General features: G+C 39.7%; 4 protein-coding genes and 1 non-coding gene across 6 annotated transcripts in view; 4 read left to right on the plus strand and 1 right to left on the minus strand.

The window, feature by feature from the left end:
* The first annotated feature begins 12,624 nt into the window (after positions 1-12,624).
* Positions 12,625-72,683, plus strand: LOC137191753 (A disintegrin and metalloproteinase with thrombospondin motifs 16). The gene is made up of 24 exons (XM_067602114.1): positions 12,625-13,241; positions 13,407-13,494; positions 16,371-16,729; positions 28,644-29,001; positions 31,614-31,816; positions 33,816-33,899; positions 34,809-34,968; positions 36,756-36,861; positions 37,334-37,471; positions 45,105-45,258; positions 47,748-47,843; positions 51,440-51,588; positions 54,094-54,266; positions 54,432-54,562; positions 54,936-55,059; positions 55,799-56,043; positions 56,302-56,437; positions 57,932-58,058; positions 67,506-67,710; positions 68,955-69,149; positions 69,288-69,344; positions 69,475-69,690; positions 69,916-70,063; positions 70,269-72,683. Exons 1-24 carry the CDS (start codon positions 13,152-13,154, stop codon positions 70,382-70,384), a joined length of 3,858 nt encoding a protein of 1,285 aa, XP_067458215.1. The 5' UTR covers positions 12,625-13,151; the 3' UTR covers positions 70,385-72,683.
* A 2,997-nt stretch (positions 72,684-75,680) lies between these two features.
* Positions 75,681-75,752, minus strand: trnae-cuc (transfer RNA glutamic acid (anticodon CUC)). The gene has a single exon. It is a non-coding gene; the product is annotated as a tRNA-Glu (tRNA).
* A 518-nt stretch (positions 75,753-76,270) lies between these two features.
* Positions 76,271-86,207, plus strand: ice1 (KIAA0947-like (H. sapiens)). 2 transcript variants are annotated; one of them, XM_067602115.1, is made up of 20 exons: positions 76,271-76,531; positions 76,714-76,772; positions 77,577-77,688; positions 77,819-77,895; positions 77,987-78,024; positions 78,144-78,226; positions 78,342-78,418; positions 78,606-78,643; positions 78,774-78,856; positions 79,063-79,099; positions 79,199-79,255; positions 79,382-79,465; positions 79,564-79,928; positions 80,116-82,698; positions 83,543-83,711; positions 83,904-84,064; positions 84,444-84,634; positions 84,763-84,863; positions 84,976-85,074; positions 85,434-86,207. In XM_067602115.1, the coding sequence occupies exons 1-20, from the start codon at positions 76,442-76,444 to the stop codon at positions 85,613-85,615; spliced, it is 4,686 nt and encodes a 1,561-aa protein (XP_067458216.1). In that variant the 5' UTR covers positions 76,271-76,441; the 3' UTR covers positions 85,616-86,207. The 2 variants fall into 2 exon arrangements, with proteins under 2 accessions (XP_067458216.1, XP_067458217.1); XM_067602116.1 differs by lacking the exons at positions 76,271-76,531; positions 76,714-76,772 and adding an exon at positions 76,790-76,902.
* A 1,575-nt stretch (positions 86,208-87,782) lies between these two features.
* LOC137191756 (terminal nucleotidyltransferase 4B-like) lies at positions 87,783-97,822 on the plus strand. Its single transcript, XM_067602118.1, has 12 exons — positions 87,783-88,691; positions 89,208-89,331; positions 91,026-91,072; positions 92,074-92,194; positions 92,354-92,461; positions 92,554-92,682; positions 93,222-93,435; positions 93,660-93,786; positions 93,929-94,032; positions 94,395-94,582; positions 94,847-94,984; positions 95,289-97,822. The coding sequence occupies exons 1-12, from the start codon at positions 87,994-87,996 to the stop codon at positions 95,703-95,705; spliced, it is 2,415 nt and encodes an 804-aa protein (XP_067458219.1). The 5' UTR covers positions 87,783-87,993; the 3' UTR covers positions 95,706-97,822.
* A 26,715-nt stretch (positions 97,823-124,537) lies between these two features.
* Positions 124,538-144,179, plus strand: part of adcy2a (adenylate cyclase 2a) — a 65,548-nt gene continuing 45,906 nt past the window's right edge. Inside the window, exons 1-2 of the mRNA XM_067602123.1 lie at positions 124,538-125,189; positions 129,498-129,695. Of these exons, the coding sequence (XP_067458224.1) occupies positions 124,641-125,189; positions 129,498-129,695 (747 nt within the window). The 5' untranslated portion in view covers positions 124,538-124,640. The remainder of the gene's footprint in view (positions 125,190-129,497; positions 129,696-144,179) is intronic.

The raw sequence follows: 144,179 nt of genomic DNA on the forward strand, positions 1-144,179 counted from the left end.
GTTACTGTGGTAACTAACCCCAAGTTTAAGTTAGCTCTCTTTCTGAAACTGAAAACCCAGAGTTTCCCTCATCTCAGGGTGAACAAACTCAGAGTTTTCACTAGGCCCGCTTTCTGAAACAGGCCCCAGCACACCTCCAACAGGTAAACAACTTATTTTACTTTGCAGTGCTGTGTAATGGAGTCATGGCTTGACGTGACTGCCCCCACAACAATGGAAAAATGCTTTATTAAAGCTGTAAACAGCAGACCAAATAAGTTTGGAGACAAATTTATTTTTCTTTCATTTGTACATGAAGAATAATAGCACACAAGACTGTTTGTAGTCTTGTTTGTTTGAGAGGGAGAGCTACAAGCTGCTTTTTCTATGCACCTCCCCCTGGTGATTTTGAGTGATTTTTTTGTGATTGCTCTCATCAATAAATGTATTCTTGATGCAGGAGAAAAGAGTTTGTCCAGTGTTGTTGTGGGCATTATAAAATCCAAAAACTAAACAGTGAGACTCAAGCCTGCTGTCAACATATTGCAAATTACACAAGAACTGCTCTGTGGTGTTCACATTAGTAGTGCCATCAACTGTTAATCCATAAAATCCGGATTCCGATGAACATGTCAACATCTCTCTGCATAGCATGGGTAAACTGTTGGATAATTTCACATTGTATAGTGTTAGACATTCTATTGTCTTTTCTTGTCATCCACTCTTGTACTTTAGGGAGATCATTGGTGCATTCCAGCATCAGTTTAAGTATTTCATCACGTGTGGTGTCACTCCTGAATGGGATCCACTTGCTGCCCAGGAATCTAATGGATTTAAACAGTAGTTCCAAAACATGTCTTTTGGTTCCCTGCTGTTTGGCAAATGCATCAGACAAGAGGGCATTGATAGGTACATTACCCAAAGCAACATGTCTTTGAATTGAATTGATGTGCAACTTGGATCTTTCATGTTCCTTAAATTTTGCAGTGGCTTTATGCCACTTTCCAAAGCTGTCTGCCACGAATGGATTGTCTGCCCTAAAACTGTCTGCATTGACAGGCTTTTTTTCCACTGCTCTCAGGCAAGCGAAACACAAAACCCGATCACTCTCTGCAAAGTAATGCAGCCACTTCCATATTTTATACCAAGCTGGTGTGAATGCACGATTGAAAGTTTCTGTTCCAAAACGTCTACCAGGAAAGACAAAGGCTACTTGAATGCAACTAGGGTGCTAAATCCCACACCAGTGGCAGCAGCATTGCACGGAGGAGCGGCGGGCTGCTCAGGGCTGTTACCGCAGATCTTGTTAGCGATTTCTGAAGTAAAACTAGTACTAGGCTTCGGCAAAGCAGGCAATTAAGTGCTGGTCGGCGTCAGGGTGGCTATGCAACGTCCATTGACCATGATGCTTGCATTATTTTAATAATTAATAATTATTCAGTATTGCTAATTATTTCTCAAAACTTAATCAGTCATTCAATTCTTAGGTAAATATTAATGGGAGAATTATTTAAAATGCTTCAATAAGTTTATTTTTTGCGTCCAGCAGAGAGTGGTGTGATGTCTGCGTTTTCCAACAGGGGGTGCTGCAGCACCCGCAGCATCCCTATTTCCCACGGCCCTGGACAGCAGCAAAAAAACAACAAAACAAAGCAGAGCTAGGAGAGAAAATAACAGCAAATGGATGTAGAAACATTTTTAAATGTTGTTTTTTTTCTAATTGTCTTGAATTTTGTTGGTAAAAGTTTATGAACTGTTTTATCAGTTCATAAGTCAGTGAAAACCCAATGTAGTTATGTCTAAATTTAAAACATGCCACTAATTTTGTCTGTGCCCAAATATTATAAAGAATAACTCCCTTCAGCAGTTCATACATTGATTTTCTGTATTAAAATAAAGTCAGACTAATCTTCCTCCTTTTTTTCATCAAAATTATCACTTCTGTGAAGCCTCTGCAGATAAAAACCAGAGTTAGTGGGTTCTATCTGAAAAACACCTGATCATAAACACCGCATTTAAAAATGTGATAGGCCTTTGCTGTATACTCCCTGTAATATAAAACATTGCTGTTACTGCACTACCAATGCCTATCGTTACCCAGATTTTCAGCTCTTATGCTTTTGTGAAAGTTGGATCATGGAAGGGTGTGCTATTTCCCCAGACAACACCAGTGCAGACTTATGCAGATATTAGAATGCGTCATTTGTAAGAAAAGCGAACTGAAAAGTTTGAAAACTAACAATAATGTCATCCCAATGCAGGTGAGAATTTTGTTCCATCTTTTTCATGTGACACAAGAGAATTGAGCAACAAAAATGTTAAAAACGTACATACACATAGCAATTTACATAACCCCATCTCTCTGGAGAAGTATCTTCCTGAGTACTCCATGTCCACCATGTGAAGGTGTTTGTGATTATGTGCAACTTTCAGAGGCCATTGCCATGTTTAAATGTTCTTGTCTCTCAAGGGCTGTTCCGGTGCTTTCATGGATTACTTTTTTTAATACTGTCAGTACTGTTTTGCAGAATTTGTCCACCAGCCCTGATTACTCCAAGTTGTATTATGTTCATCAAGTCTTTTCTTTATTTTAAAATCAGATAAAAACAGTAAAGGATTTTGTTATGTGAGGTAAAGAGAAAAAAACATAGCTACCAGAACATTCAACAGCTTCGCTCATGAAGTTTTGATATTATTCCCACATTTAAGAGAAATGGAAACTATAGCTGTTGAATGCAAGCAAATAATGGCAAGGCAAGGGTCTTAAATTTCAGAAGCAGATACCAATTTACAGTAAACTATGATCAAATTACCCCAGTCTCAGTATCAGTTTAACAGAATGACTGATAAAAGACTATCCAAATTGTGCAACAGAGACTGCTGAAACAAAAGCTTGCTCCTGAGTGGGACAGGACTTCAGATTTCTATTAGATAAGGACATTAGCTACGCTAGCTAAGTGACTGACAGCAACTGACTTTGTGGCTGTCTAGCGACAGCAAGAAGATGCCTCCAGCACTTCTCCTTATGCAGGTTTCACTAAATCAAGGCAGAGGAGTGCACCTCGCATTTCATGCCTACAATGCACATCCTGTGATTGTGTACTAAGAGCAACAACCAGCATTATTAATGTATCAAAATGTTTCCAACCAAAAAGACAAGTTTAGGGAAGCACGGATCAAAAGATATTCCAATAAATTACTTGACATCTGTGTGTCGTAATTTGTGGTTATATTTTATTGCACAGTTTTTTGTCTCAGCCCTCCAAGAAATAATTTTGCCTCTGAATTTTAGATCTGTCTCGCTTGTCAGCATCAGATCTCGGTCATCTTTTATCTTTGACCCAGATCGAAGGTAGGAATGTGGTTTTTACTAGTGGAGACATGGATATGTAAACTCCCTGCACTATGGGGTCAGAGGGCACACCACATTCCAAAGGAGGCCCTTTTTTTAAGTCATAATAGTGACAGCAGACATATGTTCATAGAGAATTTATTGGTGGTTTTATTGCTCATTGTTATACTGAACAGATCAACTACTTATGAAACCTTCCAACAGAGGGATTTTCCAAGATGTTATACTCTGAGGAAAAACCAAAACAAATTCAGTATTTTCGAGTATTTATGAGGTTTGGTGGTTAGGTACCCATTATATGAGAGGGAGGAAGGTGCATAATGTTTGGAAACAAGAAAATAACTGTGAAAGGTGTGCGCTCCAAGCCAATAAACTCAGTATTGCCAATTTGGAATTTGGCAAAAAAAAATGATACACTGAGAAGAACAAGTAGTGCAAGACACCACCTTTTATCTGGCGACTAAGCGAAAAATGTTTTCAGTTGCTTTGATTCAACAGCCATAGTTGTAACTCACTGGTTTCTTTCAGTGTTTGATGCTTCCAAACAGATATTTTCAGGTTCATTGACACAACCACTGAGGCAGCCATGAGAGCTTCTGTCAACTTGCATCTCAGGACCTTTGAACTGCACAACCAAAATAAAGCTTGGCTTCTGCTACGGATGGTCACCTATTCTGTCACTGATGGGGACACATGCTGACGGAGGTGATGACCTGTGATGATTGTCCATTGCAGGGAGAGTATTGTTGTTGTTGTTGTTTTTTCTTGTGTGTGTGTATGTGTGTGTGTGTGTGTGTGTGTGTGTCTGTGTGATAAATTACCCAACGGAGATTGTTGTTAGAGGACTGGATGAGCCACTGAGAGGAGGGTGTGTCCAATGTAATGCCTCCCTCCCTTTGCCCAGTATACTTGCTTTTTCACTTTCCTTGTCCAGATTTATCCCACCAATCTGGGGATCAAACCAGCAACCTTCCAGCCACAAACTTGCCAAACCTCTATGAAGCCACGGTCACTGATATTTATAATATATGAGCATAAATCAAACAAAGATATAAAAATCTGTATTCAGGTACGTTTTTTTTTCATGAAGTAATGCTTGCAGCTGCTCCACTTTCAATGAATTAAAGCTGCTGTAGACTCATAAAATGTGTTTGGGCCTCTGTATCCAAATGAACTTTGGCTCACTGTGTTGCAAGCAAATATGAAATGTGCTCTCCTCACCACAAATCTGCCAATAAAGCTGTTAAAGAGCTTGTCTATTAGTGACAAGCCTGAGGAGATTTACATCCTGCCTATATTTAAATTCAAAAATTAAGTAAAATTTCTTATTGGTCAGCCATTAATGTCTTGCTAAATGCTTATCACACAAAGTCTATTTTATTTTATCTTAAGTCTAGTTTATATGCAATACTACCTCACTTCAAGTACTGTCAGTATCACAGTAGTGGAGAACTACATCACCTGCCTTGATGTTTTATCTGTTTTGACTTCTCTAAACTCCTAATGATTCCCTTTCATGGCCTTATTCTGTGAATCACCTGCTGTATCTCTTGCAGATTCATTCAAAGACACTAATTCACTGCTGTGAGTAAACCTTTGCTTTAATGCCCATTAGTAAGATGCTGTTCAGCTTGTCTGCACTTACACAAATTAAGCATTACTAAAAGAATAGAGGGCCTTCATAGAGGAAGGTGGAGAGGTTTTGTGACAACACAAGACACCTCAATCATGGCAAAAACTTAGCTGTGGATGGGAGCCATGGTCGAAGAGCTCAAAGATAAGGGCTTGGCCTTCCAGGTGGATGATCATTTCTTTGTCAGTTAGCCCATCGGGCCACCTAGCAAAACTTGTGTCCAGAGTGTGCCATAATCTCAAGATATTTCAGTCTTGAGCTTTCACTAATTTTGCAGGACTTCATGGAAAAATACAACTTCACATTCAGTGGGGCAATCTACTTCAGCACCATGCAGTGACAGTGCACGTGTGTATGAGTGTTTGTGTGTGTATTCCTGGGTGGTCTGTGAGCTTTCCATACTTTGATTATCCTGGGAGGTGAAGGGGGTTGTTGGTTTGGTGACTGGTGGTGAATTAAAGTTTGTTAGCATTATGTGCCAATGAGGGATATTGTCCATTTTAATCCATATGAGCAAGTTCAGTCTGTGCAGCTTTGAAAAGCACTTTGGTGCAAATTCGGTTACTTGTTACTGAGATCAGATTACTTACAAAAGGAAAGTTTGTCAACATAGTGAAATAGTTGAGTTTGAATTTATTGGTCTTTATTCATTTAGTTACACTGAATAAATTCTAAAGTTTAATATGAGTTCTATTTCAAACTAGCTAACTGTGTTATGGACTTGGCCAGTAATCCAAGAATGTACATCATTCTCTTTACTGTCCCTACTAAAGTATTAGTATTTAGTGGAATTGGACAGTGTTTGCACTTCTTGATCCTATTCATACTTTGGCTGACCCACAGTGATACCTTGAAACTGCCATGGTTCATTGGAAGTTACTGTGGTAGCCACTGTATAAGCCCACACACCCTGCATACACTCTGTATTACAGTCGCAAGATATTAAGCACACTTTTCTTGGGAGGTAGAATAGTGAAGCAGTACTGAAGCAGTGCAGCAAATGTCTATCCAAACATGTTGAAATATGATTATCGGATGCTGACTTAATACTTAAAGGAGGTCAGAGGTCAGTTTCTTGCTTAAGACCAAATTAGTCTTCAAATCATGTATGTCTGGAAGTTAAAATGTACTACCATTAAAACAGAAAACATAAACATAGTGTACCAATATAGAAATTGGTAAATTGACAGGTCTTGTGAATTCTACTTCACTCATTCAGCAAGAATTTTGCAGTATGAGCATTCTCACATAGTCTACAGCTAAATGAGGAGCGTTGTTCCTTTCCTCATCTTCCTGCCAGCAGGTCCAGTTCCATGCCACACTACGGACACTGGTGGGTTGTGTGGGTCAGAGACTCTTGGCCAGACATCGGTTCCCACAGGGTGAAACCCCGCCACCAGTTTGCAGACATGCAAATGTTTGAGTGCAAAGAGAGAGACACTTTCCTATGGGTCTGGCACTGTAAAATAGAGCTACTGTACAGTAGAAGGCAATGCTGCTGACTCTGGCATCACATTTATCCTAGATTCGTGCAAGATTCAAGCAACGTTTCTAGAGATGGAGGTTTTTATTGCTAATCATTAAGGCCAATTTATTGCACATTTACTGCACATGTTCCTCTGATTTGAGTTGCATATAATCCGCCATCTCTGATAAAAATGTTACAGTCTTTTTCCAGGCAAAGATGAAGGCAGTTATTATAACAGCGCTGCTTACACAATACAGAGGTGGTGAACTTTAGCAGGCTCTCACCCCTGCAGAGTGTCATAAGACTAGCCACTTTGTTTTTAGGTTTCACCCCTCCAGAGATGCTCTTTCTGCCCCAGCGATCACATACAGCTCACTACTAATAATTAGCGCAATTCTCCAGCCCTTCATTTTCATCTTGGGCTCTCAAACAAGAGAGAGAGAATTGTTGCGTTCTCAAGTTAACTTTATCCCTTTATTCCATGAGGAACTGTGGAGATGCAGGTTAGAACCAAGAAAGGTTAGCTACACTTACAACCAGTCTGGGATATTTTTGAGTTCATAAACAGTATATATAGTTTAATACTTTTTTAGACACTGTAACATAAGCTGCTCAGCATTTTCTTATGTATTCATTTAGTCCCTGACAAAACATGTTGAGATATTCTGACACAAATAACTCTGCACTTATCTTGCCTTTCCTATATTTCATGAAAAGCAATATACAAGTCACTATCTGACGAAAAGAAACATTATACTGTAGTGTCACAAATGATCAGCATTTTATCAGCCAGTTGATAATATTGTCCCTTCAAGTTTAACGTAACCAAATGCAAACACCTATTAAAAAGAAACAAAAAGAAAGAGGTGGAAGCAATCTGTGTATGTAAGTTGCAGGTATGGGTTTTTTAAAATAAACGTAAAATACAACATAATTATCTTAATTACTGACAACCTCAAGTAGTAACCTGTGACCTAAACCATTAACTCTGTTAGTGTAATTAAAGAAATCCATGCACTCAAAGAGTAACTAGTGTTTTGATGGGACACTTCTTGCCGAAAATAATGTGCAACTGATTGGATTAATAGCCTAAACCACTACTTGGACAGCAATAGATCAACACGATGATTACCACTATAAATCAGATTAATCAGAATATGTCAGCTATTGTGTCCCAATGTGAACTATCGCTGCTCACGTGATCAAACGGGGTCAGAACAAGACCTCCCACGCTGCAACACTTCTCGGGCCAACTGATGTAGGGCACTGACATCAGCACAATAACTTCACTAATCAGTGGTTATTATGAAGACTAATGCTTGAGTCGCTCAGCCGTGTCCAATACATTATCAAGTTCAGTGGAAGCTATTTGAAAGGGAGGGGTGAGGCAGTACAGTAACATGTTCCAAGTGCAACTTTCCACTGACGTGCTGGCCAACTTACAGTACCAGTGATCTGCTGTCTGGTCCTAAATAACTGCAACAACTAAGCCTCCGTGATTTTACCGATTTCTGTCATAACCCACAAATTTCCTAATCTGTCAGTGGTTCAGAGCCACATATCCACAAACTGAAAATCAACTCACTTAATACTTACAAAAGGCAGATAAGGTGGCAACTTCTTTTTGGCCAGTTACATACAGTGGTAGTACAGTTTATTGTTGTTGGGGTTTTTTTGTCGTTTTCCTGAAGGAAAGACTTGTATTACACTTGGAAAAACTGTATTATCATTTACACACACTCTCAACTATCATTTTCTTCCTTCATGTATCTGACTTTACATTAATGCTGACATGTAATTACCGCTCACCCAGCTAGGCTGCAGTAGAGGTGTTCAGTACATATACAAACAAATATTAAACACTGAATCTTCAAGCTGACTATAGTGAATCACCATTGTCACTGACTGAATCAGTAACTTTTATCAGCAGAGCTCCTCACTGGTGACTGAGAGCACCGTTGTTCGCTCAACCGTGATACACAGTATGTTAATTCCTCATTAAAAGCTAATTGAAAGATTGTGAAAGCCACAGAAACAATCATAATGCGATTACTGCCACAAATAAGTGGCTGCTAACATATTAACCTTATAAACAGTGCTTCTATAGTGTAGTTCTGAATACAGTCAGAATAACCCATGGAACATTGCAGCAGAATAAACAGTGACGTGTTCACTTACTGTTGTACGTACCGAAATGCATTTTAGTAGTGATGCAATCACTTAGCTTAGAAAAAATAGTGAACAAACTACATAGTCAGTTACAACAAATCTTTGAACTGAGTTGAATGAAACTATTTGAATCAGCAAAGTGATTCACAACTCGAGGTTGTAATCACATTACTAAAGACAAAGCATGTGCCATACTGCTTTGCTTGAACAATGTCAATGGCAGCAAACACTGTGAACCAGTGCTTGTGGTTTCTATGTGATGTGAACAGTCCCATCACGTTGAATGGAATTAAATGCTGGCAAGTCATGTTCAATTGATGATAAATATTGATTTTCCTCCTCAAGCTGAACCAAATTCAAATTAAAGTGTCATGCAGGATCAACACATGCAAAGTTACCAGTACTGCTATTGAACACATAGGCTTGCACTTAACCCTTATATTACAATATTCATGTGCTTGCTAATGTAATCCTGGTTTTATCTTTATCTTATGCTGTTGGGTTTCATGCCAAAATACTTTTCATTCATATTTTTTAGCAAAGGTCAGTTTCAGTTAACATTTATTCCAGCAGTGTAGCAAAGGTTACCTTTAGTTTAATATTAATTATTTTGGTAGATAGCATATTTTAGAAATATTTTCTTTACTTCTACAACCCCTGCAGTTCCACCAGCATCCACAGCAGCTACTTCTACTTCTTAACTAATTCACTGTCCACTGTTCTCCGTAACAGCTCATCACGTCTTTTCTTTTAGCCACTTCTCTTTTTTTTGACCTCTTTCTCAGTAGAGTTTGTCTTCTTTGGCTTTCTTCTCTTCCAGCTCAAATGAAACTTCAATAATTACAGAGCCTTATTCCTAAATCTATAAATTGTGAAATTTTCACAATACATTTCCATTTTGAAAGTTTTTGCATGGGCACATACAGTACAGCTTGATGCATTTTAAGTTTATATTATTTGTAACTTAAAATATAAGTAAGTAAATATTGGTCTTCAAAAACATAAAGTAAGATTTATGAATAACTGGGAAGAGGTCCAGCAGTGGCCAAAAGCCAGACTTCTGCACCATCTGAAAATATTTAGGCAAAACAGTTGTTTCACTCTGAGCTGATACATCCAAGGTGTATGGGCTACACTTGATGAGGTCAAAACAATAACAGTAAAGACATTGGTATTCTTCGACAGTGGTACAGAATTTCTGCAAAGCTTGACTAAACCTTCAATCATCAAACTAGCTAGCAACCACCGTCTCCCTTTGCTCCACTCTCACCTTCATCTTCCTCTCCCACCTCCCTTCACTCTTGCTCCCTGTCAGCTCCCATCAGCCTCCCCTCTGTGATGCTCAGAGAGGAATTTTACAGCTGCTGTCAGCTTACTACACACACACACACACACAGACACACACACAAAAGACGAAAACACGCAAGTGTAGGCACACATGTACAGGATCACACTCAAACACACATAAATCACATATGAGTGCATGCACACAAATTAAAGTACTGTCGCACACTTGCACACACCCATATGCACACACAGGTTGATGACAGTTTTAAACCGCTAATTAAATGAGACCATGGAGTGAAAATTACCCGGAGAGACTGAAGCAAAGAGAAACCTTAAGACCCACATTGTGAGCCTTAAAATCATTTATAACAGCTGCCAGAAACTTACACAAAGATAATTGTTTTAATGTGCACATTATTTATTTCTGACAAATATACGATCAAACTCTTCCTGTAGTAAGTAAAGCTGTAAATGAATGTTTGCAGCTTGTCTAATGTGAATTGATGCACTTTACAGTATGTGTGAGACAACATGTACATCAGTGTGTGTGGGGGGAGATGGGGGATGGATGTGATGGAATGATTTCCCTTTATGTGCCAGCTCTTTCCCTTTGTACATTCCCAGATGAAAGACAGGCAGTCAGGCAAATAGTCAAACTAACAGAGAGACAGGCAGACAGACAAACAAGCAGTCAGACAGGCAGGCAGGCAGGCAGGCAGACTGTGAGGCATACAGGAGCTCAGGGGTTCAGAGGTCAAATCACTCACGGCAGCCAGCTCAGTTTGGACTACAGGGGGTTTCTTTATGCTCAGCCCCTTCAAACAATAAAGCGTCTTCTCCTTATTTCTCGGTCTGCTGTTTCGCTCGACTCGCACACCCCCTACAACGAAGCACTCTACTGTACATCACAGCGCAATCCTGTCAGACTTTCAAAGTTCAAAGGTTTGGAAACTTTCCAATCACCTGTGTACTTTTGCATTTGCTGAACAAACATACCGAAGTGGCTCACACAGAAATATGCTAGCAGTATACTTTCCATACATTCACATGATACCAGTGACCAGTGAGTATTGTATTGCAGTGCGTGCACACATGTTTGCATGTGTCCCGGAGAGTAAGGGGTGTGTGCGTGCGTATTAATGTAGGAGGAGGAGGAGGGGCGATATGACTTCAGCAGCAGCTGACACTGTAAAGATTTCCTGAGCCTGCAAACATATGGTTGGAATTTTCTCCATGATGGCACTTTATCACTGATTAAACCCAGGATTGGCAAATTTAGGCAGAAATCTGGAAGTAAGTGTTGTATATGTATCATTTTTATAGGCTTAAGCCATATTACTCCCAGGTTGACAATGTTTTCACATTTACTTAGTCTAAATTTATTACCTGTGAGGAGCTGCATTTAGGGGAAAGTTCTTACAGTGAATCTTTAAATTGGTCATTTGAGTTTGGTCTTGCCATGTTGTCTCATTGATTCCTCTCCGGTCAATCAACAAAAGGAAATTCTTCATGTTTGACACTATCACTAATCTAACATGACACAGACCATATGTAGCAAACACTTGCACTCCAGTGAGAAACAAACCCTCAGGACAGAGTGTTAAAGAGAGCTCAAGTCCCATCCCGCTTTCAGGTTAGCTTCTGTTACACTAGCATCCATCGCTCAGTGTAATTTGTCATAGAGGTCCTCTTTGAATTGCTGAAATATGATATCAGGGTTTTCTTTCCATATTCCGAGATAAATGGCTGTCTATTGTGCTGCCAAGGAAACTTCAAACACCACGACACCTAACAAAATAATATATTTTTTTGTAAAATTAAATGCATACAAAAACCCAGGTTCCTCATGTATCAGTTTTGCAGAAATTAAAGAAACCTATGAAAAAATATATTGCAGGCTGATACTTACTGAACTGTCTATAACTTAAAAAAGGGTGGCATAGACAAACTCACTTAGAAGCACCTCTGAATCCTCTCATTCTTAATCAGGTATACTGACTTGGTGCCAAAAAAGATCACACTGTAAACCGTCACACATTTATTTCTCCTGCTGCACAGCAGAAAATTCATCTGGTTTTCTTTTGGGGAGGATGAAATGCTCCAGAATATGAAACAAGCGCCCCCAATCCTTTGGCTCCCACACTCCTAAGCACTTCCATGAATGATTGTGGGGAGTTAAGAAATGTTGGCACGCTGCCTATCAGTGCAGCTGCGGAATACGGGAGAGATGGGAGAATGACGCGTGGATTAAACAGGGTCAGAGGTTAAATTTCAGACTGTAATCCATCACAAATTACTGATTACCTGCTGCAGGGTGTAATCTCCAGATCACGTTTTGGGTTACAATCTCCAGACGACTGAACTCAAATAAGCATTTTCCTTCCTGTGTGCATACTTTAATACTTTGAAATGCATCATCAGTGGTTTGATGTGGAGCAAACATAACAAAAAAGTTGTTATTGCATTCTGCTCACAGTACATGTAATTTGTCACTTCATCGCCCTGCAATCTAAAAGAACATTGTACCTTCTTTCTTCTCTTTATCACAGACTGACTCTGTTTCTCTCACACACATCTCCTGAAACCTGAGAGATGGACACAAACCCCTTCTCTCAGCACAGGTGTCATATGTGATTGGCTACAGGCTGTATTTACCAACCCTTCACCCCACACCCCCTCCTCAAAACACATAGACAGTCCTCAAACGCCTTGTGCCTTCAGTGCTCCCTCGGCAAAGCTCCGGGGGGAAACAGATTGGGACAGTGCGACTTGCATAGAAGTCTGCTATTGCCAAGACGAGACACGGCCTATTTAAGACAATCACATGATTTTAGTGGGAGTCAAAATGGTCCGCGGGGGTCACTGGGTAGAGAGAGAGGGAGCGGCACATTGTGCTTGAGAGAGAAAGAGAAGGAGAGAGAGAGAGAGAGAGAGAGAGAGAGAGAGAGAGAGAGAGAGAGAGAGAGACGTTGGATACTGGTCGGACTGTCTGAGTGGAAAAAAAGGAAAATGACTTGCCGGGAGAGAGGACTTGAGTTCAAGCGATTCGTCGGGATACTGCGCTTGGAAATGAATGGAGACCAAAGTGGCACAACTGAAGAAGCCTGCATCTGAAAGTCTTTGATGCTTCATTCATCACAACTAGTCCCGCAGATCTGCTGCTGGTTGGACTGCTTGTTTATTTGAGCTCTTGGGACAAGTGTCCGTGTCATTTAAGGCTTCACTTTTTTTTTTTTTTTTTTGAGTCAAGGTGATCCAGAGACATGGCTTTCCTACGGATTTGTGCAGAATGGAGAAACTGGACCCAAGCGTTGTTCTTTTTCCATCTGTTTTGCTTGTTCACACTGAGCAAAGTAAGTCAGTTGCATTATCTCCGCTGCGCCTGTAAGCACATGCATGCAGAGCTCATAAAGTTGTCAACACTTCCCACGACAAAGTGCCGAGTTAGGATCATTTTCCGTGATAATTTGCGGGATAGCAACACAAACCCAGTCACATTTATATTTCCTTTCTTACAGAGCCTGCTTTTAAATAATGATGCTGACAGGACTGAGTCGCAAGGCGCATCGGCTCTTCTCCAATCTCTCAATTTACCTCAACATACAGGTAAGTAGTGAGCACTTATTAAAAATGTCTGGCAGATTGCATCAGTGTTTCTGAAGCTATGATGATAGCAATGAGGCAGGTTTTAGTGTGGTACCGGTTTATGTTTTTATTTTCGGCGCAATAAGATATAAGATATAAGATAAAGCCATCCACGTACTGCATCATCCCTCTGTCAGCCAGGCAGCATCAAACAGCGCTCACCTGCACGCAGTTCTGCCTCTCGTCACCGCTGGGGGGCGCCCTGCACCCTGACACAGAGCCATCACTGTCTTCTGCAGCAGCACAGCTGAAATTGGTTTTCACAGTAAAGTAAAATAAGGAATTGTTTAATTTTGCAAAGGTTAATTATACCTGTTTGGAGTGTTTTATGGCATTATTGGTCTATGGAACCCTTGAATAATAAGTGATTAAAAGAAAAGTACCAGTATGTCTTTGATAACCATTAAAACCACACACAAAAAAGTCTCCTTTCAGTTAGATTTTTAAAACACATGGGTGTCACCAAAGCATTTAACAAGTATGCACTGATGTCTTCTTATAGCCGCTTAGATGAATCAGTAATTAGTGCAAGCAGGAAGCAAGAGACTCTCATCTGGTCTTTGTTTTGTCGATCTAACCCCATGTGGTGTGCTGAGTCAGCAGCTGCTTTGGCTGTGCATTCTCCTTCATCCTTTTTATGTTGTTGTTGTGTTTTTTTAGTTACCATGAAAAGCAGATACATAGACAAATAATCAAACATCAAAACTCCTCTCGCCGGGCACATGTGGAGATGATCTGAAGCAGAAGAGAGGGGGAAGCCCTTATGACTTCTGTTTCAGATCATCACAGCTAGTACCTTAACAGCTATTGCCCAGTGTTAATGTGTTTAACATTGATGCAGCTATGTTTGAATGGGTCGGGAAAGAGGTCACATGTTCAACCTTTTGTTAAATCTAAGCCGAGGTACCCATTGGTTAGACCTCCTATCAGTACTAATGGCACTCAGGAATCACTAAACCAACAAACTAACCACCGCAGGATCTTGTCTCAGTCCATCAGACAAGATAGGTGTGCGTGTGTGTGCTCTGTTCCCGCAGACTCTTTGTTTGTATACTGTCAGACATGGGTCACTGCAGCTGGTTTTTGAGTTAGGGCAGGACAAACAGAGTTGACTAGGTGTAAATGTGTATGTGTGTGTGTGTGTGTGTGTGTGTGTGTGTGTGTGTGTGTGTGATGAGGGGGAGGTGGACAAAGCGACAAAGATAGAGGAAGACCATTTTCTGGTTTTGCCTAAGTGCTCTGGTGTCTCCACAGAAAAGGCTTGAGACTTTGGAAGTATCTGTTTGCTCTTTGCAGTCCTGCAGCTCAGTGGCTAGACCACTGCGCAAACACTTCAAGAGTTTGCGATGTGCTTCCCACTGTGGCCACCCATGTCATGGTAATGCAAGGCGCTTTAAATAAATGCATCCACTAATAAGCATATGTCATGTTATGTGGGTAGGGGCTTTAAGTCAACCTCAAGATGCACCAAATACCCAAGTTCAGACCTCAGGCACTCACACTGCCAATGATGACACACTGTCTGTCACCCTGCGTGTTTCTCCCACTGCCATAACGTGTCTGTCTCTGTGCTATATTTACTCATTATTTGGGCTTGCTAAAGCGGGTCATACTGTACAGTAACTGAGACTGGCTCTTGTTGACTGTAAGTCCAACGTTGCTGTTATTTCTGTGCACTTTCAGCTGATAAACTGACCACGTATCACTTTCCCATGGAAAGACTGACCACATTTGCAACACTCATTACAACACTGTACTAAAATCAACAATGAAGCTGTTTGTTTGCTTATTGGTTACTCATAGAACTAAAGTGTATCAGGAATGTAAAGTTTCAAGGTATGCGATAGCTTACAGGATCAGGCACCTGCTATCACCATAGCAAGAAAAGTTACTGCGAAAACTCTATATAACCTACAGGTTGATAATGTTTCTCCAAGCATCAGTTGCAGAGAAAATAATTCAGTTTTAAAACATTTTGTTACATTTTACACCGTTTTTTCTCCTTGTAAGAGACACAATCTCCAAAACCCTAAAGACAATGACACGCTTCAAATGCAGGATGTCCTACTTACTATACATTAGTTCAGCCCATTCTTATTATTGGCGGTGTCTACTATTATGATTTCTTCTGGAAAACCAATTTTGGAGCAGCTCAAGAAGTCAGCTACTTTTTTGATCTTTGGAGGAAAGCCTGTTATTTTCTGTGGCCACATCGCCATTAGACATTTAACTGATCTAAAAGGCCAGGCCTGTGACCTGCCACCATCTCCCTTTATGACCTGCAGTTACCCAGCCTGAGCTGTAGTAAAAACTGTAGTAAAACACTAAGTCAAACATGATTCATTCTCCGCTGAAGGGGCTGTGTTGGAATTGTCTAAAACCCTTCCTTTTCTTGTAACTCTTTCTTGACCCTGCCAGCAAAAGTATATGAGGCAGGTCAGAGAGAATTTACAAAGGAAGAGGGAAGAGGTTGTAGTTTTTATTCGGTCCATGATGCAACCAAGGTAGCAGCTGACACAGTGCTCACTATATCACAGTAAATGTTGTTGACAGATCAAATTAGTAAGGACTGACCACAATGACAAAGTGTTTTGTTTTTGCCAAGTTACATCAAAATATAGTCCGTGACATCTAGTATCAAAGCTTTCTCTCAACATTCTCTCCCTTTACTTCTCAATATATTTAATATCTATATTGAAGGAGTCTGTGTTTAAACTGGATCCTTTTCCCCATTTTATGTATTTCACTCATTTTTCTCTCGCCATAACGTCTCATTGCATTTAAATTCAGTCTTTCAATGTTATCCTCTCACTGTCTTCATCTCTCTTTCTGTCCAGAATATGAAATTGTATCTCCATATGAGGTCAACCACCAAGGTGTGTACATCTCTCATGAAATTGCCCACCACCAGCGCAGACGGCGACGCAGATCCCTAAGCCCAGATACAGTCTCACCAATCACTGATGGCAGCAGTGAAACAGTCCACTTCCGGCTAAGTGGCTTGGGGCAGGACTTCCACTTGGAGCTCAGGGAGGCCTCGGAGAGCTTGATTGCACCTGGCTTCACCATCCAGATCCTGGGAAAGAACGGCACCAAGAGCCTGAGGGCCTACTACCAGGACGACTTCTGCTTTTACCAGGGGTCACTAAGGTCAAGGGTCAATTCTTCGGTGGCGCTGTCCACATGCATGGGGATGGTGAGTCTGAACATGGCCAGAGTCGGGTTGCGGGAGGGTTTGGATGAGAAGGAGGGAGTAGATGAGTCGGATGTGTGTTTGTTTGCATCAATGAAAAAGACTCCAGGGTTAGTTAATGTGAAAGTAAGTACAGATTGTTGGACATTTTTATTGTATTTTAATTTTGGCAGCATTTGGATTGATGTACCAACTGAGTAATTACACTCACTAAGCCTGGGAGCCAAATGTAAGAAATTTGGCTCATCCTGGGACTGCTGATAATATAAACACAACATTAGTGTTCTTGTTATGCTGAAACCCAGAGAGAGAGAAAGAGAGAGGCCCATGACCCTTTTTGGGTTTCTACTCAAAGTTTAGAAAACACTGAATTAAGCTTAATACATAACATGTACTGTAATTTTGGGTTAGAAGATATTAGACACCAGATGCCAATCAGACACTGAGCCAAATGAAAGACTGAGGTAGTAGGGAAGGATGAAAGTAGGAGAAAGAGGCAAGAGACTGAGCTTTATTTGAGTGAAAAATCTGCGACTAGGTCTAGATAAAACCACAAGACACTGGCTTTTTCTTTGACACATACACAGTCAACGAGCAGTCAGTTCTGTGTAGCTGGCTTTCACACAGCACACTTAGTGCGTTGTCTGGCCGGTCTGGTCAGAAAATGTACTTACCACTGGCTAAATTGGCAAGTCATGCACAGAAGTTCCTTCCTTCAATCTGCCCTGCATCATTAGTTGCAGATCATTCCATGTTTGCCTAAATCAGCTAATGAATAACTAATGAATGGAAAAGTCAAGTCTGTGAACACCACAGAACGTTTAATCGAAAGCCAGGAAAATCCCAAGAACACATCCATGCCAAAGATGTCAAATCAATGTTTTGGTGGTGTTTCATCGTCTTATTTAGCATACAGAATACTGTTTGACCAACTTTCATGGCTGACGTATGATGTACAGTATATGGACATGACATTTAATTCAATATTTCATTATGTAGGTGGCAGATTTTGCATGTTTATTTATTTAGTTCTCAACTCACAAACAATAATCTTTGCAGTTCAAGCACAACTGGCATCAAAGTAGGAAGCTGACTGTGTGCAAAGAGCAAATTATTGAAAATTTAATAGAACTGAATTGTCTCATAGGGAAGGGTGGGGTGCTAGCATGTGAATGGATGGCAACTGGGTAGCAAGCTAACTTGGCAATTTAAGTAATGTTAAAATTAGCATGATATAGTACGTCATAGTAAAAAGCTACACAGCTAATAAGCTGATATCCAATTCCAAAACTGAGCAGAGTTATTGGTGTTGAAATGATTAAGACAGGGTGTTTTTTGTTTGTTTTTTGTTTTTTTTTGTGAGGTTGGACTGAAGCGTGTGTGAGTCAAAGACTAGTTTTGTATGTTTTCTGTGGTCATTAAGGGGAATTTCGGTTTTTCTAGCCCTTTTCTGGCTATTTATCCAACTTGTCCTGGCTAGAAGTCATTATTATAATATGTAGACTAATATTGCTACATTGACAAATTGTAATTACTACCCCTGGACTTGTTTGTGTTCTGTGGAGAAAGCTGGCCAAATTTCAATGTTTTGCCTTGGTGGTCCTCCTCTGCTGCATGAATATAAAGGGAACTTCACTGTGAGAATGACATTAAGTATGCCTAAGTGAAGCAGCCCCACCTAAGACCCCAAGTGTTATACTAGCCCTCTTAGCAGCCTGGACAAGAGAACAAAGGACCTTATGAATACATACGTAATCCTTGCAGTCTTGAACTTGCATACACAGATATTCATTTAGAACTCAACAATCACCAGAGTGCAGTAACTGGGCAGTAGGCAGAGAACTCCTGTAATGTTACTTATTAGCACTTAAATGTGTGCAATCCTGCTGCTCCTAGCATGAAAGAGGGGATTGTGTCTTGAGGACAATCAGCCCAGTGGTCATTTAAGCTCAAGTTTAAGGATCTTGGTACAGCAGAAGAGAAAACGAAATTTAGTCATTCAGCTTCCAGTCTCCAGTATGACCACATTTCACTTTAGCATGACTTTTTGGTGTTTTTAATTATAATAAATTCCAGGCCTGTCTTTGCCGGTTTGCTGTTTATATTTTCATTGTGGAGGATCTCTGCTGCGTCTGAGAATTGCCCTCTAAAACTACAGACAGAATGGCACATCTCCAGGGATACTTCTTCTCCTGTGTGTGTGTGTGAGTGTCTGTCCATGTGTGTCTGCATTTCAGACCAGAGCCCAATAAAAGATTCAGCCAAAAGGTCCAGGGTTGCAGAGACTGTAAATGTGGTTCTCACGACTGAGGCTGGCTAGGATGGACGGGGTCAGTGCATCATTGGGAATTTGACTTTTTCTTATGTGAATCAGGAAACTGCAAAACTATACCAGCAGGACAAAGGTATTTAGACTCATGGGGAAAGCTAAAGATAGGCAGTTAACATTTTTTTAAAAGACCAAAATGTCTCATTATGTTCTGTTTTTCACCATTATAATATGAATAAAATATGTTACAGAATATAAAATATACTTTTACTTTCATTCCTAATTTCCTATATTAATTTAAATTATGATTCATATATATATATTGCAGCAGTATATTTTTATAATGTAGATACATTTCTATCTTTAAATGTAGTGTAATATGTGTAGTGTATTTTTGTTTCTGGCATGCACTTACTGTAAATTCACATGTTGGAGCACACATATGTTTTGTGTGTTCTGATCATAACTTGGTAACAAAGTTCACTAAGCCACCCATGAGACCTTGCACTTTGGTCAGGTTCCTATTTGGAAGGAAGCAGGTAAATATTGACCAAAGGGACCCAAACCAATAGCTGTATCAGTGAGAGCACCTGGCCTCCAACTGCACCATGATACCACTTAGGTGAGACCATTCCATTACTCTTATTTGCTCTCCCATTGTCTGAGAAATGTTGCTTGATGAGGCAATTATGTTTTCAGAATTGAACCTGATATAGACATCACGTATAGGATTTATGATGTTGTCAGCAGCTGTCTTTTCATCAGTCAGAGAGTACTTAGTCAATGTTGGTCATTTTTTTAAATTTTATTGGTTGTTGTAAATTTTTGATTTCTTTAATAGTATAAAATTAGGGCTGTCAAGCGACTTTGTGTAGTTAATCACGATTAATCGCAAATTAATTGCACATTTTTTTATCTGTTCAAAATTTACCATAAAGGGACATTTTTCAAGTGTTAATACTCTTATCAACAAGGGAGTGGACAAGATATGTTTTTTTTATGCAAATGTCTGCATGTATTCATGAAATTCAATTAACAACACAAACCAAAGAAATGAATTGTCAGGAACACTCACAGGTACAGCATTTAGCTTTTTTAAAATATGCTCGAATCATAACTTATGGCAAACTCAAGCTCAACAGGCAACAGATGGGCACATTGGCCAGCTAAATTTTCCATTACTTAGTACTGATTAAGGATCACTCCCTGGATCCCTCACTTCAAAAGCAAATCACACAATGTAATTGTGTCCAACCTCACATGGGAAAAATAAAGGCTCATAAAAACATCCCCTTGTGCTATGGGATAAACAGGATAATACAAAGTAAAACAATCAATAAATAAAGCAGGAAACAGTGGAAAGGGAGAAAATTACTTTCGCTCTTTGGTCATCCAGGTTGTGTACCTTCGATGCGGTGGTGGCTCTCAATGGCAATTCAAGGCCAGTCGTTGGATGTGATCTGAATTATTTCAAGCAGACCCTTGTCCTCCACAATATTAACTGGCCTGCAAGCTATAGCCACACATTTAGTTATTGCTGTTGAAAGCTTGCTGCTTGTAGGTTTGTCCATGGGTTTCCCTCACACACTATCAAATGTGGTTTGCTGCAAGTGGGATGGTTCGGGGCCAACAAGGCTGCCTGCATTAGCATTAGCTGTGTGCTTAGCTAACAAATGGTATTTAGGACTAGATAAACTCTGGTGGTAACTCAGTTCACATTGACAGTAACTACAAATAACTTTGGTCTTGTCGACTGATCCATCTGACAGGGCCTTGAAGCTGAACTTGCTATTCAAAATACCTTTTTCTTTATCCATTGTGTCTTGCTAGTTGCCATCTAACAATGTTAGAGGGCTAAACTACAGGTGAGGCAGGGTTGTTTCTTCTTCTTCTTCTTCTTCTTCTTCTTGTTTTACGGCAGTTGGCATCCAGCTTATTGGTACATTACCGCCACCCTGTGCTCCAGGGTGTAGACTTACAATCTAAATCCCCATAACAGAACCTGCGTTAATGGCGTCCAAAAAAATTAGTAGCATTAAAACAAATTTGCGTTAACATGTTATTATCGTGTTCACTTTGACAGCTCTATAGAAAAAATACTTTTTAATTAGATTTTGGATTTGGATTTGGAGTTGATTTTTTGTTGTGAACATGAATGCTTTTATAGTCATCCTTCACAAAAAGGATTTTACATTATTCATCTGCATTCAGTGACTCACACATTCTGTCCTTCTGTTAGTTTTTTTCTCAGGCTGCCTGATGGAGGCAGAGATAAAGAGAGAAAGACAGAGGGAATGTAAAAGCGAAAGATGTAAAGATGAAGGCTGTAAGAGTCATTGTTCCCTCTGTGGCATTTTGTTTCCTCTGTGGCATTTTGAAGTGCTGAAAACCCTCTTGTATGGAGTGTTACCTTGTAAAGCCTATGTATAAATTGTCTTTTCAACTCCCCTCCACTGGCAGCCCTTATAGTGGTTAGGCTGGCTTTGATGACAGTAGGGAGTTCAACCATAAAAATCTCTTACTTACAAGCAAGAAATTGGTGGAATAAAAGAGGCAGGCCAGTCCCACTGACTCCACTGTTTGAAACTCTGCACAGTGACACACATGTGGAAGGGGAGATCATAAAGCAGGTCCGTCTCTGTGTCGACTTTATGCTACAGCGTAATCCGCTTTAGTTTTTTCTGGCTTTTATGGAGGTGAGGGTGTTGAGGGGTTAGTGGAGTGCCATGCAGGCATTGTTTAACTCTGACACCATGAGTCATTATTTTCCCCCATATATGATATCTGTTGTGATTTTTAGCATGCTAACACTAAGTGGTGGACACAGTACCTGCTTAACCTGCTTAACATCACCATGTTAGCATCGTCATTGTGAGCATGCTTAAGTTAGCATTTAGCTTGAAGCACCACTGTGGCTCGTACATTGTGTTAACTCACACTACACATTTTAATTGACCTTTCTGCATGCCCAGAACCTGAGACTTGGGTGCTTACACTGAACATAAGCACAGAAGTCCTTGTCAAGTGACGATTCCAGTAAAGTTTATTCAAACAAGACGACCACAACCTCAACAATGTTGACAAAGTGAGAGAAAGGTAACATTACTTTGTGCAATTCTACTATGATGGAAAGTAAGAAAAAAAATGGAGCCACAGATGGCTGGAAGATGCAGACAATATGATCTGTCTGTTCGCAGCAAAGTTCAGTTTTATATCTCAGCAGTCTCAGTCAAGACTACACTTTTAGCCATAACATGTACTAGTGGTTACTCCAATAATATTGAAACAAGCTCACTGTAGTTTAAAAAAGATCTTTTGACAGCAGCCATGTGGGAAATCGGACCTTGGAATTGCTCAAACTTCAAGACAGTTGACCAGATTTTCTGACTGGACAGAAATCCAACCGCTCGTCCAGGAGCCAGATAATTGATAGTTCAGGCAATCAATCAGATGTCGTGACCCCCATCAAAATACATGTTAAAACACAATGAATCTGGCAGAAATCTGGCCAAATTCTAAAATTAGCAGGGGATGACCAATTTAGGGGTTGTACATAATCCACACAGAGTCTGTCTGGCTTCAGTCCTGGTAGTCTGTAACTTAATTTTTACAGCTCAGTTACTTGGAGAGTAGTCTATCCTGCCACCACATGCTAGAAATGGTTAATCTCATCAGTAGCATATTTCACACAACATATTATTTGCACACATAAACATAGTTTTGGTTGCCATGCCAGTTACAACAGCATCTTATATTGCTTAATTGCATTGCTCTAAGGCATTGTAATTTTAAAAACAGCTCATCGAGTACTATGAAGGAGAATTTCATATCTTTACTACTTTACAACTAGGAGTTTTTGTAGATTCCATTTAATCTCATAGAAATTTGCCTCTATAATTATTACATAACCATCAGTCACTCTAACTTTAAAGGAAAAGCCTTCTAGCTCTATTTCTGCCTATTTTTGCTTCTAAATGTACATCATTATCACTGAGCTTCACCTACATCTATATCTGTTCATATAATCTAATTTCACTCAATCTTCTAAAACACACATTCCTTTTGTACCAAAAGGAAATGTTAAATGTCCTCCCACTACAAATCACTTTGAGATCTTGTGTTTTCCTCTTGTAAAAGGACGGGCGTGTTTCTTGCCCCAGGGCTTGAAGTAGTATAATAGAATGCTGCACACTCGTCCCACCTCTGGGATTTCCAAGAATATATGAGAGATGTCTATTGATGTGATGAAGCTTTGCATGCGGTGTGGTCTTGACAGGTTGCTATAATCAATTTTCAAAACATGTAAGATCATTTAAATGATCTTGAAGGATTGTTACTTAAGTCAGTTTGGAACGTATGTTGATAGACCTCCAGTTGGTGTAATGTGGACAGCAAGCCAACACATGACTAAAGCATGGCTTGAAGTGAAATTGCTAATTGATTAAAGAATTGTGTCTTATGCTGAAGTGTGTTGTCAGAGTATAATTCTCATTTTCCAATAAGCCCTTTCAACAGTGAGCCAGAGTTTGAATCCTTGCCTTCAACTGTTTGAAATGCAGGCGCCATGGAACCAGTTTGCATGCAGTAAGCACTGTAAAGAATTACTGCTGTACTTTGGTCTGTCAAAAGAGGGGTTGTTTGGAAGGTTTAAGTTATTTGTTGCAATGTTATTGAGGAATAAAACAGTGATGGCAACTTCTCCACTTGCTTTTGGTTACAATACATAAAACCAGGGGTGGTTAATAAGTAGATCTGATTATTTTTCTTAGTTACTGTATTAAACTCTTTGATATAGTATTTTCATTCCCTTGGACTGAGTTGAAAAGCACACTTTGACCACAAACATCAGTCATAAATGTAAAATAAACTATTGTAACAAGTATTTGGTCTCTATCCCATAAGAAAGAGCAAGTTGAAATGAGCCAAAGAGAACCATATACTGCACACACAGTCAGGTGCACCTTGTAATGCACTGAATGCTTCCCCCCTCAGTTCCGTTTTTCTACAGTTTTTTCCCGCCCCCCCCTTCATTCCTGTCGCTGCTTGTCTGGATGCGTCTGACTCCATAGAGTCCAGCTGTTTGCGCCCTCCCAAGTAGTGTTTCAGCATTTTATGACTGCTATTTGCACCTCGTACAGCGCAGTGTGTAATCTGATGACTTTGGCTATTTAGGAAAGTCACTAGTGTGACCTAATCTCTTAACATAGTGGCTTGCATATACACACACTTAGAGGAAGTAGCAAATGCTTGTTGTTTTGTTTAAGGCCATGCTTAAGCTTAAAGACTGTATGAGTGTTTACAGGCTAAAGACATCATAAAAAGATTTTTCTGTGTAGTCTGTTGGTTGTTATGCTTAGCAAGACAAAGTAGAGGATGCAGGCTGCTTATTTTAAGGCAGAAATATTTTGCATTCAGACAGTCTGGTCTGTGTCTTCAAATGAAAGCATGTCCTAAATATAAAATGTGTATGTTTTAGAAAGAACAAAGAATCTACCAACACAAGTTAAATGCGTGATACAACATCAACATCTGGACTAAATTTCTTCAGCATAGGACAAAGACACAAATGCAGAATTCATTAAACAATAAGAAACATAGATCTTTCTTGAGGAGAAACAGTCTATTCAGTCAGTGTGATAGCAGACCAAGACGATGTGTAGAGAGTGACACGTGGTTCTTGTTATGACAGAGATGCAAATACAAGCCATACCAGTAGTAGATTCTCTTACTCTGTTTTGCAACAAAAGGGTTTTGAAAATATTTAAATGTGAAGAACCCACAATTAACTAGCCTACAGATAAAATAATGAAAAACTCCAATCTGACAACAAGTTTAATAAGGAACCAGGAATTTGAGAAGATAAAAAGTTGTAAAAAATGAATTTGCAGTTATATAGAACTGACAGTTATAATGCATGGAAAGTGTAATCAGTAATTGACTTACATACATCAAGAGTTGTGGTTGGAAATAAGCTTATATAGTGTTTACCATGAATCAATTATTTTGCTGGGGGACAGTTGTGTTATATAAAAATATATTTTGACAGATCGTATAACACTGCCAGTGGATCTATTTTGCACCAATGTGATGACAGCAAAACAAACAAAAACCTCAGCACCAATGTTGGAAAAAAAGGCCATCCTGGATATAGAAACTGTAGAATGTGCTGTAACATGTGCATGTGGTGCTGACAAGGAAGAGACAGAAGTTGCAGTCAGAGAGTCACCACGACATGCAGTTGTAGCTATCATGAAGCTCACACTTGTTGACGTGCCTCAAGTTTGAAAGGCTTTGCAGCTGCTGCATCGTTTTTCAATTTACTACCTTTTTTTAATTCTACTTTGAATTGTTGGCTGCATACATGTCTACATACTGCTCTGAATAGTATAGGGTAGCGTTCAAATACAAACAACAGTGAATGACGTGTTTGGAAATAACTAACTACATGTTTAAGGGAGAGTTGGCAGTATGTAGTTTATTCACAGATGTGAGCAGGTAGTTCTTGTTTAAGACCTTGTCAACTCCAGCCTGCTCTTTAATATATATCAGAATATGGCAGTTTCTATTGCAATTCCTAAGTAAGCAGTCCAGTCCAATGTTGCTGCTGGTAAGACAGGCTGCAGGTGTAAATCTTATGATTGTCTTTTTCCATCATGGATTTCCTCTCCTTTATCTCTCCTATTGCTGCTGTCAGAATGAGTTGACCAAAAATAACAAAAAAAAAAAAAAAAAGTAAAACCCAGATTTTCCTCATTATTCTCCTCCTGCGAAAGCATCAAACGTCTGCTGTCTACTGTGTATCACACGGCACCCGTTTTCCCAGGAGAGCTGATTTAGCTGCACACTAATGCCCCAACAACCCGAACGGACAGCATAAATACTTAGCATGTGAAGTTTTGAAGGTTGACAGCAGCGCGGTTCAGGTCAGAGGCCTCACCGTGACTTGGAACCAAATTATGACAATCGTCTGTGATTACACAGCGCCGGGGCGGGTGCCACGTGGATGACAGGATCACGCACCGGTTGTCACATGTGATTGCAACCAATGGTCCTGGCAGGGGTTCCCGGCAAGGATTATTTCTTGACCGTTGGCAGGCGAGCTACAGAAGCTGGTGATGCATTAACAAGCGTCTCTCTCCCTCTCTCTCTCTAGTTTTCTCAATAATTGATTCCCCACCCTCCTCTGTCTTGTTTCCCAAGTCAAACTGGAGTGTTTTATCAGGGTCAATCGTTCATAGTCAGCGCCGTCTCATTGCATTGGATTGTTAGGAAAACCACAGCTCTAGCTTATTGGGGTTTTTAGCACAGAGAATAGAAATGACAGTGCTGCTGAGTTGTGGATGTGGCAATACATGCACACTGTCTGAGACGTGAGGACTTCATTATGAAGCATCCGTTTTTTTTTTGTTTTGTGTTTTTTAAAAAGAAAAAGAGTGTAATCTTCTCAATAAGTAGTGGTCCATAAAGGTGTGTTTCCGGCTGTAAATATGTCAACAAATATGTTTCTCCGTCTCTGTTTGTAGTTATCTTTTGTCTGTGAAACACCAGTTACTGTACGCTGGGAAATGATCATTATCTGACACAGAAACACCTGCAAACAAACAACTGCTCTCCTACTGGCTCGTGGTGAGCGCATAAAACTTAAAGAGTGGGATTTGAACAACAATGACATCTTCAGGAGTAAAACACATGTATGCATAGTTTAGGTTACACTTTTTAAATCTCTTTGTTCTTGTTTTTCTGTTATAGATCTGAGTTTTGTTTTTTTTAAAAATATTTTTACAACATATGAAAGAGAATAAGAAGCCAATTTGGCTGCTGTAGGACCAATAGTGGATAAATGCATGAACTTTCTTTTGCCACAATATGTGATGAAAGCTGTAAACTGTGGAGTCATTGTGGTCACAGCAGCTTACACATCTGTACTGGCCTGTATTCTGAGTTCATCATTTTCAAATTCAGTGCTTTATACAGTCACAGCATTTTCCAAGGACTCTTTTTCACTGGTTTCCTGATCTGTGGTTGATGCGCTGGCAGAGTGAGAAACTCGAGTTAGTAAATGGTGATGAAATGGGGAAAATCAGTACTGAGGATCATTATAGCACCATCAAACACATCACCAATATAACTCTGCATTAGCATGATTGACTCATTTGTGTGCATTCACCAACTTGAATGCACATATTTGTAGACATACACATTTAGTCGCTCATGTACAGTTTCTGTCCCTCTGGCTATCTTTCATCCATCTTGTACTGTGTTGAGGCAGATTTACACTGTCTGTACACATTCTCTTTCTCTCACACACACATACAATATTCATATACAATCATCACAGGCCAGCCACAACCTCACCACTGCCACTGTGGCAGGCTGTTTCTGTCAGCCAGCGGACTAGCTGCGGTGACGAAGGACCTCACATTCCACTCGCAGCTCACAGTGAAAAAAAAAAGGAGACTGTAGTCAATTAAACGTATTTTAGGGAAACCGCTATTACTGCCAAGCGCAGTTACAGTCCAAACACTACGTGCCAGCTGACTGTCAACACAAATGTGGTGCGTGTTTGGAGAGAGTAAGAGAGACAAAGAGAGAGGCAGAGAGCAAGAGAAAGCAATCTCTAAGTGTCTGAAGCGGCTGTGCTGACAGCAGTTTATTGAAAATGGAATATGAAAACTGAAAATGTGTCTGTCTCCTTGGTAGAGAGACAGAGACAGACTGAGATAGAGAGAGAATAAGGCCAACTGAAGTAATCCTTTGGTGAACTTTTAGAGATTTACAATGTGCTGTCCTATAACTTATCTCCTAAAATGGAAATGATATAAGGCACTAATGGGACCAGTTCTTTAGCATTGTCCTCCATAACAGCAGTTCCAAAGAGTGAGAAAGATTCATAACAGATAAGAACTTATTTTTAAAAATGACTCTTTACAAATGTCATATTCACATGATACTTCTGAGACCACATTTGTTTACTAGATATCTGTGGGAATATTTGAAGTTGAAGTGATGTGAGCATAAGAGAGATGCCCCGTCCTTTCATCCTCACACCAGCTCTTTAGTTTTAAACAGCTCCAACTCTTTCAATCTGACTGAGTCTTATTTAGATTTTGCTGAGATAACGTCTGACCCCAAACAGCAAAACAGATGTTGAACATGAGGAAACACGGTCAGTAATTGAGGCACACAGGGGTTTAAGTGGGTCAGGTTCGCAGTGACCCAGGAGTTGAATCTCAACTAATTGCTGACAGAGACAAATTGGGAGGCTAAACGGATAGCTCGAGAAGGTTATTGTTTTGTCCATTTGTGATTTATGACTGAACCCCCTTAGGCTACTTTGAGAGGTAGAGAAGGTTTGAGGTGTTGGACATATTCAACAAAATATACTATGCAGGCCATTTTTGAATATTTTATTACTAGCAGCTTGAATAAAGGCTAAGTAAATTGACGTTAAAATGAAAGTTAACATTACAAACTTTTGCAAAACTCTTTTTTTTGTACCTGATACTGTAGATGAGAGTATATGTTTCTTTTGGGTCCCCATCTGGCTTAAGTACATACAAGTTAACATGAGTGCAAAAACAGATTTGCCCATGCTACATAGGTTTAAGTACCACTGCTGTAAAGCTAACGGAACTGTTTTGCCTCTAGTCAGGTTTGATCCGAACGCAGGACGCGGACTACTTCCTGAGACCCGTGTCCCATAGCTTCGCCCAGAGAGAGAACTTCACAGCACCTTCCAGTCACCAGCCGCACATTCTCTACAAGAGTGACAGGGACTCCCCAACCGAGCAGAGAGGTCATGAGCCTCGGGCGCTTCAGAAGAGATCCACAGATTCAACTCCTCACAAATCATACAGACACTTTGTCACCAAGAGATCCACAGACTCACAGATGTACCCAACTTCCAACACAGTCAATGGCCAACACCACAACGCCCATCGCCACGATGATGACTACAGACATGGGGAGAAGCAGAGGCAACACTTCTGCGGGAGACGGAAGAAATGTATGTAAGGGCAATTTCTCATTCTAAACCACATGTAGCAGCATTACTACAAACTGCACTGTCATATACCGACTCTTCATGTTGAAATGTGTTAAACATTTCTGCAATTACTCTCCCTGTAAATATCATTTGGGAGTGTTTTTCAGTCTCAGGACATAAAAAATACTGTATAAGCCTTTTTCTTTTTGCACTGATAGCATGTCTCTTTACATGCTTGAACATCCCAGTAATATTTTACAATGGCGTTAAACTCACTCACCCATATTGTCCCACCTAAGGGGTATTTAACATTGGATTCTATTTTTACTTTAACTCACTAAATTAGATTATGTTACTATTTTGTTCTATACATTTTTTTTTTCAGAAAAATGTCATGTAGTCATTGGTTAACATTTGACACTTAAATAAGGAAGTTCCCACCTATAGATATGTCTTTCACATTGCACATCTTAGGCACTGCCATTCTTAAATTTCCAGATATAACTAAATTAGGGGTTTGAACTCAGAGAGGTTAAGCCACAATTTGAGGAATTATTGTATCATACAGGAAAGAAAAAGATTTTCATACCATTGTAATTCTGTTTGTTGACGTTTTCAGTTAACTCTGTTAGCAGCTGACCTCCCAGGGTTGAAGGAAGTTGGTAACACAGAGACATCACACCATTTCTATTTTATTGCAGTATATGCCAATATTACCGTATAAGAGCATTTAAAATATTTAAAAGCACTTACAGTACTGATGCAGTTAGGACAACACAGTGGTGCCTCATTTTACAGTGTAACACCACATAAGTAACAGAGTCTGTGTTAACGTGTGATTCTTAACACATCGTTAGCCCCCAATGTGTTAAAGAGAAAAACAACACATGTTGTGTAATGCAGCTTTTTTTTAAAAAATTGGGAATGTTTTATATTTGGCAGTCAAAATTTCACTGAGAATTTTGCAACTGTGTAATGGAAATCATTGTGTCCTTGTTAATATTTTTTGATGGATTTCCTTGGAAAACGAACTTGTATTTCACATGATGACAAAGGTTTCCTCTGAGCAATATTATCTCAATTTATTTTGACAGTTTTTGGTTGACTTCATCAGTGACATAACCTTTGAAAGGTTAAGGGAAATGTTTTATATTCACTTTAGACTGTGACGAATGTTTGCACTTAAGAAATTATCTCGAGATCAGTTAACATTGCCGATATCACAGGGGTCATTTCCAAGAGAGCAGGGATTGGACTGGTACCACCGCCATTACCCTGCAGAACCCCAGCTGTCTGTCCCCTGTGAAAACACACTGATGTTTACATTCCCATAGGATGACATCAATGAACACCTGTGCCATGTTTTAGTCAAAAAGGCACTTTGGTCGCTCACCTGCTTTCCGCCTATATAAGCAAACTTTCGAGCCTTTATAGTTTATCGCAGCCAGGCAGTGATAGGTGAAAGTTTTGATAACCCGAAAACATGGAGATGGAGATTTGAGGCGATAACATTAAAAGTTGCAATGGTTTTAGCCTGTGCTTTGCTTTGACTGCCTTGTATAATTGACCTCATGTCAGTGAATATCGATGTGAGAAGGTGCTTTTTTCCCAGATTGAAAAGAAGAGTTAATGCATTTGCTGTTAAGATAAAGTGATTAAGTGTGTGATTAAGTGTTTGTCTGAGTTATATATACACTTAACACATACAATACAATCTTATAGTGAAAACTTATCACTTATCAAGTTTTCACTATCACTATAAGATTGTATTGTGAATTAATTTTAATGTATGTCAATGTTTTTATAATACAGCTTCTCCTTTCTATAACACACTGATATAATATTAGGCACAAATCAGGATTACATTTATTATCAAGGTGTACAACAATGTTTGAAACTAAGGTATGTTCATTCATACATTACTTGCTTTTACATCTCATGATTCATAAAGAAATGGCCTTTGTCCACAATAATCTGACATTGTGTGACATCTGCAGAACATGACATTTTCTTCATGATTACACCAACAGCTAAATTTACTTTTAGCGCATAAATCCTCCATTCACTGTACCCTGTTGTTGCATTTAGAGAAAATTTCACTTGCTGTAGCTGCTGCTAATGTGCAATACATGACATACTGTGGTTTTACACTATACTAATGGTAGCATAACACTGCAAGTGCCAGAGTCAACAACAGAAAAAAGCTCAATTTGCAGTTTATCCATGACATCAGGTCATGAAAATAAGAGAATAGTTAATCATCCCGAATGGTTGTCAGCTACTTGCCAGGATCGCTGGTTAACACTCACAGGGAAAGGTTGCCATTTAGCTAGTGGCTATAGTTCCATTTTAAATCTTTCGCAACATACAGTATAATCAGCTGTGGGAAGGAAGGGTTGTATATTTGTAATGGACATCATAACTGCTATTAAATGGTTATTATGTGCACTATTGTTTTTTCTTTCATCAATCACTTACAACCCCCATTACCACTCAATTATATCGACTCTGCAGCCATAGTGATTTTCTTAATGATTCATTCAGTCTGTTCAATAGCTACCACATAATTTTGCTTCAAACTTTAATGTTAATTAATACTAACTCCCTTTATCTCTCTCCATTGCTTCTTCCAGACATGCCCAAACCTCCAGCAGAGGATTTCTTTATGCTTCCAGATGAGTACAAGTTCATTCCCAGAAACAAAAGGGCAGTGCTGTTGAAGAATCAGGTCAATCAAAAGCTCAACGTGGAGACGCTGGTTGTGGTGGACAGAAAGATGATGGACAACCACGGCCATGAGAACATTACCACATATGTTCTTACTGTGCTTAATATGGTGAGGGAAACCTAATTATAAGTAGTTAGAAGATCATAGAAGCTAAAAAATATATAAATCTATTGATTTCTTTTTTTTTTTTTTTGAATAACAAATGTGATCTAGGAATGTCACACATGCCAGACTTTACCTTGACTTCAGAAATGCTGTCTTATGTTTTGTCACGCATCATGTAAAGGCAAACATTTATTTGGAAGCCATAGATAAATTCATTTGGAGTTTGCCATATCTTGAGGTTTAGTGACTTGACACCCCTGTCTTCTATTCTCACTTATCAGACAGAGTACATCTAAAAACATGAAACTGATACCTGGGTGAGATCATCGCTGCAGTGCTCGCAGTGTCCCCCCCGTCCCATCCCTCTCAGCTGATCTGCAAGCAAATTCCATCACGCTTGTTTTGCTACTTAATGACTGACTGACAAATCCAAAGATAATCCATCTATTTTGAAAACATAGTTCCCTCTAGTAGAAACCAAGTTTGACCAGTCACAGCCCGCCTTAGAGGAGTCACCTAAATACAGTGTGGAGTTTCACAGAAAACAGCCAACCCACTACCCCACCTGTGAGCTCCCATGGGTTTAGAAGGGGTATTTGATATTTGTTGAAAATTAATCTGATACACTGCTCCAGAGTTTGCATAGATTTATGTTTACTTCGCGGCAGAATGGAAAGACCTGAGAAACATTTTGTAATTACCAATATCAAAAAACATAAAACACTGAAGCTCTGTGGAAACTGGTGTGATTGTTTCTATTATGAGGCAGTGAAAACGCTGTGGTTCACTGTATCTGTTGAAGAGTGCAAGCCTGAAACTCTGTCAAACACTGGTGTTCCAGCAGATCTCAGTTTAAGTACAGTAAGTGGTTTTGATTGCCTCTTTGACCTCAGAGTTTTCGCTTAAATTCGGTAACAAACCACAGCCGTGTGTCTACTCATGAGTCAGTGTGGAGGAAGACCAAACATCAGAAACATAAGGAATGAATGAGAGTTTTCCCAAAGAGAAAAAATGGCTTAGCGAGTGGCACCTGAGGTATTCACAGGGCCTGAGAGGAAGACATAGAGCGAACAAGAGCAAAAGATCAAGAGTCCATTTTCAAAGCCCAAACTATTGTGATTGATGGTCAGATATCCATGTGAGTACAAGAAGCTGAATTGGAAACAGCAGTTGTGGCTGTCATACCTCAGCGATACCATCAAAAGGGGTTTGTGAGTTATTTCTATAGGAACGTCAAGGTGTGTTGTCTTCATACATTTGATACAAATCTCACTATTTTGTAAGTCTATGTAGTCAAAAAATACAGAAAAAAGGCCCAAAAAGCCAAATCTAACATATCTAACAGTAAGTCTCAGGTCTCGTTTTTAAATTCAGCATAAGGTAGAAAAATGTGAACAACATAACAGTTTTGACATCAAAACGTAGTGTAAGATAGTCATTCATGTCAGGATTTTATATAACTATACACCAGTTACATAACTTAATTGGCTCCCTGTATTCAGGATTAAGAAAAGATCATCAGACCATCAGCTGACAACAAGATGCTACAGTGTGTAATAGGGAGTTATAGAACACATAAAACAACATAGTAGATTAAGCAAGAGACTAATGAGATACACGTCTAAATATTTTTTGCAGAGGTGTGTCTGCTGTTTAAAGATTTTAATGACTGCTTCTGCATGTCTGAAGATAGAGTAACTAAGCCTAACTAAGACTTCACTAAGCCACTCTAAATTCCACACCTCCCTGAAAAATGCATCTTCAAAAGTGATATATGCTCGACTCCTCGACTCCAAACATTATGTTTATCAAGAAAATGAGGAATCAAGTTGGAAATAAACTACTGTGCCTGTAATCAGCAGGAAGACGTCCTTGACAATCCTTTAACTGTTGCCAATGTCACTATTCTTTTTTTCTGTCTGATAAATGGATCGTAGTCAAATGAAAGCATTTTGCGATATGATTAATAAGATGTAATAATGATTGTTTATGTGTCTTCCAGGTCTCCAGTCTCTTTAAAGATGGTACAATAGGGGGGAACATCAACATAGTGATAGTGGGCCTCGTGCTTCTGGATGAAGAGCAGGTGAGCGGTGTGAGGTGAAATCCTCGTATTCAAAAGCCCAGCCTCTCAAACAGCAAATGCTATAACTAATGGCATTGGTAAGGTACAATTTAAGATTGGTTTCTGGAGATTTAGGCTTTAAAATTTTGTTACATAAAGAAGGAATTCATACAAGTGAAGGGACTCTAAGCCCAAGAACAGTGTAAAAAAAAAGGAAAAAAAGTTTTCTCTTTTTTTTTTTTTTTTGCCTGAAGGTCGAGAACTTCTAGGTCTCTGAGAGTTTCCCGAGGTCGTCCTGACTAATAAGGACTTTTACAGTGGTTAATTATAGGGTATACATTTCCTTGCATCTCTGCCAGATTTAGGAGGGAAATTCTCATGGAGTGCAGGTGATGGAAAGACAGCATGAGTAAAAGAGAAGGAGAGGGAGAGAAAGAGAGAGAGAGAGAGAAACAGGTGGGTTACTGTCAAAGAGTCAAGCAGGTTGAGGAGAACAGATTCTGGTTTCTATCCACCTGTGATGTTAATAGATTTCAGTCTTCCTTAAGAGGTAATTATCAGTGGGAGGAATGCCAAAAATGCCAAAGATGTTGCTGAATTTAGTCTGCCCAGTATCAGAGTCCATTCTCATGTCATCATGTTTCCTTTAACTAACACATACATCTGGTAATCCAAAATTTAACAGATAAGGAATTACATTTCTTTTATTGCATGCACTTCAATGCTTAACACAAATATTACACTGAAAATGTTATACAAGGTCACACATGCAATTAAATGTAAATGGAAAGTAATTCATACCAGCATAGAAGGACACATATTTTGATTGTAACTCTTACATAATTGATCTTTATAATTTCATTCTTGCATTTTCCCTTCATGAAGACCCAATTGTCTCTCCTCCTTACTTCTATCTCCTTTATCTCACAGGATGGTTTGGTGATAAACCACCATGCAGACCACACACTGAACAGTTTCTGCCATTGGCAGTCCACTCTGGGAGGCAGAGAGGGCCGACGCCACGACCACGCCATCCTCCTCACGGGACTCGACATCTGCTCTTGGAAGAATGAACCCTGTGACACTCTTGGTACATCTTTAACTTTCCCTTGATATCACTGCACTCTTGAAAAAACATGCCTTCAAGTGTAATTTGGGATATTACAAAGGATTCTCTTCAAATGCAGTGTCAAGAACTGATCCAAATGTTGAAACAATGAGAAATGAGAGAGTATGACTGCTTTTCCTAACACTGACTCATTTGGATAAAGTCACATACATGCCATTTGTCTTCTTCTCTTTTTCTTTGTGTGTGTCTTGCTCTTAATAGAAATAATGTCATTATCTCTCTCTGTCTCTGTCTGTTCCTCTCTGTCTTTCTCTGGGAAGATGTCCCTGTCCTCTGTCACACGGTGTGACCCTGGTCACACCAGCCAAACCAGATGTTGGAAAGATCTATGGCTTTCAGATCTTTTCAGCCCCACAGTATCACCCACTGTACATGTTGTAAATACAAAGTTGAACAGCAGATAGGGTAAAAAGAAAAACCATTACAGTTTTGAAAGAAAACAGAGAAATGAGCAGAGAGGGCAATTTGATTAATTAATCTGGAGCTTGACTCCAACTCCTCTTCTGAAAACGTAAAGCATAATCTAAGTGCTCTTTAGCCATTATCTGTAAGCTCAACTGCTGTACACACACATATGCAAACTTCTTTGTGAGTGTACACCATCTAACAAACTAACAACAGCTTGTTTGCGGTAATGACCATGCTAACACATTGTAGTCTTCCACACTGTGAGAAAAAACTTCCATTTTGTGTCCCACAGAGATGCAGTGACACACACACAAACACACACACACGTACACACACACACACACACACACACACACACACACACACACACACACACACACACACACACACAAACACACACACACTACCTTTAAACCCCAGACTTTAGTTTTGACTTCAAAGTGTTGAGGCTAGCATTAGCCTAATCAAGTTCAAAGGTGTGTGTGTGTGTGTGTGTGTGTGTGTGTGTGTGTGTGTGTGTGTGTGTGTAGTCAAAAAAGAGTGAGTTCTGACTGAATCCCAAAGGTGCGAGGCAAAATGACCATTGGCGCTACCAGTCAGTATATAACACAGTTTATTTGCATAACAGTTACAGCTCTATGCCTCAATGTTTTCCTCCATATTTCAAAACCACCATGTAATATCAATGATCTACCTCTCTCCTGACACAAAAAGAAACTAAATGGCAGTTCTCACAGTCAATCTGCCTGCTCATGTTTAATATCATTATTCACTTTAGTTATGTACGTGAGAACTTTACTTAAGGGGTATTGCACCCTATAGCGAATGACTTTCAGTCATAAAATAACAAAACACAAGGCTAAATTCTCCCTGAGACACTGAGACGAAAACATTAAGGGAGGCCCTCATGGGCATTACCCTTTTTGATTCCGAGCCAGGGGTGCCGTGTGTGTGTCTATGTGTGTGAGGAGGAGAGACAGAAGGATAGTGGACACAGAGAGGCATAAAGGGAGCTGAATAGTAAAAGGGAGTTTAATAGAGAATGGGAGATATGAGAGAAGTGAAGACAGAGACAGACTGTGTTAAAGTGGAGTGAAAGGTCACAGGGGGATCTGGGAATGTTCCCACTGAGTCCCATATTTTAACATATGGAGGGACTTTAATCCAGTTATGGTGTGTTTGATATTTCTAATGCATGCAATCCACAACTGCAGCTTGACAGTGGTCATTATAACTCAAACTCTTGGTAGTTCCTGTTTTGTTTGATCTGACTGTATTATGGCTAATGAAATAATTGCTGTAGGATGCAAAATTGTGAAACTCCATCGCTGGTTTTGCAGGTTTTGCTCCAATTAGTGGGATGTGCAGCAAATACCGGAGCTGCACTATTAATGAAGACACAGGCCTGGGTCTGGCATTCACCATTGCCCATGAATCTGGACACAAGTAAGGGTTTCCATCCCTATCATAATGACAAAAAGAAATGCTTAAAAATGTGACTGGTAAATATGTTTGTGTTCATATACCCACCGTGATAAATTTTGCAACCCTTGCAAAGAAATCAAAAGAATGTAATGAAAACAGACCAAGATGTGTTTATCAATTGCTGCATTCTTGTTATGCACATTTGACATGTGATATGCATTAGAACATGATTTGACCATGGGCAACAAAATATGTTTTAAGCGTTTTTTATCTCCATGAGAAAAGTTCACAAGCTAATGACATAAGTTTTAAACATTTATATACCCACATTAATGTGGGTTCTTCAAAATTGTTGAACACATTCATATCCACCTGCCCTCTACTGTTGTAATGAATAATATGGAGCATGCAGCTCAGCAGTTACTATCTAGAAGTGTTACCATAACTTGTACATGCAAAATCTTTTATAGCTCAACGTTTTTTTATTCCTCAGTTTTGGAATGGTCCATGATGGTGAAGGAAACGTTTGTAAGAAGTCAGAGGGCAACATCATGTCTCCCACATTAGCTGGACACAATGGTATCTTCTCCTGGTCTGCCTGCAGCCGCCAGTACCTCAGCCGCTTCCTCAAGTAAGCAACTAGATTTTCTGTTAGCGCTATGCTTTAGTTGTGGTGAACAATCCTAAAAGAATTGATTTAAGAAGCACTTACGGTTAATGCTGACATTAATTGGTAACACTGCTTGGAAAGTCTTATGTCCATATGTTCTATTGATGAGTAATGAGTAAGTTCTCGTGCCAGCTTTTCAGTGATCATTCAACAAAGACATAAAACACTGTATCAGTTTATAGAACAGAATTATTAACAAGAGTGGTCCTGGCAATAGTCATTTTTAACATACATTGTGTTCAAAGTATTCCGCATGTGTTACTGATAGATGAACATGTGTTGTAGAAAACACATGTCAGTAGCAGATATATCAGATACAAATGCAGCTCTGATCCAAAGAATACCAAGTGAAAAACTGCACTCACATTATGAATATTGCGGGGCTTGCTTTATTTGCAAAATCAAGGACAAACAGGCCTACTGTCTGTATTTATGTGTGTGAGAGGCTCAGATATATAGCTGACATTGCAATTAAGTTAAGTGATATGTGGTGCTGCTGTTCTCCTGTTGTTATTTTGTGTTATTTTGCAGACTGCACATGTATTATGTGTCAAGGTACATGTGAGTGAAAGTGTGTGAGGGAGAGTGAAGTGAAGTTGTTTGCGTGTTCGTGCAATAGCTGCATTTTCATGCATGCAGCCTGCTCACCCAAGTGAGAAAACAAGCATCACAGACATAGCGTCCGTGTGTCTGGCTGTGTTTCTCTGTGTCTGTGCGTGTGTGTGTGTGTGCGCGTGTGTGTTTCTGTGTGTGTGTATGTGTGTGCTTGAAACCAGATAGCTGCAGAGCCAGTGCCCTCCACTAAATTTACCAGTGTGTTAACTGAACTGTCAGATCTCCCCTCTCAGAGTGGTGGAGACAGACAGTGTATTTCCTCGCTGAGTTATTAGAGCTGGGGTGACCTCACGCTTGTTAGACCTGTCAGCCTTATATTAAACTCCCATCACCCCCTGGGGCCACGTGGAGGGGGGATCTCTGCACCACTGAACCAACCATGGGTCGTCTTCCTGTATAATCACTGCATGATAAAAATGCTGAAATGCTGTATGTTTTCCTAATTGCAATCAACAGAATGTTATGATATCAAAGTGTTTTTTGGCAAAATGATTCTTATTGAGTTAAGTGAGACTCCTAAATGTCTCTACCTTCATCTGTTAGTGAAGGGAGCTTTGTGTTAGCCAACATATTTTACATCACGCTCACTCACAATCTACCTCCCCTCAGTCAGCTATGACAGAGAGGTCTGTGCCAACATTGTATGTGTAGTCAGATGTTTTATCAGGGCCCTTGGTCATGCCTAAAATGGATGGACATCTTCCATGACGGGGAAAGCCAAATACCCTTAAAAGCCACTTGTAAACGTTTTTGTTTGTATGAGCACTGGTTTAAAACCCATTGAAGCATCTGTGATAGATTAAAGTAAAAAGATTATTTTCTGGGTTGGTGATACCTCAAAGGTTCACATATCCTTTTTATGTCTTTGTCTATTACAGAAGCTATGTACAGTGTGCATGATAACTCAGCATATCGGGGTGGACAACGTACAGTAGCAGAAACACCTTACAATACATATGCAGTATTTTTTTCGGTGATTTGGTGAAGCTCATAATGTTTGGTCTTGCAGAGGTGTTGGGAAAATCAATGATCAGTAGTTCATTGTAGTTTGTAGTAATGTAAAGCAAATACCCTGGTACAGTAAGTGAAAAGCTCTGCTTATGACTTGATCTTGCCAATGCAAAGTTTTCCTGCATCAGCATACTGTATGTCACAGAGACACATTATAGGAGATGAATTTTCCTGCATATTAGTCTGATGCGCTAACAATCCATGGTAGACAGAAATACCAAGTGATTTTTGTCTGGAAGAGATGAGTCAGGAGATCTGCAGGGAATCCTAGAAAATAATGGGTGCTATTCACGTTCCTTTTTTCATGTCCAGCTGATGATAATCTTGTGGCGTACAGGGCTCACTGCTCAAATTTGGGGAAAAAACATTTGGTCCAATGCTTCTTGCTGTGCCATTAGTGAATATGAAGAACTGCTGTAAGAAAACCTGTCTCTGGATCCTTGTGTCATGCAAATTAGCAACAAATGGCTTGTAACCGAGTGTGTGTTAGTGAATGCATGCATGCACAGGCCTTACATGTTCGCCTGTTGATGCATGCACACTGTAAATGTAATGTATTTTTCAGAAACTTTATTATGTGAATAATGTAGGATTGCAGAATATTGAACAGCCATTGTTCTCTGTAGACACATAGGACCCATAAAGCAATAAAGCAATGGAAGGTCACACACACACACACACACACACACACACACATTTTCTGCTAAAGCAATCAGGACCACTCACTAGCACAATGGACCTCTCCAACATACTTTGTCTTTTCATGCTCTTTCCACCATATTTTTGTATTATATTCCCCAGACTGTAGTGTTTAAGCAGTAAAATATCTCTGTATAGTAACCAGTGATATCAGTTAACATTGGAAACCCCCCACTGGTGTAAGGATATGAGCGATATGGGCAAGGAGCTTTTTATGTCTGTCATAATTGAGTGTCTGAGGCATTAAAACCATTACTGTCAGGACTTGAGTTTGGCAACTTGATATGTTACCATAGCAACACTTTACGGTACTTTCCAAGGTGGGAAACAATGGAACGAAGGCTATAATATTGTAACCCTAGTTCTATAAGCACAAGCTGAGCCCTCTGCTGGATTCTATGGGTAATACTCTACTCCAATCACACACACGCAATCGCCCACTGAAATTTGCATGTGCGTAGCAAGTCAATCAGGATGCACCTACCACTTACATGTGTCTCACACAGTATATAAGGCAGCACCTTGCTGCCGCTCTCATCCCGAAACCACTTCAGCAGACGGCGTAGGAGTGGCAGGGTCCATAGGTAGAGGGCTCCACCTGTGCGTATAGAACTAGGGTAACAATATGATAACCTTCGTTCTATCTCACACAGGCTCTGCCTCTACTGGACTCTATGGATACAGTAGACATAGCCCGATGAATGTTCGCCATGCTGCGACATGTCATCAGACTGCCTCACTGAGTCTGACTGGCTAGAGGTTAGTTGCCGAGGCCTACTTACTACTTTATAATCCATGCCGCTTCAGCGGAGCAATAGGGGGCCCAACCCAGGCCAGATAACATGAACATGAAACTTGGTGTAATCATGGCCTAATCTCGCAGGGCTTCAAAATCAAACAGCAGAAACCCTGAACACCTCATTTCCTGAGTCCCCAAGTAGATCATGGAAGAATGCAGGCGTATATTTCCCAGTCACTCACACAACCCTTTTCACAAGTCCTGAGTCGCCCCTGCAAGCACAGACCTTGAAAAGGAGCCCGTCATGTCTAAGAGATAAAACGTTATGAAAGGACAAGGTGTAGACCAAGACGCTGCCTTGCATATGTCCTTGACACTCACCTCACTGAATGAGGCCGTTGACGCTGCTACACCACATGTGGAATACGCTCAGACCACTGTGGGGGGGTCCTTACCCGCCTACCCGTAAGCTTGGGAGATGCATTCACAAAGCCAACTAGCTAGGTGCTTCTTGGAAAGGGCTTTACTGGCCACACCTCTTCATAGCACACGAACAGCTGTTCAGTGTCCTGAATAGGGGCTGTGCGTTCAACATAACATGTCAACACACATACTGGGCACAAGATGCAATTTTGCCTCCCTGAAGTGCCCATAGGGTGGAGGACAAAATGCCTCTAGTTGAATAGTTCTCGACCTAAATGAACTCTTTATGTTCTTGGGAACAAAGGAGGGGTTCAGTCTGAGAGTAACACCACTGTAGTCACCATGAAGTAGCAAACAGCTGGGGTGAACCGATGGAGTGCACAGCTCACTCACTCTCTTAGATAAAGTCAGTGCAAGCAGCTAAGCTCTCTTGGATGACAACGCCTTCAGAGAGGAGGGCTCCAGAGACTCATTGGAATCACTCAAGCCTCAAGCACCAATGATAGTTCCCACTGGTGGGTGGAGACATGCATCACCAGACGTTGTCTCCTAACCCCCAGTAAGAAACGTTTCACAAGGGGGTGGGCGAAAACTCTCATGACAGGAGGAAATAGCTGCAGAATACACTTTAACAGTGGCAAAGAGAACTTCCCCCACTGCACATGTCAGTGGATCTAATCTCCTTTCCCCGCACCAGCATTGGAATCCCAACCATTTAGCTTTGTAGCAAGCAATGGTGGATCCTGTTCTCATGGCATGGATGGTTTGCACCACCTATGCAGACAAGTCCAGCCCGTATCAGTCTGTCTCTCTCAGGAGCTAAGCCTGGAGAGGTTGGCCCAATGTGGGCAGCACGCATATTGAGCCCACCTCATGGGACAGGCCCCCCCAAACTTGAGGGATGGTCCAGGGTTGGGCCACCAACATCTGGGTCATCTCTGTGTACCATGGCACCAAATGGCAGTCCGGGGCTATCAAGATGACTGACAGCCGCTCTTGTCTCACTCTCTCCAGCAGAGGGGGAATGAGACGAAGAGGAGGAAAAGGCATAAAGCAGCTTCCTTGACCATGGCGCGTGTGCCACCCCCAGGGATGGATTGTCTTGCAGCATCAGGGAGCACCAGAGCGGGCAGCAGGTGTTGTTCCGACTGGCAAACAGGCCCATTTCCGCTTTCCTGAACCAATTCCAAATCTGCTACACCACCTCCTGGTGCCCCTGTTTTCTGTACCCAGAGGGTGGAAGGTTCTCTGCCAGGTTCTCTGCCATCTTCAAAAGGATTGTAGATCGGACTCCACCCTGCCTGTTGATGTAGACATTTGTGGTGCAGTTGTCTGTTCTCACCAACAAATGTCTCCCTGAACCAGATTCAGGAATAGTTGGAGAACCAAGAGTACCACCTGAAGTTCAAGGAGGTTTAGGTGTCAGTTTTCCCCTGAAGGCCACAGACCACCTATCACTCTCCCCAGGCAGGTGCCACCCCAACCCATCAGGTACGCATCTGTGAACACCGCTATGTAGGAGGTCACTCGACTCAGTGGTGATCACATCAACAGATGCTGTGGGGACCCCCAATAATGCAGGTCCTCCTGGACTGATGGGGGAATGTTCACCATGCGGTGCTTGTGCCTCCTGGGATCCAAGCGCAGGGTGGAGAACTACCTTGGCAGGCAGCACATGTTCAGGAGCCCCAGTGTAGACACTGGATGACCCGCCGCCATGAGCCCCAACACCTGCAGACAAAGCTGTCAATCCCCCTCAGCAGTCCAAGGACTGCCTGCTGCAGGATTCCAACAGAGTCTGAACAAGTCAAGCACGACTCCCAGTTACTCCACCTGTTGGTGTGGCTGGGGAGCGCTCTTTCCAGTTGATGGCAAAACCTAACCAGTTTAGGTGCAGCTCCAACTTGGCTGTGTGGAAAATGGCCCATTCCCTGGATCTTGCCATGACAATGAGGTTGTCTAAGCAGCCGCTGCATGCTCTGGTCATGCAGCAACTGCAGCGACTGTAACACTGCGTCCACACACCTGCTGGATGTGTGGGGAGCCAGGGACAAACCAAACTGTAGCCTGTTGTACACCTGTTATACTGTTGTAATGCAGGAACGTCCTGCATTTTGGTGCACGACGTGAAAATATGCATCTTCAGGTCGATGGTGGTGAACTGATCACCTGGTTTAACCAGCTCCAGCAATCTCCTGATGTTTAACATGAGGGTCTGTCAGGCAATGCACTGGTTCAGGATGCGGAGTTCCAAAATGGGTTTGAAACATCCCATCCTCTTGGGAACCACAAAATACGCAGAGTAAAATCCCCTATGTCTGTCATGAGTGGGAATGATTGAGACAGATTGAGACAAATTTTAGCAACAGGTCCTGGATCTCCTCGGAGAGAGAATCTATCTCCTCTCGGAAGGATAGATTTATCTCCTTGATGCCCAAGAATGGAGGAGGAACAAGGCAGAACTGGAGTGAATAACCCAGTCTCACTGTTTTTTGTCCATTAAGGTGCAGCTGTGACGCCATTCCTCGTAAAACTGTGTCAGTGGGCAGGCGGCCAGCTGGAGGTCGAGAGCACAGCGAGAGACAGATCTTCTCTGTTTCGCAATGTCGGGCAGGATGTGTTTCTTCCTCACAACATCATGCCTAACATAGTGCTCATGCTCAGGGCCCAGTGCTGAGCTTTTTCCGGCTAGCATAGCATGTAGCTGAACGAGGTCGCCCGCCATCTGCTTCCCTAACTGTGGGAAGAGAGGCAGGGGCACCAGCTGAGCAAGTGCTTTCTGCATTACACAGCCTCTGTGATCAGCTGGATGAAGCAGGCTCGGCCAATATCATCACAGTGTCATAGAGGGCCGGAGAGATGGAAGAGGAGAGAGTGGAGGATTTTGCTCTTTGGTGGAAAATGTCATTTGTTTTATTAAAACATTTTCAGCACCGCAGACTCTCCCCATGTTCAGGGCTTCTGCAGGTGTCTGCGGGCATTTTTTGCTGCTGATGTGGCAGGGGCAGATGGTGCTCTGCCCTGCCTGTGCGTTCTCCTCCTCACCATGGTGTTACAGCGATGCACCTCATCACCTGTCTGGCTACAAGAAGGGGCAAGCAGCAGATGGCGGCTCAGCTTCACCTTCTCCCAAATGTCTGGGAGAGGATGCAAAACAAAGACTGGTTGATCCAGATGAGCTGGGCTGTAAAAGCCTCCATGTGGCTGACTAACCAGTTTTATGTGGGATAGGCGGGGTTAGTGTGAGCCCCACATGCTCCAGTGCCATGGCCATAACCTCTGGGAAGACAAGAGGATGAAATCATTGTCTGTCTGCGAAGCCACTGGGACAGTCTCAGCCGAGGTGACCGGCGGCGGTAGCGGGGCACTGGATGAAGTGGGGGACTCATCATTGATGCAGAGATCTATCTCAAGCTCCGGGTCGCTCTCATCACAGCGGAGCAAAATGTCACACAGCTGAAAATTATCCCACCATTGCTGGTGTTGAAACGGAGAAAGTCCTTGGCAATAAACACCGGGCAGTGGCTGCATCATGCCACTCCCTGCATGGTCCCAACCAAGGCAAAACAGAAGAGATGTCTGGCAGTGGCGGCAATGTAGCCAGGGCACAATGGGCAGGAACAAGCTTGCTGGAGAGATGACTATATCCATGGAGAAGTAAGATCAGTGAGCAGATTCACCATCGCTGAAGTGAGAAGGATGACAGCAGCAGCAAAGCATTGCCTTATATACTGTGTGAGACACATGTAATCGGTAGGCAAGTCCTGATTAGCCAGCTACGTACATGCAAATTTCAGTGGGTGATTGCATGCTTGTGATTGGAGAATAGTATAGAGTCCAGTTAGAGGGCGGAGCTTGTGTGAGATAGAATATTGTGGACTGATGCTCTTTGTTGTGAAATTTCTGTGTGCACAGCAGTGAATGTTGTATACCAGCTACCTGACATTTCCAAGATTTATGAAGCAAGGCACTTAATGACATGTATGTTTGTTTATGTCTGCTTGTATGTTGTATATCACCAAAGTTGTTGAAGATTCCTCATTTCTGTCGTTTCCTTGTAAACACTTCATCTTTTATTCTCCTTTCTTCTCTGCCCCTGTCCAACAGTTCTGCCCAGGCTTTGTGCCTATCAGATGAACCCAGAGCAGTTAAGGAGTATCGGTACCCCGAGAAGCTGCCTGGCGAGCTGTACGATGCAGACACACAGTGCAAATGGCAGTTTGGGGAGAAGGCCAAGCTGTGCACCCTCGATTTTAAGAAGGTAAACATGATCATGCCATCCCATGCAAATTTGGAAATGAGTTGAAAATCCATGCCATGCCATGATTCTCTCAAGGGTTTTCTCCAGCACACCCAATGGAACCTGAGTGCTTTAAAAAATCTGGTAGCAATTGAAAAGTTGAGAGAAATCAATAGTAGGATGGAGGGAATGAGGTAGAGGGCAAAAAAATGCATGCATGTATGCATATGCATAAATGCATTCTCTCTCTCTCTCTCTCTCTCTCTCTCTCACACACACACACACACACACACACACACACAGAAAATAAACACTGAGAGTTATGATGCTGCCCGTGAAATACTCACTGGGATGGATGACTAAATATACACTGGAGCATTGCCAATGGGAATCTCTCTGTGTTACTCTCCCATTGTCTCATTACTGCTGATGTTGCTGTTTGAAATTCTTTGCCTGAGTCCTGAGAGCATTTATATTGCTGTAATTTGTAATGACACTGTAGAGGTGTTTTAGAATATTTGTGCGCTTAAGGCTCCTTGTATCTGGATTATAGTTCTTCCTGGGTCCAAAGATTGCACCTAAGGTGAAGCCCATCTGAACCAAAGATGGACTTGTCCATCTGAAAAAGGAATCATTGGATATGTTTTGTTTTTATAGGGACAGTTGCTTTTATTTTCCTAACAGGGGTAAGGGTTAGAATATAGAATATACATATATTATATGCATATATGAATATACATATACTTCTCCATCTGCAAACTCATTAACCCCAAAATAAATTAACATCTAGGCCCAAATAGATCTTGAACTGTAAGAGTACTGCAACTGCTGTAAGTAACTATTATTAGTTAGTTAGTTAGTTATCATGAGTGTACATATTGCCATTGGTTGCAACCAGGTGGATCTGTTTGCCATCTGGGGATGCATTTTTTAAATTATAATTTTTGGGTATTTTATGCCTTTATTAGGTAAAGGCCAACAGTAGAAAAATGACTATATGGAAATTAGAGGGGAGAGATGGATTTATGTCTTCACTGTTTCCTACTGAATACAGTATGGCACTTTGAGGTTGTCTGCTTTGTTGGACAGCATGGTGAAGAATGAAAACAGGATGAAAAAGTTTGGAAAGAAGTTTCGAAAAGCCACAGAGTTTATTTTAGGTTTGGGTTTAGGTTTGGTTTTTGTGTCTTTGGTCTAACCTCCACACATTTTCTCTGCTCATGCACCTGGTAGCAACAAGGTGGACGGTCCCCCAAAGTCCCTGAGCAAAACTAAAGCTCGCTGCCTTTCCAGATACTTGTTACTCATAAAAAAAAAGAAAAAAACACTACAAGACTCAGCCTCTGTGGCGCAATTTATCACGTAATGAATATTTCACAAAACTTTTTGGCAGGCGTTGTCAAGATAAGGTGCCGCTGGAGGAGCCAAATGATACTCTCCATGGTGTGCATGGTTAGACAGAGCTAGGTTACATTAGCAAAAAGTAAAATAATAAGAATGTGTTTTTCTCTCTTTAGCTCATTCTCTGTCTCACTCTGTCCATCATCTCTCCCTGTCTCCCTCTGTCCTCTTCTTCCATCGCTCACTTAACTCTCCTCCCTGTCTCACTCTTTCTCTTTATGCCGTTTTTTACTGTTTAAATGGCCTGAGCAAGCAAAACAGCTGGACAAATAGGCCTTGGGATCAATTCCAGGGTGGCTCTTGGCAGCAAGAAGCTGAGGCCGAGGTGCCTGTCAGCATCTGCACTGAGTTGTCAAAATCTGATATAGTCATTCAGATATAATAGAGTGGACATGTTAAAAAGTAGCAGGCCATGTTTCTCAGGCAATGTGAGCAGGGAAACCACCCAGCACTCCCATCTGAATCTTTCAGACCACTGCTGAGAAACACAGCCATGACATCATATGAATTTGGTAAGGCAATTGTACCCTCTCAATGCCTGTGATCGCAAAGTAATGTCTTTTTGTCTTAATCTTTATAATCTGCGTGTTTAACTCTCTCTGATGTTCAGATATACTATAAGCTAAACAAAGAAATGTATGAAAATACTGGTTACAGATTTTTTTCATTTAACTGTTTTGTCATTCAGCTACAGAAACAATTGATGTGCTTTTTTTATTTTCATTGATGCATTGCATTGCCTGTGAGATAATGCCTTGCAACAGCTGGACCAAACTGCGTATATTTTTCGTTTCTTTCTTTTTTTGTTGTTATCCTAGCTACCGAAGCATAAATATTTTGGAGATACAAAGTTGCTGTACACTGATAGCTTGCCAGAAGATCATTACTCAGACAACATCAATTTCAGCAAGTTTCCATCAACATCTTATGATAGCTCTCTAGAGGTGAAATAACAATGCTATCATAATTTATTGTTCTTCCCATCGCTAGCTTTGTTTACAGTTGTTGTGAGAAAGATGCTGATAGTCCCACTTCTGTAATTTGGAACAAGAAAACGTGCTAGAAGTGTCATATAACTTCCTGTTTGTTTCTCTTTCATGTTCTTCCAGGATATCTGCAAGGCTCTGTGGTGCCACCGTGTTGGGAGGAAGTGTGAAACCAAGTTTATGCCAGCGGCTGAAGGCTCTGCCTGTGGACCTGATATGGTGATTTAACATGTGCTTTCCCACATGTGTTTGTGTGTGTGCGTGTGAGAGGGAGGGGGAGGGTATATGCTCACGAGCTTTGTCACCTCAAGAGTGGCATCACAGGACTGCCATGAGATTCCATTCACTTCTGTTGGACTTTTTTAACCATAGCCTTTGAGGCAATTCAAGTGGTTATACCAAAGATGTCTCCAACAGCTACTAGGGACATGCAGCTAGATACCTTTCCTTTGGGATGTTATTAATCATGTTTTTTGGGGAAAATGCACCATCTATTCAGGGAATAGAGATACCCTGATACCATTACTAAAGTAACCTTTGTTCCATTTTAGCCAAAGGAGCCAATATGATCTTGCAGATATGCCTTTGAAAAAACCTTGCCTTGTTTTGTCAAATGAGGGTGAATGAGGGTGGCCTGTGTTTTTTTTTCTTTTTTTTTTTGACTGTTGCCAGCACACTGCAGCATCTCACCAAATAAATCCACAAATCAAAGGCACCAAACAAGAGCCTCTCACAAACATGTCTTTGCAGTTTTGTTGAAAAAAAAATAACGCTGTCCAACAGAACAACACAATTCAAACAAGAACAATGAATGTGACAGTTCTCAGATTCCCTACTCAGTAACAGACTGAGCAGCACAAGACCAATAAAATAAGGGGCTTTCCCTTCAAGACATCAATTGGCCCAGAGATTTTTTTTCCAAGTGCTGCTTAGTATTATGTGACATTTCGTATAAAAGGGGTAGAGCTTGTAAAGACATACACACACAGATACACACATGCATTCCTCCTCCAAGGGATACCACAGACCTCTGAGTGACTAAATGGCACATGAGACAAAGAGTGATAGTATTTTATAAGGTGAACAGGCTAAATTGAAGGAGATACTACTATAAAAAGTAACATTTATTGAGTGTTGTAGTGTTATAAAGTGCTGAAGACAAAAAGTCTAGAATTGACTGACACTGCACTTCTTTTAACTGCTTCTTTTTAGTCATTAATGTCTGTGTATCCAAGCACAGGCTTAATTAATTTACTTGTAAGCTAAGTGAAGACTTTGAATCAGCTTCACTATGTTTTAGATTTGACTTTGTTTGATCGTAGTGTCAATAAAATCTCCCCTTTCAATAGAGGTACCACACTCTCCCTCCATTATTTTACCTCAGGGAGCAGCTGCAATTGGTTTGTTGCTGATGTGGCAAAAATATACCACTGGGGTCTGCGCCAAAAAGCAATCTGTGCTCTTTATTTATTCTTTGTTTCTTTCCTTCCTTCTTTCAAGATGATTCTCCCCAAAGGCTCGCTCTCTCTCTTACCCTCTCTCCCCTGACAGCCCCTCATTGACATTTGCTTCTCAATATATTGAATTTGATGGTTTAATCCCGCCCTCTCCCTCCACGGGACAATTAACTGAACACAAACAATGACAGGCTCACTTAGGAATCCGTGGCACTCAGCCGCAAGGGGAAAACTGAGGGGAAATCAGCTGTTCTAGTTCTTAGTCAAGAACCACGAGATTAGTTGGAGGAGTGTGTGTGTGTGTGTGTGTCTGTGGGCTTGTGTGCAGGCATGAACACACAGCGAGAACAAGAATAGCTGAACATATGCCCCCATATCAACACTGATGCAGAAGGGGGGTTATGTGTGCACTCTTATGTGTGTGCTTGCAAGAACTGAGATCACTCCAAGGCTATAGCAATTTAGTACAACATGCCTGATGTCACCTTGACATTATAAATCCAGTTCAAGACTGAGCCAGGAAACAGCTTGTGACATAATGTTGCTTTAAGTGAGTCTAGATTTCAGAAAGTCTTCTCACATTACATTCAGGGATTTTGAGGGGAGTAATGCTCATTTTGGAACATGTGTTGGTTGGTTAATGACTCAGCCTTTTTATGATTTACACTAAATATATTTAATTCAGGAGTATGAGGCATGTGACACCTCTCATCTCAGACAAACTGTATTCGCATAACATCTAATCTAATATGTTTCTTCTGATTCGGCTGGTTGCCTCATGGAACCCATTTGGCAGTGTTCATGGATGGCCCTTATGTAGAGTGTGGTGGTATCTGAAGAGGTAACTGTGAGCCCCAGAGAAGCTCCTCACTGTCAGGTAGTGATTTCACGTGTACTGGAGTATATGGGTTCTCTACACAGTCCTCTGACCACTTGTAAGGGTTATAAGTGACAATGACTGGAGTAGAAAGGGAATTGGCCTTTTCAAATTGGGAGAAGATGAGGAAAATGTAAAAAAATAAATAAATAAATAAAAAATTGCCAGTTCTGGTTTGCGCCTTTTTTAAGAATTCCGAGAATACTAATAAACAAATCACTAAAAGGCAGATACCCCACCCTTATTGTTGATTTGCTCTGGAAAGAAGTTAAATTATCTCAGTGCCTTGGCAGATAGTAATTCTTTTGTTTTAGATCTGTTTTTCAGCAGTTATGAAACATTACTATATTGATTTGTGCATAGTTACCAACAGTATTTCTACCTTTTATTTTATGGGTTGTTTGTCTTTTTACTTTTGCTACTTTTAAAAGAGGAGGTAAAAAGGAATAGTGAATTACAGTGTAGTGCAACATAAAATGCAACTTTACAGCGGTTAGTGGTTGTAATATTTTAGTGGTTATAATATTTTATGCACTGGCGGACTCAGGGGGAAGTGCCCTCTAAGGTGCCCCCACAGTAGAGCAAACATGATATGCCCTTTAAACAAAGAGGATGTGATGTACTGCCCTGTGAGTTTCTGTTTTAATGGGGTGAACTGGAGGTTCTGTATGGGTGCCCTTCTAGTGAGAAAACAAAATAAAAAAGGAAAAAAGTGCCATTTAGGGTGCCCCTAAGTCTAACATACTGAAGTGCAGAATTGGGTGCCCTTTCAGTGAAAAAAAAACAAAAACACATAATTAAGTGCCCTCTAGGGTTCCCCCACGTCTAAGAAAACATGATGCCATAATGAGTGCCCTTTTAATTAACAAAAAACAGTGTCCTAAAGGTGCCCTATAAGGTGCAATGTACAGGAGAATAACATTGTGAAGAGTATATTCTGAATCACCCTATAAAATATTAATCTTAATTAGGGATGTAGCCTTTTTAACAAACATGCATCATTGTTCTCTGCAGATGGGGGCCCATTGAATGTATCAGGTGCTCTGTATATATTCTTGCCCCTGCCCCTCACACAGCCTGAGTCCGCCACTGATTTTAGGCTAATATCCTTGTCAGGTATGAGACAGATTTTCCACATTTCAGTTATATTTGGCTTAACTCTGTTAATTCTCGCTGATGACAGCTCAAGGTAGAGAATGTCCAAAAAGCAGCACAACTGGAGTTTCACTAATAAATTGTAAGTAACCAGGACTGGACCACAACCTTTTTGACAGCAGTTAACCTGAAAGCCATATCTTACAGACCTCTTCTATGGTTTGACAGACAGTCATCATAAAGAAGATAAAAGTGCTAGGTCTGCTGGAAAGTCTGTACTTTTTTTTTTTTGGACACTTTTATGACACTTTGCTCTTTGCTTGTGTGTGCCTCCCTTCTTCTGCTTCCTTCTCTCCCACTCACCATTCCCCTCTCTCTCACTCCAGTGGTGTCGCAGGGGCCAGTGTGTGAAGCAGGGTGACGAGGGCCCAAGGCCTCAGCATGGCCAGTGGTCAGAGTGGACGTCCTGGTCTGCCTGCTCACGAAGTTGCGAGAGCGGAGTCACGTATCGAGAGAGGCAGTGCAACAACCCCAGGTAGAGAAAAGGATAACGATCCCTTGCATTCAGGTACAGCAGAGCATTTTAGAAAAGATGAGAACCGCACATAAATGTAAACATCAGCCGGCATTTTTAAAGGAGTAGTTTGACATTTTGGGACATTTTTCACTTTCTTATCAAGAGTTAGATGTAAAAATCGATACCACTCTCTCATGTTTGTAACTTGTCATGAGCTGGAGCTGGCAGTCGATTAGCTATAGCTTAGCTAGCACATCTTAAGTTCACTCATTAACAGATTGCATCTGGATTTTTTAATTCATTCATAAACAGAAATGTAAAAACAACAGTCGTTGTACAAGGTGTCATGTGCTGTACCTGTAACTTAGCGAGCAAGCGGGTACAGACACTCCCTGGAGTGCTGTTGCTTGTTCGCTAAGAAAAAGCAGTAGCATGTTACTCCAATTAAAATCCAAGAATGCTGATTTTCCATTTCTTACTGTGTTAATTAGTAGCTTGAGAGGTGTTGGAAGGGAACATTTTGAGCTTTGGAGAGTGCCAGGCTAGCAGTTTCCCTCTGCTTTCAGTGTTTATGGAAAGCTAGGCTAACTGCCTACTGACTCTAGCTCTATATTTAACAGGCAAACATCAGATTGACACCACCATCTAACTCTCTGCAATTAAGCAAATAAAAAAGTATTTTCCAAAATGTCAGACTATTCCTTTAATAATTCTGCCCACACTGACTACTAAGTGGAGTCTTTCCAACCACAAAAATGACGCAAATGAGTGCAAAACAAAGGTCAAAACCACACCTAAAGCTGACTTCTTAAGGCCTGGTCACACCAGAAAGTGGCACAGTGAAATTAATTTGCAAAATATGTGTTTCCAGAAGTGTGGAAACACATAAAACACATAAAAGCTCCCCAAGCTCACAAGCTTGCTAATTGTCAGTCAGCATGCTCATTAGCTTTGTTGCTAACAGGACAATAAGTTAACAGATATAAAAGATATACTATTTGTTTCATTGACTCTTGTGTTACGACAGAGGAGGTAAAATAAAAGTGGATGGGGCTTCCTATGTTTTTGGACTTTACAGCTCTTTTCCCACAAAGGTCACACTGTCTGATGACTGCTTGATTTAGCTACTACTGTGCAAATGTGTAGGTAATAGATCACCAAAGTTGAACTCATTGGGAAAAACTTGTGTGGATTTACTTAGGCTCGGCGATCTGAATGGTTTTGATTATTGATTTTGTCATTTTTAATACGGGTGTAACCAGGCCTTTACTGTGTTGCTGTCATCTACATCCACAATCATACACTAAGTATGCAGCAACTTACATAACTAACAAGTATGCGGTTAGACACAGACATGTTTACATACAACTGCACACACAGAAGGTTTATTTAGAGATGACATTAGTTTGAAGAGATGTATGTGTGTGTGTGTGTGTGTGTGTTTTGTGATTGCTTGATATGAGGCCAAGAGTATATTAAGATATGTGATTAAAAATAGTGAAGATCACTCACATGGGCCTGTCACTTCATCACTTATCTGCTCACTTAGTTCCTTACTCATCATCAGTCACTCAGGATTATTTGCATTGACAGTCAGTCATGGGGCCCTATACCAAATGCAGGGGCCTCCTCTTTATCATGTCATGCCAAGATCCTGACAAGTGGCGGGCTAAATTAGACAGAAAGTGACAAGGGGGAAGAGAGAAAGAGAGGGGAGGAAAGATGGTGGAGGGGGGAACAAAGAGGCTGGGGAGAGAGAGAAAATGGGGGGGAAGGGGCCGAGGAGAGATGACAGAGAAGGGATTAAAACAGAAAAAGATGAAGTGCAGAGATATGAAGCAGGAAAAAGAGAGAGGGAAAGAGAGATAAGTGACAATGTGATTGGAGGGCTTATAGAAGGTGTAATTGTCCCGTGGAAGGGATTTTTAGGAACATAGCCTGGGGATATACACCTGTTATTGGAGAAGCCTTCACAAAGGCACACTCACACACATCCACCTATAGCCAAGTATACTCACTTGCCAAAACACAGAATTACAATGAAATTCAGTTATTTGTAATATAACACACACTTGCTCAATCTGGCAATCAGATGTAACAAGGGTGTCTTTTTTCCTCTTAATTTTATGTTAGTATATCTGGTATTACCTGTAATTGTTACAACTCACACATGAGAAATAATCTGAACATTACACACAATAATGTCGTTGTAAGCAGATATGAGAGTTTATTAATGTATTGTACTGGCTGATAATGAATGGCAATATAGTAAAACACAATTGTAATAAAATAAAAACATGTCTTCATAGTAGGGGACAAATGTTGTAAATTAGTTAACATTTAAAAATGCCTCAAATCTGCTTAAAACTACAGTATAGTGTGTTATTAATATACATGTATTAAATGTTCATATAGGGCTTACAAGTGCTAAATAGGGGGTTTAAAATAAAGTTTTATCATTCAATTAAATACGTAGTATTATGCAACTGTTTGCATGATATATGTTTGCATTTCTCTCTGCAGACCTGCATATGGAGGGAAGTACTGCGAAGGCTCCTCCAGGTCATACAAACTATGTAACACTCAGGATTGTCCCCCCAACACCATTGACTACAGATCGCAGCAGTGTGCCGAGTTCAACAGCAAACAGTTCAGAGGATGGCACTACACCTGGAGACCATACACCAGAGTGGACGGTGAGACATTTATTTCCAGAATTACTCAGAAAAAATATGTAAAATGATAAAAGAGAGTTTATTGGGGAGGCTTTTAGCAACTACCTATATTATGGTAGATGGCAATATGCTTGTTTTCTGCAACCAGTTTGGTAATCTCTTTATTTAAACTGTCTTTCCTCCCAGATCAAGATGTATGTAAGCTGTACTGCTTTGCTGAAGGTTATGATTTCTTCTTCGCCCTGGCCAGCAAAGTTAAAGATGGGACACTTTGTTCACAGGACAGCTCTAATGTCTGTATTGACGGCCTGTGTGAGGTAATCCTTTTAAATGTCAAGCAATGAGACAGTAATATGCTTTGATTGAAAAAATATTTTGTAGTTAGTGCTAGACTTTTTTTTGAGGGATGATATCATGTGTGAAGTCTTTGAAGTGGAGAACCATCAATAGACACTCTTATTGTGCTATTTCACAGTTAATTGAAATGTCATGAAAAAGAAAATGGTGGACTTGTCACCACATAATGGATAAATGATGGTAGATTTCAACAGTTTTACACAGTATGATGATGTAATGCTGTATTTCAGTTTTCCTCTGGATTAATAAAATATGTCTAATATTCTTATTCTTAATGTTGCATTGAATTAAAGCTAATGTTTTGTTAAAAGCAACAATGTTTTTGTCCCACAGAGAGTGGGCTGTGACCGTGTGTTGGGCTCCACAGCTGTGCCTGATGCTTGTGGAGTGTGTAAAGGAGACAACTCCACCTGCAAGATTTACAAAGGACAGTACACCAAGCAGCATTATACTAACCGTAGGTCATAGTAATTACACTGTTCAGTTCATTTGTTTTGATGATTTGTTCTTTGCAATGTTTTAAAAGCTACAGACTTTTTTTTCTTTATCCTTGATCCCAAAATCTAATTTTCCCACCTTTTATCATCTTATGGCTCAATGTATACACAAATATTATTTCATCTGGTTTGTTTTCGTAGTTCTTTACAGATTTTGGTACTTTGTAGTACTTTTTTTAGTACTTGTTTTCAGTTTTGTTGCCATTGTGACAATGACCCGTTGAAAACGCTGGTAAGCACACATCACAAGCTGGTGTCTATATTCTTGGCCTGAGTTGTTTTTTCTGCTGATGTTTTCATTTTGATATTTAAAAAGTTAGTGAGGATTGCTTGTTTTGCCAAATGTCAACAGAGTGATGCATCTGTCAATCAATGAAATGATCAATCATTTTCCAGCGCCATACATTGTAGCTATACATCCAGGTTGTAGCTTGACAGTATTCATATAATTTTATAATTTCTTAAAAAAGCTAATTTCTTTAGTCTAATCAAAACAAATTTAGTTATATGTCTGATATAAGAGGTATGATATCAGTTCTTGTATTATTTTATTATCATTTTTTAGCACTCAGCAGGTGTGCAGTTTTCACAGTGTAGTTTATTGTCCCCCTTGGAAGGAGTGGTGACCCCCTAAAAAAGTACCAAAGACCCTTTCCCAGACAGTCCTGGCTCAAACATTGGTTTTGTGTTCTCTCTCAGAGTACTATGGGGTGGTAACCATCCCAGCAGGGGCTCGGAGTATCCGTGTGATGGAACTGAATACATCAAGCTCCTACCTGGCTGTCAGGGACACTCAGAGGCGCTACCACCTGAACGGACATTGGACGGTGGACTGGCCGGGCAGACACCCCATTGCCGGAGCCATTTTTGAGTATAAGAGACCCTACAACAGACCAGAGAGCCTCATATCAACTGGCCCTACCAATGAGACACTGATTATAGAGGTAAGAGATCAGTAGACACCAAAAATATTGCTTTGACCAATGCAATTCCTCTCCACAACATATGTTTATGCATTTATTATGTCACTTTTGTGCAATTAAGTTTGTCTCTTAATATATAAGATCCCCTTTCCTTCTTTCATTCCTTTGCTTCTTTACTTCCTCACTTATACCTGTAGTTTTACCTGTCTACATACAGTATATTTGTACGTTTTTACTGCCTCACATCTCATAATTCTTACCATATTCTTTCTCCTGTAGATATTGTTGCAGGGCTGGAACCCAGGTGTACGTTGGGAATACACTCTGAAGAAAGCTGATGAGAGAAAAAATCACATCAAACACAATTACACGTGGGCCATCATACGCTCCCAGTGCTCAGCAACTTGTGCCAGAGGTAAGTGCAAACTAGTACACATGTAAAAAATGAAAAGACACGATATGTTTTCACAAAGTGCAGTGATAAATGTGTTCAAAGTATGGTCTTTTTCATCATCATTAAATTTGCTATACTTTTTTGTGTGTGTTTTTTTTTTTTTTTAAATATAATTGTAACCTTTAATCTTCAATCTGGGCCAACCCATAGATTAAGTAAATCAGTGGACAAGCATCTGAAGCTCAGCTCAGCCTCTGTGATCTATAATAAGGCTTTTAGCTGCAGGTTAAATGGAGAGGGGAGCGTTCCCATCATTACTGCCAGGACATTAGTTGCTCTTGTTTGGGACTACTGGGCCCTCTTCTTGTTCTATTGCAGATCTGCTATTACGTGCACACACACACAAACAGATACGCTTAAGCCAGCAAGCACACACATGCATGGCTTCGACCAGTGGCCTTTGTCCCACCAGAGGCACACACATACACACACACACTCACACACACACACATGCAAAGACAGCTGTAATGACCAGGGCAGTCCCTGGGATGGTGATTTGAAGCCGGAGGTCAGTGCACAAAAGTGTGTATGTGTACATGAATGAGTGTGTTTTTACTCACACTACTCACACATTTCCCCTTTGTAAATGCTTGCATAGATGTGTTTGTGTGTGTGTGTGTGTCTGTGTGTGTGTGTGTGTGTGTGTGTGTGTGTTAGTGTGTGTGTGTGTGTGTGTGTAATTGCTTGCCTTCATGAGTGTGAACAAAGCCCCCAGTGTAGTGTTCCTATTGATTGACCCTCCAGGTTAAAGTTCCCCACCCTGCTCTGTTGTGGTCCACCCTAACCACCTCCACCTCTTTGTGTCCTGATTGTAGGCCATGATGGGTTGGGGGGTCTTTGCTTTATTAAAGAGTGTGACTGACTAACTGGCCTGTACGAGTTGAGTTGTGCAGATTGACCTTGCCTAAAGCCAAATACCTGCCAGAGATCTGTGAACCTGGGATTCAAGTTTCACATAAATCAAGCAACACTGTCAGTTTGTGTCAGAAGTTACCCACACAATATCAGGGCATTTTTAAGTAAAAGATAAGACTTATCTTTAATGGAGAAAGTCTAAAAAACTATTTAAATATTGTTTTCATGTGTTACAGGGACAAATATTTTCTTTGAGGTATGTTGAGAACTATAAGTTATATTATGTGCATACATTTGATAGCATCCTGACAAGCAGCTTGACATTCATTTCTGTTTATTTGTATGCTGGCCAAATTACATTTTGTCAAACTTCTCTTTCCAATGTCAAGAATGAACCTTCAAGCTCAATAACACAGATGTTTTTATACATCTCCATAACAAATTCAACCATCATAGTAAATATGCAGTTGCCTGCAGTTTTGTTTTACTGTCATTTTATAGTAGCCAAGTGGCAGACACAGTAAATTGCAACTTAAAATAAAAATGATATCCTCCATTTATATTGTTGTGCCTGATCTTTATGCAATATCACCCATGCAGGCCAGATGAACACCAAGTCAGCGTGCTACAAAGACTTGAGAGTGCAGGTGAATACATCGTACTGCAATCCCAGATCCAGACCAGTTACTGGACTGATGCCCTGCAACACACAACCATGTCCCGCCAGGTCAGTCCCTCTGATTTTTTATACGTTAAATGGTTGGTTTCTTCGTTGCGATTGGTTCTGTTTTGTTTGAAATTAGTTAATGCAACCAAAATATGACAACTCATTCAACTGAAACCTCAGTAATGTCCGTGAACATTCGTGGCTTCTAAAACTGCTCACTTTTTAACCGTGCTCTCAGTCTGGGGGTTACTGAATAAATAGTATTTGAACTTTGCAGACATGTCTACATATTTTCCTGATATATGCTTTTGGATGGAAAAAGACTGAATATTTTAACCTTCTAGACTTGCTCAAAAACCTATTCAATTGACATACCCTGGAAGAGCTATATAGGCGACATGACAGCCAAAAAACTTGTTGGCTGCCACAACTCAACATTCTGCACATGCATGTTCATGTTGGAACTTAAGGAGGCAGATGATTATCCAGGTACGTTGATATCTAGTTATTCAACCTCAGCATGCTAGTGAAGAGATTATCTTGTGGTCATCTCACAGCAACAGCGTTTTTACCGGCAGCATGCCGAATTTTGTCTACCTACTATCCTTCTTTCTGTCTCTTTTCTGACTGTGTCTTTACCATTTGGGATTTTAATCTTTTGTCGACTTAGCTTCTGTCCTTTTCACCTTCCTCCTCCCTAACGCCTCCTGACAAGTGATGTGTTATTGGCCTACAACACGTACACATCTGTTCTGCAATTTCTTGACGTGCAGTGTCAAAAAGAGCTGTTTATTGGTTGAGTCAACTCTTCCATACTTCCCACACTATCTCCTCATATTAAAGCGAATGGAGGGTGTCAGGCAGTACCGACACTATTCTCCACCCTTTCCCAGCCCAGTAAAGCACCTGTTCTATGATGACACCATTTTCCTCTCATGTAATGAAAAAGAATTTACATTTTGGCCAAAACATGCGTGTGAGACACAGGGAAGAAAGGGGAAGTTCCACTGGATATTCTGTTTGTGTCTTCATCCAGTTCAGCGTGATACCTCACCAACTGTCATGGTTGGTTAGCTTCTGTGTTTGTTTAAAGCAGCAGGCCAAGGACTTGTAAACCTATTCACATGTACTCTCACTATGGGACCCAAGCTCATAACAAATCACTAGCTCTCTGGCTTTATCAAGATCCACCAGAGAGATCACTTTTGGATGTGTAGTCAGTAGTGTATGCAAAATACGCTGTTTAGCTTAATTGGTGGGACATGTTGGTTAATTTCCAAACTCTCTTGAGCCTCAGAACATATTTTCCTTCAATGGTGCACCAGAAATGGGACTTATATTCATATGAAATTGGACATAACAGTGTATGGAGTATTATTTTATGTTGAGGTTCACGTCTATGTTGCTGTGGGCAAGAGGAACTTTTTTCTATGTTGTATATTGTCACTGCTGTCACCTTGAGTGCCAATAAAATTTCTCTGTGATGTATGACAATACCAGACAGAGAAAAATTGGGATTGAGACCCACTAATGGTTCTGTGGTTTCAGGGTGTGGTTCAGTGGGATCTTGGCTCAGCTGACTTGGTTCGGTCACTGTCTATACCCCTGACAAACCGGGCCGAGGCAGAGGATCAAAGATCAGTCAACGTGGTCCGATGCTGCGGACATCCTAGGGAGTGGTGCACTCGTTGACAGTCTGGGACATGTATGAATGCACACAAATGTGAAGACACACACAAGGGAAATGTCCCTCCCTTGTCTGTGCTGCTCTGGACAGTGTCATGAAGGGTAAAGCCCTGGCCAGAAAACAAATCAGCGAGGGACACTTGGGATAACACTGTTTGTAATGAGGAAGGAACTTAAGGTTTTCTTGATGATGATCATGTTTCATGAAAATGATTTTTTTTTAAAGCCAGATATGCATGTATAGGCCATTATAAGATATTTACACAGCAGTATAAAAGGGATGTTTTATAGAGAAGTTTTTTAGGTTCTTGGGTTGCAAAATATTTACACCAGGTGTACCAAAGTCAAATCTGCACAGTGACCAGAAGAGATGGATTGTATCATCCCTAACTGTTGCAGAGGTATTGCTTCCACTGACTGTATTTCATGCAAGTGTAGTGAGACTAATAACTTCTAAGATATCACGCAGACTTGATCTCTTGGGCGGCAACTCCTGTAGGACAAGGAGGTACTGCAGGACAGATACAGAGTAGATGCCTGTCTCTCAAGGAATAACAAGTGCATTTATCTAGAGGCTTTTGACAGCTGCTGTTGAGGCGTCAATTCCTCTGTGCCTCTATTCTGAGTATTCCCCTGTACACTCTTAGCAATGGTCTGAAATATCAGCCAAATTCTTGCAAATGAAGTAGACACCGCTGACAAGTTGCTTTGATTTATGAGCAGAGAAGGGTTTAGCTGAGACACTGACCTCATCTTGGTCAGTGTTACATGTGGATGTCCAGAAAAATTTCTGTTGTTGAATGTATAAATGTGACTTTGTCCCCTGCATGTAAAACAGATTTGTTATGTCGCGGCCAAGTCTATCCATTCAAAATGTTTCAAGAACTCTCGTTATTTCTTGATATTAGAGAGCCATGTCATAGTCAGGCACATGAAGACCTTGTTGCATCCTTTGCGCCTGAACATAAATGCCTTTGATGTTGAGTCACTTTCTAAGAGTGTTTCCCAAATGCTTGAATTATAATACAATTAAACCATACAGGGGGCGTGTTCAATGTTTAGAAAGCAGGTGCAACAGAGAAAGACAGAGTATCTGTTGAAACATTCTATGATGCAGGTATTGTTGTACTTGCAACATAGTTTTTGTGCTAGTACAGATAAGTGTATATAAGTATACAAAAAATGGCCATCAGCTGCTGTCTGGCGTGGGTGCACACACACACACACACATAGACACACATATACACACACACACAAACACACACAGGAGGAAGACAGGGCAGCTCATCAGAGGAACTGTGGTGGTGTCTGGTTACTTCGCAGCTCTTTCCCACCCAAACTCTCTCATCAAGACTCCCATGGGACAATTTTAAGTGTCCCTCCTGCACCCCACCCCAAAAACACTGCAGTCAAAAGTCTAAAACTACAGACAAATCTCCAAGCACAGATGCGTTCATTTGCAGATGTATATTCAGTTCAAGTGTCTCACCTCATCTCTTTTTCTAGATGTTTTTTTTTTCAATCTCTCCCCTTTTGCATCTGAAGTCATCCCTCTCCTAATCCGCATTCCCAGCACCTGCTTAAAAACCTGCTGTCTCAGAAATATTGTCTCAGGGATACAATACCATACGGGGCAACAATATTATGTAATCAGCACTGAAATCATGGAATCCCAATTACGTTACCATTTATCTCATGTTTTATGGTAACCAACAGCTGTTTAAAAGGGGATTTTTCCTCGGCAGCAGTGTCAGTGCCTGAATATTTCCCGCTTACTCAGTCTGTGTATGTCTCCGTTTTGGAACAGGTATCCTAGGAAAATCCTGCATGATGACCACAGAACTGTCTCATATTCACAGCAACAAAATACATATATAAAATCATCAGAAAAGGAGGCCATGTCTTCCAGAGCTTTGTTAGGTCAGACATTTTAAGTAATAATGGCATGTTTGCGGTTCATGTGTCACCATGTGTAGTAACAGGCTGTATATTATGTAGTCATTCCTGCTTTGTTTTCTCTATTATATGCAAGAATTACTGGTGCTGTGAACACAACCCACTACTGCCAGCATGACAGATGATTCCCACCCAGCATGTGTGAAGGCTGTCCGTACTCATAGAGTTGTGAGGCTATTTGGATCAAAGAGTCCACCAAATGTTATGTTAGGATGGCTACCACTGTACTCCACCTACAATCTGCATTATTAACTGTAGAGTTACAATGTGGGAATTGCTGTTTCTAAGGGTTTTTATGTACACAACATCACAACATTATGAGTCACTTTATAATATGTAATCAAAGCTCAATGAAGACTGACACAATTCTAATTAACACCAAGCTTCACCACTGATTGTCAGCTCACAAGATGACACGTGCTGTAAAATATTACTTTATATAAATAAATACATCAATTCTATGTGAGTACTTGGCACAATAGTGGCACCCTCGACAAAGGGTCAGAATGCATAACAGCAGCCTGTTATACTTGATGACAGTTATGACACAAACAGACTACAGTGAATTAAGAAGCAAGTGCAGAGTGGGATTCTTAATGATGTTTAACTAAAAAATGTTCTGACCTTCCTCAGTGGATTGAGATCCTCAGTTGTCATGGAGATGATTTAGTTGTCATCACATGACCTAAGTATTGAACTTCAGTTACAAGATAAAATGTAATGCCTCAAAAATGTGATATATGCAAAAAATGGTGGTAGCAAATTTGTTTTTGACATTTTTATTTAACAAATGTAACAATTCTTTATGCACTCTATTTTCGCATTCGCATTTTGTATCAATTACTGTAACTGAGCCATCATTAATGTCATTAGTTCCAACTGTGCTTTTCCTGCTATGACAAGTCAAAATGTCTGCTGTGAATCTGATTAGTTTTTGGAAGATTCACTTCATCGAGATTTACAGGAATGTTTTTCTGCCTCCAAAGGCAATAAAAGACATCTGAGAACCACTGGGTTACATAAAATTGAAAGACTAGAATTCTAGTAAATATCAAAAGTTTATATTTTACTATTACAAAAAGTGTCATACATAGCTTTAATATCTAATTTAATGCACTCTATATTGAAACAAGAGTCACTGAAGGTTCTCAAATATGTATGTGAATTATACTCATGTAACATATTACTATATACTGTACACATACTGTAAACCTTATGTCTCTTTGGTACGCTTACAGTGAAAAATTGAACCATGCTTCTATGGGTGAATGGATTATAGTGAAGTCAGGAAACCAAAAGTTCACTGTCGAAGAGAAGAGAGGAGAAAAGAGGAGAGAAGAGAAGAGGAGAGAAGAGAAGAGAAGAGAAGAGAAGAGAAGAGAAGAGAAGAGAAGAGAAGAGAAGAGAAGAGAAGAGAAGAAAAGAGAAGAAAAGAGAAGAAAAGAGAAGAAGTGGTTTAGCCAAACAATTCAACCTTTATCTAGACATTTACAGTGTTAACACACTGTCATTATCTGCTAGCCAGATACAGTGACAGATAATTTCCATAGGGTTCAGTCAGTAACTGCTTACTCATCTGTCAGGATACTGTAGGTACAACAACAGATGTTACATTTTCCAATACTTCCCAACACACACACACACACACACCCACACATCACTTGTCTGGCTGTGAGTGGCTGTTTTGCAAGGGGCATGGCCTCTCTCTGTCCCCTCTTTCTTACCCATATCATGAAAGCAATACAGTCTCTGTCTGTCTCACTGTCTGTCTCTGTTTCCCTCTCTCTCTCTTACAAACATACAGAGACTCAGAGGCATAGGTGAAGCCTTTGAGGTCAGTAGTGAGACCTCTGTGTCCCATTTCCCTCCCATCCACATACACACACGCACACACACAGATTGGACACAGCAGCAGCAGCAGACTTGGTTGTAAGACCTCCAGTGCGGTGTCCATTACCTGGGTGGCTTCAGGCTTGGCTGTAAACATAACCCTAATGGCCCGGACACTTTGATGTGACGCCCACCCCTCCCTCACACACACACACACACACACACACACTCTGATACCACCAAGCAACCAGCCAAGGATAGCTGTCATTCAAACTCAGTTGTGCTCAGGTTGCAGCACTCCAAATCTCTCAGCAGGGATTTGTGGGGCTGTGGGTTTATGACAAACACACACACACACACTCTGTCTGCTCGTCTGTCTCACTGTCTGTATCTGTTTAAAGTCATAAATGTGTTCAAACTCACTTTCTCTTTCTCATGAATACCAACACAGCTACTCCCATGGTCCCTCATGGTTATCTCAGACGTTATCTCAGATGCTCCTCGCTGATATGTCTTTCCACTTTTCACTCTCTCTCTTACCTTCCCTCTCCACTGACAAAGTTACAAACACCACATCAGCATTTACTCACTAATGGATTTGTGTGTTTACACCAGTTGTGGAAACAGTGATAATAGTGGCTGTAAAGTCACTGTTTGCACTCATCTCTCTGGCCTATCACCTTAATTATCTACAGCCGGTGCTGCTTAAGTGTGCCTGTGTGTACATTCATGTGTGTTTGTGTATTTGTCTTAGAGCAACCAGGTGTTTGCAAGGCACTTACAAGACTATACTGCTGTTTACATGTTTTGTATTCAGGAATATGTGACAGATTTTGAGGGTCTTTGAGAACCGATAGTTAAACAACTGTCATCTATAAACTTGTAAAATGTAATTAAGATCCACTTTTGAATTAGCTGAAAACATGAATGACTGTTAGGAAAAGTAATGACACCACAGTATTACATCAACAAGTAATTATTAAGTTATTTGTAACAACATATTTTTAACAAATGATGCATTATTATAAGTTAATTAAGTTAATTAAATGTCAAACATTTTCATTTTAATATGGTCATAGAACGCCCATACAAGTATGTGAAAATGAAAATGCAAATTGGATTATTGCATTTTAATTATAATTTTTACTCAAATAACACATACATATGTGGAAAATTATAATGCTATTGTGGAATTACATTTTCATTTTCAAGTTTACGTTACCATTTTAATATAGTCTGCTATAGGCTTCCATATTTTTCCTGTTGGCTGCAATTTAAGCCTCCAGGCTACATTTCCATGCATTTGCATTGGAGTTATTTACAGCAGATCTCAGATTTCATATTAAATTTTTATAACATGCATGCAATATTGTTTGTTTGCATTGCAGTGTTCAGATTGCTGGTGATAACATTAATTTGTGTATCCTGCTATACTGGAGTTCTGTTTCATTATTTAATCCACTAGAACTGGTTTTAGTTTGACATTTGTCAAATAGTGGACACATTTTTTGGTCAAACCAAAGTGAAACATGCTGTCCCAGTGTGCATATGTTTCTTTTTCTTCACTGAGCATCTGGTTTTTCAAAGTGCATCAATTTCTTACAGTTTGTGGGCCCTCTTCAGGCATAAACTGTCAGCTGAGACAAAACATGTGCTGGACGGACCAAAACATGCACGCTAGACCAGACTAGCTGGCTGTGGTCATCAGTCCATCTCTGAAGGGTCATACTATTCTGAGGCCCTGCAGTTATTTCATTTTGCTGTGTGTGCATCCAGTGAGTTGGACCAAAGAGGGATTACATCATGGAAAAAGGTTTCTGATGCCCTGCTCACATTTAGAGCATGATATCATTCTGCCTCACAGTGGGGGCATACACTGATATAAGCAGAGAAACACCCACACACTGACATATAAACGTGAAAGTTCAAACACACAAGCATGGAGATTTGCACACAGTGGCACACCCATAAACACTGGTAAGAGGTTATTTAATGCCCCTGGTGAGCATCGAGACAGCGTCATTTAGACCACAGAGGCTATATGACACTCTGTCCACATGATATCTGATCCTCTGTGCTCCTGTCCAAAGAGTGTGGTGCTTTACTTACTCATCCTCCAGCAACACTTAAAGATAACAGCCTAGGCAAAGATCACAAGGTGGTCTAAAATTTGATATGGCTTTAATCAGTATATTATGCCAATGAACATGCCAGTCGGGTCACTAAGGTGAAAATTAATACCTTCAGTATTATAATTAAAGCTCCAATATGTCCCTTACCTTTTACCACATTAAAAACATTTAGGTTATATGACTATATTTGACTTTTCTCTGCAGAAACTGTGCAAAATGTAACTAAGTGGTGTAACGGAGCCAAAATAAGATGTCATTAAGTATGCCAATATGATGTCATACCGTTGCAAGTAGGTAAATGTTCTGACATAGCAAATCTAAGATATCAGATAACCAATACAAGCCTGTATATTACATCATAGAAACCCTGTGCAGTTTTAAGTTCTGGAATAATTATAGAGAAATACAAATTAAGAAATACAAGATATATTGAATTTCCTCTTGAGGCCAATAATGCATAAGCGTAACGTGTCCAAATATGTCTCAGCTCTTAAAAGACACGATGTGACTCTAAAAATTGCAGTGACTTTAGTTGGTCTTCTGCGTGCATTTATTTATGTACTTAATGACACCATGAAGGTTTAGCTCCTATCACTGCGCCAAAGGCTAATAAATATGTCAGCAGATTGACTGTGTTATGTGAATATGTTGATCACTCGGTTAAAAGTTCAAAATAAACAGCCGAATAGAAATTTTCTTCTCTGCGTTTCCTTCATCCTCCCTCAAAACATCCTTTGATGATACTACAGTGTGTATCTTCCTCCCGACAACCCATAAGAGCAGATGGAATTTCTCCCTTGTGTTTATTTAGATTCAATAGTGCATGTATAATGCCCTTTAGAGCTATACTTCTCATCCTCCTTATACAACATTCCAAGCAAGTGATGCACCAAATTACTACAAATAAAGTTTAGACTGTTAATATATACAACTCTGTGCTGTGTGCTGGGTGGGTAGATTGGGGTGAATTTTGGCAGAAGAGTGTGTAAGCCGCCTGCACCTTGAGTTTGGGGTCACTTTGGATAGATGCAACGAGACTTTGAGGAAGAGAGAAGAAATAGGAAGCTCAAGGATTAGGCAGCTTAGACGTATGATCTGCTGGGTGCAGCATTGAAAAAATTGCACCAAAAATAACATAAACTGTACTGTCCTAAACTAAAATTGTGTGTCTAAGATGCATTCAAACTAAGGATACTTGACATATATCTTGAACAGCCACATTTTTTGTGATTGCCAAAATGTTTGTTAAGAGTGTACGCTATAAACGGAAGTAATTATGAAAGCAGCATGTGGTGGTGTTTAGTTTTAGTGGGGATGAGGGCCAACTTTAGGCGAGGAGGGGATTTAAAATTGTGCAGTGAGGTTTAAGTTACAGTTTAAAAGCCTGGTGTTTCAGTTGTTCTGACTTGCTCTGAAGCCAGTCAGCCATGAACAAATGTCTAACACCCTATAGACTTAGGCGTTATGGCAACACCACGGTGTGTCAGATGTCAGTGATACAGTATATGACAACTGGGCTTTATAATGTAATAGCGTTGAAAAAGTTGTGGATATTAATATTTTCATCTGAATACATATTACTTTATACCTATTACTAACAGTATTATTTGCTCCTCTGTGAAAAAGGATTTTTTTTATAGGAACCTAATGTTTGAAATACCAAGGAAGAGCTATTCGTTAGACATAAGTTCTGGCTTTTACCATCACTTATTCTATAAAACGTGAAAAAATAAGCTGCAGAGATTACTGCAGTGCCACTGGAGAAGAAAAGAGGCTTCGAGGGGGTCTTCTATCATTGTACAGTTATCATGTTGTCATTTGTGAATTCCCGCAGGCCTGTCTGAATAAGTGATTGAGTTGCTGTGTTTGTTGACTCAGCGGGCTCTGTTGTGTGTTGTCCCAGCTGGTCTGTAGGGGAATGGGGGGTGTGTAGCCGGAGCTGCGGAGGAGGGGAGCAGACACGGCAGGTCCAGTGTGTCCAGAGAACCAGTCAGACCAACGTAGACGCCCTGGCTGACTCTCACTGTGCCCAGCCCACCCCAGCCAGGAGGCAGACCTGTAACACACACAGCTGTCCACCAGTGTGGACCACTGAGCCGTGGTCACAGGTAAGCATGTGTGAAAGTGATGTGGTATAAGAATAAGAGTTTTCAGTGTGCTTACACTGATTTCAGTGAGTAAAGGCTTACTACTATAGTGCAACATTTTATCCACATCAGAGAAGAAAAACACTTCAAAGCTGCATACTGGCCATTCAGCCTAAAGAGCTCTACATACTGTGCTGTTAAATGAACCTCTGCCTTGATGGTTTCACCACATTTTATGACCATGATCTCAATAGCTTTAACTATGAATGTGCCCACTGAGACTACTTTTGTTCTCTGTCCAATCCTTATACATTAAGTGTGGTGACTTGTTTCACTGTTAAACTTTTTTAAACTTCCATTTTACCCCAAATATCCCTAACTACCTGCCACAAACGGTGTCCAGTTTACTTCCTCTCTGCTACTCTGTGGCACAATGTAATGAGTCACTCAGCTAGTTCCTTCACCCTACTGCCCCCTTTTTCTTGGATAGAGGGGAATACTTTCAAGATTTTGATTAAGGCTGTGCCATAAAATGTGTGCATAAGATCAGTATGCATATTGAGGAAATTGTCGGAATACCTCAGAGGAGTTATTAAGGAAGCAAAGCACAATAAGTCACTGTGTGGAGTGTGAATATATGGTAGCCATGCTGAAATGCTGTCAGTGCACTTGACGCATAGTTGGCTTTTTAAGATCTTTGTTCTGTGATATTTCTTTCTATGCTTAAGTAATTTAAAACTACTGTATGGAAGTAATTTTGATAAATACTTTCAGTGAAAGAAAGTAGAGCAGCTATCTGAAATGAATTCAAGATTTGGATGTACTGGAATGAAAAAATGGCGTATATAGCCAATATTCATTTATAATACTGTGCTCTTGTATAATGATAGAACGTTCCTTAGAAGGAGGCCTGGACAAACCTCTAATTCCAAAGAAACTCTAAATGTTAGACACTGCTGTTACAAGAATTTTCACAAATGTGCCCTTCTGTTTGGCCCATGGCAAAAAAAACAACAGAAAAACACAGGATACAGTATTCCTTTAACCATAACGGAAGGTGAGGATTCATATCTCAGTTGAGATTTCATCTATGTACTGAAGTTTCTTTCCTCTTGAGTTAGCATGTTTCCTCCTCACATTTTTGGAAGTATCTGTTGTAAATAATATTGTACTAACCAGATGATCTACCTACAATAAAGAGGAAGGTGTAGCCTAAAACATCAAAAGATATAAAATATCATCATTATCATGTTTCTGTTTGGCAGTGTTCTCGTAAGTGCGGCAACGGCTTGAAGAAGAGGACAGTGCTGTGTACGAGAACCAACCTGGGTGCCCAGGCACACACACTGCCAGACAGTTTGTGCTCAGGCCTGCCGAAACCTGCCAGTCAAGAATCCTGCTTCATCAAACGCTGCCAGAAACAACGCAAAGTCCAGTGGTTTGTCTCCACGTGGCAAGAGGTAATTCTAGAGCAGTTGTGAGGACTGGTGTAAAAAATATGACATCAAAATGAATACAGAAGTTGTAATGCAGTATGTGAAATGTATTTTCTTTCAACAAGTTCTCTCTTAATTTACCTGCTGTCTTTATTCTCCCAGTGTTCAGTAACATGTGGTCGTGGGTATCAGGCTCGTTTCATCAAGTGTGCAGAAAAGGTATATTATACATGATTTGTCAAGTTAGTAACTTTAAACATTAATTGCGACAGATCCCTCTGTTTCTTGAGTGTGTCATGTTATGTAGTGGCATCTTGTAGCTTACATTTTTATATTTTTTCTAATAAAGGATTCTGCAGGAAAATACAGAGAGCTTGCTGCCAAAAAGTGCCACCATGTCCCCAAACCTGTAGTGGAGTTTCAGAGGCCCTGCATCGTAGCTGAGTGCCCCATCCGCACTACCCCACCAGTCCACCGATGGAGCACACATCATCGTACCCATCCACCTCAACCCCTCCCTCAACCTCTGCCGCAACCAGAATGGCAGTCATCTCCTTGGTCTCAGGTAAATTAACATAGTGCTTGATCGCAATAGGGAACCATACAAGGAGCACTGCACATTTTCTGATCTACAATGGAAAACATTTCACAACGTTTCTGCTTTTCTTTGTTGTTTTTTGGTTAATTCATCAACTTGGTGATTGAAAGGAAAGGAATGCATTTAATGTGTTAAACCTGGCATGTGCCAATTATAGTATCCCTCAAGCCCTTGTTTCTTTGTCCTACACAGTGCACAGTGACATGTGGAGGAGGAGTGCAGGCCAGGACAGTCCAATGTCTGGCCCAGGGGAAGCCCTTTTCCGGCTGTGCTCTCCATCTAAAACCCTCAATGTCCCAGGCATGCAACACCAACTTCTGCCCACAACCTGAGAAGAAAGGTAATAATGCAGTACTATTTTAATGCTTGTATACAAACTAAATCTTCTAAACTTCTTGTAATCTGTAGTCTGAACAGTTATCTCAAAATATATGGTCAAGATTGAAAATTCTGCAAGAGGTTTTCATTTATCTAAACAGTAGCTGAAATTGATCATATATTTTATTATTTACAAAACTGATTGATTCCTTTTATTTTTTCTACAGACCTGGCATGTAGGGATTACTTCAACTGGTGTTACCTGGTGCCCCAGCATGGAGTCTGCAACCACAAGTTCTATGGCAAGCAGTGCTGCCAGTCCTGTTCAAATTCAAACCTATAATCATACAAAGTGACTCCATCTGCGACACAGACTAAAAGTAGTTAGATAAACAAAAGACTATATTTGACGTCCATGCTTGACAAGACGGTGTTTTTGCTTTAAGTGTGTGGCGAGCACTGAAAAACAAAGGACATTTCAATGGAAGTGCAAGAGAGTTGCAGTGCCCTTTCCTCTCCCCGCGATGCAGGACATCTGGATACAAGAACTTGATGCTGACAGCACTACACAGGAATGTGATCAGGACAGTACAAATAAAGGAGAGAATTATGAGGAGGAACTCGTAAAATGGGAATCTTGATTAAAGTGAATTGGACTGACATGTCCAGAAGAAACTGAAAACCTGAAAAATCCCAGCTTTGTTTATATATGGTATGTAGTTGAACAGATCTGTACCAAAGACACCCAACAGCTCCCAGTCAACCACAGGCCAACAATGGCGGGCCAACGGTTGACAAGTTTTCCAGAACTGCCATGCAACAACATGTGATACAGCCTTGTCTGCACTGCAATTCTTGATCAATTGGAAATGTGAGGTTTGATAATCAAAAGGGATGTTACAAAGAAGCAAGTAGGAAATATAATTTTACTCTGATTCTTGAAGAAAACAGGCTGGGAATAATCAAAGTGAACTTCCGCAATAGCTGAATGAAAGCTCTGTGCTCTGTGCTGTCATGTAAAAGATTTTAAAAAAAAAAAAAAAAAACTACATGTATCTTACTTGAGAGAACTATCATGAGATGGGTCAAAGCTATGTGAGCTGACTTTCATACTCAGTGGTGCTACAACGTTGTCTTTTGTCACCAAATCAATGTGAAATCCTCAAGTTTCAAGAAAGAACAAATGAATTGTGTGACCCATGTACAGTATTGTTTGTTTTATTTATTGGCTTTACAATACAGCGTTGCTGGAAGACTGTATTAATAAGCAGTATAAATGTGTCCTTTTATTACTCTACCCTAAGCCCATTACCCTTATATTTTGTATCATGTTTCATATGATTTCATGCTGACAAACTGCACCTTTTTTTATTCAAAACATTTATTTTATTTTTGAAGAAAAATTCAGCGGTGTCAAAAGTGTAATTCAGCCACGTCAACAATGATTGGTGATCCTTTACAACAGCTGCAGAGTGGAAACAGTAATAAAATTTATGAGCATGTTGTTTCAATTGTCACTGTTGCCCTGTTAAAATCCGCATTGTTACTTACAACAACAATGCAAGTTTGCAACAATGCAACCTTGTTAGGTTGTTACTATCCTGCAGTAATACACAAGGTAGTCATGAATTGCATGCATTGATTATGACACAGAAATAATACATTACATATTGGTTATGGTTTAAAAGCACTGACAGATGATGGCTAATGCAATATCAAGGTGATTTTTTTTAACAATGTAAATGAAATAACAAGAATAAATGTGTGTCATGTCAGCAACTCAGCTGCAACAGGAGTCTGGATTTAATTTTTTTCAGCTGTCAGTCGGCGTGAATTCGATATCACCAGCTGGATGTGAAACTTTAAAAGTTTGAATGTATTCTTGCAAAAGAGAAAAGGGTTCAGGAAGGTAACTCGATCCATTTTTTGGCTGAAGTCTTCAACTGGGCACGGTGTTGTCACCTGTCCTGACAAAGGATTTTTCTTCAACAAACATATTTATAACATCACCATCATCGTTACATGTTTTCACCTCCCTCTTTAATAGGGACTAGACTGTTCCTTTGCATATTAGACACTGTATCTTTAATACAGAACTATGTACCTTTCAGACTTGACAACTGCAATGTCAAACATCCTCTATGTTCCTTTGCATGCTTTAAGATGTCACCAGGCAGGGCTCTTCATTTCCCCATGGACTAAGACGAAATCATCCTGCAATAACATTTTCCTACCATAAACCCTTTCTTTGGAATAAACAATTGGTAATCTGTCCATAATTTGTGTTTTTCTTGTGACTACTAACTTTTATCCTTTACCTCTATCTCCACAATTCAGAAAATGAGCGTAGTTTAGGCTTAGTGCAGGCTTAGCTACCTTTCTTCAGCCTTTTTTTTAGGAACCTTTAGCAATTGTTAAGCAGTTGTTGGCCACTTGGGTGCTCCTTTTAGCTGTTTTCGTCTTCACTAACCACTGAGGGAAATATCTGGCTCTTTAGCAGCTAAATGCTCCACTTTATTCACTAGTTAGTTGCTAACTTTGTCTGTCTGTCATGGTCAGGTAGCATACAGTAGGTTTTTAGAGCTATTTCGATGAAGACAATTGCTTGGTCCAACTCAAAACAAGGCTGATGAGAGCTGTGAGACTGAATCAAGACAGTACAGTTGCGGCCAGTAAAACCAAAACATAGCTGAGAATGCTAAAATGCTCCATAGAGCTGCACGGGTATGTCACTTCCAGCATGACCTTTCACTTGAATATAAAGACATCAAATAGTGCAGCTTTAAGTTTAGAGGATGGAGTGTTCATCCTCCTTTATGGTTTCTTGCTATGGCTATTCTTTATATATGTATCCTCCTAACACTGCTTTCTCTTTCAAGTGCCATGCACCAGACCCCACCTCTCATGCGTCAGTGTTCTTAAGGTAAGTATTTACTGGGGTATTTGAGGTATACAAGTAAACTTGTTTGCTATGATAACACTCTTTTTTTCTAGCCAATATTAGGTTTAGTGTCTTAGACTGAGCATGTCCAACACATATTTTGAAACCCATGTGTGTGGTTAATTTCACGGATTTCAAGGTTTTATTCTGACACATGTAGAAGTAAAGAATAAATACTGAAAAATACCAGGTAATAATAATGAATATTATAATAATTAAAAGTATAAATCTTTAAAATAAAGTACTTAAGTACTTTAATGCACCAGCACCACACTACAGATTAGAATAACATGTCATAGTATAGCCTGGTGAAACTAAAAGGAAATATGATTTGGTGTTTAAGAAATCATCCTGTAGCCTGATACTAAGACTCTAGTCTTCAGCCTACAGAGGAGTGCAGCATATAAGCCAGCACCCTGGCTAACAGTAATGCCAATGTGGTATTAGCCATTTCAACACCTATGACATATTGTGTCTGGGCTTTACTCTTTAATCATTTCTCACTAAGTCAAGGAGACACAGATGCCCAAAACAAGATCACCATTGTCATAATCCCTGGGGCACAGCGCTAGAGCCTTTGGAGGGAGTGTGAGGGAAGAGAGAAGCAGGGTCTGAGAAGAGAGAGAAACAGAGTAAAGAGGAAAAGGGAGGAGTGAGGGCATCTATGTATTTGGTGCTGTCATACAAAAATGCTGTGAGAAAAGGAGGGAGTGAGCCAGAGGGAGAGGTGGTAGAAAAAAAGGGGTTTTCCTCCTTGTCAACCATGTCTCTGTAGTTGATATACAGTTGGCCAGCTGTGGGCACTGTATTACTCTGTGTGTGTGTGTGTGTGTTTGACTGTCTTTGTGTCAGCGTGTGCAGAAACTATTTCACTCAATAAATGTAGGCCAGGGTAGGGCATGTTTTGTGTCTTAAGACATTCAGTGACACAAATCTGTTTTATTAATCAATGCCAGTCTGCTGACAAAAGCAATAACAACGGCACACACACAGAGTCAGATTACTCTAACCCACCCAAGTTTCTGGAATGTACCATCATCAGCCACTTTGCATCCCAGTCAACTCAAAACTCAATCTTCTGCAGAAGAGAGGAAAGGAGAAGTGAAAAGTTTTAGTGTTACTGTTCAAAGATCAATGTCTTATGTCAATAATTAGGCAGGTCCAATAATATTTCATTGCTTTCATTTGTGACTTTTTCTTTGACTTTCATTTGACAGTTTAACATTCAATAATTTGCTGCTGCAGTTTAACAAAGAAAAGAAGAGGAGAAAATCCAACCACACAAGAGGAAGGGGATTGCAAGGATAAAGCTTTTTTTGTTTATAAAAAGATAGCGATCAGACAAAGGCTTCCTGTAGATAGAAAGAGTTGATTGAAACAAATCTGGCAACATCTAAAGTGTTACCTAACCCATGTAAAGTAACAGGAGATTATCTGTCAGAGACAGACAGGAAGAGAGAAAGCATGCACAACACCCCCTTTCCACTTTAAAGAAACTATGCTATCTCTGACTGCATCTGTGTGGAGAGAGTTGGCTCTTTAGCCTGGAGGCTACACTCAGAAGGTTCATCTGAAGTTACAGGGTTATTATCTTTCCATCAGGATGCACCTACAGCAATCCCATCACATTTAGTTGCTTCCTCTCAGCTATTGGAATTACCAGGCTGGAGACAACCTGCTGCCACAGCAATAAGGACCATTGTGGAGCACAACAAACTGGGACACCCGTCTCCAAAGTGCATCTCCATTTACTTCAAAAGCTTTTTTAAAATTTTGGTAGAAAATGGTGTACAAAGGGTCAGTTTGAAAAGGAATGTAAAATAAATTCTTGAACTTATCCAGTGGGTTTTAAATTGCACTTATGAGCAATCAGTTACAATTCTTTGCCTCATCTTAGGTTACATTGAGTAACATTGTGAGCCAAATCAGTTTAGCACAGCGACACAGTTGGACTGAGGGCAAAGACCAACTCAAACAGGACCATAATAATGAGGGTCTGCATGGTTATCTCCTGCTGGGAGGGCATACAAATGCACTTAAACTTCATGTCTGTTTTACAGTTTAAACTGGGACTCTTTGGACTCTTTTGTAACCGGACCATCCAAATATTTGCATGTCTAATGGTGAACCCATTGGAAAGACGGAATTTCAGCCAATCATTCTGGTACTCCAGTAGAATAGTTATACAGGATATGTTTGTGTGTGTGTGTGTGTGTATGTGTGTGTGTGTGTGTGTGTGTGTGTGTGTGTGTGTGTGTGTGTGTGTGTGTGTGTGTGTGTGTGTGTGTGTGTGTGTGTGTGCAAGACAGAGAGAGACAGATAGATTGATTGATAGATTGAGAGAGACCAAGAGAGATAGAGAGAGACAGTGTGGCAGAAACGTTATCTGTGCAACAGCACCCTCTGCTGACCATATATAGAAATCCAAAGCACACTGCAGCACAAAAATAGACATAAACCACTTGATTCCAATTCAAACAAGTTCGGGTCAAACAAAACTGTGTCATTTGGAGATGTGGAACAGTTAAGGTTGTTGGGATATCGCTTCCTTTATGTATTCCGACATTTAGCATTTGGAAATGTTAAAGTGCGCCACTTAACTTCGACCACTATACTACTGTAACGACTGTAGTTTCAGGATTCAGATCATTTTGTTCTATGGCAGTAGAGTCTCTATTACGCCTCAAGAAAAGGCTAGTTCCCTGACCGGGAATCGAACCCGGGCCGCGGCGGTGAGAGCGCCGAATCCTAACCACTAGACCACCAGGGAGACTGTTTCATTTCGAAAAATCCTACTACTATATAGACAACTACACGCAGAACTTCTACTAAAGTACTTCTACATTGTTGAGGAATGTACAACGTTAGCTCACTAATTATACACTTAGTGAGATGTATCTAACTCACTGGGGTCTGCCGACTCGTTCGGGACTGTAACATTTGGGAAACACAGCACAGAAAACCACAGAAGACCGACATTTGGCTCTCGGTAAACTATACAGGTTAATTTACATAGGATATTCAGTCTATACTGCCTCTACTGGCCGGTACCATGCATGCATCATGCTGTTGTAACGTTAGCTCATTTGTGTCAGTTACGCCCCCCGTATGTCATAATGAACTGCCTGAACAAAAATCCAAATGACCGCAAACATCGTAATTCGGTCGACAGAAAGTGTAATATGTCCCTGTACACCGGCCTTACTCATACTCAAATAAATGTGTGCCAGAATTTGAATCTGCTAACGACGTAACGCGAAATGTGAATATTCCGTTTAACCGGCATTTCACGAAGCTCCTCCTTCTTGGGTCTTGACTTTGGGTCCTTGGTCAACGTGGGAGACGCGAAAATGTGAAGTTGTTTTGAACCTGTGTGGAATTTCTGTCACCGAGACATGGTCGTCATTTTAAGTAGTTTAGCATAACGGCTCTAAGAGTTTCAGTGGAATTTGTCTTACCATGATGCCAGGAGACAACCAGTCCAAAACGGTCGCAGTTGGCGCGGACGCCACGGTTGGAAACTGTCAGAACTGCTGTGTTTTGCACCAGGTCTGATCACCTGATTATGTCCATTTAAAAGTTTCGTGTTTGTACAGTGAACGTAAAGTCTGTGTGTTTGTGACACGCTTCCTGTTTGTTTTTTTGTCTTAGCGGCTAAATGAACGTGTTCGTGGTTATGAATGTACCTGATTTGTTTTTGTTTTGTTTCTTTTCGCCCCCTCCGATTACAGAGCCTGACCGAATATGTGTCGTCATTTCTGGCTCTGAAACAGAAGATAACGGTTTCAGAGTGAGTATTAACTGATGTTGGTTGCCATGGTGACACGTTTCAACATAGAGAAACTTCAGTTGGACACTAGCATTAGTTTGTCAATTGAAAACAAACACAGCATTTTTGATTTCTGCGCAGCTCGGAGCAGGTATCGGTAGTTATTTAGTCAGCAATAATAATCAAGTGACTCAACTGGATAAACACGAGTTAGAACTCTTTTACCATCTGATTTGAATTATTTATTGAATATGGTCACGCAATGATATCAAGGCTATTGAATGATAATTAGCCGTAGGTAGCTAACGTTGCTGCAATCTTAAAGTTTGTCCTTAGTGGTTGGTTATTGTTTTCCTTGATTGGTTCAAAAGCCTTTAAAGATATGAGTAAGATAGTTCATATTTTCTACGTACATTTTCATAATGGCATCACTAAGTAAGTAAACACACTCTGATCATGCTGTTTGTATGTGAGGAAATATTCCTAAAAATATTTTAACACAGCATATTGACTTTATCTTTTGAAAGAAGAGTGAAAATATACTACTAATGTTCGTTAAAGGTCTCAGTTAATTGTTTTTCCCTGTAGATACCTTCATAAGTGCTCTGAGCATGAGTTTAAATAAATACTATTATGCTGAAACATAGTCTAGTGATATTGTATTTAAGTATCACCAACAATATTAGCGCACAGAGGCCTATCAGGATATAGTTGCTTTATGAAAACATAAGGGATCAGAGCATACAGAATACATTCTGATGCATCTTGTAGTGTTGCATGCCACTGGTTTAACACGTGTATGTGCTGTTGACATGTCTCATGCAGTGACACAATCAGGCTTCAACAACAGCTGGAAGAGCTGCAGATCCATTTGGGTACTCTGGAGAAAAAGACAGCGGATTATGAATCTTTGCAAGCCGAACTTGAAGAAAAGAAGGTATACCCTCTCTTCATAGAATCCTATTCAGAGGATATTCCTCCTGGTGGTAATAATGTATCTGTCCCTTAATATTTGTATGAGTTTCATGCTGATATTTAGACTTTGTTTTTTATTTACTTTTTTATAGAGTGCACTTAAGGACTATGGACAGATGTCTGTAGAGATGGAAAAAATGAAGCAGGAGAACTGCAAGACAATGGCAGAGTAAATGCTCATTCCAATAATAATTATGTCACACATGTAATGATAATATTGTTATGGTAAAATGTCAACTATTATGTTTCTTATCCCTTAGGAAAAAGAAGCTTGAGTACCAGCTAAAGGATGTGAAAGGTACATTGCAGTCACATGCTGTAACTTTCAAAGTTGCATTATTTGTAATTAATATTTAGTTTAAAAATGTATTAAATGCACTTCTGATTTTTTTGCTAAACTGTCGTTCACACTTTTAGAACTGATGGAAACACAGTCACTTGAAAGTGCACAGCTGAAGAGGGAAAAGGCCGTAGTAGAAAATGATTTGCTAAAAACACAGGTAAGCAAAAAAAAAAAGTCCTCTAATACACTTGGGTCATTTAGGCTGTTACTGATGCTTTCAGAAACTTCATGTACATCTGCTAAAATGTACATTTGTCTCCTTCCCTCGTCAGACTTCCTTGAGGAAATCTGAGGCACAAGCAAATCAAGTTGAAAAATTGATAGAGGAGAATGCCAAGACAACAAGCATGTAAGAACTTTTACTTGTATTAGAGATGTGATAATGATGTTTAAATTATATATTAATGATTGTCTTTCCCTCTATTAGAATTTCTTTATTTAGTTTTTTATTTAATGAAGTCATGGTCTGTATGTGGGGGGGGGGGGGCATTTTAAACAAAGTATGTTAAATGGCTCTGTCTTTTTCTCATCAACAGAAAGGACAACCTTGCAAATAAAGTGAGACAGCTTGAAGGTTTGTATTTAAAACTGGATTTTACACAGTATTAAAAAAAAAAAAGTATGTTTGGATGAATTTGTGTTTATATGAAAACCGTTGTTCATTGGTTCAGCGACACAAATCACTTTATTTTTTCTTATTTCAGAATCAGTCTCCAAACAGAATCATCAAATATCCCAACTGACCAAAGAGAAGACCCTGCTGGAGAGAAACATTGATGACCTGCAGGTACAGTACTGACATTTATGAAGGGCGAATTGGAGGAAATGTTTTTTTATCTACTATTGAACTGATTCAGAATAAGCTTGTTTGGCAGTTTTTATGAACACCTAACCATGTGAGGAAAAATCCCTTTTACCCAGTGAAGTGAAATGTTAGATCAGAAATGAAATTGTTGTCTTCAGAACAGATTTAAATTTTATTTTCAACTGCAGGTAAGGCTGATGAAACTGGAGAGAGAAAGGAATAAAGGTAAGAAAAATATAAAGTGGAATTTACAAGTACAGTGTTACAATGAATGTTAGACTAGAATGAAAAGGTGCAAACAAAATCTGAATTGTGTCTACGCAGAACATCGGAGCACATCGACTCAAGCAAGAGCACCTGAAGAGCCTAAAGTTGACAAAGGTATGCAGTTGGTTTCACTTGTTATGCATCAAATTAATTTGATGAGCTTATCACATGCATTAACCATTATAGCAGATTCTTGTAATTTTTATTTTTACATCGTATGTGTTTGTGCATCTTTTTCAGAAAAGTTCCGGAATCTGCTGGAGAATTTGTGGGCGTGTGTGGAACCTCAACAGCAGCAGTTAGCAAACCTTTTGCACATACCTGGTGAGGCATCATGAAGCCAGTCAGCTCAGTTGCACCTTTTAATGAAATCTTTTACTTCAGATTTTTAAATTTTGTTTGTATTTCTTTCACCATTTCAGAGTCCAGCTCCAATTCCAAGGAAGTTATGTCCTCTCCACGAAACAGACGCTCTCATCTGACTGACTCACCTCAGTCTGCGTCTCACAGGAGGAGTGAATCCCAAAATTGCCAGATACAGACTAAAGCCACTTATACACAGTTAAAATCCTCTCCTCGTGCACAGAAAACCATCAAGCAACAAGCATCTCCACAGTTAACAAGTAGCAAGAAGCAAACAGACACTCCTACAAAGGGCAAGCGATTATCCAAGCAACACAAAACTGAGGAGTCATCTACCGGCATGGACAGCCCCGACATACCTCTTGAGGAGATAATGAAATTGTTCAAGCCAATTCTTCCATGCATATCACCACTACCAGATTTGGTAAGAATTCAAATATGATGAAAATTGAATGTGTATTAGTGTCAACTATTTGCTCAAGTCACTGTTACAGATTTGGCCTTTTTTTAGTAATTTTAGTAAAGCACAGGTTTTGCTCGCCTGGTTATTGTCATGCCATGGTAGTCAGGAGTTTTCACAAATGACATGCTGGTTTTGTCATTTCTTTCAGGACCCAGGGATGGAGTCTATGGAGACAGAGACTAGGGAAAAGGAAACCCCTTCCAAACCTTCTGCTGACTCTCTTCCTCCCCAACAAGAGGAGTCCTTACTCATCACAACATCAAGCCATTGCCTAAAATCTTCCTCATTGCCAGCAAAGGAAAATGTATCGCCAGTGGTCACAACACAGGGAATGGAACAGAGTTCCAATGAAAGTGACTCCAAAGACTTGAGAAAAAATGAGTTGAGTGTCATTACTGATGCTGATAACAACTTAATGAAGGACAAAGTACACTGTACAGATGGTGAAGAAATGCATCTTCAAAAAGACATGCAGACTGAGAAGGAGCCAGCAACTGTGCAATTAGTATCCACATCATCATCATCATCTTCTTCCACATCAGACATAGCAATTTTGGTTGAGGTTGCCTCATTAAGTGCTGGAGCGCGGGAGCCAAGCTGCAGTGTGCATCCCAGTAGTAGCACCAATGAAGATTCAGAAAAAGTATTGCTGGAACACGCTCAGGGAGAGGCGAGCAAAGATCAGTCGGCAAGTATTGCAACAACAGATGTAGACACAACCTCTGGTGATGTAACTGGTGCCAAAATAATCACCCCTGATGGAGGAGAATCACCCAGAACAAGTCATAACACTGAAGTCGCTGAAGATGCATCAGATGTGCAGCCAGTTACTTCCTCAAAACTCACTGGCTCTATACAGGACAGCGAGGTTACAAATAATGAAAATGGCTCAGAACAAGGAAAAACTAACCAGGACTCAAGTGGTTTAGAACTGGGAAGTCATGATGCCGCAGACTTGAGGCCCCAGGAGAAGGAAGGGTCTCTTGTTGAGGACTCGGAAATATCTGCCTGTTTGTCAAGCAGTGACAACATCAGTAGTATCTCCGATAAGAAACTTGAAGAGAGAAATGAAAATGATGCATCCATAAATGCTGTCAGGGAGGAAAATGAGAATGAAGCACAAAGAACTGATGCAGTCAATGTAACCGCTCCTCCCTCAGATTCAAATGGTGGCATCAGACCTCCATCACCTCATAAATCTCCAGTGTTGAGGAAGGATGATGTGCATGAGGCCCATGCTGACCAGGATTCTGGTCATGTAAATGATGAGACATCTTTAATAAAGGATGTTCACACAGAGACATTGAGCAGTGAAATAATAGCTGATCATGGGCCTTCTCCTTCTGACACAAAGACTGTTAACTGTGAATCTTTGGAAGAAAACGTACATTCTCTATGCAGGCAGTTGAGTCCATCATGTTTGTTACCCACTGTCAACCTGCAGGCTTTGGAAATTCACCCAAACCCAGAAAAAGTTGACATAAACGGTGAACACCTTTCAACAAACCAAAAAACTCCACAGCCTGTTCACACTTTAGAAGAAGATAGTGTTGTAGAAAAGGCTATTTTCAAAGAGTTGCCTCAGGACAAAATAGATACAAGTGACAAGACAGTGAACAAAACTTCTGTTGGACAAACTGTTAGTCATACCACCTCGTTAAAACAGAGCGCTGCTACCACAAATGGACAAGATAAATGTTTGGAGTCATTTACGGAAGGGCTTGAAAAACAAAGCCATATGATCAAAGAAGGAGTCTCCCAAGCTGGCCCAGTGGCATCTGCAGAAACAGCTAAACCATCAGATTCCATAGGCCAACTTCGATCTGAAATGGGCCCTCCACTCCCTCCTCTCCTAACCCCTCTGAGCACACCTCCAAAGCAGGGCAAAACGATCAATCCAAGGCAGGCTATTGGGAAGCTTTTATTTCCCTCTCCCATGGACAGATTGGCTTCTCCTACCACTCCTGTCCAGACCCACTCAACACCCAACAGTCAGCAAGTGAGTTCCTCAACCCTCAACAGTCCACTCCCTCCAAGCGGAGTCCCCTCATCACCCCTTCAGTTCGGCTCTGCCACCCCGAAACACGCCGTGCCGGTCCCAGGTCGCCTGCCTCTGACAGCAATAAATTCCTCCCCTTCCTCTGCCTCCAGTCCGTCTCAGGAAAACTCCATGAGGATACTTGACACCATGTACCCAGAGCTTTCTGCCCGCGCCCGAACTCTGAGCATTCTCAGAGGAAACGTCAGTCTCAGCATTTGTTCTTCAGAGAGCGGGACATTAACTACAGCAACCGACAGCCAGATGTCCGGTTTTAAAACTATCAATTCCGCTTCAACGGCCTTCACCAAGACTGAGACGAGAGGAGAAAAAAGACATGCCGTCAATTTGCCTCAACTGAAAAACAGCAAATGTCTCAGGCTGGATAACTGCTCTCCTGTTGTCAGCCGCAAGCAGGTGCCTTCCTCCTCTTCAAACAGCGGAGATGAGACCGCCTCACCCCAGACTTTGAGGCTCGGACTGCTCAAAAATGAGACAACTTGTCCATCCATGGAAGGTGGAGAACCCACAGAGCAAAATATAATAGTCAGCTTTTTAAAGAAAATTGAAAACCAGGTCTTTGATCTGTTGCCTGTGATCCAGAGCCACCTGTATGTCGGGAACCTGCCCAAAAAGCCTGTCTTAAGAGATGAGGAGAAGGAGGTCATCTCTGAGATTTGTCAAAGCAGTGTGGTTAGTATGCTGGTTTATTGTATTTAATTCACCATCTGTCTTTATTAGAACACTGTGTAATGGTTTTTTTTCAGTATGAGTAACTGCTCATAATAGTAACACTCAGCATCTTCTTGTACCTACTGTATAAAACTACAAAACAATTGGATTCTTATCCTGTGCAATCAGTACTACAGATTTTTATATACACCCGATTTCTCGTGACATTATTTACATCTGCATAAGTGAATCAAACTGAAGGAGTGAAATATCTTAAGCTCTATACATGTTTGTCATGAACATATCCCATTATTAAGAGGAATGGAACTGTAAGACATTGGTTGCTAGCTTAAACAAAACTCCTTTGCTACTGATTTCCATTTATTCTTATTTAATTATAATAGTAAGGATCATTTTAATATTCACCTGCAATCGAAATTTCTGGAAAATGTTCATGCCATGTGTTTCCTAGATGCGTTATCTCTAGATCTCAAAGAGAAAAAAGATCTATTAGGAAAATAACATTCATCAGGCTTACGCTGTATTGCAACAACACTTTACTAGTTAAAAAAATGTATTCTCATTGACAGACTTTGCGCATTTCCATTAGTACTTTGGTTGTTGCAAAAGTGAACGCAATACCCCTCTGTGTTAACAGAGGTCAGCACAGGAAGTAGGTTCAGGAGGAAGTACAGATGTGAATGTAACCTCAGTGGTTCAAATATAGCAAGCAAGTGTTTCATGCGTGGCCTCATGACAAAAAAAGAATATATGTAAACAAATCACTTGGCTCGTGTTTTGTTTTCAAAAGGCTGTGTCCATGTGAACTGAAATTCTGTGCATGTTTTCTGTCTTTTCTCTCCAGATCAAGGCAGATGATATGACTTTGGCCATCCTGAACAAGCTAAAAGCAGAGAAAAGAGACCTCAGCCAAAACTACATGCAGGCCCTCTGTAGAGTCTACACAGGGATCTGTCGACAGAACAAAGACTGGGAGAAGGCTCATGTCCTGGCTTACAGCATTCTTGCAGAAGGTTAGCAATGAACATCATACTGTATTTCTTAAAGCCCTCACACACCCTGTTTTAATTTATTGTGGCTAATTAAGCCCTTTCTCTTAAATGTGTGGACTGTGTTTAGTGCACCTAGAAGCACAACGTATTAGTTTTTTTCATCAGTTTGATTAATGCCTTTTCTTTTCTATTGTGTCCCTATTCCCGCCACAGATTTCCCAGATTGTGCTAAACTGATTTTGTTTATGGTGACAACATGGCCCACTGTGCTCTCCAGCAGAAGTTCTCTGTGCCAGGCAGTACATGCTGCTACCAAACAGAAAGCTCAGGAAGATCTCTTCAGCTGCCTTTCAGCATTCCTCGGTTGGGAGAAGGTGAAGTATTTTTTAGAGTTAGAGCTTCTGCCTTTATCATGTTTATATTATTTTACTGATATCAAACTTGTTGGAACATCTGTTTTCTGATCTTACCTTAAATTTCAATGTCTTTGTTTATATATTGTATAACTATATTTCCACATTTAAGCTGTGCAGTTACACATTGTTGTGAAAACCTGGGCATTTTATTGATTTCTGTGGAATTTTAGATACTAACAAGGGTTTTTGTTTTTACTGAGCAGTATCTAACCTGTGTGACCTTAGTTTAGAGTCAGTTCATTATCACATAATCTCTTCTTGTCTGTTTTTCCTGTTGTGTCATCTCAGACTAAGTAGAGTGCACCCTCTAAAATGTAATCTCCCTGTATCTTGGCAGAACCCTCCCTGTGACATCGACCAGCTGATCTCCAGAACAATGTCTAAGATCCGGTCAGGGTCAGGGCTGTCTTTCACAAAACACAGTCGGTATGGGGATGACCTTGGGACTGAAGCTTGGGAACATGTCTTCACACTGCACCTCCTCTGTACACAAAAGACATGGAAGTGGACCTATGAAAATTTGCTAGGGTATGTTATGTTTTCTGACCTCAGCCATAAGTTCTTAATGACTCAAAATTTTGTAACCCGTTTTTTTTTTTAATGCTATTTTTAAAGCAAGCATCCTGTGAACCTGTGCTAATTTTTTGCCCTGACAGCAAAGAGTTGTGGCCATTAATGAACACATGGGTGACGCAGTCAAGAGACCAACAAGCCCCTGTCTCTGATGTGACTGTCGCCACCGTCCTCCGGCTCATAGGTCAGTTGTTTTATTTATTTACTTGGGTGTCAACCATAACTTGACTAATATGAAATTAAATAATCACCAGAGGACAGTTGAGCATGTCATTGTCTTTCCTGTTTTCAAATAGGACGTCTTGGTCAACTGGGAATCAAAGAGAGGTGTTTTTCCTCTGTGGTAACTGTTGCCAACGTCATCAACACATTCGGTAGACACGGACAGAGTGAAGGTATGAAACATGAGAAACCACAGTGAATACGCAAAGATTCTGTTTCGCTGTAACTGATACACAGCCTCTATTGTGTGCTTAAAGCGCTGCCAATTTCCCCCACACATGCCTGTTAGTTTGTTTCAAAGCACAAATCTGATATTTATCTTTTTCATATGTGGGCGCACAAGTGCTTGCTTCTCTGTAAAAAAACATATTCCAATACTTCTTTGTTGGCATGTTAATTTCCGTGTTGCCCTCATTGTGCCAGATGCACTGAATGATGATTATCCTAGTGTATTGAAAGAAACAATGCCAGCCAGCAAGTGGATGTTCTTTATGACTAAGAATTCTAATCTTACCATGTCTTTCCTCTCCAGGAGTGCCATGGGAGGTCCAGTTAGCAGCCGTGTACTGCATCTATGAACTGTCTCCCTGCAACCCCAAACAAGCACTGAACGCACTTGCAGGGTGGAGAGAAGAAACGTCTCAGAGCGTCCCATCTGCTGTCACCAGCTGCATTAACCAGTTAGCTTCTGTCTGCAGACAGGTCAAGAGCTGAGAGAGACGCACATGCCGTACACATACATATGGACGTCAAGATTCCGGTCTGTAGCTGTTTTAAAGACTAAATGAATGTCACTGTAAATGTAAATGTAAATCTACCTAAAAATTCATATTGTATACAAGCTGTTTACCATTTGGCCATAATTTGAGAACACTGATGGGTCAAAGACAGTTTCAGACTCCTTAAACTGTTGCCTTTTTGTTTTTCATGTGCACTTCTACTCTATATTGAACATGTAAATGTCATGTATGTTCATTCTAATTTGTATCAAATGTTTCTTCAGTTTTTATTCTTTAAGGCATGAGAATTTGGTCTCCTAAAAGTTTTAACTGTCCACACCCTGTAATAAATATCCTGACCCACTGCCATTATGCTGTACTCAGGTAATGCTCTAAAATATTGTAAAACATGTACATGTGTGTTCTGGTTTAGCTGTGGTGCTGATGTAAATGTTACCTTATTCACTTTTTGTACATATGAGTTGTCCGTGTTTGCAAAATAAGAATGCCACAGTAAATGTTTGTACAGTTTGAGTTTCAGAGGTTATTTAATTTTTCAAATTAAAAATTATACATATTGAACCAAATCATGGCTGTTTTGGTGCAGTCTCTCCTCATCTGCCTCAATGCAATATATTATATAGCCATGAAATTGCCAGTCTGGGGTTAAGAACTGAATATACAGACCTAATATGCATCTGTCAGCTCCATGAGAATCAGGCATTCAAATTCTGACAAAATACAACGCTGTTTAGTGGTAGGTGTTTGAACATTAGACCTCCGTGTTATTCACCACAAGATTAATATAACCACATTAAATATTAGTGATAGAGTCCGCGGCAATAAGATCCAACTAAATTACTACTACAATCACGTTTCACCCTGCCAAGTCGGACCAGTGTCAAGAAGTCAAACACACAAGAGCTTCTGTATCCGGCTTAGCCTTCAAAGTAAAAGCCAACACTTGTTCATGCCAACAGAAAACATTTAAAGATGACATCACCAAAAAGCAGTAAATGTACTAACACAGCAACATAAAAATACTCCATTACAAGAACAAGTGCTGCATGAAAAATCCGACTTAAACAAAGGTACATAAGTATTATCAGCTTGATGTAGTTAAAGTATTGCAGTAAAAGTAATGGTTTGGTCCCTCTGATATATTATTATATATGACATCATTAGATTATTAATACTGAAGCATCAGTGTGTAGGCAGCATGTTACTGTTGTAGCTGCTGGAGGTCGAACTAGTTTGAACTACTTTATATAGTTAGCTAGTTTAGTGAGATGATTAATGGGAGAGAAAAGAGGAAAAAACAAAGTTCTGATGCGCAAATCTGTTTTCAGTTTTTGGACCTTTATTTCCAATCTTTGATTTTGGTGAAATATTGGATTATTTGAACATTTACTGAAATAAAACCATGTGAGAAGTTTAGAGGAAAAATCACTATTTGGTGGAGCTGTTACCAACTCATATCTGAAATGTGACCCCAAACTACACACTGCTTTTTGTAAGACCTCAAAAGCAAAAAAGGTTTGAAACCACTGATTTCATCTCTAACAATGTGTTGTATTTTAAAAGCTTGTTATATTATCCATTGTGTCAAATCTCCATCTAAAGAATAACTAAAGCTGTCAAATAAATGTAGTGGAGTAGAGAGTACAATATTTCCCTCTGAAATGTAGTGGAGTGAAATCATAAAGCAGCAGAAAATGAAAATACTCAAGTAAAGTATAAGTACATCAAAACTGTACTTCAGTACAGTACTTGAGTATATGTACTTAGTTACTTTCCACCACTGCTGAAAAGTGAAATTATATATATATAATAAAAACAATCCATATAATCAATTATCAATCAGTCCCTTTACGGATTATTTTTGAAATATGTTTTAGTTTTTTATACAGATATGTGTACTACTTATACAGTACTCAATCTAAAATGTCACATTTTTAGTATCTTATCTTTAGTGAGAAAAGGTTCGTGTAAAAATGCAATGCAGATACAGGAGACAATATGTAACGTAGTCCTTGTTGTGCGTAACGTCCGGTGCGTGCATCGTGCAGTTAACTTGACGCACCTCCGTCCTGAGGGGTGTGTTCAAAGATTTAAATCCCTCGCACATGCGCAGATGCTGCTCCGTGCTGCTGGGTGCGCCATATTGGCTGGCTTACATGGGGAGTACATCTATGGAGTGGAGCTGTGCAAATCGCTTGTAAAACCTAACCACTTTCCGAGCATGAAGCAATTCGAGGACAACAAGTAAAACAGCGCGGTAGGATTTATTTGTTTCCTTGAGTGCAAAGTGTTTTAACTTGTCAGTTAGCTCGTTATTTTCCTGTGGAGAGGCTCTCGGTAAAGTCGAGTCCAATGGATCCCAGGACCGCTTGGATCCAGCCGGAGCAGAAGGGACCTGCAAATTCCCTGTGGATGCACATTTGGGAAACCTCTCAGGGATTTGGAGCAAACTCCGGCATCGACAACCTTCACCACCAAGGCAACTTTACGACGCAAAACGCAAACTCCAAGGACTCAAACGGCGAGTGTTGCAGAAACGTAGCGCCGCCGCCGGGGGTTGTGTTCGGGAAGCTGCCGGAGCGAGACGGCGGCGGAGACAGGGGGAGTGTCCGGAGGAAGGGCTCGTTGTCGCCGTCCTCCTCCTCTCTGGACTCGGAGGCCGAGAGCTCCTCGCCTTCCGGCTCCTCTCTGCAGATCGACAATTTGAACGTCGCAGAAGAGGCCAGCCGGTTCCTACACTACGGCGAGCATGAGTTGAACGAGAACAATCTTAGACAGAAACACCCCCCTCCGCCGTTTCACACTGTTCAGCAGCAACACTGTCGCAGCATGCAACAATCTGGCGGCCACACCCCCAGTGGGATGAAAAATCAGCGTGGGAACAAGCACCACCATTATCAGTCACATTCATCCGGCCGCAGAAGGCATCTGAACAGAGCCAACACTTTCCATGGCATCAACCCGGCCCTGTCCTACGGCTGCAACGGACACTATGTAGACTCCTCCTGCAGTCTGTGGAAAACCAGGCGATACAGCCCGGGTATAAATGGGTAAGGAGATATAAGGAGATTTTTTTTTTTTTTTTTTTTTGACAGTCATGTAAGGCTCCTCAAAGTGTGTTTCTTTAAGGAATTCCAGGTGGTCACCCAAGAAAGAGTGCTTTATGTGCAGTATTTCAGTCATTGTTATCTTAGGGCCCTTACATTTACATTGTGTGTCTCTGCACGGTATCATATAAATGTGCATCTAGTTTTTAACAAATCCCATCCAACAGATAAAACTGCATGAACCCTTCGACAAAACCCTTGAATGTAATCTGTGTGTATAACTCATAGTCAGATGTTTAACACTACTAAGTTAATGTCTTAACTTTTCATGAAACTTATTTAATGCACAAAACTATTCTGACACATTTCTTTCCTGCACTTTAAATACTGTAGTTTACTTTAGTGTTTGTGTGACATGGAGTTCAGGCTTCAGTAGGCCCATTTCTAATACCATATAGTCCTATATAATCCTCCATCCTCAGTCCATGATCCCAGGTGTCCTTTTTTCCCCTCTGTCAGTCTTCATGAAGAGATAGTGGACTTTTTCAACTTCATGTCACCACGACCAGAGGAGGAGGCCATGAGAAGAGATGTTGTGAACCGAATAGAAAATGTCATCAAGGACTTGTGGCCCACAGCACGGGTGAGTGTTAGTAGGAAAGCTGTGTGCCCGTGCCCAGACTCGGAGAAGTAACTCAAACTATGGTTCCTGCCTGTGGGAGCCGCCATCAGATTTAGCCAATCAGGTTGCCTCAGTATATCTATAGTACTGCACTTGCAACATGAAACCATTGTATGTAAGGCAGTTTTAGAATTAGGTTTTTTTTTTTTCTGACAGCTTCTCATGCAGGTTCCTGCTGTAGTATTGGAAATCTCAAAATCTCCTTTGAATAAAGCTTAGTTTTTCTTTGAGCAAGTATAGCTTTCCAAAAGACTTTTAACATGATGAAACTGAAACAGTTAAACAGACTGGTACACTGTCATTTGCTTTTTTTTAACTTATACATTTTATAAATCCTTCAGTATGTTGTTCTCCTCTGTCTGTAAACACACTGAGCCACTACTGTGTATATATCCACTCAAAACCAACAGTCCCAGCAGTTTAAAAATACAGTTTTGCTTGTGCTACCTGGTGTGTATCAGACCTTTTAACCCCTCAGTAACCACAGTGGACCAATAGTGTAAGTGACCTGCTTCTACTGCCTCAGCCCCTACCCATGACTTACACTTTCACCAGAATGCATTTTTTACTGTAGGATTTGTCAGTAAGTTTTACTAACTATTAGCATATTCTAATTGATGAACTGGTTTTATCATTGTGTAACTTTGGTTTTTAATATGACATTTTATTCATCGTGTTGGCTTTTGTTTATTGCTTTTGTAAATGACTTTAAAAAGCTGTTATGCGCGGTGTAAATCAATGTTATTGTCTTATATACTCTGCAGCCTGTGTGTCTGGAGGTTTACTGCACTTACATATCCTGTTTGGCCATGTTGTAGGCAGTCGGCAGTCTCATTATTCATGTCACTTGCATTCCCAAAGTAACTTTATTAGTGAATTTCCATTGTATACTGCCAGCAGAATGTTAGACGTACTGAGTGTACTTTGGAATAAATTTTCTGTTTAACATTATAACCATTTTCTGATTAACATTATAAACATTTTGATATAATCCGGGCCCATAGAAATCCCACTGGGCCTCGCTAAGAATTTTTTTTCTAAAGACCATTTTGTGTTTCTCTTCCAAGCTGTGGCAGACTACAAATATTTAATTTTTGTAGCGGTGGCCTACAGAGAATAAGGTTCCACACTAGTAAAGTGAACATAAGACTGCGTCAGTAATAATTTCTGACTAAATAAAGAAAAATACTTGTAGAAACAGTGCCCAAATGCGAGCTGCTTTTGGCATTATACTAACCACAAGTACAATTTTAGACGTATTTATTCAAAATAAATATCTTATCATGCAAGTCCCATTTTTATGTACAGCGCATACACTTGCATAAAAGCATGAAAATAATGCGTTTAGCTGCTTTATTCTATCCTGACTTGTTGCTTTATGAGCAAACACAGACACACACCAGGCAGTACGAGCAGTGACACTATATTTTTCTTGAATCTTATTTTTTATTGCTATTTTAATCAAAAATGTGAATAAGAAGTGAAACAAATGAAAAAAAATAGTTAAGCTAAACTGCTCTTAAAGCCATTTAAGAGTCCACACTGCCTACACACATTAAGGTCATTCACCCATGAGCTATCAGATTGGGTTATATGATACTTCACAACTTGAATCAGATGGGGTTTTTTTAACTAATTTGTGTTGTTGTCTATAGGTGGAGATATTTGGCAGCTTCAGCACAGGACTCTATCTTCCAACAAGGTAACTTTAGTTTTTATGCCTTTCTTGTACAGTCTAGACCTTCTTTAAAAAGTCTTTTTTTAAATGTCTCACCACGCTAGTTTTTAGGAAGTGGGAGGCTATTTTTGAGAGGGTATATTTATGTTATTTTTTTTTCAGAGAGCTACAGTTATATGCTACTTTACAGTATTGAGAGTTTCTGTTCAGTAGCATAACTACAACCGCATTGCTGGAAATGTAGGTTTTCACTCCTTTTTTTAAATTTTTATTTTTGTCATAAGTTTTTATGGTGTTTATTATAGAGTATGTTTCTGAGGGACTTGTTCTCATGAGGGGTTATAGATCTTAACTATATATGGGAAAAATATAACATTTCAACATATTTGATACGCAAATAAACAATAGTAATTACATGCTTTTCAACAAATGAATGTTGGTTTTATCAACAATAGCTTGGAGTGGGGGAAAAGGCAGTAGTCATGATTTTTTTTTTCTTCCCCACTTTCTCTCCTGACATTGCACCACTGAATTCGTTTAAAACTCACTCATCACTCACTCACTGATCAACAACGTATGAATTATGGATTAGGAGCAGATCTTTTGGAGTAACTTGTGAATCAAGAGGTGATCAGGAACATTTTGGTTCAGTTGAGGAAGAAAAAAAAATGTTGCTACGCTGCAAACTACAGTTATAGTTACAATTCTTCATTGTTTTGATCTGTTGTTCCTCTAAAAGTCTTCATCTGTCAATTTGTCACTATGTGCTTGCATAAACTCTTCCCCCCAAATCTTCGTGTCACTGCCTCCCAGTATACTCACAGATCTGTTATAAAACAGGATTGTGTACTTTCCCAAGACCCTGAATCGATTTGACACAAAAAATGAGGCCATAATGTAGGGTTATTGGTGAGCTGTGTGTCAGTACATGCTGTTATTTACTCTGTGTGTTGACAGAATCCTTGAGATGGACCAATAAACTTTCCTGAGGCATAAAAAAATATACTCTGTGTTTTTGTTCCTAGTGACATTGACCTGGTGGTGTTTGGAAAGTGGGACCATCCCCCACTGCAGGAACTGGAACAAGCCCTAAAGAGACACAATGTGTCTGGCCCATATCCCATCAAGGTCCTCGACAAAGCTACAGTAAGTCAGCAGTAGCTGAGAGTCTTTTTACTTTTGTGATCCGCACAGTTAAGTTAACAACTAATATTAGGTTTTAAACACTAACTTAATAAAATACCTGTCTGTTGGTTCATCATGAATACCTTTTGGATTGATTCCAGTTTGACTCTTTGTCCTCAGGTGCCAATCATCAAGCTTACCGATCATGAAACAGAGGTGAAAGTGGACATAAGCTTCAATGTAGAGACTGCTGTCAAAGCAGCACAGTTCATCAAGAGCTACCTTAAGGTAAGCACTCAATACTTGCCTTCTTAAATGGACAACACAAATGTGGCCCTTTTTTTGGTTGTCTCTGAATGTTTTGTCTTCCTGTCTTGTAGAAATACACTGTTCTGCCACCCCTGATCTTCGTTCTGAAGCAGTTCCTACTCCAGAGGGATCTGAATGAAGTCTTCACTGGAGGCATCAGCTCTTATAGCCTCATATTAATGGCCATCAGCTTTCTGCAGGTACATGCGTATGCATGATCATTATCATAGCAATCAACTCGAGAGTGTGCAAACACATCTACAATCATTCCTTTCTTGTCTATTCAAGATGCTATAAATGTCATTTCATACATTTTTGTCAAATCAGCAGCAGTTTTCCACTAAACTAAAAAGCTCTCCACTTTGACATTCTTACACACTCTTACCTAAAAGTTGTTGTTTGTGCAAAACATAAGAGGGACTATGATGTCCATAATCTTGTAAATCTGATTATGGATTTTGTGCTGGTCTTGATAAGTGAATGCAGAATTATGTTAATGAATAAATTTAAATAATATAAATTTTATAGAGCAGTATAAATCAGTCTTCATATAACTCTTCAGTCTCTGAATAAATGATAATTAATGTCAAATACCTACTGGTGTATCCAACACTGTTAAAGGTCAGTGAGTTCAGTGGTATAATATTAGAATGTGAGTAATTATGGAGTGCACATAGAAGCAGATCTGCCTGTAGGTAAAAGTGTAGCTAATGAGTTCTCCCTGGTCTGCCGATCATAGTTACACCCTCGCATCGACACACGACGTGCCAACATCAACCTGGGCATCCTACTGATTGAGTTCTTTGAGCTGTATGGCCGTGATTTCAACTACATGAAGACCGGCATCCTGGTGAAGGATGGAGGAGCCTACTTGTCCAAGGAGGAAATGCTCAAAGCCATGGGCAATGGGAACAGGCCCTCCATGCTCTGCATAGAGGATCCAATTCAGCCAGGTCAGACTGGTATTTGAATTGATAAGTGAATGGAGAGATTAATCCATAACCTTCTCACTTCATCGCCTTTTTTATTTGTACTCTTTATGAGTGAAGTCTTGGTGATTTTAATCCTACTTAAAACAGATTTCAGATGGTGTTCATATCCAGATTGTAGCAAAATCCAACAGTGTACACTAGTGTGTAATCTCCGTATGTTGTTTTTCACTTGGTGATCTCCACAGGGAACGATGTGGGCAGGAGTTCATATGGTGTCCTGAAAGTCAAGCAGGTGTTTGACTTCGCCTACATGGTGCTGAGTCATGGTGTGTCTCCTCTAGCACGTGCTTACCCCAACAAAGAATATGACAGGTTGGTATCTTGCTGCTGTTTTCCGCAACTAATTATAGCACAACACAAGTGTAAAATTGTACACATTTGTGGAGGCAATTTGAGCTTACTCCTTGTTTGTCCTGAAGGAATTATGTACAATGCCTACCTCTCTGTGTTGCAGTACTTTAGGACGCATCATCAAGGTTAGCCCCGAGGTGTTGGCCTACAGGGACTGGACAATCAGGAAATGGGGAGCCAAGCAGTACGCCAAGCTGGAGAACCATGGTAATGTCATTATGCATATTGTGTGTTTAGTGTATGAGAGACATTTTAATTTGACTTCTGTGGGGATATCTTGATTTTTTTTTTTTTTTTTTTTTTTTTTTTTTTTAAATGTTTTGCCTGTGATCCAAAACATTAAAGTATCTGCCAATACAAACTCCTAATCTGATATTTATTTTTTAGCTTCTTAAAACACTAAATCAGTGCTCACATAGCCTTAAATAGGCCTAAAAATATTGTTTGCACTTAGAACAGAGTTGTATGTTGTGATGGTTCCAGAAAAGTGACAAAAGGATTTTCCATCTTTTTTAAAGAATCAATTCAGAAGTCAATTCAAACCTTTTTCTCATTCTGTTTGGTTCTAGATGTAGAGTCCTGTGAGCAGGACCTTGCAAGGCTGATGCTGGTTTCTGTGGAGGATCAGAGAGACACTTCCTCCCCCCTCAGTGCTGACTCCCCCTCACCTTCTCCAGTCTTCCTCGGCAGCCCTCAACACCATTCATCATCATCCTCTCCATGCTCACTCTCCTCCTCCTCCTCCGGAAGTGACATAGTAAGGCCAAAGGATGTTTTTTCTATTCAGATATTGACTAGATCAGGGAATCATTGTTTCACTACAACTAGTGTAACGACATGGTCTCGGATCACTACCTGTGCAATGAATTTGTTTTCATGCATTCACAAAGATCACTCAGAATAATGTGATCATATCAACTGTGATACCCTCTGCCATTATTTGTCTATTTATTTTTTTCCATTCTGTGCAACTTTGTTAATCTGTGTGTATGTCTGTTTTGTTTTTTTGTTTTTTTTCCAGGAGTCTGATTCTCCCCCAAGCAGTAATGGTGCAATCCCTCTACACCCCTTTACCCTGGCCTCAGTCCATGCAATGATGCAGATGGCTACTGACCTTAGGGCCACACATCCAGCAGGCTTTATCCACACCACATCTCAGGTCGGTTTAATATATTTATTTGTTTTTTCCTTTTTATAGTTTGCAGAGAAACATGAACCTTTTACTAATGTTTCTGCGGTCAGACTGTGTAAAACCCATGAACCCACTACGTTTTTTTATTTTCTGTCCTAAAACTAGATAATGTAATTTAATGTGGGCCTGGAAACTATTTCATTTCTCTTTTTATCCTGAATTTTCAAACAAAAACCTGACAGGGTGGTATAGTTTTTCAACAATGTAAAAAAACTCACTCTTGACAGAATCCTCATTCTATATTCTGCTTCTTTTTTTTTTCTGGGTCCAGATGCCTCTCCCCTCTCTCTCCAATTGCCAGTTCTACCACGAGAATCTGCCTTCCATCAGCGTTGTGCACCGTCAGACATCACAAGCTGTCTCCCAGCACACTAACTCCTCGAGCCCTCTACCCAGTCCCCTCCACCAACTCCACCACCCTCAGGTAGGAGGGCAGCAGAGCCACACGTACGCCATGAGATCTGATTCCCATGGCTCATTTGAGCCACACAGATTTGGCTTCAAGCACAACCAAGGCGGTAGCCTCCGAGGTCAAAATCACTCTCAAGGTAACTTCAGTCCTCAGCGGCGGTTTGTTCCCCAGGGTCACAACACAGCACCGGGTTTCAGGAACCAACAGCAGTACAGCCGTAACACCTGGCGACGCAAAAAGAGGGACAATCTTCCTGCTCTTAACCAGAGTAGATGAAAAACTGAAGCTGTTTTTGAAGGCCTCACTCAGCCCCTCATGCGTCTTCAGTGCCATGAACGATTCATTAAACGTGTTTTTTGTTGGAGATTCTCAGAAACCAACCTTCATCATCCTGGAAGTCCCAAGTCAATTCAAGTCATCTCAAGTTGTTCAAGGTGACGAAAGATCAATCTCTGTTAGCTTTGTGAAAGCACTAAGTGATGCTACAAAACTCTTGCAGGTGAAGAGAGACTGACTGTGATAGGCCTCAAGTCTAAACTGTGCTTATATTGTCACATCAGTCTGATTGTTGTCTGAAGTCCTTCCTCTAATTTGATGCACACCAGCACAGACTTGAGTTGACTTAGGATTCCCGGACTGGCTCTTCTCTCCAGTGTCACTTTCCCACAGCTAAAGACTATAGCTGGTTGGCTGAAGAGCTCGGTCAGGTATTGATTTTTTTTTTTTTTTTTTTTTTTTTTTTCCCCCCCATCTCAGCAAGCAACGTCATGTGCCATAGTACTGAACTGGTTCATCAAACCCTACCTGGTCTCTTTTGAAGTTTTGACTCCTGTCGGGCCTTTTTGATCAGGTTTTACGGCTCATTTGGTCTTCTGGATGCAACTCCATTAGCTACGCTCTTGATTCAGAGCTCTTACAGCTTGAACTATAATCAACCAATTGTACTCTGGACTGAAGCGAAGCACTACCTTTCTACCTATGCAGCGCAACGCTGACTTGATGTTTTTGGTGTGATGGCACAAAACGGACCTTGTCTCAAGTGCTTAAACTGTGATGACTTGTTTGAATGTACCAAGTGTTTATTTTTTTGTGTGTTTATTCTCTATTGTTCTCTTTGTTTTTGTCACTGAGGGATTTTTTTCGTTCACATTGGCACTATTATGTTTTGTACTGTAAACATTGCCACCTTATTTTACGTTTGTTGCATTTATGTGCAATAATTACTTGCTTTTATTTAATTTATTTCACATTTTAGTTTTATTTCAGGGGTTTTCCCCACTATAAGTTAGCTTTTTTTTTTTCTTTTTTTTTTTTTAGACTACATTGACCTGTGCAATAGATGGATTTTTAAGGGCCTTGAAGGAATGTTTGTATGTGTGTGTGTACAGCTTTCCAACTGAAGGGGGAGCTATGGTATAGCAACATGAGAAATGTGCCAAAAATCCCATTATGCCAACATTTTACTCATGTTTAATTTACCATCGCATTATGATCACTTGAAATTTTGCTGACCACCTGTACAAATATTTTTCCACCACTAGTTCTCATTTTAAACATATCACTCTTTTCAATAGTTTTAGTTTAGTTTAGTTAGTTATTTTGGGGTGTATTTTCTTATAGGCTACATTGGAGAAATTCACCCTTTTTGCTTTTTGTCATGTCATTTCAAAAATGGTTGGTGCTACTTATTACCAGCAAAGTGCTTGTTTTCTGCCTTATATCGATGATTCTGTTAAAGCAACAGGTTGACTGCCTTCTTAAACGACCAAATTTTCCCTTTTTCCTGTACGTAGCCAGAGCTTTCTGTATATGTGTCTGAAAGCACTGCCAGTTTTACTTGGCTTTTACTTTTTTTCCATGCCGCTTCCAGGTGTATGCTCCAGGAGTAGACTCCTATTGCAGTTGGTTATTAGCATCATGTCATCATGTCTTTCAGGTTTCTATCCATGTTCTTGGTTCTTGGTGTGAGAGTCCATATCCTTTATTTCTCTTTGATATGTAAAGTCATTATTCCCAAGACAAGGTTTCAAAGCTACATTATTTACGCAGCAATCCATAAGAGGACTTGAGTTTGGGATATCTCACATTTACCATTGCAGGAGTTGAGTAACAAAACCACATGAGTCTACAGTTATTACAAAACCCTGTGGACCAAGATGATGGAGTCAACATCATACTGTTAACGTTATCCCCTTGTTTTCAGCATGACCTTTCATTAAGCTATCTAGAGGATAATTGGTCCATTGTTACTCTTTTGCCACAAACCAAATCCCCAGCTCATATCTGTGCAATTAAGGATGGATTATGTGTAAATGACTGACATATAGATATATTCCTTGTTTTTTTTTAAATCTAAGTTTTTCTATTTTTTTAATAAACATTTTAAAACTCCACTTCTCGATTAGTGTGGTCTCATTTTGTGTGTGTGTGTGTTTGTTCTGTGTTGTGCATACTTGTACTGGCCAATGCATTGTGACTTAAAGATGTGTTAACAATTTTACAAATCTGTCTTAAAACAGTAGTCAGGTGTCCAAATGAACATTGAAATAGGTTTTTCTTACTGGAATCGTTCCTCCTGTTCATGCTGGCCATTAGAAGATCCCTTCATAATGCAAATGTAATGTAAGTGATGGGCCAAACTCCGTAGCAGTCCCTCTGTACCAAAGTGTATTTTAAAGTTTGTCTGAACCTAATACCAGCTGTCCAAAGCAGTCAAACCAAGTAGATATCTTTCAACGTTAGTGTTTTTAGTGCTGAAGTCCCTCTTGTTGTTACTATACTTCCACTGCAAGTCAACAGGGAAACACAGAGAGAGTTGTTTACTAAAAAGACTGTAAATGGGGCAGATATCCAATTGATATGACTAAATCAGACTTTTGAAGCCTCTTCTTATAAGCTTTAGATAAACTTTCTTAAATGCATTTTGCACAAAATGACTGTGTGGACACACTGGATTTCGGCCCCCATCACTTACACTGAAAGCACATTTGAAGGGGATCTTAATAGTCAGTACGAACAGGAGCAATGATTACAGCGAGGAAAACCTCTTTCAGTGTTCATTTGGGCACTTGACTGCTTTAAGACAGATTTTAAAAACTGTGAACCTATCCGTTAATGGTGACATTAGTGAAAACAAGGAACTGTCCTGTGTTTGAGTGGATGTTGACATTCAAAATGATATTTAAGTGCTATTGAAGCATGAAAATTAATCACGACTATTTTGATAAATCATTTGTCAAGCATAAATGCCAAAAATGTGATGGTTCCAGCATCACAAATACGAGAACTTACTGCTTTTGCTTGTCTTACATAAAGTAAATTGAATATTGTTGGGTTTTAGTCTGTTGGTCAGACAAAACAAGACATTTGTAACATCACCTTGGGGTCTAGGAATTTGTGATGGGGGTTTTCCACTGTTTTCTGATGTTTTATTGGCTGAACAATTAATCAAAGAGGTCAAAACTCCAGGAACATTTGTACTGTAAGGAACAACACAGTGATATGAATGAGGCTTTTCAGCTTGTGGCCTCTTTCAGGATCCTCATACGTCATACAACCCATTACAGATCATTGTAATGCATGTTGCTAGAGTTTTTACCTCTTCAGACCTTTTCCTTACTCTATACTACCTTGGAAGTAGTAGGTGAAGTTGTGCCACAAATCCCTACTCTGCTTCTACTAAACAATTAATGAAGAAAATAATCTGCAGATAAATATGACACTTGCTGCTTTGCCTTTGTTTTATGTCTCACTGTTGCCCCCCAAAATGATTCCCAACACATTTAAAGCACTGCATCACGGCCACACATCTGATGTACTGTAATTCCTCGTGGTCTCTGATGGGGGCACTGGTGGATCATTGCTTGGCTTAGCTGTATCTAATCGATTACCTTTCATATTGTCAGCAGGGCGCAAGGTAAGTAGAGTATGACAGGGAAGAGGACTTCAACAAAATCACTTTTCTGAAGGTTCAATCACCGGAAGGTTAGTGGATGAAACTGTTGTCATTTTATTCCAATTAAAACCAAGGGAAAAGAGTGTCCTCATTGAGACCCCTTTTAGCCTTTCTCGACTCAAACTAGCTGACTAAGGAACAGGGAAATTAGATCTTGCTTCCATGTCATCATCCACTATCTTGGATCTGTCTTCATTGGTGATTAAATAGTAGTGATACTTTGGCACAGGCTACAGTTCATAATATTGTTAAAAGCTGGGTCTTTGTTCCTGAGGGACATATTAACCAGATTAGACCAACAGGGCTGCATTGATCCTGTATTGAAAATCTGCAGACACAAATGCACATGTGACACACACACACACACACACACACACACACACACACACACACACACACACACACACACACAGTCCTCAACCTGGGTACCAGTACCGGTGTAAAAATGAGAAATCCAGTTTCCACTGCACACAACAGCTTTCTTTACAATCTTAAGTGTTGCTGCATGGTGTGTGTCTATTTACATGTGCACCCAACTTCACTGGATGAATCACACAAGAAACTGCCTCCAAGTGTTACCAGAACTTTAGTGTGTTGTAAAATAATCCTTCTGACCTAATTGCAAGTTAGATAAACTTTTTGTGACTTTTTCCATGCAAATCAATACAATATAATGTGTGAAAACCAGGCATATGGAAATAAACAGAGAAAGTTATTTAAAATAACTTATTTCTAAATCCCACTGGCAGAAAAAAAGAAAAGTTCTTAGATGAAAAGGTCAGTAGTTATACCTTCAGGCTGTTTGTGGCTGTCAGTGTCTTGACAGTAGAAAATCTGCATGTCTTGTCTATTCAAGTCCCACGCACAGGCCCTCCACAATGCCATGTGAATCAGTATGTGGATGTAATTAGTGTTTGCAAACAGCTTTCTTTGAATCACAGTCAATGAATGCCAGGATAAAGGAGACGTCAGTTAAGTTTGATGTTATATTATGGGCAAATGAAAAGGGCGTCCAATTTTCATTTAAACTTGTTAAAGTAATATGGGATGGGCATTAATCAAAAAAATAGGTAAAATTAGCAAGATTTGTTATCAGTTGAAAAGTGGGTAAAATGGGGGTATTACCGAATAATGGGTAAAGTGAGAAATGGGGGGTGTTACTAAAAAAATGGGCAAAATGAAAATGGTGTCTGATTTTCATTTAAACTTGATAGAAGTAATATGGGGTGGTTATTAATCGAGAAATAGGTAAAATTAGTAAGATTGGGTGTCAGTAAAAAATGGGTAAAATTGCTAAGGGGAAGGTATTGTTGAAAAATGGATAAAGTGAGTGGGGGGGGGGGTTACTCGAAAAACGGGTGAAGTTAAAAGGGCAACCGATTTTCATTTAAACTTGATGAAATCAATATGGGATGGGCATTAATCGAGAAATGGGTAAAATTAGCAAGATTTGTTGTCAGTCGAAAAGTGGGTAAAATGGCTAAGGGGGGGGGGGTATTACCGAAAAATGAGAAAGGGGGGTGTTACTTGAACAATGGGCAAAATGAAAAGGGCGTCCAATTTTCATTTAAACTTGATAAAAGTAATATTGGGTGGGTATTAATCGAGAAATGGGTAAAATTAGTAAGATTTGTTGTTAGTCGAAAAGGGGGTAAAATGGCTAAGGGGAGGGTATTGTTGAAAAATGGATAAAGTGAGTGGGGGGGGGGTTACTCGAAAAACGGGTGAAGTTAAAAGGGCAACCGATTTTCATTTAAACTTGATGAAATCAATATGGGGTGGGCATTAATCGAGAAATGGGTAAAATTAGCAAGATTTGTTGTCAGTCGAAAAGTGGGTAAAATGGCTAATGAGGGGGTATTACCGAAAAATGGTTAAATTGAGAAAGGGGGGGGGGGGTGTCTCGAAAAATGGGCAAAATGAAAAGGGCATCCGATTTTCATTTAAACTTGATAAAAATAATATGGGGTGGGTATTAATCAAGAAATGGGTAAAATTAGTAAGATTGGATGTTAGTCAAAAAGTGGGAAAAATGGCTAAGGGGAGGGTATTGTTGAGAAATGGATAAAGTGAGTGGGGGGGGCGGTTACTCAAAAAACGGGTGAAGTTAAAAGGGCAACCGATTTTCATTTAAACTTGATGAAATCAATATGGGGTGGGCATTAATCAAGAAATGGGTAAAATTAGCAAGATTTGTTGTCAGTCGAAAAGTGGGTAAAATAGCTGGGGGGGGGTATTACAGAAAAATGGGTAAAGTGAAAAGGGTGTCCGATTTTCATTTAAACATGATAAAAGTAATATGGGGTGGGTATTAATCGAGAGATGGATAAAATTAGTCAGATTGGGTATTGGTTGAAAAGTGGGCAAAATGGTTAAGGGGGGGGTGAAAGCATTCACACTAATAAGTAGTTCACACTAGTTCACACTAGTTCACACTTTTGTTATCCAAATCTTTGGTTATTATTCTTCCGTACATTTTTTTGCAAGCTTTCAACTCTTATAATTTGAGCGACAGAAACCATTCAAATATGAAAATGTTCAGCTCTTTAAGGACGTGTGTGCTATTGCTTTTCAGCTTTCTATCATAATCCAGTGATTTTATATAATTTTTTAAAATATTAAAATTTATGATGGTAAGTCTATGGGAGGAAAGTTTGAAAGCTAATATCTCAAAAACTAAAAGTGCTAAACTGTTCATATTTAATGTACAGTTGTCCCATGTCGACGTGCTAAACATATTGAAACATTGTACCTATAGCACCACCATGTGGTCAGTTATTACATGTTTAGCCTTTTGGCTAATAACTCATGAACCAGAAGACCTATCAAAAAAATATTTGGTCAGGAAGTTCCTTGGATGATGCTGATTAGACTGATATAGGCCACGCCCACTTGCGCCTCAAAATTTTTCCGCCATTTTGTTTTTTTTAATAAACATATGTTTTGCTTCTGTTGGCACATATTTCATGCAATCTTCACCAAACTTGGCACATACCATATTTAGAGGACCCTGAACACAACTTATTTATTTGTTTTCAGATATCACTTATGGTTTGTCTGGTTTGTTTGGTTAGCAAACTTTTGAAGGCGTGGCCTAATGCACTTAATGGTCAATAACTCCTCAATACTGAATCGGATTGCAATCAAATTTGGAAAATGGAAAAATTGGAAACCTTACAGAAGTGTGTAACATTTCATGAAGTTCTGCCCAAAGGGGGTGCTAAAGTAACCTTATAACATGATATTTCAGCAATTCTGTTGTCTTTAATGAAATGAAACTTGGTACACAGGTTTTCCATGAGAATCTGCACAACACACCGAATCATGGCACCAATAGCCCCACCTTGTGGTCATAAACAAAACACCGCCATACTACTTAGTAACTGCCAAATCTCTTAAATGTAACATGCCATGGTAATCGAATTCTATTTGTACAGATGAGGATCCTGAACGATTGTTTAGTATTTCCAGCAATGCTTTGCGATTCCTTTCAGTTTTCAGCATTCACACGCATTTTCTGCAGGAAATGCATTTCTAGTTTTACTTTGCTGTGCTGTGTAATGGCGTCGTGGCTTTGCGTAACTACTCCCGGAGCGGAGTAGTGAACTTGATGTCCATATAAAGAAATCCATCACAAACTGACATCAGCTCGGGCCAAAAGTAGAAAAAACCATTGGAAACCAAGCGTTCAGAGCAGTCTGAAGCTGCTGCTTTCTGCTCACAGGGATAACTGTTACATACATTAAGGAAAAGCGTTCCCCATACGTCCCCTTTGAAGTAGCTAAAATGGTTGGTCAGGCTCGACTGTTAGCTGGCTGTTGTGACTCTAATGCAAAGTTTGAAAATACCAATGAAAACTTCCTCCTGACAAGCAAGTAACATTAATATCTTATCTTGTGGCAGTTAACACTAAGACACTCACTTGAAAACATACCTGCTTTTTCTCTCTCTGAAGCCGGTTCCTTCTGGGGCCAGTTGATGAATCCAACGGCTGAGTTTCCTCGACTTTTCTTTGAGGATCGCTCACGCACCTGCACATTGATAGGCGCGCGCAGGGTTAGGTTTTTCAGCAGATATGCCTACTTTGCCTGGCTATGTGCTCTGGTCAAAAGTAGTTCCAGTTAAAAACACATTTTTAATACACTGCTGTGATGAAGAGGAACAAGCTTCCAACTGAGATTTTTTTTTCCAGAGTAAAGTTGAGTAGGATATGTAGGCTATTACTAAGCTACTTATTGGATGATAATCTGAAAATGGTTTAAGTGTGGATTTGATTAGTAGGCCTACACTGATACAATTTGTGTGTGTTATATATGCCTGTTGTGTTTTAATTTGAAATTTGGGCAGGCCCCATATATTATTTAAACTATTATTAGCTTAAATATTGTATTTTGTTCAGTGATGAGAATGGTGTAGTTGCTGAGGATATTAACAACACTTTTGATGATGAATTATATAATATTTTTATGCTGTTTGGATTTGTGCCTATGTCCTGAATGTGACATTGAAGGCCACATTGTAAATAAATAGTTAATACTAGAATGCAGTGCTCAACAAGGAAGGTCAAGGCTCACAAGGGGACCTCAGGGACCAACCAGGGGGGCCTTGAGATGATAGTAAATTATTGAAAACATAACTTACAGAATGCTTTAATTGCAAAACATCAAGACATAAGTAACCTAATTATTTGACTACATAAATAAATCAAATCATATCAAATCAAATTTATGTATAAAGCACATTTAAAAACAACCACAGTTTACCAAAGTGCTGTACAATAAGAAATCAAGAATAAATTAAAACAATGCAACAGGGTAACATCAAACAAGAAACAAGAACAAATAGAAAACAAATAATAGTAGAACACTGGGTTTTAACAACAGTCAAAGGCCCGAGCAAACAAGTGAGTCTTTAGTTTGGCCTTAAAAGTGTCTAGGGAAGGGGAACACTTAATTCCAAAAGGTAAGCTTTTCCAAAGTTTTGGGGCAAATGCACGGTCACCCTGGTTACCCCTCAGCCACGATCGAAGGACAGCGAGCAACAGTTGGCCAGAGGATCTAAGAGATCTGGTTTTGTGAAGGGGGCAGATGAGCTCCAAGATGTACTAGGGCGCCAGGCCATGTAGAGCCTTAAAAACAAAGAAAAGTACCTTAAACTCAGTCCTATACTTGACTGGTAACCAATGCAGGGAGGCCAGTATAGGTGTGATGCTGTCTCTCTTCCTTGTGCCAGTTATTAGCCGAGCAGCAGCATTCTGCACTAGTTGCAAGCAAGACAGGGATGACTGGCTAACACCCAAATAAAGGGCATTGCAGTAGTCCAGACGGGAGGAAATCAGAGCGGTTGTGACAGTCTTCAGGTCGTTGAATGAGAGGAATAACTCATAACAGTTAATATATGAATATAATGATAGCCTTTTAATTGAAGTTTGTGACATAATTTTGGGGAGAAGAGCTTGAGTATTCAACTGACTTCCTAAACACCTCCTACTGTCCAGTCTCCTATCAGCTTACCTTTATCTCATCCTCCAATTGCAACTGACAGCTCTCAGCATCCAAGCTGTCTTGTTGCATCCTACCACCACAGATTTTATATGGGTTAGGTTACTGGTAAATTAACAGAGTATAAAATAATAGAGGGAGGGCCTTTGATGGCCCTCAAGTATTTCCTTAGACATAGGGGGGCCTTGGGGGCAAAAAGGTTGACAATGTATTTTTTTATTCTTTCCCCAACTAATCTAAACTAAGCTGAATAACCTCTAAAGAACCATACTGGGCTTAAAAGGTTCTTTGTATGTCAGTAGTGCCATATAGCACCTCAACCACCCCAAAGAACCGCTGAGGAACCACTGAAGAACCACAATTTTCTTTGTGTGTATAAGGTAAAAGAAAGACAAGAAATGAAAGAAAAACATACATTATGTAATTCTAGTCTCATGGATCCTCTATGTTAATAAACTGCACATAACATGTGATAGACAATCATGGCTGCTATAAATATAGTATCACTGGTAGCTTCTAGTCCAGGAAAATAATGAATGCATCTGCAACATCTGTCACACTTCACTCACTATTTTGTCTTTCTTTCCTCTGTGCCTCATAAGAATACGCCTGTCACACTAATGATGTATGGTACTTGTCACATTATATGCATCTCCTTATTTCGCATCATCAAAGTAAATATCTCAGCATATACAGAGTATGTAGACACCAAACTCAAACGGAGATATCAACATTATTTTAACATGAATTAACTGTATGTCTATCATTCAATCAGTAATGCCTGCAGGGGTCTACTCTTCAGAGGACATGTTGACACATCACGCAGCAGCCCTCACATGCTTTGCACAGAAGTAAATGGGCAGTTTTACTTATAACATGTCCATTGATGTGTGCTTTTGCAGGAGATGAGTTTTTAGGACACCAGAGTTTCATTCATGTTTCATTCACATTGCAAATTTTAAATGGCTTATCTACCTCATTTGTTTCTGAAGTCAAAGCATATCATTTTGTGAGCTGAAATTCATAGCCTCTTGAGATATCCTTTCTTCTCCGGCTCAAAGAGGCCTGATGGATTCTGTATTCTGTATTCTACCTGGTAAAATAGCTCCATTCAGCCTTTCTCAGGTATAAAGGTCACTAATGACCTGTAGACACAACTATTCAGGTGCCTCACACAAAACCCATTTTTCTGTGAATAATGGAGCCTATTTTTTTGGCAGCTTTAAGAAACATACTTTGCCTCTAAAGACTGTTAAAGCAGAATGACGCAAACCTTAGTTACATCCGCTTTCAGCTCATTACCTCCATATTTGATATTTCTTCCAGTGAGCTTGGTGGTTGATGGCGTTCATTTTTCATCTTTCACTGGGGGAAAATGATCGTCATGAGCGTCAACAAATACTGCACAAGTGGAAACACCACTGAGGCATGGCCTTCATCAACAAGGAACAAGCTAAGCCTGCTTGTTGATGGATGTCAGTCAAGATTTTTCCATGGTTGTTAGAAAACCTTTGAAAATCCAGTACAGATCTGGTAGAATTTGATATATATATACTCCTTGATATATAATTTCACATATGCACGCTTTCATCTGTGTCATGACCGTTGCTTGTAATAAACTTAAACCTGCATTTTTGGCCACTTGGAGGCAGCAGAACAAGCCGTAAACTCAACACCATTTTATCATAGTATAAAGTTGCTATGGTGTTAGAGAGCAGCTGCCTATTCACACATCCAGCAGACATGGAGCTGTCATTTGGAGTTGTGTGTGTCAATTATACACTATAGACACTTATGTTTGTGTTTTGCTCTTTATGTTCTTTGGATTTGTGCAAATCAGAAGCATCAGTAAATATTTTTTCATTCAAGCTGCTTGTGTTTTTTTTCTGTGCCTTTTTAGAAGCCCTTTCCCCCCCAGCTGCATTTGATGTGAATATGACAAATATGCATGACTTCAGCTACTGATAATACATCACATGGAGGTACTCATATTTAATATATCTTGCATGTGGAAACAGAATTCACGTCTTGCCAGCAATTTCACAACAGTCCCTGGTGCCTGACAAAACAAATAAACAGCAGGGGGGATTCAGTTTGTATGAATAAACTTTTAAATATATCGATTTTTTATTCACACAGAGAAAAAAAGTGTTTTCCCAAAGTGGGACTCTTTGAAAGTTAACACTAAAAATAAACGTAGAGCTAGAAAGTGCATGTTAAAGCAGATTAAATGATAGTGAGTGCATCCTTGATGCATTCAGTTTGAAGCTGTACTTAAGCAGCATAACAGATTCTCAAATACAATGCCTTCCATCACTATAGTACATTTGGATTGGTGATCAAGTGACAAGTAATAAGGTTTACTTACTTACTTATTTGCATAGTTATTGTAAGTATATATAAGCATGACATTGTTTAAATGTGTCTAGTAAAGTCAGAATTGCCTAATATGTACAATTGAAAATAGTTATAGAATGAAATACGAAGCATGTAAATTAATACCCCAGAAGTAAAATAAGGTTTCCAAATTCCAAATAATATTCCTTATTTGTGAAACATTTGCACAGATGTGAGGTTAAAAATGTAACAAAGAAAACATTGCTAATGAGATGTATTTGCATCTTAATGAGAAACCTTTTAACTACTTGCACAAAATAAATGTGTTCAGTTTAGTCCCACTTCTCCATTTTTAAAAAATCATTATCAGGTGAACTACTATTATATGCATCCTTTCAAATGATGATTCCTTGGCTGCTTGTCGGTTCATATTATGGAGAATAACCGGAAATAACTCAATTCACTCCTATTTCAACAATATCTTTTTATTGATCATAGGTGCAAATGAGTCACAAAGTTAGTATTCTGCCTGGCAGTCTCAATGATATGATTTACTTTTGACAACTGGCTCAGCAGATAAAGGCAGACTGAACAGAAGATGAAATCGACACCTTATTCCAATGCTCTTCTTTATCTGACCTTATCTACCTTATCTAATTGCTGCCAAAGGAAAAGTATCTTGTATGTTTTTGTTTTGTGCTTGTGTTTTTATGATGCATGCTCTTTACAGTTTTCTTGTGCGCAAGCCTTCGTAAACAATCCTTCACCTTTCCCATGACCTTTTGGGAACTATTGGGATGGATTTAACTACATGGATGCAGAAATACATGTGTGTTAAGCCCTCAATTTTCCATTGCCACAATCTTGCTGTCTCTTTCAATCGAATCTCCACAGTTTTCAACAGCCATAAAATCAGCAGCATAAGGACCTTGATCATCAGCTACAGTTCCCTTTCATACTGTATGTGTGTATTTCTATGTGTGTATTGCTCTTTGCTCTTTTTTGAAACACTGCATTGCATTTCCAGCGGCCTTAAACATAAATTAAACTTTTCCAAGCCAAAAGTGAGAAGAAAAACACATATCCTACAACCACAGAAATGGGATTGTGACAGCATTGTGAGTGCAAGGGTGCAAAACTCCCAGAAATTGAATACTTTATTTAAATTAGCAGACATTCTGACATTTGGTGGCACCTGTCACCTGACAAAAAATGGCAGACACTCTTATCTAGAGTGAATTAAAATGCAGCTCAGTATTTGTGATTAAAACAACCAAGTCATCAGAGCAGCTAAAGATAGACATTTTATATCGGTCGACTCATCTCTGTCAGTGACAAACTGGCCATAAATGAGGTACTATAGGGAGTTGTCTATTTATGCAGTAACAAGCTACAACTGAGCTCTGGAGCAGACTTCCACTGACACTCCACTTGTCAATGTCCACTTGTAGTCATAGAAACTGACACAAAAGAGATGTTTCTGGACAGACATGCTGGAAGTCAGCAGTAGGAACAAATTGTATTAAAAAAATGAAAATATGCTGGGTTCTTTGGGCAAGAGATAGCAAAAATACTTTATTTAACTGTGTATATGAATTTACACTGGCTGATCTCACATTTTTATATTAACAATAGATCAAATTACTATGTGTACAATATGCATGGTTGAATATCAAACAACACTGTAGCTCCTCTTAGCGCTATGGTGTTTAAGTATCAAACAGGCAAAGTTAGCAACAAGCTGTGGGTGACGTGAACTAGGATATATTAGAGTTTAGTTCTTGTGGGCCTATACTAGTGTTGTACACATCAGCAGTAAGCTACTATGTAAACAGTAGACCCAGATTTGTTGACTGCAAGTATCCAGCCTCATCTAAATGCGAGGATGAGATTAAATGCATCATAGTGTGAAATGGAAGCAGTTTTGTGGACGATATTTCAGTTTGACAACTGGGTTGAATATAGCCTGCAGCGTTGGGATACTGGGGGAGAGTGACAGGTAAATTGACTGCTGGATGATTAATTTTCTCTGGCAAAGATCCAGATCTTCCTCAAGTGTCACTGGAAAGGATTTTTTTTATGACAGCAGTGGATGACTTTTAATTGCTTAATTTTCATCTCCGCCTAGCTCACTACAAGGCAACAGATTAAAAGATAAATATATGGAAATGCTCATCAAACTTCTGACTGTGGATGATGAGAGAGGGCAGCTTTTAATGCCTAGAGAATAGTAGGGGGGGAAAGTCATTAGGGATGTCTATATCTGGTGTCACAAAGCTTCACTTTTATGCACCAATGTCATGACACAATAGTTGCAATTTTGTTGGAGATTGTGGATGTCATGTAGACCTAAGACCGGTGTTTCAACTATTCTTGTAATAGTTTTCCAACTCTAAATGAAATTAGAAAAATATATTGGTTACTATGGATGTTATACCTAATGCAAATACAATTTGACATGTTAAGTACCTGTTTAAAAATGATATGAGACAAAAGACAAACAGAACAGTTTCATGTTGTAATTTGACATAAGTCTTTTGAAAACTAGGATTAGATGGATGGATGCATGCTAGTGTCACTTAAACTCCAATTTTTCCCCCACTTCACTTCCTGTTTAAAGCCGCCATGAAGGCTGGAGGCTTTTTCTGAACACTAAGATCTCAACCTGGTTGTCAAGTCTATCACCGTAACCCAAGCAGCTGTGCCCCTTTAATCACGACAAGACTTTAATTACAGACCGTGTTCATTAACACATTCTGCCTCACATGTTAGCCAGTCTGCTGTGTACAGTATTTTAGGATTTGTCAAACTGTGTGTGTGTGTGTGTGTGTGTGTGTGCGTGTGTGTGTGTGTGTCAGTGCTCTGTCACACTCTATTTATTGCTGTGATCCACGGGGCATAGGCAGGTACACTGTAATCCTACCACTCACTGAAGAAGAAACACACACACAGTAGATGATGTACAGTGTGCCTCTCTTGTGCCTTTGAATATGTTTTTCTACTTCACTTTTATTTCCTTTATGGTATACTGTACTATAACTTTTGTTTCTGTGTCATTATTTTATACATTTTTATGCGGTTTCATTTAATTTCATTGCCTTTTTTATTTTAATGTTCTCTTAAATGTTGCATTTATGCACTTTCCTACCTTATGTAAAGGGCACTTTGCCTATTTTTGAAAGGTGCTTCTACATTTTAACATGCTCTGCATAACTGAAGTGTTTTTCTAGTTCATGTGTCTGACCTTTGACTGACAGAGTGATGGTTTCTTTTTGTTTAATAGTGCTTGTATGAGCGGTGTCCTCCTACAGAAGGCCGATATGAGTGAAGGCTGGCATAAAGAGTTGTGAGGCCTATACAACTGAACTGAACTGCCTACTTATATCATTCAAATGTATTCTCCATGCAGAGGACATCTGGACAATGAAGCTCAGGGGCTTAGCAAGATTACTGTACCAAGTGTTTGCTCTACTGAGGGTTTGAATCTGGTCGATGCACCATTTTGGAGGTCATTTTTCACTCTTTAGAGTTCTTACAAAGACAGATGTTCAATGGTGTTTTTCTACAGTATTACCCTTGTCACAGAGTGGATCCCTGACTGTTATTTAAAATGTAAAAACGGTTTGCTGCTGAGAAACTGGTTCACAACTGTCAAACTAACATTGCAAGAAGTGCTTTGAGTTTCATGGTGAGAAAAGAATTAAGTCATAAAAGTGTGTTGCCATAGTCCCCACAAATCTCTTTCATCTGTCTTTTCACTTATGCAGTACAATACAGCAACATTTTAATATCTTACTTCTGGGAAATGTGAAAGGTTTGAATAGATCTTACTGGCAGGCAATTTATTTTCTTGTCCGTGAGACTTGGCATGTAGCCTCAGCAGATGGTGCTCAAATCTTATCATCCCAATGTAATGTTTATTAAAATGCTACACTCTTCGAAGCTACTCTAATCAATATTTTTATGTTTACAATGGTTCGAATAACGAATAATAGAGGTTGTTCATAGTGATGAACCCACAGAGAATTATCGCCTGACTTTGCAGCTTCCCTCAGCTCTACACAGCTGAAAGAAGAATGAACACTGGACTTATATTTGCCAGGTGGCCATAAACATAACTTCATAAAAATCATAATGTTGGTCTGTGTTTGCCGGTTGTGTAAACAGACAACTCTTTGCCAACGTATTTGACATATCAGCCTTTTAAGATGGTATCAATGTATATGTCGGTGTTGTGTTTACACTATGGTTGCGCTTCATCCAAGTGGTCAAAAAATCAATGAATGTAGGTTTTAATATAACACAAAGGAATGGTATTAAAATGAAAACAAAATGTGGACATGAGGAATGTATTAATTAACACACAATTTGTTTTGTGACTTTTAAAATGTTAAAATATGCCATTATTACATGCATTATTGCAGATTTGATATTTTCATCAACCTGCAGAGCAGATTAAATGTGGAAAATGTTGCTAATGGAGGAGTGCGTTGATTTAAATTTCCCCTCTGTCTACTCTAATGGTTTTGATGTTTAAACTGATTTACAATTCAAAAATGGTTATGATGTAACTTGCTGAAAGAACATTGCTTGGCTCCAGACATGTGTAGTACTAATCATTGGATATGTGGGGATTTTCACATACAGATTCATAAAGACAAACTAAGTAGCACTTATTTTCTTCTGGATAATTTTTGAGGAAAATGTTAAAGAGTACAGTTTAATGACAATAAACAGTACAGATAGTGTACAGACACAGGTGTAAAAATTGAGTTGCTAACGGTATTGCCTATATTGTTCGTTGTAGTCTTCAGCCTATAAGGAGGCTAGAAAGGCAGGTATTGTCTAATTAGCTATTCAGTTAAATGCACCTGTACATGTTACAATCCTGCACTGTTACCTATGGCAGAAGCTTAGTGGTATTTACATTCAGCCTGCACAAAACAATAAAACACTTTTACAAGATTTCTATCATAGAGAGTGCTTGTCTTTTTTATTTCTACACTGGATTTCTTACTTGACTTTTCAGTTCTACTTTTTTGTGTGCAGAGTGACAAGTAGATATACTCATGAGCATGTGAGAAGTAGGTTACTTGAGAATATTTTTTCATTTCTTTCCAGAGGGCACTAACTGGATATTTTGGTAACTTGGATAGAACAGAAGTTTGAAAATTGTAAGACAACTAGATATCAAAGACTCTGAGTGATCACTCCAGCTTTTTGACACTTCCAAAAAGGCTCATGAGGCTCATTTTGGTGGTAAAATAGTCACAGGTTGTACTTTCAACATGCCTCACATACTTCAGGCCTATAATGGAAAACACCTTTTGTGTGGTTGGACAAAGTTTTTTTTTTACCTAATGAGTCTGATTGGCTTTTCTTTAAAAGTGTGATTATTGCTTATGGGATTCTCATAATGTTTTGTTCATCTCCCACCATACCTCCCTCAAGACCTTCCGCTCTGTTCGTTGACTTTGGTTAGATATAATCACCTGGCATTTGATTCCCTACACCTGTTTGACACATGTGTTTCTTATCCTCCAACATGTAGCAACAACATCAAATACTATAAATAAACGTTGTCAAGGTAACTAGCATATCGGGAGTGAGATAGATATTGTATGTGTGCACTGATAAGCATCACCTATGCAATGCCTTAAGAGAAAGGATTCAACCATCTAACAGCCATTGCTTTCAGGGAGGAAAAGCGGGAGTTCACAGGAAATTTCCTAAAGCCACCCCAAGAAATGACTGGAGATAATAAATTGAAGAGCAAGGACTCATACTTTTTTATTAAATAGATACAGTGGGTGATGTGAATGACACTTACAGCACACATTGATGCGCTCACAGAAATAGCACCATCCTACTAGAGGGATTCACACACACGCACACACACACACACACATTTGGTTTGGGGTCATTGCATTGCCATTGCTGCAAGAATTTTGGAAACCACACACGCACACACTGTTGTTACAGCCACTGCCTTGAGCCTTGTCACCCAGAAACAAGAAGTATGATATTGAAATCACTCAGTGGAAAGGATGTCTGCGGAGTTGGATGGGTCTAAACTACGTAACTTTTGAGAAAAAGCTTTCCACTTTGAATATAGCTCCAGTCCTATTTAAATATGCAAACTTTCATTTTAAAACCATCGTTTTAACCTGAGCCTTTGCTATTATTTTCACACTATGATTGAGAACAAACAGGACAATTGCTGAGCAAAACGTGGCCTTGTTTTTTGTCATGTGCTGCATTAAAGTTATACAGTGATCGCTTGCATTTTACCTGGTGACCAAAAGGGAATGAATCACTATGAGTCTCACTCATAGTATTTACAGACTATTGAGTCATTATACACTTTGGTGCACATGCAAACAAACACAGATAAATATACTGTAGCTATGTATGTCTTCACTACATAAGCACATTCATACTTGCTGATAGTAGAAAATCTAATATGAAATATCTCATGCCAAAAAATGTACCACCATCACCACCATGGGAGTTGCTCCCTGTGGGGCTCATTTTCAGCCAACAATGTGGATGCACCTGCATTTTCCGGCAGCCTGTGACCAAAGGGGGTTACATAAGTGAAAATTAGAAAAGGAGAGGGAGAGGGAGAGTGATGAAATTGAGAGGGAGGGAGGGAGGGAGGGAAAGAGACAGAAAAGTGGGAAAGGTGTCCAGAGGAAGAAGATGGGGATAGAAGCTTTGGTGATAGAGGAAAAGAGAGGGTGATAAGTAAGAGACAGAGGCACAGCAGTACAAAATAGGGGTTTAGGTAGCAAATACTGTAAAGGGCAGCACCTGATTGCCTTACCCTTTGTGCAATGTAATGCAGCAAAAAGAAGATGGTGGGAGTGAAAGAGAAAAAGACAAGTCTCATAACCAAACTCCAACTGTTCTCATTCTGTCATGGCACACACACACACACACACACACAAACACACAATGGAGCAGGTACTTAAGGCTGTCTGATCGCCTTCTTACCATTTCAAAGAGTGACAAAGACAAACAATGAAGTGCTTGTATTCACCACCTGATTTGTCTTAAATTTCACACACTTGCTACTTATTGTTTATCCATGTTCATTAAAACAGTATTTCAAGTTTGTGTTCTGTGATTAATATCAATGCTAATGCTTCAGGTTTGCCGCGGGGTGGTGTAATCAAAATGCTAGGGGGAATGAATTGGAGAAAAAATTAGTCCCTAATTAGTTGTTAAGGGTAAATTATAGAATAAAAAGGTGGATCAAGGTTGAGGCAGAATGTGCCACACTTTGTGAACTGTGAATGGAGGGCCTTTTCCCTCTGATGCCATGGTGAAGCTGTGAATAATTGAAGTCATTTTCAAAGAGGAGCAGTGTGAAAATTATGGCAGCAGGGAAAAATGTGAAGCTCTTTTGATTCTTTTTTCCTCCTGCCCTGAATTTAAATACTCACACCTTGCATATCTCTCCCATAGTTATATCATTTAGATCTTCTTGTCTCTTCTCTTCTCTTCTCTTCTCTTCTCTTCTCTTCTCTTCTCTTCTCTTCTCTTCTCTTCTCTTCTCTTCTCTTCTCTTCTCTTCTCTTCTCTTCTCTTCTCTTCTCTTCTCTTCTCTTCTCTTCTCTTCTCTCATTCAGGGACCTCCCATTGATGCACAAAACAAGACACTTGGTTTGACACCATCAGGAAACCAACAGTGTAAGTCTGTGGCGAAAGAGGAAGGTCAATGAGGCCCTTGTTATGTTTATGGCTCCTGCTGCACAACCTCAGTGCAGGATATTCTGTCATGTCAAGGAATAGTGATAGTGGAAGAATAAATGCAGGGGAAGAAGAATGACGCATAAGGAGGTAAAAGAGTAGCCAAGTCACAACGCGAGCCAAAGCTTAGTATTATGAAGGAGTAGTGAGAGAATATAAGGAGTTTGTGAGTGTGCACACTGGTCTTTGTGTGGACTAATCTGAGTTGACCTAGAATGAGAACATCTGTGGAAAGTAACAGCTTTTTGCCAGTTCCTGTCTGAGGGTGACGACTTGGTTTTAGGTTTGAGGTTAGCATTTGGAGTTTGGATTTGAAGTTTGCATTTAAAATATGCTATTTTAAATGCAAGTATTAGATTTAACCATGTAGTTGTGGTTAGGTGAATGTGTTACATAAATGAGTATCCACCCAAGTATAGGAGTACATGTGTATGTGCAGAGCAGCAATAGCCAAAGATGGTTCTGTGTCCAGAGCAATAGGGTCTGGTTTTTGCCGTTCGTCTTTGAAGGGAGGAGGCTGAATTAAACCGTGTATGTGGGTACGTGTGTGCATGAAGTATGCATTGGTGTTTTGTGAATGTGCTAGTGTGAGCAGTTCATATTATAAATACACCTTGGGCTAATTTAGATTCTCAAGTTAACCTGATTGGACTGTTTTTGTACTGTGTGAGGATCAGAATTAAAAGGATCTGTAACCTAGCACCCTTTTGATTAATCAAAGAAAATGAAAAAAATTTACAATAATCATGAATCCTTTCACTCATTTCATCAGCGTGGGTATTTGTAATTTTATACGTGTAATGATGGACTAAAACAATTATGCATCAACAGTAACAGATTAAAATCAATTTCATTTCTACTCAGAGACAATGAAGGTCAAAAAAACAATTGAGTTCATTCTCAGTAAGACACACTGACGGGTTAAGATGATATACTTCTGTGGGTATGCACAGATAATGAAGGGTTAAAATTATATACTGTAGTGACTGAAAATATCCGAGTCTATCTTAAGATCTAGGTTATGCCAGATGAGAATTGGAGACTGAAAGAGTAAGATAAGCCTCTGTAGATCACACATGTTGTGGAATGCAAATGTCCAACTGATGTATTAAAATTATAACAATAACAGTTGAAATATGATTGAAAATCTTGTTCTTTCTCCCTCAAAATATAATTTATAGAATTTCTGCTAATAAGCTGCACTGGAGAGCTTTTCAGTTTCATGTGTAAAAGTTAAACATTGAGGAAAGTCAACAAAGCTCATCAGAAAATGAATGAAAATAGAACCTCTAAATGATGACTATTGGTTAGTTTCCCAGACTCATAGTGCAGCCTGCTCGATGTGAGTGCTGGGGTTGATGGAGCAGATTGGCCGCTACATTATTTCTTGGCTGCCCATTTGAAGATACATTAATGTCTAAATTAAAAATGGATTTGCATTAAGGGCATTTGCTCATAGCAAAATCAGAAAGGGGACACTCCCAATTAGACAAATCCATTAAACAAATTCAGATAATTAAAAAACACTCCAGCCAATCTATGCTGCAATCTAGCCTGTGCATTAATCGGAACCACCAGAGTTACTAAAAACAACAAAACTTATCTACGTAACAGAGAGAAATACACTACTGGTAAACGTAGATTTTTTTACTTTTCTTTTCGTTTCCTGTGGTTGACAAAACATTTGACATTTTATTTAAAAAATAAGCACTTTTTAAACTGCTTATACAGGCCAGAGGTCAACCAATCACTGCCTTTTGATTGGCACATGCGCCCTCTGTCGGAGTGTCCTGACAAAACAAGTTTGAGAGGAAAAGAGAAACAAGACAAGAAGTTATGATGAAAGTCCGATTTTAAATGTCCTAGTGTTGATTCACTTCCTTATGAAAATACCGCCCATTACTAAGTTTTCTTGACAATAGCTCCAGTATACTTTATCCAAAAGTATTCGCCAGAAAAACGCACATTTTTTTGTATATACAGTCTATGGTCATGAGCAGGAACGCCACACGGGGTCGACCTTCATCAAGGTAAGAAGGTTTCTTCTTCCTTTGCCTACACAAGGTCTGTGTTTTTGTTTTAAAGAGGAATATATAATATAATATATTTAATATTCTAAGAGGAAATATTTCATACTCAGCAGCACTTAGACTGTCTCTGCTGACAAACTGAGAGCGTGTTTACATAAAGCTACAGCGTTGTTGATTTCCTAAGTGTTATCACCTGTGAATGCTTCAGTTAGTGCAGATCTTACAGTTTAGGGGAAGCCAAGGAGAGCAAATTACAGACTGACGGAAAGAAACGAAGTTCCGAGGAAAGGTTGTGAAGACAGGTGAGTTATACAGGTTGTCTCAAGTTAAAGGGAAAAGATAACTGTGGAGTTATGGGCCTGTTTTACTGTGTTTAGTAATTGGTTAGTTAAACAACATTTGTTCTCAGGACTCTGGGCCCTCAAGATTAATTTTGGGGAAATATCCTTATCCTTACACTTTAGAGCAGTGGTTCACAAAGTGGGGTCACAGGACTTCCAGGGGTCATTGAGGAGGTTCCAGGGGGGCCCCCGCAAAAAAGGGGAATAATTTATTTATCACTATAATTCAATTCATAAATAACACAATGACAGAATGTATGACTGTTTTGGTCATGAGTTTCATTCATTTTCCCTAATAAAACATCTGAAAGCAAAAATCTTATCAGATGAGGGTCCCTGGTCTAATTTGTGTCAGTTTAGGGGGTCCTTAATGAGAAAAGGTTTGAGAACCACTACATTAGAGGAAGCCCTTAAAAGATACTTGTATCACTGTGTTTATGAGAGATAATGGATGAAGGATAAAAATTCTGTGGCTCCCATTTCATCAATCAATCTCCCTATCATTTCTGTATTTGTGTTGATGAATGCATCATATACTGTTTATTCCACTCGGTAATATAAAAAAAAGTGTACCAGTTCATATGTGACCCAGCTTCAGCTCAGGTCTGTATAAGATGAAATATTGGAAACTATTGAGCATGTGTTAATAACATTAATAAGTGCTTTTAGGTTGACATAAGTCTTTTAATCTTCTAAAATGTATTTTTGTTTGTACTTCAAACACCTTTTATTTGAAGAGTTCTGGGCAACTTAGGCTACCTCTGTGATCATTTCCACCTGTACGTTTATAATTCCTACTGTCATGATTATGTGGTTGTAAGACACTTTGTCTCCTCTCAAACTGCTTGACCCCCCATCCTGGATTCAGAATATCAACATAATCAGTAAAAATTATAAAATTTAATCAAGCATCTATACACCAACATTTGTTTAAACGACAAGTGTTTTTGACATCGGCTAGCACAACACTAGCATTTGAACCTGTAGTGGGTTATAAATTTCCCTGCTATGGCTGAATTCATTTTTTTGGTGAAGGGATGGTCTATAGAGCATCAGGCCCAACCAACGGAGGATCTTTAAAGCAGAGTCCGGTTTTGATATTTGAGTGTTTAAAAAAATCCTATAACAATATATATCGTCTGATATTTATTTTTTAACAGAAACACATGAATCTTACAAGTTATTGAGGAATTCCGACAAAGGTATGTACTGGGCAGCGCTGGGCGGGACATTGACACAAAAACATAACTCTGATAGCATCTACAACAGTAAACTAGAATATTATAATTATCATGATTATTAATATTATTTTACTGATTATTTTTGATAATTATAAGTAGTAAGTAGTAAGCCAGAGTTCCCTTTATAGAGAAAAATGAATTATACAACAGATTTTGGGCTAAATACAAATACTAAATACTGAATACTTATCACATACAAGGCCCCAAATGGTCCTGCCCCTTCATACATTTCTGAACTTTTGCATCCTTACTCCACCACCTTCAGGCCACACAGATCTTTGGACTTAGGTCTCTTTATATCCCGCTCCCTCCACAAATCCAAGGGTGATTGTACTTTTTCTGGTAGGGCTCCATCCTTCTGGAACAATGTCCCCCCTCTGTTAGATCATCAAAAAAACTTCTCAAAACCAATTTCTACTGGCTTGCCTTCGCTGTAAAGGGGCTGTAATTTATCTATTATCTATTTTTCTGTATATAACTGTATACATATGTTTATTTTTCTGTATCTGTATCCTGTGTAGCACTTTGTAACTTTATTTTAAAAAGTTACTATATGAATAAAATCTTACTTACTGACTAAATTAATTTTTGATAAATCAATGATTTACCTGTCCTCTTTTATTTCTATCTATACGACAGGAAAGCATTTTCCAACCTTTATTTATGTCAACAGATTGAAAATATGTAGTAAAAATAAAAGCGTTTACAATAATTAACCGTAACTGAATTGTGAGTCACAAAGATATTTACCATCATATCATCTAGGCAGAATGAGTATAATGCTATATGTTAACAACTTATTAGCTATCTTTAGTCTACTGCCATGACATTAGCTAGCTTCACGGCATACAAGGGGCCACTCCGTTCTGCTCAGTCGGTGGTCGGCTCAGCCGTGGCACTTTCAGTGAACTCACAGGAATTATTGTGTTGCCAAAAGTGGACTCCCAGTGCTCTCTCAGCACTATGGCTTTCCATTACTTTAATTTCCTGTTACTTATCGGCCATCATAAACGTTGATATCAATTTATCTGCAGTAATCTAAAATTGGCCGATTAAATCTGCCTGCTGATGTATCCAACAGGCTGTAATAGAGCATCTGGAATTGAAAAATAAGACAAATGAAGATTATTCCTTGGCATTAAAAGAATGCTAAAAGGGAAGTAGCATACAAACTGTGCAGTAGTTGGAAAGTATTAGTAGCCTTATTTACAACCTGGGTCTTATTGTTATCATTTTGGCTATGTTAGGTCAAGTCCTATATGCCACTGTAAGCAACAGAAACTGCATCAGTGGCAAAAGAGTGAGGAGGGAGAGAACTGAAGTACCTGTTCTATCAGCTCTTATTATGGCTGGTTCATGGAAATGTCTGGGCAATTAATTCACGTTGAAAACTTCCCAATCACCTTGCCTGTACCTCCTTGGTCCATAAACAACTGCTGACTTGTGAGATTTTCTTGGTAGGGCGAGTGTCCCCTGTAGCGTCTTAGTAATGAGATAACTATTAGAACTGCATCACGTGTTACTACTGAAGGGGTTCCTTGAAGTGGAGAGTCCCTGCGGAGAATGCAGACAAAATGTCCTGACAGTGGAGAAAACAGCTGCTGAACAGAGAAATACAGTGACCATGCCCACATGCCTGCTATCCTGCCTCTATTATGTCCGCAATGTGAAGACTCCTTTGGCTTCTTCTTTTCCATATTTTGGGAGGATGAAGTGAAGTGAAAAAGCACAGTACTCAAGACTAAGTAGGACTTTTAGTGATGAGTACATTGATGATAACAACCACATTTTCTTCATCTTTGTATTCTCTGTTGAGCTTACCTGCTGATTTCTCAGAGTGATAGTGATCAGTAATGGGTGATGTATTGGCAACTGGAAGCTGTTTGGCAATCATCATCACTACAAGTGCTACTGAAATATGTGTGCAGATGAGTGTGTGTGTGCGCATGTGTGCATACATGTGTATAAATACAGTTAGTGTGGGAGGTATACATAAAAACACACTGACTCTCTCTATGTGAAGAAAGAGTGCTTTTGTTTCTCTTGACCTCCATTTAACCCTCAATAGGTCAATATCTGCAAGCTGCATCATCACCTCTTGTGTGTGTGTGTGTGTGTGTGTGTGTGTGTGAATGTCTTTACATTCATCTCACCTCCATCCTGCCTCCCTTGCAGTCTATTTTTGACACTGCTCTTGTCACCTTAGCACTGAAGTGAACATATTTTTTTATCTTGATATCACGCTCCTCTGAAAAGTAATTAGCAATCATGGAAAGTGACTTGGGTTAAGACAAATGTGATTATGTCAATGAAAATTACTGTGTGTGTGTGTGTTAATGGAACCTGACTATCCAATGTGATAAATCTCTTATAATTGAAGTCCTCCAAAAAACAAACAGCCTGACATTGGCTTGCCAGTTTCTTTGGCTAAGTGATTTGATGAAAAATCTAATCGTGATTTAAAAACAATCTTGTTTGTACAGTCATAATCACTATTTTCTCTTCTCAACATAAAAAAAAAGGATACTATTTGGCCTTTGCTTGTTGAGGTTGCACGAGTTCAAACTGAGGTTGAAAGATACCAAATATGACAGGATCAATATTAAAACTGCACATGGCATTAATGAGAAAATGAAAGAGAAAAACTAAAGAAAAGAGAAAACCCACACAAAACAAAAAAAAGCAGTTACAGCATTAGTCATAGTTACAATGTGCATAGCCCTAAAATAAAATGAGAGCTAAGACAATTACTAAAACAATCGATCGACAGAAAACAAATGTGCAACTAATGTTATAGTTGATTAATCATCCAAGTCATTTTTAAAAGCAAAGAACGTTCTCTAATTCCAGCTCAGCAAATCAGACACAAGACACTTGAAGATGCTTTGGGCTAATGTAGGAAAAACATAAGTATCTGTTGTACAGTAGAATCAAAAGTATTTGGCTGACAGTTGGAAAAAATGGAGGTCAGCCCAATTTTGATGTATTGTCTCAGACACTTATCATACACTGTGGCGTGTCACATGCAAAAACTGTATATAGCTCTGTTGCCAACTCCCTCTGACGGTTACTAATTTCCTGTAGCTTTGTATCTCTTAATCTGAATGTATGTCACTGCTCATTTGCAAAGAAAATGAGTGAATTTACACGTGTTTATCATATTAGCCAGTTGTTATTATAGGTTAAGACTTTAAAGCATTTTCCCAAACTGGGAGGCAAACCAGCCTGAATTATGTGAGACAAGAAAGCAGATTATGTTGGCAACAATGAGGGCAGAGATAAGAAGGATTCAGTGTAATGGAACAGTAGTTGTTAGTTGTATTCCATTCATGAGTCACACAATGTCACAGTCAGGTTCAGTACTAGCTCAACTTTAATCTTACCTTATTTGTTATCACTGAATAATTAGAGAAACCACAGTTTAGTTCAGTTTAGGAGCTTTGTGATTGTCTCTGTAATTGCATAGGATAACTTGACTTTATGAATTGTTTCCCAGTAACATCAGGGTGAGACTGTATTTGGCATAGTATATTAGTTATGAATTGTAGTCTTTTTATAGGAAATTAGCTGCCACTCATTAGCGTCAGCCTTTTGCTATAATTTTAATTTTAATGAGATGTGTGTGCATGACAATATTAATCGGAGAACTTCTGCCAACCACTGCAGTCTTTACTACCTACAACACATATCAAACCATATCAACAATATGAAGGCAGAGAAGAGAAGATGGAAGAAAGAAGCAAGGATGGAAGTTGGTAGAGTAGAGGAATAGGAAGTAGGTCAGGATGGAATGAACTTGCCAATCAGGAGGATGAATAAGGGGGTGAAAGAGGAGAAAGTGGGGGGAGGAAGGGAAAATGAAAGGCATTTGAAAAAGGAACCTGAGGGCTTGGGGTGGAAAACGGTGTAAGGGGAAAATATTGGATGAGGTAAGGGATACAGTAGTTCAGGAACAGGAGGCAGACGTTGAAGGTAGGAGGTGTTGAAGGAGAGAAAGTGAAGGGCTAGATGTTTAGAGGATGGAGACAGAATGAAGGGTGCAAGGATTAGAGGGAGATGTGGATTTTAATGCAAGAGCAGAGGAGGGATGCTGGTGGAAAGTCATGGGGAAATGAGTGGGGTATTGTGTTAAGGATGAAATAAAAGGTGAAGGCATAGGAAAAAAGATAAGGGAAAGGAGGTAAAAGAAAGGGCTCGTTGAAGTGAAGGGAGTGATGAAGATGACGAAAGAAAGAAAACCAGATAGTGCAGAAAAGAGTTGGGGGATTTCTCTCATTTAACCTCTACCCACCAGTGCTTGCAATAAAACCATAACCACCACTCCCAGTATCTCCATCATCAACTCTGTTAGAAAGGAATCAATATCATGTTTTCAGAGCTTTTTCCTGTTATAATTTACCTTCCTACTTTGTTAAATATGACATGGAGCTCTAATTTTGGATTATCTTCAGTTTTAAATGGGAAATAAAATCTACAAAATAAATGGCCATGCTAATTAAATCAGATTAGATGGAGCCATTATGATCCCCTCGGGGAAATTGGGTCTTTGTAGTATCATAGAAAAAGGATATAAGATAAGACAAGAGCCAATACAAAGTATGAAAGATAACAAAATAATTACAGCAGTATGCATTGAGATAACATACAATTGATTCAATTTGTGATTGTTGCAGGCTAGCAGGCTTTTACAGAACAGCCACAGACTGCAAATGGCTTCATCAGTTCTCCTGACTGGTGAGAAGTCCACCAGTGGAGGCTTCTGTCATCACACAAATTCATGCTTGGTGAATTCAATTTCATTGCCATATGAATTAATTAAACACACACGTAACATCAAGTGTGAATGATCCACAGTGTTCTGACATATAGTAGCTTCAGGTATGAGGAACCTGAATGCTTTTTGCTTTTTGACCCATACGAGCTGAAAACCCAAATTTTTGCATTGGTGTACTTTCTCGTACATACTCAACCTGCTTCATTTTGTGAATGCAGGTTGCAAAATAAATGTACTGGCCCAACATGAACACACACACACACACACACAAAAGTGAACTAACAAACAGAATACTCTTCATGAATATTAATATGCATCATTATAATTTATTGCATTGTGCTGTAATAGCACAGAATTAAACCCAGCACTCAAATGAGGTAGGTCATGTTGTGAGGGGATTAAAGGAATCTGGAAGTCATCATTTATTCATCTTCACAGCAGCATTTATTCAAAGCAGCACTTTGGCCAGCAGCACTTTCATCATGTTTTGGCTGGCCCCTGTGTGTGCAGGGGTCTGTTCACATGCGTCTTTGCGGGTGAGTGCATACAGTATTTGGGCAATGTCATTTTTTTATTACTCTGCTCTCCGAGCTGCTTATTCACACAGAAGATCAGAAGAGTCATCTGTTAAAAACCACTCATTCATGACACACATTTGAGGCAGCAAAATGAAATGACATCAAGTAGTTTTGATCAGACTTTTTCACATGAAAATTCCACTGCCTCAGTTTTTTTAAACTGACCTCTACTGGTGGAAAATTACTTTTTACCCTATATTTTTATGCATCTGCCACCAGTTCACCTTCGACTAGGGAGAGCTGTTTGAACACATCTGGCATTTAGGCAAATTGCTGTCTGAATGTGCGGGGAGAAAGGGTGGGGGAGGATAGAAAAGCGTGTCATGGAGTAGGTTATCCCAGTTATGAAAATCATCATCATCTCTGAGACTGAGCTGACAAATACAGACCTCAAACAGTTTATCTAGTTTTTTTTAAACCTGCATTTCACAGTTTCTCAGTTTTTTTTATTATATTTTATTAACTGCATACTGCATTAATGTCAGTGGAGTAATTTCTCCTCTTTTTCTTTTATTTTCTTCTCTCCCCATTGCTGCTGCTGCACCTTCTTTTTCTTCCTCCCCTCCCCCTTAGCCCCCCTCTCCCTCCCCTTACCCTTCACTTCCCTCCCACTTTTCTCTCTCACTCTAAAGAGCACTCAGTCTCTGCGCTCCCCTTCATTTCCCGCTCCAACATGTTGGCAGGAGGAGGCAGAGGAGGATGCTGCGCTCTACCCTCGGTGCGTTCCTGCCACCTCTTCGGCCAGCGCACACTGCCTCTGACTCAGACACAGCCTCAGCTTTCAGTTGTCTCCGCCTGAAGGACTTAAGAGAGGAGGTGGAGGAGGAACCCAAGGATACACTGGAGATCAGGAGCTCTCACACCAGGGTCCCCAACAGGAACAATAACAGCAGGAGAGTGGAACAGAGCAACTGCTCCTCATCTGTGGTGGAAACTGCTAATACCTCAGCCGTGACCACCTCCTCCGCCTCCTCTGGTTTCCCTCCCTCCTCTTCCCCCTTATCGGCTCCAAGATCCATGTGGCAAGAGGCAATAAGGAGGAAACGGTACCTCCTGGACCGGACAGGGGAGTCTGGTGAGGGGGAGAAAGGAGGAGGACGAGGTCAGGAGAGGAGGAACAGGTCTCCGGACTGGCTGTATGAGTCCTACTACTGTATGAGCCAGCAGCATCCTCTCATTGTGTTTCTGCTGCTCATAGTGATGGGAGCCTGCCTGGCTCTACTGGCTGTGTTCTTTGCTTCAGGACTGGTAAGCTGCTCATTCACAACATGCGCAACACACACATACACACACACAGATGCATTATGCAAATTTAAAAAGTGCAAATAAACATCCGGGACCAAATGAACAGATGGACCAGCATAATATGTTAATTACATCCCTGTAACCCAACTGTAAATTTCACTGACAATATGTATAAGAAATCCATATCAAGTGTAAGCTCTGTAAACAGCGTGGACAGGTACATCTTGGCACGTGGGTGCACACACACACACACATACTGCAGATTCTCACCTATTCTATAAGCACACACACAGTTTGCTCACTTGTCAAACACAACACATGAGTTCCTCTCTTTCTCATAGCCTCATAGACTAGACACACACACACACACACTAGTGCACACACATACCATTGTGCTTGTGCAACACCTATATGCACACACATGCATACTCACAGCATGTGGTCCTCATCGCAGCACTAATGTGAAGAGAAGGGTGAGATAAAAGTGAGGGGGGAATAAGGGGCTGAGTTATTGTCAGAGCTCATGGTTGACTGAACTACAGAAAGGAGAGCTGTTTCCCTCTGTCACTATTTTGACAGGGTTATCTTCGCTCCAAAAACCCGAAAAACTCAGTGCAGTGAAGGCAAGGCACTCTGTGAAATAAGAAGACACACTGAAGTTAAAATTTCACTCCAAAGTAACCTGCCTGAGTTATATACATCTAAAAGTTTTAATAACGGTGTGATGTATTAACATAATCTAACGATTGATTTTTAGAGGATGTGAAGATGTACTAATATAACCTTATTATAGCTTATCATATTTTTGCATTAGCAGAGAGCCTCTCCCATTTCTCGTCTCTGCTGAGTCTACACACGCACACACACACACACACTCTCTCTGCACATCAGAGAGGTCACCAGAGCACCGTATTGAATCTAAACATACAAAACACAATGAAAACCCAATTAAAAAGTTGTCTCACATGGGAAAGTTATTTGCAACATGCACTATCACATGCAGCCAACAGATGGTGAGGTAAGCAACATCAGTGGTTGGAGAGCCAGAGAATGCTTTTCCATGCAATCAACACAATCACTTATGTCTAATTAGGGAACTGATTACATTCTTTATCAAAAAATTAGAGGAGGCAACGGTCTTTTAATCAATCATATTTAATCTGGCAACTTCTCTGATAGTTGATTGTATTTTAAAGCTCCTGCAAAATCAGGTAATTGTTATAATAGTGATTTTATTATTGTCTTGCACAAGGGGAGATATTTAAGCGGTTAATCATCATTCATCATTTTTGTGATTCATCACCTTAGCCACAGCTGGTATTTGTACCAATGAATAACGTAATGTATATTTTCATCATGAATTCATTATTCAATCCATCTGGTAGCATTTGTTTGCCTGGGTCCAGACCCCTGAATCCGCCCGCTCCACCGAATCGAGTTGACTTATTCTGCTGGTGTGGCATCATGACATGAAACAGCAGTTTCTCTGTTGAAAAGCAAATGATCCAAAGAGCGCTGTGGAGGGACTAATGATTAGCCAATCAGCACCACGGGCGGGACCAACACCGTTGTCAAGCTGTGCGCCGGAACCAAGGACGAGTAAAACTAGGCAGTGCTGATCAAATATGAATCAAGATTCTGTTACTACCTGTTTATCGCCTCAGATGTTTTCAGAAACATATTTTATTGTACTGTTTAGCTGTAATATGAGAAAGTTTGTGACCCAGCTGCCATGTTGAAAACAGACAAAACCAAGCACCGCCCACCTCACAATACGTCATGTCATACACCATGTCACCACCAGCCAGAGCGTTTAGAAGTGATCGAATCGAATCCCCCTCCCCTACGGAAATCGGTTAGAGTGGAGGCAATGTCAGACTGAAGATGGAAATAAAGTGTTGACAATTCTGTCTGATGTCAATCAAAGCAGTTGTGTGAAAGCTGTGGTAAAGTGTACAGGTAAAGTTAATCAGCAGCTAAAGCATCAAATATTAATGTAGATTCAGAAAGATGGATGCTGCAGAGCTAAAAATATCCTTTGATATCTTTAGTTTTGGGGAAAATATATTCCTAAAACCAGACACTAAAATATAAATCACCAAGTTCTGGTAACAATGTTTTTCTGGGCCCAGAATGAACAAGCATCTCAGTAAATGTCTGTTCCTGTCAGGCTACTGCTCAGTCTATCTGCCCTACATCCTTTCTTCTTTTTTTTTCACTCTATCCCTATGATGGATAGGCATTGCTTTTGCTTCTCCCTTGTTTTTTTTTTCCTCCATCATCCTCTATTTCTCCCCATGCCTGTGTCATCTCTCACCTCCTCATAGTCTGCCTCTCTTTTATTTGTATCCTATCATCCCTCCATCCTGCTAGCTGGCTGACCTAAATCCTTTGCTGTTTTGGAGCTCTGCTCTGGGCGAGACAAACTCTCTGTGGCTCTCTGCAGCCACACACATCCTCTCCTGTCCCACTGCATTGACTGCATGCATGAGAAGGAGACAGAGGGAAGGTGGGGGTGGGGGCAAAGAAGTAGAAGGAGACTGAGAGAAGGAGGACAAATCTAACGAGCAGCATGGAAAGAGAGAAAGATGGGCAGAAAAACAGATAGACGGTTAGGCCACTTCAGAAAAAAATGATGGAATGAATGAAAATGTGTCTGAATGATCAGAAAACTAATACATATGCACTGACTGTAGTGTATAAAAACACATCTTTCTACTTGAAATGAACAGCTTGCATGAATGTGTAAATTTTGACAACCCGAGTAAAAATAATGCATGAAAAGTTGAAAAGTCATTCTCTGATTTGGCCTATGTGCTGTAATTTAGACAGTGACAGTTATCTTATTTTTTGAAGATAGAAAAGATTTATGTGAGATAAAATAAAGCTCTGTCTTCATGGATGGATGGAGATACAGACTCACTGAACAGTGAGGTCCTTAAGTGAGCAAGTCAGCAAATTAGCCCTGACAAGGTGCTAAATTTAAAGTAGGAATCAGCGTCCATCCAGTAACAATATGACACAGGAGTGCTGGGATGAATCCATGCTTCCATGCAAAGGCAGACAGCACAAACAACTCATTTCACCGTGCTATTCCCCTACATCCACCTTGAAGAAACTCCTGAAATTTTTATTACAACTTTAAGATCTAAGTGTGTTTCAGAAAGGCAGCATCAAATCCATTATGAATGTGACTTTACTTTTGCTACTGGTTAATACTGGTGGCTTTTTAGGGTTTTTCCTCACTTTGTAGGTTTTCTCAATGTATAGTATTTTTAAAATTTTGAATTTGAAAAGAGGATATGGATTACTAACTCGTAAATTGAGCCACAGTGTTATAGTAATTTGATTACAGGGTTTTTTTCTGTTTTCTCTTAGTCATATCCCTACCAATATGTAAATCTATGGGGATGATCAGTGTAATTCAGTCATCTAGGAGCAGTGCCACAGCGTACTCTGTAAGCTCAAGAAAAAACCTCTCAGACAAGAAAAGGATGACTTGTCTTTTTTCTTTCCAAGGATGGCAGGCAAAGCAGTCCAGAGAGTTACGCTACATATGCATTGCCCATTCATGTGTGCAATGTTGGCTATATAAACATGTAAATTGACTATGTTGCTATATAACAGGTACAGGACAATATAAAGCAAACAATGATTCCATAAGTAAGAGAAAGGTGCTGGGAATTATGCATGCATATATATGTTATATAAACAGCATTATTTTATTACATAAACCTGAAGGAATTTGATCCAGGTGATTCAGAAGAGACATTTTGAAGCATTAAGTGGTTCTTTACAGATATTACATATTTTGTAGTCATATTATATTTCACTATGTGTGTTGGCATTCCTTTTGAGTCACGATTTCTTGTGGCTCAAATAGAAAATTAAAGCTAGTGAAGGACATGCAGAGCAAAGGGGCATTTGTTTCACTGACTTCCTTCTCATATTACATCTAGTAATGAGGGGTACTTTAGCAGTGGCACCTTGTTCTGTTTATAAAAGTAGGAAAATTAGAATCTGTTTGTATTTTCAGGACTCTAAAGAGGTAAGACAGAACTAGAGAAGCAGCTTTTTATAACACAGGCTCTTTCATGCTCCCTGAAGATGCCTCAGTCTTCTGAATTTGCTTTTTTTAATGTATTTGTTTCTCTCAGACAAACATATTTTTCCCTCTAATTAATTATCCCTCCTGTTTATGATAAATTACATATCTCTTTCCCACAGTCTTAGCCTGTCTGCCCATGTGTCTCATTGTATGTGTTCTATTTTATGTTCTTTATTGTTTTATCCCGGTTATTCTTTTTCCAGAACGTTGAGGACCATGTGGCCTTTGTAATCACGGTGCCCACAGCGTTGGCCATCTTCCTGGCTGTGTTTGTACTGGTGTGCATTGAGTCCATCTTCAAGAAGCTTCTGCGTGTTTTCTCTCTGGTCATCTGGGCCTGCTTGGTTGCCATGGGTTACCTTTTTATGTTTTCTGGCGGGATCGTCTGTCCCTGGGATCAGGTAAGACAAAGAGATGTATTTTGCGGTGAATTTATTTGTTGTAGAAGAATAATGTGGTACATCCTGTTTTCTTTGCTGTGTTTCTGCTGTTTTACATGGAGTAGAATTTAGTGGAAGAGATTTAGTAGCTTGAGGCAAGGACAATATGACAGATTGTAAATGGTGACTTTGACTATACAGTACATTAGGACAATACATCATTCTACATATCTCTGAAAAATGAAATGCTGCATAGTATCTCAGCGAACCAAACATTGGTCAAATGCAACTAAGCACATAAACAACAAGAGGTAAGACAGAAATCTAGGCCAGCTGATTTTGGATGTTGCGAATGCATTATTATTCTTTCATTTCCTTGCTCTTTTCTCTCCTTAAATCGGCGGCGTTCTCAGTGAACATCTGTATGAATGTTTTGGCATATTTTGTGAGAGTCAGCCAGATAACCCCAGACATATTTATTTTTTTCACAAGTCCTACAAATATGACATTTCCCTGATTGCCAGAAAACAGCATGAAATCTGGTAGCAAGAGGGTCTAGAGATTTCATTTGGCTTTTATTCACTCGTTTTCTGTTCTGCTCGAGTCGGCTTCTACCTAATACCTAAATATAAACAGCTGCTTCCCAGCCCAAATGTGATTTTTAAGTCTGTGATTAGAGAGTAGACTATCCCCTATCTGTGGTGTGGAGTGTAGATAATGAACATGGATTAATGTGAAACAAGACTTGGGGATTCAGATGGCCTGGAAAAAAAAATCTCCTTAAGCTTACATTTCATCTCTTGTGATTTCTGACCTACATTCTAAAACAGGTCTTTTAAGTTTTGGATTGATCATGATGCTGCCTGACATTTCATCATGTTTTCTTGTCTTTTTCTTTGTGCTGTGGCCACAGTGAGTGCTAGTAAAGTAACACGCACTCTTCTTAAAAATCTCTACAGATTATATGTGAATGATATCAGTAGGATCAAAACTGTATTATTAAAGTCTGGCCATCTGTTACTAAAAGAGAAAAACATTTTTGTTGGAACAGTAAAACGTCATAGTTAAGTATATTAGACCTCTGTTAGATTTGATTTGATGGCCAAGCACAGCTACAGCTAACAATGTGATAGTCTCAATTAAGTCTTCATTAAATGTCATGGTCTTTAAAAATATTAATCGTGTATTTATTTTATTGAAAAATATTGGTTGTCATTGTAAATGTCATTCAAAGAATCCCTGGTTACCTCAACTAACAGGAGCATCTATTATATATATATATAATACCTTCCTTTCAAATCTTGTTATAAACCGGTTGAAATGTCCTTGACTCTCCTAGACCCTGACCAGCCATCATTCAGATGTCATTTATTTATTAAGTGCTTTCTTCTCAATCTATTTAACAAACACATCCATACATCATAAAATCAGATTACACAACATTGAAAACAAATGAGAAAAGATGTAAATATCTGATTAAGTCACTGATTAATTACCCAGTAGCTGGTCATGGAAAAAGCTGTTATATTGAATCATCTTGCTGTCAGAAAAGAAGAGCAAAGGATTTATCTGTGATCTAAGGGTTTAAAATAGCAGTCATTGTATTAAGCATTGAAAGGGGAAGAATAAAGAAAACACCACAAAGTAGACATTTTAGGTTAGGCTATGTGCAGGACTGAATGAGAGGTTGTCTAATGGCTCACTGCTGAACTGCTTCTTTTGCTGCAATATGCTTTGTTACAGTTGCAGATTACTTTGTCCTGACTCACCTACAGTACCTCTGACGTATACTTTATGGTGGCTGCTGTGGAAATTTTTACCCTTACGTTGTATACCCAAAAGTGCTGTGAGATTTTTGTGGATTTGAGGTGTTTTGTTATATTTTTACACTTCACAGAGGGATACAGCTAATGGTACATAGAGAGCAAAAGAGTGTGTGAGGACAGTATGTGTTTATGAAACAAATCTCACTCCATAGCAGTTCCATATCATTTTTTCAAACTTGCTGCTAAAGTTGCCAAATTGAAAACGAGGAATACGACTTAGTTTCCACAGTGTGTGACTGAGATCTGATTACGTCATCAACATAGAGGCATTAATACAGCCACATGGAATATTATTACCTTTTGACTAGATAGCCAAAAGTAGATTATATCAGTCACAGCGGTGAACAAGTGCAATCAGCTGGTACAAAGGAGGCCTGGCAAGTGTGTTGAGTGAAACTGTTGTAAATCAACTTGTGTAAATCAATAGATAATTTTTGTCCAAACATTTATCAAGATTCTTAGGGCACTTCTGTGGGCTTGCTGACTATTTCCCATGTGGCTCTCTCAATACCACGCAATGGCATTTGACTCAGTATGCATAAAAACTGCTGCTCATCTGACACCAGTTTGCCCATAAAACCTATATGGACTATTTTTGAGTGTTGCAGCATAAGCATAGGAGATAGAATTTATTGTGTAAGTAAAGCATACATTAAACTTTAGCCTTTATGTCTGAGATGGTGTAGGAGAAATGACTGACATGTAATTAAATGTATATATTTTTTAATGAATATTGAAAATGTTATGAAAATACAGGCCATTTTTTAACACAGTGAGAGTATTGTTTGCACCTCAGACTTTTTCCAGAAGTTATATACTATATACCTGCATGTTGTGCAATATTCTGAAACAACATTACAGCTGCAGCTAAATGTGGCAAGACAAACAAACAGCAGCATCTTCATTGCTGCAGCCATATGCTTCCTCACTGAACATGATGTGAAAGCTGTACTCATTCAGCAGTACTTGGCAAGACGAATGTCTAGTGTGGATTCGTCTATCACAAAGAGGTATCTAAAGATGCACTGATTCACACCCCACTCTATTCATTCCTTTCTTCTGCTCACTGAAAATGTCAGACCATTATGCAATTACTGCTCTCTGACTGCTGCATCTTAGCCATGTTAATTAACACTTATCTGGAGAGACATTATTGTTGACTGGCACTGCATTCTGTTTGTGTTTTTAGGGGCTTGATGCCATATTATAGCTTAAGGAAATTAAGTATTAAGTATTAGTGAAATGAATGTGAGTCACATCTGCTTGTGCAGTCAATAATGAAAAAGCTTTGAATAATATATATTAGCTGTTTGCCAATAACCCAGGCAAAATGAAAAAGAGTATTAGCATTCTATTAGCCTGCATGGGTATTTTTAGGCCTTCCTTGAGACACGCTGGTCACCATACTAGAGGAGTTCTTCTTGTCGCTCAGACTAAGAGGGGAGGGCCTAATTTCCAAAAATATCTTACGATTACACTTTAATTACCTTTAATTTATATTTTGACTTTATGCCTTATGATTACCAATTACCATTACCTGGTTGGCTAGAGCTGTTCCTTTGTTTTAACAAAACAACTAAATTATATTGAAGTGTAATTCTCAGCTATGATGTGGACAAACCCAGTCTGAAGATATAGACTGATCTGTAAACCATCAAATCCTATCAAGAAGTCATTATACTAATGAGCTGCCATTCACTTTAAGCTAATCTTACCACTTAAAGATTTGTATTTTTGAAACGGACACAAAGTGTAAGGTGTGTTGTTGATGATGATCCCTGGAAGTTGACATGGTTAAAGAATTTTGATGTGATTTGATTTAAGATGATGACTTTTTAAAAGAAATGGGCAATAAAAAATGATTGCAGGATTCCAGCTGAATATGAGAAGGGACAGAAAAGGGATCATTTTCATCTATGATGCATTTAACACTTAGAACTAAAGCTGTCAGCTACAGAGATACTTAACCACATGATCAACCCAACTGTAAACTCATTTTTGCGGGGGAATTAGGTCACTGCTAACCATGTGAATGCTTTAATTGATTTAATTTGGTTGATTAGATTTATGTGTTTTATACTTCATAGTTTGCATAAAATGTATGACAAGATTTTTGACATGTGGAGATCCAACATAATTAAATCCAAAGACCATTCTGGATCTCAACCTAGACTAAATTTTGAAGACATTGCCCTCCTTGCTTTTTTAAGTTCCCCTTGTAATCCAGGACGTGGAGCATGCTGAGCATTTGCTTATTAGACAATTAGATTAATAACCAAGTCTTTGAATCTGTGGTCACCCTGGTGTTACTGTGCAGTTGCTAAGTGGATGTCTGCTCCAGAAAAAAAATGGAGGGAGGCAAAGTAAAAGTCAGTTAATTAAATGCTTTCAGTGCTGTAGAGAGGAGGTCGCTATGAGAGGTAGGGGAATGAAAGAGTGATTAGAGGGAGGGCTTCATGCTCTCCCACTGCCTTACCTGTCATGTATAGCTCTAAGCTCATTAGGGATGATGGCTTTTGTCCCATGTCTTTCATACAGTGTTGCTGTTGCTAGTCAGCGGATAAAAATGTTGCTGACCAGAGTGACAAAACAAAATATATATATAATAAAATATAACATATATTTAAAAAAAAAAAATAGTGATAACGAAAGGGCTTGAGAATAAGTTGCTAAGATATCAGCATGTACAGTAATTGGAAAAAAGTGGTTTGAAATATAGCAAGTGGAGAGAGCAAAAGAAAAATGAGACATACAGAGAGAGATGGAGCCATGAATACATAGATGATGTTTAGATCTAAAGATCTCTTTGTATCTGAGTGTATCTTTCTTATTGCCTTCATGCTGATATACAGTGGTTTGTGGTTTAGTTGAAGTGTATAATTTTACTGGAATGTACTAGAAACACTGAGTATGAAATTTCTTGCTTCCCTCCTTCCCTGTTGTAAATTTTATGCTCTAACACACACAAACATGTACACTTGCACACACTTACAGACAAGTGTGTAGTCATGACAGTACTTGCTATGCAACAGATTATTGAACAAGTGACTAATCTAAGGGATAATCTATTTCAGACCAAAATCATTTCCTTTCTATAGAATTGCTACGCTGAGTGAATTGGTGTGGTGTTTTTAGTGTTGAGTTCAGCTTTGGATAACTTTGAAGTGCAAATTTGTGCTGCTGACATATTGTGCTGTTTTGAAGTGGGAAGTCCAAAATCGAAGAGGCTATAATATCAGCTTTGTCACACCATCCAGACACAAGGTGGAGCCACTCTAGGCAGCCTGTTGCAGCAGCTCCTGTTAAAGTCTTTGTGTTTTTGTACTTTTTTCTTCTTGCCAACAGCACTGCAGGAGTATCCTTTCTTTCCCTGAACAGCTGATCATAGTCTCTAAACCTCCATTACTCCTTGGAGTTAGGCCCCGAAATCCTAGAAAAGTTGAAAATGCCAAGCACACAGGGCAGGAGCCAAACGAGAGCAAGGAGGAGAAAGTACAAGCCATTTCTTCTTTCCATCATGATGGGAAATGTGAAGTCCCTGCTGAATAAAATGGACAACCGCGGTATGCTGACCAAGACCCAGCGGAGACATTGGGAACGCAGCATTATGTGTTTCACAGGAACATGGCTGTAGGAACATATTCAGAACTCACCGTCACCAACTTTCAGACTCTTCAGTCTGACAGAGACTGCAGACATACAGCTACTGTGTTACCCCGGACATTAAACTGATCACTGTGAGTCTTGTGTGTCAAGTGATTGTTGTCGCTTACCTCAGACCTCAAGTGAGCACGTCTCTTGACCCTCTGCTGTTCACCTACCACCCTCAGGTTGTGGTTGACAAAGCCATCATCTACCTGCTACAGCAAGCATATTCTCATCCGGACAAGCTGGGCAGCACTGTGATTTCTCCAATGCCTTCAAATAGCACTTTACAATTTTGCCTCTCATTCATATGCGCACACACACACACACACATACACATACACACCCCAACGGCTACCAGGCAAGGGGCTGGCGTAACCATCAGGAGCAATTTGTCTTGCTCTAGTACACAGCCACCACTTGAACACAATCCAGCCCCTGCTGCTGAGAGAGTAGCTCTAGAGGATGCAGATAGACGCCTCCACAACCTTCTCACAGTTCACTAAGGGGCTGTGTGTCTTAACAGATTGTGAGCAGCCCAGGAGCACTGCAGCGGACCATCCTATCCCCTTTTCTTTTCACTCTGTACACTTCCAACTTTCAGTACAAGTCTGTCTGCAGAAGTTTTCAGATCTCAGACACCTGGGTGGACTGTGTTGTGGAGTTGTGTGGGAGCAACCACCTACTCTTAAATGAGGCCAAGAACAAGAAGATGGTGGTGGATTTCAGAAAGAAGAGGACAAAAACAAACCAAATTTCCATCCTTGGAGGTGGAGGTGGTGGAGGGTTACCACCTTGACAACAGACTGGACTAGAAGTGCAACACAGAGGTTGTCTACATGAAGGGACATGTGTGCAGGCAAAATATTGCACATCTTTTCCCAGTCTCTTGTGGCAAACGCAATATTCTTTGCTGTACTCTGCTGGACAGCTTCAGAGACAGTGACACAAACAAACTGAGTTGGAAGACTGGTTCTGTGCTGGGGGACCTCTCTTGAGCTCTTAAAGTTGGTTGTGGAGAGGAGGACTCTGCACTAACTTAAACATCATGGACAATGTCTCTCATCTCCCCCACAACCTACTGTTCAAACAGCGTAGCGCTTTCAGCAAGAGACTTGTTCCATCTTGCTGTGACAAAGAACGCAACATGAGGTTATTCTTGCCAGCTGCCATTACTCTGTTCAACGAGTCTCATCTGTGTCGAGACAGGGGACTCCTCTGGCAGTGAAGTCTCACCTCACTCCCTCATATAACAAAGACACACAGCTCACCTGGACATTTATTACATTTATTCATCACACATCTTATATGACTGATTTCATTTGCTGTTAATCCTTCCAATCCTGACTGTTTCTTTTTTGTACTTCAGACCCTCAAGATAACCAGTGTCAGTGTAAATAATTAATATATTATACATATATTCATTATACAGTTAATTCTGTTTATATTCATTGACAATTCACCTTAGTGTATAGCTTTTAGTAATATCCACCTGACTTGCACTAATGCACAGTATGTTACAGTATATTATCATTGTATACTGTATATTCAATACATATTAGAGTCCTATGTTTAGTGTCTATTGTGAGGTTTTTTAATTTTATTGTATTTTATATTTTATTTAGTCTATTGTGTATAATTTGGTCTTTTAATTGTGATTCGTGTGAAGTGGCTGCTGTAATTGTGCTGTGGCACTGCAATTTCCCTTTACTTGATCTATCAGTCTCTCCATCTATCTGTGGTCTTATTTAATCCTGCTCTGCCTGAGTATAAATTGCTCCATAAAATAGAAGTAGTATGGTTTTCACGAGACAGGAGTGAAAGATACAAATATTTTCCCTTGAATTACCCTAACTGTTTAACATCCAGTTAACCACCTATCCTGTAGGGGCATGTGAATAAAATTTGCTGTGCCATTTTGTGGTGTGACTGGGCACTAATGCCATAAAAAGCAGATGGCAGTGGTAACTTTTATTGACAGCAGGTTACATAGAGACAGAATTTGATAGAACACAAAGTGATGAAAATTGCTTGAAATCGATGTTGAGATGCCCATCAAGGGCTCTTCAAATGAATGATTTCTCCTAAACTGGCAATAGTAGCTATGTAGAGTTTCTGTGCTACATAAAGACAGGAGCACAGAGGAATGATAATGACAAACTTGATGGAAGAAAATTAGAGAGGAAGTGTTGAGATTCTTAAGATGTGTTGAAAGGTTCATCTTTCATTTATGATAGTGGTTGCTATGCGGGTGTGATTATCATGCTTCCTGCAGACTCTACATTGTATCCAATTTTAATTTTATTCACCACAGTACAACGATTGTGCAACAACTACACAAGTATTATTTTCTGGTACCATGCATCTTTTTCTGTAGACTACCAGTCATCTAATGGAAAGTCAAGTCAGTGTTACTTGAAAATCTCATTTAGTATTTGTGCAGCTCATTATTTTGTATAACGATGCAGTTTACTGAATCACTGATGACTGAGGATGAATGAGGTTTTCTGCAGAATAGCCAGTTTCTCAATTTGTCACATTGTATCTCAAACGTTGTCTAGCAGCGCTGGCCTTATTTCACCTTTCAATTAGCTTGAGCTGTTTTTTTTATTTTAATGTAGTTATAAAAAAACGTTTTGTTTGTACAAGTACAAAATTGTTTTGTGTTTTGGGTCCTTGTATTTCCAGGAATACAGGGACTTCTAACTGTCACTGTTAATGAATGTAATCCAGTGTAGTCCACGAAAGCACACAAAACATCTGTTTAACCAAATTGCTTCCCTTCCGTTGAAATGCAACAAATCAGTAAATTGTATATGAGTAAATAATGTGGAATAATGTGTAAATTATCTTGCAAAATATAACATAATGTTGGATGTCTGTAATGTGTCAAGTGAGTTATCATGCCATAGGGTGGAAAAGGAGTTGCGGTTGGAGGGTGGCAGAGAGGAAGAGGAAGGCAATGATATGAAAGAGGAATAGCACTGAGACACTATGGGGACAGTGCTACAGTTAGGAAATCACAACACAAGTAGATATTAAAGTGTAGATTACACTGTAATTGGTGTAGTGGCAGTGAAGTGGTATAGAAGGACGAAGCTAAAAGGTCAAAGTGTCCAGTGTTCTTGTCTACAGATTAAATCACAGTGGCAGCTCACAGTGACAACCATTCAGTCATTCATGGAGATCTGAAAGGACACCAAAAATACACATGTAGGTAATACAATTTTTATTACATTTAAAATCTGCTGACAAGTGGGCATTTTCTTATGTCTTAAAGTGAGGTTGATGATATGTACAGTAGTGTGATGTCGGGGCTCAGTGCTGCTCTAATAATCTCTGTCTACATCTTGTCCTTTTCCTCTGTAACACTGTTGAAATTCACAGCGCTAGATGGGCTACTCTGCATTCTTGATGATGGCTGTCTTTTACATCTGTTTTTACATTAAAGTTTCTACTGTTCTTTGCACAGGGTGAGAAACTGTGGTTAAAAAACTAGTTGACAAACTGTCTGATGACCTCCTACTTAGCCAAACTCAAATTTTACTGCAGCATCATGCTATTGGAAGTACCCCCCTCCCTTCTATTTATGTCACTGCATATCAGCTTCCACCAAGCTCTTGCATGCTAACAAGCTACCTGGACTTGTTCACTGCAGGAAATAACATGACTTGTGTATCTTATCTAAACTGCTTGAGTCCAGAGGGCACTTATGATTTTCCTGTTGTCCTCCATATGTTGTTTTTTTTTTTAACTCGACTGGCATGAAGAAGCTTCCCCACATAGAGGACATAGTCATCTGTCAAAAAAACTATATTATTTGTGTTGACATTATCAGGGAGAGACAGTGAGACAGTACAAGCAGAAGAGATGGTTACATTACAAATTGCACTGTCAGTACAGCACACTGTCAGGTAAAAGAAATAGCACCGTGACTCCAAATATTCCTTCAGCTGTGTTGAGCTCACTCTCCCAGAGTTAGTTTGTATACAGTACACTCTTCATTTTCCAACCAGAAATCAATTGGATGCTTATCCTCTCCCCACAAAGCCCTCTCTGTTTGCTGACGGTGGGGAGAGGGGCTTATCTGTGTGGTCCAGCCTCTACCCTCACTTAGAGATGTCTGGACCCTGCATCATCTCCTCAATTCCTTCTCTTCGTCTTTCTCGATCCCTCTCTGTCTCTCACACACACACACAAACAGTCTTTTGTGAGTATACAGCCAGCATCATCAGAATTTCGGACAGGAGAGGTGGGGAATGGGGTGTTGGAGGAGGCTTGCCAGGTTGGAATGGTAAAAAAGAGGGTAGATGGCGAAATTACAGGAACTACTGCTAGAAAAGACACAAGTGAGGGAGGCAGAGATCAGCTCTGAGAGACAAACTCAGAGAGAGATGCAGGACAACATGTAAAGAGGAGGAGTAATTGCACCATTTTATTTAATCACATGAGAGGCTTTATTCTAGTAAAATGAAAAATTATGTTTTGTGCTAAATACTTTAATTTTTCTCAGGGAGCAAGGCCATCCTGCCTAGACTGATTGTGGAAATTACAAACCAAGCACTTTAGCTGAATGTTTCCTTTCTATTGCATTTCATTTTGCATCTTCACAGTAAATCAATAAGTCTGACTTTTTACTAAGACTCAGATTTAGTGTTTCTATAACAAGAAATGAAAAGAGTAGTCTGGCTTTTTTAGGGTTAAATCGCAGACTGACACACACAGCATATGCTCATGTTATAAATCTAGCCTTTAAACTAATCTCTGCCACAGACTGTAGACTAAAAGCCTGATGTAATCTGACACTCCATCTCTATAATTTGTTTTATGAACCCTCCTCACTGTCATTATCAAGGAATTGATTCATGTTGCAGGAGTAGAGTTGACTGTACCATGATGGATCACAATAAAGCCTTGTCCACTTAATTGTCAGAGTTTTCTTATGCATTTGCCTTAACCACACTGAAGGAAGCACCTCGTAGTTTTATTACCACATCAAGTCAAAGTATGCAAGAGAACTCAGCAGGTGTCTTTCTCCCCGCAGCCCTTCCATTATCCTCAGTACAGTTTCATGATTCAGTTAGCGGCATTGGATTTCATTTCAGAGCATTAATTTAGAAAAAAGGCATTCTGGACTCTAAGCAAATTATGTTGCCCTGCTAGATGATATTTTGCAGCAATTAGCAGCTCTCTTTTGTATTGGGAATTAAGTTAATGCTCTCTTATTCCTCTTCAAGGGAATAAATAACATTTTGCTTAATTCTGAACAATCTGTTGCTTGTAGGTTCACATCCACTGAATTGTTAAACAGATTCTTACAGTTTATTACAGAATTTAAAAAAGTCTATTAGCTTACTGAGTTGATGCCCATTGCATTGGTTGTGATTGTGCACTTGCATCTGTATATTTTAAGTTTTTACAGAGAATTATTCTGTTTTAGAACATTTCTGCTTCTGCAATGATTTGACAAGTGTATACATGAAGTAAAAACAAGGAGCTGGCTTTTTGCAGCTTCTCTAATAACATTCCCCATAATGCAAAACACCAGTCACTCTATTAATTTACAGCTATGTTTACCCATAATCAGGAATACTGCAAGCAACACTGTCTGCACTGTCTCTTGCCACTGTCAGGACTCTTTCATTCCTTACCTTTTTACTAGTCACCCTTGTTCAGTTTTCTCACCTCTGCTAATCACCTGACAGACCTCTCCCCAGCTGTTTTTAGATTAGCCATTAGCCCCATACTCTAAATAGACTGTTCACCCTCCTTATTTGCCAGATTCCTGTCATTTTTGCCTACATTAAACTCACCAACACCTTCTAAGTAAACTGCCTCAAAAACTTTTCAACTCTGTCCTTATGTTTACCTTTGGGATCCTAACTCCTGTCGCCAGCATTATTGAACTGTGCCATTGTTAAAAATAAAATAAAACTGTGCCCAATTAAGGCTTGGTCAGGCAGTGCTACAGAGAGATTAGAGAGTTATTTTCTGGGTTGTGTTAATGCAACTGCAGTTCTACAGAGACCAAGGCACAGGAACACACAGGAAGAGTCCAAATAAATGAAACTTTATGTTTACTTTTCTTCTTTTCTTTTCAGAGTTATAGTCCACTATAACACAAATGTTCTTTCATAATGTTCTTTTAGTTTGTCCTCCATCTTCTCAACAGTGAGTACCTTGGTCACCTATTGGTAATGGCTTACTAAACTAGCTCTGAAGGATTTATATTGGCCATTTTTGAAAGTGCAAAGCTTGCAGAGGCACGAATGCAAGTGTAGTGCCATTTGTGTTGGACTAAATCTTTTGCACCACCCCTGTTTGGTTTTCTCTGGATAATCAAAATAATATTTTCTGTCACGCAAACGAGATTATTACGCTTGCTTTATGCGGTCATGTAAACAGTTTAAAAAGAGGGGAAATTGAAATGTCAGACTGCAGATATAGAAAGATAACCTCACTGATTGTGAAAAAGAGACAGATGTTGCAAAGGTTGGGCTGACAGACTATATAGTTTGGCGGTCATTATTGAGCCATAGCATGTGCAATTCTAACCAAAGGCTTTTGTGCTGGTCCGTCTTTCTGCAGGATTTTAACCTGCAGATTCATTATAAGAAAGGAACAGAAAATGTAATTGCTGATGCTTTGTCCAGATCTTCCTAAATTTCACTTGAATTGAACATCATAGGGGGATGTTTAATTCTTCTCTACTTCAGCAGACTGGATGTGTCTATGTATCAGGTGTGGGTGTGTGTGTCTGTGGGGACAAGGAGGTGATTGGTGGATCATCTTCCAGCTCTGGCAGGTGATTGGCTGCTTCAAGTGGAAGTCTGCTATATAAAAAGCCAAGATGGCATCGTAGCAGCGCATGGGCATGTCCTATCTCCCTCCTCTCCCAACCAGACACACTTCTTACCCTGATGTTGTTTGATCATGGTTTTGTTCCCTTCTTCTGGACTTAATAGGGGTGGGCTGCTAGTTCTGTTAACCTTATTTCCTCATGTTTATGTTAGTAAGGGATGTAAGTTGTTGTCATTTTGTTCTTGTTTTCGTGAGGTTATATTGATTACTTCCCAGTTAGATTTGTTTTGTTTATGTTGGCCTTTGTTCACCCTGAAGCTCTATGTGCATTATTTAATTAAATAAACCCACTCTCTTTATATTGAGCCTTTTGTCTCTGTGGCTGCTTGGGACTTGGGTAAGATGGGGTTTATTCATGTTGTGTCTTGGACACTCCTGGACAGGCATAACTACTATGGTCAAATATTCAAGTTGACACCATATGGCTGGATCCTGTTTGTTGGTTAATCATTGTGTACCATTGTGCAGGGTCAGGGGACATCATAGGTCACTCCTCTTGTCAAGTTGTTGGCTTTTATAATTGCAGGCTGTCTCATCAATAGTGGTGTTCCACAGAGAGAATGAGGCATAGACCTGGCAATGAAAAAAGCCATTACAGGTGAATAACCAAGCTAGCCATTCCTTTCTTGTGAGCAGGAAACAAATTATACACTTCACGGGCTACAAATTAAAAACCTGTCAAATCCTTGATGTCCCCTAGGACAGTCTATATGTATATGTTATGAATTAAATTATGTAAGAATACAGTATTTGGATACATTTTACTATTTTGTCATTATCTGACTGAAAATAGAGACCTGTCCTCATATAGTCTCATACAGTAACTGTGTCAGACTTTTTTGGCATATAAATGTTAGACATATTTATCCTTGTTATTAAAGACACTTATGATGAGTCATGGGCTCCCTTTATAAAGGTCCAGGTTATAATATGTGTTTAGATAACCTTCTCGTTGACCTTCTGTCTGTCTCTACAACTCTGTATTGACTAAGCTCTGTTCTTCTGAGTCACAATTGGTAGCTTCCTCAGTCCTCAATGAGCTTAAAGCTTTTACATCCTCACCCCTGATTGCCATGAGGACTTAAGTCAATTTAGGAAGCATGAAGAAAATATAGGATCTATGTCGGAGTCATAACCTACATAGATCTGGATTCTGCTCTCGAACTGTATCTCTCATGCAGTAGTGATACTTTGTGCAATTACTATTTTGTACAGAAATGTGTTTCTGGAAATTATTTGCAACCTTTTGTGATTGCGACCTTTTGTGTCAGGGAATAAGTAATGACAATACTATAGGGTATCTCAGCACTTGAAAACAGCTTGCTGCTTGTCACTTCTTTTTCAGATAATACATTTAGACCACAGTACATATTTCTGTATTACACATATTGCATTAAATTAAAAAAAGCTTTTGAAACCGACTGCCACAATAACAAGGTCACTGGTACCTTGGCTGGTCCCATGGTTGTTACCACAAGGTCTTTGTTTTAATAAGCAATTTGACATTGTTTCCTGCTCTGTAAAGACAGGTAGGCAGGAAATAATAGCAGCAACCATTACTACTACCGCTGCTCATCTAGGCATGGAAATTATTCACATACCTTTGTTTCGGTTAGTCACAGATGGTGATATTGTGAGTGTCAGTAATTGGAACAAGCTTGAGTGGCATGCATTATTTGAAAATATTATGCATTTCAATAGAATGTTTTTGGGGGTTTTTTCCTGCAGAATAGCCTTGACTTTCTTCTTCAGCACTCATGAAGTGTGCATATAAAATGTCATGCTTTTACAGCAAGGTTATTTGCATTATACACATGTCAATGTTATTTTTACTTTAAAAAGCAATGTTTATTTCAATCTGTGTTGTTGTAACTGTGTAACAACTGTACCACCAAACATGTACCCTTCACTGTAGGTTTCCAAGCCCTATGACATTGTTAATTGTGATTTACTCATCTAAATGCCAGTATTAATATTTAGAATGTGTAAAGAGGCTCCCTGGATTTTTACTTTTTGCCAAATACAAGAAAAGAAAAAGAAAACATCAGTTTTATTAGTACATAGTAAATAAAATATTCTATTAATGATGATAGGTTAATAATTTAATATTGAAAATATTTTACCTAACATTCTAATAATTTTTTAGGGCCCCTGTCAGTCAGCCCTCACCCCT

Source organism: Thunnus thynnus, chromosome 10 (assembly GCF_963924715.1).
Source record: "Thunnus thynnus chromosome 10, fThuThy2.1, whole genome shotgun sequence".
In the NCBI taxonomy this organism is placed as follows: domain Eukaryota; kingdom Metazoa; phylum Chordata; class Actinopteri; order Scombriformes; family Scombridae; genus Thunnus; species Thunnus thynnus.

What these genes read in the sequence shown, in the direction of transcription:
- LOC137191753 (XM_067602114.1), top strand. Translation starts at nt 13,152, where the DNA reads ATGGCTTTCCTACGGATTTGTGCAGAATGGAGAAACTGGACCCAAGCG. An exon ending in TGTCCACATGCATGGGGATG is followed by an intron (nt 16,730 to 28,643) that starts GTGAGTCTGAAC and finishes TTTTGCCTCTAG; the next exon opens with TCAGGTTTGATCCGAACGCA. An exon ending in TACCTCAGCCGCTTCCTCAA is followed by an intron (nt 37,472 to 45,104) that starts GTAAGCAACTAG and finishes CCTGTCCAACAG; the next exon opens with TTCTGCCCAGGCTTTGTGCC.
- ice1 (XM_067602115.1), top strand. Translation starts at nt 76,442, where the DNA reads ATGATGCCAGGAGACAACCAGTCCAAAACGGTCGCAGTTGGCGCGGAC. An exon ending in TATCACCACTACCAGATTTG is followed by an intron (nt 79,929 to 80,115) that starts GTAAGAATTCAA and finishes CATTTCTTTCAG; the next exon opens with GACCCAGGGATGGAGTCTAT. An exon ending in AGATTTGTCAAAGCAGTGTG is followed by an intron (nt 82,699 to 83,542) that starts GTTAGTATGCTG and finishes TTTTCTCTCCAG; the next exon opens with ATCAAGGCAGATGATATGAC.
- LOC137191756 (XM_067602118.1), top strand. Translation starts at nt 87,994, where the DNA reads ATGGATCCCAGGACCGCTTGGATCCAGCCGGAGCAGAAGGGACCTGCA. An exon ending in ACTTGTGGCCCACAGCACGG is followed by an intron (nt 89,332 to 91,025) that starts GTGAGTGTTAGT and finishes TGTTGTCTATAG; the next exon opens with GTGGAGATATTTGGCAGCTT. An exon ending in GGACTCTATCTTCCAACAAG is followed by an intron (nt 91,073 to 92,073) that starts GTAACTTTAGTT and finishes TTTTGTTCCTAG; the next exon opens with TGACATTGACCTGGTGGTGT.